The sequence below is a fragment of the Xiphophorus maculatus genome, chromosome 16 (genome assembly GCF_002775205.1).
Source record: "Xiphophorus maculatus strain JP 163 A chromosome 16, X_maculatus-5.0-male, whole genome shotgun sequence".
NCBI classification, from domain to species: Eukaryota; Metazoa; Chordata; class Actinopteri; order Cyprinodontiformes; family Poeciliidae; genus Xiphophorus; species Xiphophorus maculatus.
The window spans coordinates 17,002,316-17,138,438 of NC_036458.1; the positions used below are offsets into that span (position 1 = coordinate 17,002,316).

A 136,123-nucleotide genomic window follows, 5' to 3' on the forward strand; every position below is an offset into this window, starting at 1 on the left:
AGATTTTTGGGCGCAAAGGTGCCTGTTAATGAACCACAGGTCTTCCAAAACATACTTTAGATAGGATAATGTTTTGTACTGTCAAGAGTTGTTTGTTGTACTCTTGTCAGACTGGCTAAAGAACAATGAGTAAAGAACTTTCTGAAATGACTTTTGTGGCCAAGCAGCTGAATCCAACCAGTCTAATTATGAGTCTGGATGTGGCATTTGCCAAGACAACGGCATTTACCTGGCTGTATTCAAAGGGGCTATGGTGTGAAGCTGTGTTTTAAGAATTTGTCTCAGCCTTTTGATTCCAATGAAAGGAACTCACAATGACTCATGCTGTCAACAAGACATTTTTGGGGAATTTAATGCTGCCACAAAGATGGCAGCAGGAACGACTGGTCGTTTCCTGTTCTAACATGACTGACCTCCAGTGAACAAAACAAAATCCATAAAGACATAGTGTAGAAAAACTTTAGTGGCCTTCACAGATCCCTCATGTAAAGCCAGTAAAACACTTTCAGGTTGAATTATTAGAAAACTACAAGCCAGGTCTTTTAGTCCGACATTACTGTCTGACCTCAAATATGATCTTCTAGAAGATTTTTTTTTTTTATCTCTCCCTAACCCCTCAAAAAACCACATCTGAATCTTGTGAAAAGTTTTCCCAGAAAGCTGATGATGGGCTGACATCACAATCAACTCTCTGAGTTAAAAATAGCCTGGCACTCAAGTTCATATTTGTGTTAATGAGCCAATACTTCTGACAATCAAGTGTGGCCTTCTTCTGGCTGCATGTAATGAACAAAATCTCTTCCTCCACTAGAGGGAGACAAAGTCCAACTCCTAAATTATTAATTTGCTGAAACTAAGTATTTGATATCGATATTCAAAGACTAAATGAAGCTCTCTTTATTGTTGCTGTCATAATGCTCTAGTTTGGATGCAAGAGTCTTTTGTATTCTGATCATTTGAGTTCAAGAAACCAAAAGAATCCAGCAGATGGCGCCATAGCCTAACAGTTTTCAGGCTGTAGAGTAGCTAGAAAGGCTTTAATGTAGGAGACTTTAACGATCCCCAGAAGACGCTGAGAAGGATGCAGCAGAGATGTTCCACAGGAAGCCACGGGTCATCTCTGTGTTCTGTGTCTCTGTCAGTGTCTGCATGTGCTGCAGCGTGGACGGCCTGTGTGCCATCAACTTCTGACAAGCATAAACATCAAAAGTCAGTGTGGGTCACCTTTAACAGCATCATCTGGAGTGGAGTGGAGCATCTCCTGGCACTGGACAAATATGATGATGATGATTACTTATACAGCTGCTTAGCACAGCAGAGAATAAGAAGGTTTTAAAAGACTTATAACTCCTGCTGCTTTTATTTTACTCTTAGGTTGTGGGGTGAAGCAGAGAGCAACTTTTTTCAAAGCGTCTCTAAGCCTTAGTTGACAAAAAAAAGCTATTTCTTGAAACAATCTCCCAGATAACCCGAATGCATCCAGCTACACTTTTCCTCTGCATACGAATCTGTGCCAGGAATATCTTTTTAACAGAGCCTTTAAGAGCCTCTGGCAGTAACTGGATAAAAAACATGATTTCCAGTTTGAGTGTGGTGGAATTGTTTCTTTCTTTTATTCAATGTTCTGTCTGTGTGTTTTTGATGACAGGCTGACGACAACCTGGCGTAGCTGAGCCTTTAAGCATCGATTACCTCGAAAAAGGCAACTTCAGGTGCTGAAATTGTTTTGATCCAGCTAGAAGTTCTTCTTTGCCAAATAAAGCCATTCATAAAAATCTCTTCCACAGTCGGTGGTCTTTAATTCCGTTTCCCAACATTTTTTCCGATTTTATTCTTAACCTTTCCTGACAGGACTAATTAAAGGCCTCACCGACAAACTGCTGAATGCCAAAAGAGTAAGTGGACCAGGGGATGGTTCACTGGATATAAAACTGTTTGACATTCCATGACTTTCTTCACGCATTTTTCCATATTGTTATTTTAAAAATGATCTATTTTTCCAGAATCAACGTTCCATGGTTTTTGGTCCTTTCGAACCATTTCAAAATATAACATAAAATACAAACGTTCGCATTCATAGCAGAGATATGTTTACAGCACGAAAGAAGGAAGGAACACAAGCCAGGCCACAATACTTAGAAAAGTAAAAAAGAAAAAAAAATGTTTTCCCCAACTTTTTCAGACTGCATAATAACACTATACATCCTTTTGTTTCCTAAAGTAGGACCCTGCCTTCTGCTCTGCATTATTATTATTTTGAAGTGCAGAATAGCTTAACATCGGAAAGGCATTGTAGTGAGTGTTGAAGGAGGTTCTCAGAACTACGCAAAATAGAGAAAAACCCATTCTGAAGTTTATTGAGCACGCCTTGCTCAATAAATTTAGCACAATGTGGTCTCAACTCATAGATGTCATGCAGAAAAAGCAGAAGTGCAACACAGCAACAGTCGAAAGATCTACCACCTGCAACAGATGTTTTTCAAACAATACTACAAAGGGTGCGTTTGTAAAATACGCTGTCAAATGTGTGTGGATATTTCACTAATTACGGATGTGAAATAAGTATTTGAATATTGTTGCAGGTGTTGGTGTTCACAACCTCTTTAGTCTGCTTTCTGTCGTTGCGGTCAAATAGAAGAGCTGATTATAAATGCACAACACACGTTTTAGCTATTTGCTTACAAACTTGGTTTATCGCAAATAAGATGTCCTTTGAGGCTACTTTAGACTAGAATTAGGGTTAGATGCCACAAAAAGAAGTAAACATAATGGTACTTCACACACATATTTTAGAGCTTCTCCTGTTAGACGATACCCTACACAAACACACGATACCAACTGACAGTTTCGCACAGAGGTTTGTGTCACAGTGCTTCGGAGGAGAAGGCAAACCTGCTTTCTGGTAGGACTGGGCTCTGCTGGAACATGATGCTCCCCGGGAAAACAGCTTCAAGGGACAACATCGCCGCACAACGTAGGAAACTCATAAAGCAGCCGGTTGATGTTTGGTTCACGTTTGCTGTTCAGTCTGGATGTGGAATATGTGTGATTTTCAAAAATACTGGAAGCTAATCTTTACAAAAGATGGTCTAAAATGTCAGAAATCGCATAACCGTTCTCCTGACCTAGATTTTGCTTAAAAGCTGGGAGGTCGACAAAGAAGCATTTAGCCAGAAAGCTGCACAAAATCTTTATAGCTATACTGTTGTCTTTTTTAAGGTTAAGGTATAGAAGGTTATTTTTTTAAAGAAAATGTAATAAATAAATACCCCAAAAATCTCTAGCACTGCACACATCCAAACACTGAACTCTAAAATTGACCATGAACTCACATCATTCCCCACCCAACGTAAAGGAGCAAATCGCTGTTATTATACCTACATAACAACTTTGTTTCAGTTGCTGCTCAACCTGGACTCAAACAAATGTCACTGTTTTTATTGGACTGAGTCTGTGGCGTTGACTCATTGGTCTTTGGGAGTTGCATGGATATTTCGATGGCAATTTAAAGAGAGCAGCCAAAATTGGCACCGCACGTCGCTACAAACAAGCCGCTGTACCTGATCTCCCTGTGAAAAATGCAACACACCCTCCCTGCCTCCCAGCAGACCCATGTACACATAACTCACCCGGGAGAGCTGCAAGTCCCTGACGCTGCTTAAAAACCTGCTCTGTCTTCCACACAGGATGTATTTTTTATGTTTTTACCAGGAATGGGGGTCTGATCAGATGTCAGCCCTGTACTGTACATCCTGACGTAAAAGCTGCGTAACAGACATTTAAATTGTAAGTGTGCGTGTGGCAAGCGGAGCGAATCTGCCGCTGCCTGAAGACGGCAGGCAAACTGCAAATAGTTTGACAGGGTGGGCCCCGCAGCTTTTGTGTGCCGCCACGACGCATTTTGGTGTCCTGCTTTTAATGCCTTTTCAGTTGACTTAATGCAGCATCCGAATCTGCTTAAGACCACAATAAGAAGCTTCTCTGCGTATGTTGAATGTAACGCTGAGGGCCAATCAGAGAGCAAACACAAACTAAACACTTGCATGTCTTTGTTGGTAAGGTCACCGAGAGGTGCAAGCGCACAATGCTTACTGAATACATTTTGTTCCTTGTTGCTTTCTGAAGAGATGTTATTGTGTGTAAAAGAAGCAGGTTGTACATTTCTTCATAGAGTTACTGTTGTCAAGTTTATCTTTTACAATTTTGGTTTAAATCGAGTTAATGTTTATGTACTGATGGAAATTCACACTCCCAGATTGAACAGATGTGATCATATGATTCCATTTTTAATGAGACTAGCTCGTAAAACGTGTCCTAGCGTTGCTCTTCGTCAAGCTTTTGATGTGCTTCTCTTCCCTTTGTTTTCAAGAACAGCTTCATCTTTGTTTCCTGGATTTTTTTGTTTTCCAATTTTTTTTTAAATGTCAGATTTAGTCCAATTAAAATCACAATATCAAAGCACGGTAAAATTGATGCTCTATTTTAATTAAAAGGAAAAAAAATAATTAATAACAGAATGCACACTGCAGTATGCAGAATTGAACATGCATACACAAGTTAACATGAGCATTCAGTATTGATGGTTCTCAAATTCTGCCTTAGGGTTGCAAAGTTGCAAGTTTCCTATGAGCGGTTTCTCAGTTTGATGCCAGAATTATTTGGTATTGTGAATGATATACCATTGTGCAAAAGGCTTGAAATAAATTAAAGTGGCATTGCAGGAGCATGACATCACACAAAAAAGCTTGACTTTTAATACTTATATTGAGAGGAGAAACAAATCCATTATGTTACTATTTTTACAACATCACTAATCATTAACCAATAGCTTATCCACACTTCAAAATGGGAAAGACGAGAGAACAAACCCTTGAAGAAATGTTTCAAAGCGTTTAAACATTAAGGGATGTGACAAACGAGGCCGGGCGACAACCAACCATGCACAGGTAAAAAACAGCTGCATGTTGTTGCCTCTATGGCTCATTACGTCTCCAGTACAATCTGCTGTAAAGTGATTGTGGACACTGCAACCCCAGTGAAAGAGGGCTGGGGGGGGTCATGATGTGGTGCACACAGTTCATGTTTGTCAGGTAAAGAACAGGCTCATCAAGTTCAGAAAATATTTCATTACTGCATGAGCTCATTTGAACAGCTTAACACACAACTCAATGGATCAATATGCACACTCACAATCTGGAGTGACGCATTTTATAAAAACACAAACTCTGTCATCGTTTCGTCACTGTCGGCATCAACATCAGCTTATTTCTTTCTGTGAAACTCGACTTCCCAGAACGAAACTGAACGCAAATGTCATATTTGTGTCTTTTTTTTGTTGTCAGATTTTCACACTGCAGGCAAACAAAAGAAGTAAAATGACTCCGGTGTATTTAATCAAAGTAGAGCAACCAAACACCTCTGCTTAAAAAAAAACCGAACAAAGAATGTAAAACTGCTAATTGAAACAAGTATGAATTGACAACCCCCACGCCCCACCTTCAAACCGGTCACGCATTTGCACAAGTACGTCTTCTTACTCATGTGAACCCGCTCGGCTCCCGAAAGCCCCGAGTCAGTCCAACAAAGCAACGACAAAAGAGTTGTAAGCTGTGCATGTGTCGTTTCATTGTCTCAGCTTTGTTTTTACTGGGACATCTGAGGCCGAGTGTAAATCTGACATTATAAGCCATGATGAGTTTGTAGCTTAAGCCTGAATGGGTGATGTCGTAATGCATAAGTGTGTTTTGTATCCAACGTCTGAACCCACATAAAAGACTTTAAGGAGAGTGGATAAATTGTGATTTGGCTGTGTGGGTGTTGGATTAGTATAAAATAAGTTATTTCTCTTAAAATGAGCCAATTTAGTCATTTACACACAGGACTTTTCTATGTGTGTGGTAAAAAAAAAAACACTGACATTTGCAATGCTTGATCCAGAGAGTAAATAAGAAAAAATATAGCGAGGTTGTCAGGACTGGCTGTGTGCAGTCAATGTCTTACTTGCAGTAGACTACATTCATATCTGTCCCTGTGCTTTACAGCAATTCAAGACAGGGCCCAAAACAAGAGCAAGCAAAGCTAACAAACACACTAAAGCCTGCAGACTCAAGCTGCATGAGACACATGAAAGAGAATAGACTACAACACAGTGGACTGGTCAGATTGTGGTATAGTAAAAATATACAGCTATAATTGTAAATAGAGGAAAAAAAGCATAAAGTGCAATGTATGAGTAGGGAGTAAATCTAGGCAGTTTACAAGTTTGGGCAATATCTGTCATGGTGAGTAGTGGACTGATCGATCCAAATGCAGAGAGGCAGAAACGGCAAGTTGATGATGAACAATTAATAAAAAATGAACAAAAACACAGGGAGCCAGAGCAGAGCAAAAAAATACAGGAAAAAGACCAGCAGGGTAAACCATGGAATTAAGGGATTTAATTGGAGGAACCAACAAGGAGTGACTGATAATAAGTTGCATATATACTGGGGAGTTTGATTACTGAATAAGGAACAGATGGCTGATTATAAACGAGGTGCATGTGTGAAGGAGCAGAAGGCAAGCTGAGGAGAGCGAGAGAGTGGCAGCAAGAAGCGAGGAAGAGTACACAGTCAGGGGAACTAGAAAAATGTATTTAAGAAGAACTTGAGGTAAGCAGAAACTAGGCTGATCTAATCCAAGAAAGAGACTCAGGAATACAGAATAATGAAACTAGAATCAATAAATTAAACCTCAAAACAACCCAGGACCCGACTATATCAAGCTGTAGTAAGATTTTAAAATTATGTAGCTTAAAAACTGCTGGAAGTTTCCATCATATTATTACTACAGCTTAAATGTCTGTTAATCAGTTGCCAGAGAAAATGCCAGTGTTGCTGTGCACTGCTGGTCACTTAACTGACCATTGCTTACAAAAATAGACAAACCTAGCACTTTGCACATCTTTCCAATTGCAAAATATAGAAAATTATTCTGTAGTTTCTGAAAAACTCTGATAGTACAGAAAGTTACAGATCTTAAAAATGTAATTATTTATATTTTATGCCCTGCGACAGACTGGCGACCTGTCCAGGGTGTACCCCGCCTCTCGCCTGCTACGTAGCTGGAGATGGGCACCAGCAACCCTCCCGACCCCATTAGGGACAAAGGGTGAACAGAAAATGGATGGATGGATGGATTTATATTTTAAAAGAAAATGGAAAAAAGTGCAGTCTCTGGATTTCCCTAGCATTTCTTAATCTTAATTGATGTGTTTGCCATTGTTTGGGTTTGGATTCTATTCCTAAAAACGAATTTGGCAAAAATTCACAAAAACTGACCATTTTAAAAAAATATTTAGAATAGCTCGATTCCGATCGTTTTTCTTTTGTTTCCCAAATATTTGACTCAGTAACCTGCAGCGTTTTTCTTCTTCTTTGATTTTCTGCACCTTCTCCCTCCAGCATGCTCACTGAGTCCTCCAAGTATGGTTGCGATTTGCTTTTGAACCACATTAAATGAAACACAGACCAAAATATTTGATGTATATGATTCTGTTGAGACTGGCGACCTGTCCAGGTGACCCCGCATCTCGCCTGGAACGTTAGCAGGAGATAGGAACCAGCACGCCTGCCGACCCCACTGGGGACTAGGTGTTAGAAAATGGATGGATGATTCTGTTGAAGGCACTCATCAAGATGTAATGTTTGTTCAACTGTTGACTTTTTGGTTGTTTTCTTTAAGACTTTGTAATTTTGTGTTTTTATTATGCAGCGCACTGCCTTGCTACTAAAATGTGCTATACAAATGAATCTGATTGATTGATTAGTATTTATTCCACAGAACTTCTTGTAAAATAACTACACAGAAAGGTGCTTAAACACTAACAAACAGGTTTTATATGCAACAAAAGTGGTCGAAGCCAGCCAGGATCTCATGACTACACAAAATATTGGGTATACAAAAATGAAGTCTCAGCAGGTTTTAGTCAAACACAGAGTTCAAAAGAAACAAGCTGTCGGTATGTCCCAAACTTACATCAGAAAAGCTGACAGATTAGAAAAAACCCCTAAAACCTTTAATAACAGAAGGTGCTGCAGGGCAGGGGACCAAACAAAACAAATATCAGAAGAAAGAACAACAGTTAAAAAAAACATAATTATACAGCACTGGTGAAAAAAAAAAAAGCCTGAAGCAAGAACAGAATTAAACTTTCAATAGGTATAAACAGTTGGACAGAAATGAGGTGAAACCAATAGAGACTTGTAACGAGGAACCAATTCTGCAAAATGGAAGAAGGGATAAAGACGAGGAAATTGAGACAAAGAAGAAAAAGAAGAAGAAAAACTTTTCAGTACTAGATTTATAAGTTAAAACTCTGTGAACCTTGATACTCTTTAGATATGTGAACTCCATCCCACCTCAGGACAGCAAGACCTGTTTTTCTATCTTACTTCCTGTTAGTCCCTTGATTGCCAAAATGTTCTAAAGCACTGACTTGTTGTATAGATTTACAAGTTAACAATTTTGTAATGTGATATTTACCAGAATACAGTAACTTAATACAGTAATGCATTTTCATATCAGTCTTCACCTTTTGAAATGTTTGTTGGCTGTTTTTTCATTCATTTTCTTGCCTTCCTTTGTGTCAGACCATAATAGTACATTTAACATTTGTAGGTTGTACATTTAAGTTATAACAGACAACTAGAGGAAAAGAGACATATCACCACAAATAGCATTGTGGTCATAAAATACAGGTTACCTTGAGAACTATTGCACATGAGAATCCTGGTTTCTTTTAAGCAACATGAAATGAAAAGATTTCTTCCTCAACACTTCTGCAAATTACATGAAAGAATGAAATGACTGATGTTTAAAAATGCTAACAAAACCCTGTTTTAGAGTCTGGAGTCAGGTGATAACTCACAGGCAGGTCTGACATAAATTATGACTGATAGCTGCAAAATTGCTACATGCTATCAAACATAATGTGAGTAATAAACCCCAGCTGGACAGTTTTGGTAATTTAATTCCCTTTTTTCAGTTCTGAGGTCTGGGTGATGTATGAATGATCTTAGTTGATAGGGCTCCCTTAGCTTCAAAGTGCAGTCATGAATGATTCATAAAATACTGAATTCATTCTACTTTGTATTGAAGTTAAAATTCATTTCTTGGAAACATATTGTTACACATCCAATCCCTAAAAACAAAACAAAACAAAAATTCATATGTGAAACTCCTTGACTTTTCCAGGGGTGTAAATACTTTAACAAAACAGTACATGGAAATATGTGGCATACAATAAAACAAAGGATGGGTAAAAGTTTTAAAAAGACCATCCATCCATCCATTTTCTTACACCCTTGTCCCTTAGAGGGCTCGGGAGGGTTGCTGGTGCCTATCTCCAGCTAACGTTCAGGGCGAGAGGCGGGGTCACACTGGACAGGTCGCCAGTCTGTCGCAGGGCAACACAGAGACAGACAGGACAAACAACCATGCACACACACACACTCACACCTAGGGACAATTTGGAGAGACCAATTTACCTAACAGTCATGTTTTTGGGCTGTGGGAGGAAGCCGGAGTACCCAGAGAGAACCCATGCATGCACAGGGAGAACATGCAAACTCCGTGCAGAAAGACCCCGGGCCGGGAATCGTACCCAGGACCTTCTTTCTGCAAGTGCTACCAACTGCACCACTGTGCAGCCCTAAAAAAACACCCTTTAATCTAATTACATGACCTGTTCATTTTTCTTTTTGTGCCCTGTCGTCGTAATCTGCAGGACATCTGGGTCCGTCTTTTGCATAACAAGCCTTTCAGGTGTTTACTGTGTTCATCCCCACAGTTCTTGCTCGTGCTTGGCTGTGGGCGAAGGCATTGTGACTTTGTATTTCTGGCCAAAAGCATTTGAATGTAAATGGATTTTGGTGTAAACAAAGAATGAATCAATAGGCTTGATGACACACCGTGAATGAATACAAAGCAGTCACGACAGAATGTACGACATGCCAGGAACAACAATAGAACAACATCCTGTGTTGTGTTTCAACATTTTTATTGCAAAATCTTGTTTAAACAGAAGGTCAGAGCAGGAAAACCACATTAAAACTGTCATAATGTTTTGGATTGAAAAGGCACTGTGTGTCGCGGCTGGTGGAATCAGTTCATTGTTTCCATTATATTCCCAACTCAAAACTGCACTTCAGCAGAATGCTGTTTAAAAACCAATCAAAAATATGTAAATAAACTTGCTAATACAGTAAACTATAAACTGAACAAAAAGGCAAAGGCAAATTCATATGCACCACCAAATAAAGTGAGAACAAAATTAAAGACTCAAGTATTTAATTCTACAAATTTTGGCATCTACTCCATGCAGCCTGACATATAGTATGTCTGAGATTTATTATGTAATAACAGTGTGCAAATTTAACACTTTCAAAAGAAGTACAAGAAAACATCATAAACGTTTCAGAAATAATAGCAAATAATATAAAAAACAGCCACTTAATTGTCATTTTCAGCTTTGACTTCGATAGTTTTTAATCCCTGTTCTCTGGTCTGATGTTTCAATAACATATTGCGATAACAGGACAACAGCTAAACATTATTAACTTGTGTTTTTACGTTCTTTTACCGGTGTGCCAGTTCTACTTCTCCTGCTCTGAGTCGGCAGCTTGGTCCATTTGTCCCTTAATCCCTTAAAGTTGTATAACCTGCTGAGAGATAAGTTAAAAGGAACCCTTGCTTCTTCTGTTTCTTGAGCTGCCTGTTCAGACACTTCTTGAGTAGAGGCAAGAGGGTGGGCCTGAGGCTGCAGGCTGGAAAGTGTGTGGAGAGTGGAGGCCTGTTGCTTTGCAGCCTTGATTTGTGGTGGGTCAAACTTTGACCGAGTCTGCACGGTTGGAGGTTGCCGAGTGAACAGCTGGCTCTGGGAGACCTGCTTTCGCCCGGCTGCAGACCCAGTAGGAGCAGCTTTCATTGGAGAGGGGGACCTGGATTGTGATCTGCGAGGAGGTGGCTTGTAAACAAACTCTTTCACATTACTTTGAAGAGCCCTGCTTTCTGTTTGGCTAAGATCACGGATTCCCGAAGGACGAGGTGCCTGAGCTTGGGAGCCTCTAGTGGAACTCAGTGGTCGTGAAGGTGAAGAACCTCTGCTGCCTGGCTGCTGACGTGGCTGAGATTTGGGTGATGGATTCAAAGGCTGCAGAAACACAGAAGGCATATTTAACTAACAGGTAAAACAGGGCAACAGTTCACTTAATAAAAATGACAAATTACAGAAAAAGTCTACATTGCACTGTAACTTACACTGCTTTTATAACCAATGACAAGTGGAGTGAAGAAAACTGATTATCTGTTTGTAATGGTACCTGGTAGTTTTAAGATATTTCATTCAACAAGTCAGCATTTTGTTTGTCTCAGAGTTGCGTAAGTCTGATGAGGCTGATAAGTTTGAATACAAAGTGAATTGCAGTTTGTTGAGAATAGAACTGCATAGCCTCAACTAGACAGCGTGGTAAAAATAATCCGAGATGGGTACAGCCTTTTACAGGAAGATAAAGCATCCTAACCACAAAGAAAAAAACTGACCAGACTACTGTTAACGTTTTGTTAACATTTCACAGCATACCTTCAAGGATTTATAGAAGTCTATGACCCAGTGGGTCAGGTATATTTAGCAGCAAAAAAGGGGCACTGCACTTGATCAGGCAGATGATAACAATATTATATCTGATGACTGTTTTTTCACAGCTACTGACAATACTTCAACATAGCTGTCATTGCTTTAGAAATACACTTCTCATTTTTCAGCAGTGTTACAGTGACTTTGATCAACGTCTATTGGGGATTTAGATGGTATTAAACGTCTATATTCTCTCTAAAGAAACAAAGGATCTAATAAGAAAATGTAACATTTGTGATTTCCATACCTTCTGTCCTGTTGTCTCCCTTGTAGATTGCCTCTGTCTTATCTCCATATGGCCGGGGGTTAGTGCAGCCTCGTTCGTTGGCTTATCCTTGCTGGAAAGGGATTTCTTTCCCTCAGATAAAACCCTTTCTGGTTTAAGTTCACCAGTGGACAACCGCTTTGTTTCTTTCTGCACTGATTCTCCATCTGTCGTGGCTCCTTCAACCTGTCCCCCAGAGGCCTTACTGAGTTTTAAGGCCATTTCTTTTAAATCACTCTCCCTTTTCAAAGACCTAGGCATTCGATTTAACTCCTTACTGTTTGTACCCTCCATGCTCTGGTGTACTCGCTCCTTCTTTTTCTCTGTGTTGCTACTGCTTACCTCATTTTTAGCACCTTCTTTGCTATTTCTTCTAGTTGTGATATTTGACTCTCTGTTTTGGCCTTTTGTCCCAAGCAGAGAGGTAGGGGGCTCTCTAGAAGTCCAAGATAAAATACTGGATTCACTGGAAGAAGTACTATGACTTGAATTGGTTAATCCAGAAACACTAGAAATATTATCCAAGTCAGCAGAACTAGTGCCAACATTTCTTGAAAAATGACAATCTGAGTTATTTGGGCTGCTATTCTTTCCTGTCCCATAGCTGCAACACCCACTTGTGCCAAGCACTGGTTCATGTGAAGGAGATTCACTACATTCAAAGTACTCTTCAGAGGTAGTGGAGTCCTCTCTTGATGATAAGTAATCATCACTGATATCAGTTGTAGGCGTTTGTAGGTCTGGCGAGGTTGTTTGTGAATCTGTGGTAGGTAGATTTGGAGGAGACACTTTTGGAGCTGAACTTTGTACATCAGCTACAGGTAACTGTGATTCTTGTTTGTTGGTTTGCAAACTCAAATCCATTGCTTGCACATTGGAAAAGGGTAAATTAAGTGTTTTTCTGGAGGTGTATGCACCTCCTTGTGTTATGCAAGCTTGTTCTAGAAAGGTGTTGTGCGTGTGTTGTTTTACTGAGTTTAAAGTGATGATTGTGCCGTCTACTGATGGGACTTGTGCTTGTTTACCAGGCTGACTCAGTGCATTTGCAGCACTGTTTATACTGCCATCATGGTTTTCTTTGAGTATGTAAGTGTTGTGTGATATCCAATTTGTTGGAGCTGTTGAAGTTTCCAAAGGTTGTGCCTTATTTACATCATCTATTGTAAAGTTACTATATGATATTATTTGAGGTTCATGGCATCTTGCAAGGTATGTCTGAGTATTTGTCGCTTTGGCACATTCCAAGTTAGTCAGGGTTTTATCAGAAGTGCTGTTACTTGATGTGGCTATACAGTATCTATGTGTCTTTGAATCAACACTTTTAGGGATTAGTTCATTAATATTCACAATGGCTGTACTTGATGAATCTTTTGCTGAAACATCTGACTTTGTTTCAAGTTGGGTTTCAGTAACAGAGTGCACTTCTGCTCTGTCATTGTGTTTTCTATCAGTTTCTTTACCCTTTCTTTTTTGGGAAGTGACGGTCTGTGTTTCCTGTTTGGTATCTTCAGGAATATTTGTGTTCTCTGTTTGTTTTGGATACTTTGTTTTGCTGACACTGCTTCCTCGCAAATCTGGGCCACTTTCAAGATTCTTTACTGGAGATGTTTGCACCAAACTTGTTAAAGCAGAAACATCATTAATAATTTGTGGCCCTGAACTGGTCTTAGACCTCTTGTCCACAGAGATCCCTGGAGTTGTCTCAGTACTGTCATTGACTCTGTCTTGTTTAAATAGTTGGTCAGAACAAGGCTTAGAGTCTGGAGCAACAGAACTTGTAAAAGAAGATGCAGAGGATGGGAGTAAAGGTAATTCTGGAAAAGAAGAAGTGGAAGGAGGATCGATCAAAAGTGAGTTAGTGGAGGGAGTTGAATTACAAGAACTTGTACCTGTGGTTGAAGCCACTGCTGTAATAGTCACAAGATTATTTTTGGAAAGTGAACTTTCAGATTGTATGGGAGAAGCAGAAGAAGTTGCAATGTACCCTAGACTGCCAGGGTTTGGGGGGTTACAAGTCTTTTCAGAGGAGATTTTAAGTTGTGTATCAGCAGTATTACTGTGTGACTCTTGATTTGACGCATTTTGGGAATTGACGGCCCGTGTTTCCTGTTTGGCATCTCCAGGAATATTTGTGTTCTCTGTTTGTTTTGGACACCCTGTTTTGCTGACACTGTTTCTTTGCAAATCTGGGCCAGTCTCAAGATTCTTTACTGGAGATGTTTGCACCAAACTTGTTAAAGACGAAACATCAGTTATAATTTGTGGCCCTGAACTGGTCTTAGATCTATTGTCCACAGAGATTCCTGGAGTTGTCTCAGTACTGTCATTGACTCTGTCTTGTTTAAGTAGTTGGTCAGAACAAGGCTTAGAGTCTGGAGCAACAGAACTTGTAGATGAAGATGCAGAGGATGGGAGTAAAGGTAATTCTGGAAAAGAGGTGGAGGGAGGATTGGTTGAAAGTGAGTTAGTGGAGGGAGCTGAATTACAAGAACTTGTACCTGTGGTTGAAGCCACTGCTGTAATAGTCACAAGATTATTTTTGGAAAGAGAACTTTGAGATTGTGCTGGAGAAGCAGAAGAGGTCGCAATGTACCCTGGACTGCCAAGGTTTTGGACGCTACGAGTCTCTACAGTGGAGATTTTAAGTTGTGTATCAGCAGCATTACAGTGTGACTCTTGATTTGACACATTTTGGGAAGTGACGGTCTGTGTTTCCTGTTTGGCATCTTGAGGAATATTTGTGTTCTCTGTTTGTTTTGGATACTTTGTTTTACTGACACTGTTTCTTTGCATATCTGGGCCACTTTCAAGATTTTTTACTGGAGTTGTTTGCACCAAACTTGTTAAAACGGAAGCATCAGTTATAAATTGTGACCCTGAACTGGTCTTATACCTCTTGTCCACAGAGCTCCCTGGATTTGTCTCAGTACTGTCATTGACTCTGCCTTGTTTAAGTAGTTGGTCAGAACAAGGCATAGAGTCTGGAGCAACAGAACTTGTAAAAGAAGATGCAGAGGATGGGAGTAAAGGTAATTCTGGAAAAGAGGTGGAGGGAGAATTGGTTGAAAGTGAGCTTGTAGAGTGAGCTGAATTACAAGAACTTGTACCTGTGGTAGAAGGCACTGCTGTAATAGTCACAAAATTTTTGGAAAGAGAACTTTGAGATTGTGCTGGAGAAGCAGAAGAGGTCGCAATGTGACCTGGTCTGCCAACATTCTGGAGGTTACAAGTCTCTTCAGAGGAAATTTTAAGTTGTGTATCAGCAGCATAGCCATGTGACTCTTGATTTGACGCATTTTTGGAAGTCTTTGTTTCCTGTTTGGTATCTTGAGGAATATTTGTGTTCTCTGTTTGTTTTGGATGTCCTGTTTTGCTGACACTGTTTCTGTGCAAATCTGGGCCACTCTCAAGATTTTTTACTGGAGATGTTTGCACCAAACTTGTTAAAGCGGAAACATCAGTAATAATTTGTGGCCCTAAACTGGTTTTAGACTTCTCAACAACAACAATATCTGGAGTTGTCTCAGTATTGCTATTGACGCTATCTTGTTTAAGTAGTTGCTCAGAACAAAGCTTAGAGTCTGGAGTATCAGAACTTGTAAAAGAAGATGCAGAAGATGGGAGTAAAGGTAATTTTGGAAAAGAAGACGTGGAGGGAGGAAGGGTCAAAGGTAAGCTAGTAGAGGGAGTTGAATTACAAGAACTTGTAGCTATGGTTGAAGCCACTGTAGTAATAGTCACAAGAGTATTTTTGGAAAGTAAACTTTCAGATTGCTTGGGACAAGCAGAAGAAGTTTCAATGTGCCTTGGACTGTCAGTGTTCTGGAATTCACAAGTCTCTTCAGAGGAGATTTTAATTTGTGTATTAGCAGCATTAGTGTGTGACTCTTGATGTGACACAATATTATGTCCTTCTGTATTTAACTGAGTTTGATTGTGCAGTTGAGATTTTTGTGCAGTGTTTGACTTCAGGGTTTTTGTTCCATCCACAAAAGTACTTTGTGTTTGTGAAACAGTCGCAATTTCAGGTTCTTTTACACATTTAGATTCTTTGAGGGACTCTGACAAAGAACTGGTTGTGGAGGTAATTTGGACTTTATGTGAAGGTTGTTCATTTTTAGGTGTGAGTGCTTTGATGCTAGATTGTGGCAGTGCTTGTGGAATAAGAGAAACTGGACCTGAATCTGAATCTGAACACAATTTTTTCTGCTTTTGGAGAATTTGAGATTCGCTTTTGTCGAAATTTAACTTTTGTCTGTGCAAAGGTGAGTTTTTTCCAGGCGCCATTTCTTCATTGTTATTGTCAATAAGACCTACACTTTTCTTTTCTGGTTTTGCTTTATCCACCAACAAACCATCAGTCTTGGATTCACTTTGTGCATTTCGATTTCTGGGCTTTGCAACCTCTGGCAAAGTTTCCTGTGGCTTGCTGATTGGACTGCTAAACTTGATTGCTTGGCTGATTTCAAACATCTCAGAACGTTGCAGATGAACTTGGGTTGGTTTTTTAGAGTCTCGGACATTAATGAACCCTATCACATCGCTTGGTGGATCAGGTTCTGGCCAGGTAGGCAGATATGAGAGTAAGCATGCTTTCTCTAGACCTAAAAGTCCAGGATGGATAGAAGGAGCATCCTGTGGCGGATCTTCACGTGTTCTCTTTTGCTTCTTCTTATTTTTTGGTTCCTCTGAAACTTCCGGCTCTTTCGGGCCAACATTGCTATTCGAGTTCACGGGGCTGGGGCTACTTAAAGCAACAAGGGCATATTTGGGGTTGTATAGTTTTCTAGCAACAGCAGCAGAAGGAGGAGCCACGGATAAAACCTGATGTCGAGTGTCTGGTTCAGGCTCAGGATCTGTGGTGACTTGGCGGAGGTCAACAAAACTAGAAGTAACATACAGGTAGCGAAACACTTGGTCAAAAGCATCCACAGCCTGGCCCGTGGTAACAGTGATGAGATTTCTATCCAGTCGTGAAGACATCCATGTGAAACTAAACAGAAAAAAATAATAAAGAAGGATCATTAATATGAGCAGACAGATTACTTAAACAGGTTCTGTTATTTTGAGTCTCTACCTCAGCAAATGTGGAATCCAAAATTTTATGATAATAGACTTAAATACTATATTTGACACATATTTATATAAATTGTACAAAAACATATAACCTTTTTTCCCCACTATAAACCAGACAAAACTTTTCCTATTACCATAAGTGTGTAGTAAAATATTTTATGTAACAAAAGGGCTTATTGTATGGACAGAAGTTATTTCTTGTCTATCATTGAAGTAATTTAGCCTAAAATTAACAAAATACATTATTTATTCCAATCACCCCAACCTGAAACCCTTAAGTCAGGGGTGGGCACTCCTGGTCCTCGAGGGCCGGTGTCCTGCAACTCTTAGATGTCTCCCTGGTCCAACACACCTGAATCCAACAGCTGAATCTCCTCCTAAGTGCAGTCAAGTTCTCCAGAGTCCTGTTAACGACCTCATTATTTGACTCAGGTGTGTTGAAGTAGAGATGCATCTAAAAGTTGCAGGACACCGGCCCTCGAGGACCAGGAGTGCCCACCCCTGCCTTAAGTCCATCCACGATACACATGTAATCATACATATTGTACACTGACCTGTATGACCCAGACACAGCTTTGTCTCCATCAATGAACATGAACCTGTGCCCGAGTTGGCCCTTGATCCTGGTGCAGTACCGAGTGTAAAACTCTGAGCCTTCTGTGCAGCGTACACGAAGATGCTGAAACGCAAACAGATATTTCTATTAGGACCAACTTTATATTTTCTAATTCAATAATAAAAGTATTTATTACCGCTAAACATTTTCTCCTTTTGCACATTAAATCCACAAACTTCAGTATATTTCATTGGGACTTTATGAGGAAAAAAAACAGCACAAGGCAAAAGTGTGTTGTGCACTTGCATTTTGTCCATTCTTTTCAAAATTTTCAATTCTCACCAATGAGTTGCATTAATATATTTTGATCTAAACTATGGCATTCTATCTGTTACTGTATGGTTAGTACACTTTCCCAGTATTTATTTGTTGTAATCTGTGTTATTGTTTAAGTTTAGTGTCAGTGTGTTCAGTGTCTTCCAGAAAGATTGCGTACTAAAATACTGCAGCAAAAACATTGTGCAACCACATGCTTGTAGTAGTGGAAAGATACTTGAATAGCTTGTTTAAAGGGCAGAGACACATGTATTCCTTCACTTGCACCTTTAACTTTCTCTTCCTCTCTCTTTGTTCTCCTAATAAACACATTAGCTGTGTCAACATAACCTAATATGTTATCTTACTTTCTCTTACTGGATATGCACATTATTTTTTGCAAAATCCGTCTTTGGACTTGTTATCTCCATTATTTTACAAACATTGTTGGACAACTAACAATTATGAAGAGACTCGAATTTTCTTTTTGCCTACTGAGGTGTAACATTCTTCTTCTTTCTCTCACTCGTATGTGAACTCATCTGTTCCTCCACCCCTTCCTGTTTATCCGGCCCTCCACCAACTCCAGCTCATCGCCTACAGCTTGCAGCAAAATCTCAATCTGTCACACTTGTCTTCCTCCTTCCTGCCAGCCACCTTCTTCTCATTCAGGCGCCCAATCGCAGCTTTCCTGCAGACTTGTCACTTGTGCAGATTTGGCATTAGCTCCTCTTTAATGTTCTACAGCTGCCCCACATATACACTTCCCGAGCTGTCAACGGAAGCTGCAGGGGTGCCAGTGTGTATATACCACCATTAATATCATTAAAGGTTATACCATTTTCTTTGACGTAACAGATTCTGCTCCAGCTACTGCTCCCCAATAATTCAAGGCACCACTATGCTGTATGACAGGGAAAGCTAAAGGCTCCAGTGCCCTTCAGGCAGAACCCAACAGAAATGAAGGACATGACTCAGCAATAAATATTTGTCTGCTTCCTCACATGCTATTAAAACACAGATTGCATTTCCTTGAAGCACTGTGTGAACCATGTAATAAATTCAATTATCTGATGCTCTTGAGTTGACAATAAATGTTTAATAAATTATTTTTTATGAGCTTAGATAATATTTTGAAGGTTCAATTCCCAAATAACAAAATCATTGTCCATTTAGTCGTAGCACATAGAGTTCAATTTGAAATTTCAATGGATTCTTGATCAGGGTTATTAACAGTTACCACTGATTTTCTCTATAGCCAATTTTCAAAGTGTTAAGGAAAAGGAAACCTCTTCTTCATTCATGTTATTTATGCTGTTCAGTGGATAGGAGAGTGTTTCATCCTTCCGAATGAATTTGAGATCATGAGACTGATAGTCATGAGACCACAGTTTGCTATCTATTGAATGATTTTACAACCATTGAATATTTTAACGCTGCTTTATTGCTCCACACTTAGGAGTGCCGCTTTATGACTGGAAATGACAGAAGTATGGAAGACATTTTGACCAGAGTTGTAAAAACAACGCCTCTCAAACCATGATAAGACGCCGACTGTCTTTTCCCTAGAACAGAGACATCTTGCTGTTTAGTCCTTGACTAATTTTAAAAAGTAGGGCAACTTCAGGCTAAAAGTGCATGGCGCAGATGTATTACTAAGGGCAGGAATAGCACTTGACATCTCACACTAAAGAAGAAAGGCAGAACTGAGACAACCTGGAGAGAAACAGCAGGCAGCAAAATGCTCTTCATTTTCATATGAAGGGAAACGCAACAATGACGAAACGGACAGAAAATCTTGCTCAACCAAAACGTCTTCATTCACTTATCACGTTATAAGCAATGCAAACAGAAGTTCACGTTCATAAACTAGAAACTCTCAAATGACACGGTGGCATTTTCTGCTGTTTTGTTTGCAAGTTGCACCCAGATGGCACTGAGAGTCTGTTAAGCTGTTACACGCTGTATGAATCACCTCAGCTGACAACCATCATCTGGCAAGGAAAGAGTTTACACATTCATGACTTGTTTATGCGTATTTAGAAAACTATTGTGCAGAACAAAAACTCCCACCCGTAAGATGTTTGTGATATTTTCATTAAAATCTATTCTGCTGAGATGGTGATCAGAAAATGTTAGAAAACCACTAAGACAGAAGCCAGATCATTAACAGGTAACGAAGTTTAAACACTTTTTATTATAAAAACTGACTAAGAAGAAATGTGGGGGACACTTTTACATTGTACTTATTTGGATATAGTATCTCCAACTTGTCTTGTCAAAATAATTCAATTTAGTAAAGAATTTTGATCAAATAAGTCATCCTAATCTCGTTTTGGAAATATTAAGTACATATTTTTGGTGGAAAAGCAAATCAAATCCCATTAAGCAATGGGTTTTTTTACTGAACAAATGGTGTCACACTTATTGCAGAGAGGGGTGTTACCATTTCTTTGGTGACATCTCTTGAGATTACCCAGAGTCCTTTCTCCTCTATCATGTTGCCATTTCTTTCACAGAACTGAGATGGCCATTAAAAATCACTCTTCTCTACGTGGTTTTGGGGATAAATTTACTGAAAGACCCAGTGACACAATGTCTATTTTCTGTCCAAGGTCATTAGATTTCTCTAATAAGGTTATGTGTTTTTAGAAAAATACTTAAATTGTATTTTTTTTAATGCAAATCTCAAATAGGAGTGGCACCAGTAATTTTGTTGAAAACAACATAAAACAATTATTTCTTGATGAAGAATTATTTTCCCCAATGAGTAATTGCATTCATATTAAAGCTTGGAATTTTTATAATTTTTAGTGTGAGATCGTCCTACTGCAATAAAAAAACTAATTTATTTTAAGGGTTTTAGAACATCTATACCAGGGGAGTCAGTAAATGTGAAGGGTGGAGTTCACATTTTTTACAATTCATTTTAGTCACAGTTACTTAACTTGACATGTCCTTATGTTACCACAACCATCTCTCTGCTTTATGACAATGAATTACATTTAATGACATCCAACATAGACACACCCTCTTGTTCAGTGCCAACCGAGTGATCCAAAGCATTTTAATTTGAGCGTGTTTATGATTCAGTGTAAAAGAGAAACCAACAGCAACACAGAGATACATTTTTTATTATATGTAACACTTGATAGTCATTTTGTAAAAAGTTATGAGAGTGCCAAACCAAACTGGCACACCTACCCTTGTTATATGAAGTCCTAATTTGCTAATTTATAGCTAATTTGCCTCAACACAGACATTTCTGTGATGTTTTTTTGATACCGGCTTTGAGGTGGGAAACAGCAGCTTACCTTCAGGTGCCCGGGATGCATGTTAGCCCTCCGACACATTGAAAGGAAATGAGGTAGCATTGTGCGTTCCAGCAGGATGTAAACAGACACCTTCCTTTTAAACCCGGCATCTAACAGATCTCTGAAGATGTCGACGTCAGTGAAGACATCCATCACCACGGCTATCACCTGGAAAAGCAAACATAAGTGCGTGCACGACTTTTATATCCCCCTGGGTCATCATAAATAATGTGTACCACCTGTTCAAGCTTTAAAATGTGCATATTAATGCACACATTGTGATGCTCTTAGATTTTAGCAGGTTTGAAGCCTTAGACTTTGCACATTATAATAGATCCCACACAAAATAATTGAAATTGCCATTCATTTGAAGCCATTCAAATGAGGGCAAATCATTCAACTGTCCATTGACAAAGCATTTCAATGAAGTAATCGGAGAATGTTTCATTCAAATAATTTTTTCTGGAGAACAGCTGCTATGGACTAAAACATGTCATAAACTGTGAGGCCTCGGATGAGTCAGTTGCATAAGCTGACTCATGCACATGCACCCTGGCAGTGCATTGCACATGCTCATGCAAATATTCGGCTTAACAAGCGTTAATGTTGCAGGGACGGCTTCAGTGTGAAGTACTTCTTTGATAAAACTCCATAATCACGTTGCACTTTACTCTCTACTGACACTTGCTCTGCAGTGGACTATGGACTCTGGTCCTCACATGATGTATACAGTTTGTCAGTTTTAATTTTGTTAAGTTTTGTTTTTTAAAATTGGTAACCTAGTTACCTGACAGTCTCTTTTAGGGCTGAGAAATCAAACTTATGTGAGAGTTTCCCATAATAAAGCCAAACAGAATGGTTTGGTTTGCTAATATGTACACATTAGGCACACACTGGATATTCTGGTCATGGTGTATAGAGGTTTTAAAACAACTATTTTGAAAAAAGGCAATGCTTTCCTTACAGATTGTAACTAAATTTGACCATTTCAAACATATCAGAGAATGTTTTATAAACTACAATATGTGGATTAGAATATTTGTAACCAAACAAGGGCAATTTTCCTAATAGTTATCTAACATCTTCCTAAGGGTACAAGAAATGTCCATTTTTGTATGTTCACAAATAGAGTTATGGGCCAAGATGTACCTTAAAAATCACACACAATAATCACCATCATTAGTTGTGTTCAGTGATATTTTCTAATAAATGGACAAGCAATTGGGTAAAAAAAACAAACTTATTTGTTTTGTTTTGTAATGCTCCTCTAGCCATGCCGCCCGGGGCAAAGAACCACATACCTCACAAAAAAAAAGAAAAGAAAAAGAATACAGCTATTCAGAGCAGAACAGCAAAAAATATGATATTCTATGAGATAAAAGAAAAACTAAATGTTCATTTTTACATGTGCTCATTTTTATTTTATTTTATTTTTTTGCTCATTTATCAAATAATAGAGACGATACAGAAAATATGACACTGAAGTAAACTGCAAACACCTACCTTCTGCGCCTGTGCAATCATTTTTCTGACCACTTCTTTGATGTGGGGCTGATCCTCCATCGGGGGCTGTGTGTACACTGTCGTGCGTGTCACCCCTCTGTACGACTCGCTGTCAGGCCAGCCCAGGTCCATTTGAGGGATAGAGGTGTCCGAAACGTCCGGCCAGTACTGCAACGACAGCGGCTCCGGCTCGCCCTCTCTCTCCCCGGAGAAAAGCTCCGCGTCCGGGTCAAAGGGCTCCAGAGCGGCGGCCAGTGTCTCCTGCTCCAGGTCGGAGAGGAAACCCCGCAGGCCGCGAGACTCCAGGTACTTGGCGAACGCCTCGCGACCATCCCGGAGGAGCGCTTCAAGCGCGAGACGCTGCTCCTCACAGTAGAAGAACTCCGGTTTGGACTCGTAGATCCGCGGGTTTACGTTGTTATCATCCAGGCACTGGATCTGGGATAGAGCCATTTCTTCGAGCTGAAAATATTTACCAGGTTATGGCACAGCTATGAACACTTTAAAAGTCCGCAGTTCTTCCAGTCTTCTTCAGACTTTTGGCAAAACAAATATCTTCATTCTCAGCATATTTGACATTTAGGGCTTTGACCATGTCAGAACATACAGACAAAGTCGCTCCTATCTTCCAGTGGTGCGTTTTAAAATTCGGCCATTGCTGGTATGGAAAGGAGAAGTCACCCAGCAGATAGTGAGAGTGACATGCCTCTGGCTGCACCGCCTTACGGGACAGGTGCCACACTAACAGGTAAAAAAAAAAAAAAAAAAAGCACCCACCCACGCGTGACGTGTTAAGACTTTCCAAGCAGCAGCTTGTTTCACGAACTTTGAATGGCATAAAAATGATGGATGGAGATATGCCGCCCTTATTCTTAGTCTCATTAAATCATTAGCCGCCAGCACATCTTAGAATGTGTTGTTATACCTGTTCCCTCATGTTTAGTTTTTTTTTTTTTATTAGTATTTTGCAGAAAGAAATCTGCACCAACCAGTTTTTAAAATACTAAAATGAAGAAGATAATTACATTTTTTTGGACAGAGCACAATAATAATTATAGTCATTCCAGAAAGTAACCCTGTGGATTTTTATTTTTTTTTACATAAACACAAGAAATTATTTTATAACCCTACACAGTCTTTAAACCTTATTAGTTTGATGACTTGTTGCAACAGTATTCACTCCCCTCATTTTGCATCAGAACAACCCAGTCTCCACAAATATGGCAATTAAAAGTTAATAGCGGTTTCATTTACGCAACTCCTCTCTCCAAAGTACATGCTTTTGAAAATACAGCTGTCAAAACAAATATATCACATATGGATTTTTGTTTAATAATCCAATAACCAGATTTAATCTCAAATAACTGTTTTTAGGTAACACAGACCAGCGCAATTTTTTACTTCACTGTGTAATAAAAAAGGGGTCAACAGGATGGTTCAGGAGTGTCACTTTGGGAGCTCTAGACCTCACAGAAATGGCCAGTGATAAGTGGTGCACATATTTTTTAGCAGACTTTAGGTGCACATGTGTAATATGGCTGTGATGACTAGAAACTTTATTGCATGCAACAACAACAAAAAACTGTCCTTTCAAATGAAACTGAAAAAGCAGCCATCCTATAGCATTTCCCTGGAGCTTATTAGAACTGGTGTAGAGGAAAAGAAGCAAAGCTTCTTTTTTTTTTTTTTTTTTTTTTTACATATTTTGCACTCTATAAGCACATTTTCCAAAGTTTTAATGTCTTATTTTATTCATATTTGAGTCATGTTCATATTTGAATTCATTCTTTTTGACATTTTGTTTTGCTTCATGCACTGCTGAAATTGGACATCTATGACCTTTTCAACTTTTTCAGGCTGTTTCCCCACTTATGACAGGCTGTTGGAGAGCACTTCAGACAGTCTGCTCATATCTATGGCACAGTGGGCTGACATAGTGTCAGTGCAGGGGACTCCTCTGTAGAAACTTTGTGCCTTTGGGGGGAAAAGTGTTCAAATTGGCTTCCGGCTATGACATCGTGCCATCCTTTCTTAAAGTGCTCTGGGAGCGACATACATTCATGGAATGTGATTTGATATGACAATGTGCTGCACAGACTCTATTTAAGAATTGATGATGCAGAACATCTGTTACCATTTTGCAGATTGTTCGTTGACTTCGTGATGAGGAACATCTGAGAAATCTTCATAGCAAACTCAGCTTCAAGATTTGGAATAATACAGTTACAAAAGCTACAGTTTTGCCTTTTGCCTACATGAAAATAGTTTTTGGTAAAAAAACAAAAAACAAAAAAAAGGAGACATCTAAAAAGTTTTGCATGTTATGCTATTTTCGTCCTCTATTACAGGCATTTCTCGACTTGGCAAGCAAATATTTCTCACCTCCACAAAAGGTCAAGACCGAGGGAGGAAACAAACTGTGATCCATTTAAAGCCGACCAAAAGTAGCAGGTGAGAACACAACCCTTGTTCTGGAAATACCAATCACATGAAGGACTATCACGTCTCTAAGACTGGAGTTGCTTAAAATGGTAGAAGTCCACGTTAGTCTTTGCACCCCTCAGACTAGCTGTTAGCTTCTGTCTTTAGGGGCCAACTAACCTGCAGGTTTCACTTCGGTCTATTAGGGGGGGATGAGGTACTGATTCATCAACTTTCTTAGCAGAAGAAAACACCTCTGCAATGACTCAGTACAGTTGTCATGTGTTGTGTATTTAGTGCCACCATTTCAATGGGAGTTCTATCATTTGAAATGTCAGTGCACACAGACTGTGTGTCACAAGAATGTGGGAGGTAAAGCCCGACATGCAGGGGGCAGACAGGAAGGTATGAATTTCCCCTTTCTGTCCTATTTAAAAAACAAAGTTCTGAATAAAACAAGCTTTTTTGTTGTTAAAAATCTAAATAATTCAAAACAAATATAGAAGATTTCCACAGAATAAAAACACATTGTATTTGGGTGGGCTATTTATTGTGTGACTCCTCTTGCCTTGGCTTTAGTATTTCATAACTTTAGGTGAAATTTTAAAAAAAAAACTGTAATTAAAAAAACGTCTCGATGAAGATTTTCTCATATGCTGAGAAAAAACTAAATCCATCAAAAAACAATCAAGAATAGCATATTTTTGGCCTTAGAAGCCAAAGCTGTACTAGAATCTCAGTGTGTCAAAGTGCTTCTTTACAGAGCTGTTCTCCAAAATTAATATGCCTTTTTTTACTGGGAATTATTCAGCTGGAGGCCAGTGTGTATCATAAACTGGTTCAGTTTTTTTTTTTTTCTAGAATAGCAGTGATGTCACACCTCACACACCTGCCTTCGCTGTTTGCATTCTAAAACTTTTTTTGCTGATGATTTTCTTTGTGTTTCTGACACTCTGCTTCCTCAGTATAGGCCATCGTTCCCCTTTATTCTGGATCGTCTTGTTTTTCTCTTCTTGCCATACCCCAGATTTTTTTTGTTGTCATTTTTCTCGTCATAGTCACAGCCTGTTTGACTCTGCCTCATCAAGTTACTTTTCCCCAATGCATTTTGCTTTGTGACAGTGAAGTTTAGAGCTTTTACACTGTATGAGACACGTATCTATTGCCACACAGAGACTTCAAAGTGGCTCAGCAGCTTCCAAAAGTATCAGAGGAAGATTACAGCCATTCTATTTGTGGTACACCTTTAACTCCTTTGTTCTCCCATGCTCTTCTCCAGAATGGTGTTAGTTTATTGACTACCTGTCACAGGAGAGCCAGAGGTGACTCTTTGAAGAGGGGGAAAAAAGGCTGGTTTGACAAAAACAACACAAGGAGAAAAGAGCGTAAAAGGAGAGCAAATTCAAGCGATTCAGTCTCTGGGAATTACAGACTACAACCCTGCTGCTGCCAGCTTCAATTCAAACAGAGAGAAATTGTTGCTCATGCACCGTCAGAGAGCTCTCTGGATAAAGTTTGACCTGATAATATGTTGATAACACGAGCGGACTGGAGTGAGCTCTCCTCTGACTCATCATCAAATACAGAAGATGAGTTTATTGACAAGTCAGACTTTTTTATTCATATGCTGTTTGCTTTGAAATTGACTGCGGGTCTGTTCACTATATATATATGTGGCATGAATACTTAAATTATAAATTACTTTTGACCAGCGATTACATCTAGAAATCGAAGACAATCAGACATTCTGGGTTGAAGAAACACTGAAAAATCTCTGGAGAGAAAGGAGCCTAGGCCAGTAAATTTGTAATAGTGCTTGTGAATGACTTTAGTGATCAACGCATTATGAATATAACCCGTCTTCAATTTCATTCCTCTCCACTGACCTGTCAGTAATTTCTTCATCATTTCTAATTGTCCAAGCACTAATTGTCTGACAGCACTCTTAGCAGTTAGTTGCCCACCATGAACATGTTTGGCAGAGATTCAATGAGTTGTTTACTTGCTCTGAATACCAAATATCATAAGGTTGAAGATAATGCTCAAAATATAGCACCCTTTGGTATCCACTCTATAATTTGCAATGTGGTCGAAAATACCAGAGTAAATATTTATGAATATCTATTTAGGAATATATTTATGAGAGTAGCTTTGATGAAAGCATGATCCACCTTTGCAACTTCAGTGATTAAGACGGCTGTGTAAAGACAAATGATTTGGTCGGTGCCTATGCTGGTAGTGAATGGATGAGGTTTCTCAGAATCAGATTAGTTTTTGCTCTTATTGGAACGTATGAGTGAAAAGTACTAAAGCCACTTAAATGAAATAACATAATATTGTTTACACCCATGTGCAGGGTGGTGTTTAGAAATCATTTAAAACAGTAATTAAGTAAAGGAAGGGCATGTTCTTCCTATATCCATTAAACAAATAGCTGTTGGCACAAAGGGTTTACTATGGTGATCGTCCTCTAAAGTCACAGTAAAAAGAAAGTACACCTCCATTTAGTTCCAGAGTCTTAAGGTAAGTAAGAGCTCATCTCTACCAGGTCCTTCAATTATTTAAATCCCACCTGAGGTGTACAAGATCCCACACCACAGATGTCAGCGTGTCATTATTTATTCAACAAAGTCAGAGTGGAAAAGTTTGATAAAAAAACAAAACAAACAAAAAACCAAACAGAAAAAATGGAAAAACCCTAGATGTGACCAAAATGTGAAAACAGAATGTTAAGGGGATGTATTTTCTTTTTACAATAACTGTACTGTCACCATTTGAGTCTTGTTTTGCAATCACCCAATTTTTCCCCTGGTTGTAGTTTTATTTATATATATATTTAGCAGACAAAAAAGTTGTAAAAATAAACCTACTTAAAGCCAAAATATATGCTTCTATATCTTTTAAATGTAATTGGTTGCATTTTTTTTTCCCAAAATTGTCTCTTTTTTTAAGTGTAACACTATTAAATTGTGACTTATAATTATTGCAAAAGACAAACTGATGACTGATATTTTCTTTTATTTATCTTATGCTAAGAGAACAGGTTCAAAGATGTGAATGTATCAATTTGTTTAATTGATTTCAGCCCAAGTTCATATTGTAAATTTTGTCAAATGTTTCCTTCCGGTAATGAATAATTCTATTTACAATATATGCTTTTTTATAGAACACATATGAGTAGGAATAAATACATGTACAGAAATGGACGGTGAACAAAATAAGCTCGTTACATTTTAAGCAGTATATTTTCAATACTGTATCATAACCGAGTCCTCACTGCACTACGGAGGACTTCCTTTAGTGGTTCATAATCAACTCTCTACAAAGACATACCATACATGCCCACACACAAGCAACAAGTCCAAACTCAGTCAGATTTGCATCTAAACTCCCTGTAACAGACAATCTTCTCATACAATGGCCTTTGAAGTCGACAGGTTTGTTTGTCGTCATCTCCAGATGTTCCTTACAAACAATCAACCTCAGAGTTTCTGCTCTTCACTGGATGTCCTTCTGAAGGATACTGGAGAAAATCTGCAGAGGGAAAAACTTCCTCGGGGCCTTCGCTTGTCACCTTGGCAAGGGTTCACCATCTCTTGTAAAGATAAAAGGAATAATTACGCCTGGGATCATGTGCGTTTTTGACTGTCACTTTTATCGTTGAGATGAAGAATCAAGCGGAAGAGAGTGAAAGCTGAGATGACCTGGACATAAGAGGAATCAGTTCATTAAAGCCTCAGTCAGTCATTCACTCCAGAGGTCAGTGGGAAGCCGTGGAGAAGGAGAGCAGTGTTTGTTTTTTACGGGGTGGAAGTTTGGGGTCGCGATGCCTGGTGGACAAACCCTCTGGTAATGGCTGTGTCTTTGTCATCATATGGGGTCACTGGTATTGATAAATGGGCTGGACGTACTCGGGGGGGAAGTAGCCCACTCGTCCGTGACAGCGACCCCTCCAACGTACCGAGTCAGAGCAGTCAACGAGTTCGATGACATCTCCACGCACCAAGCGCAGCTGCGACGGGTGGTGGGGGTTGAAGTCGAAGAGAGCATGGGCGTGATGGGGACGCTGGGGGAAGAAGAAAGAAAGAGAAACATTTGTTAAAATTGCTGAGACACTCCCTTTATAAGCAAGAAAAGAATATGAGTGGAATGCCATTTTGAAAAGTTGAATTTCCGTCTCCTGCAGTAGTGAATGGTGGGAATTTGGTGGCCAGCAAAACATTTTTAAGGAAGCAGAGAACAGCCGTTCTTTAGAAAATCCATAAAGCAGCTTTTAAACAATAATTTTATTCATTAGACAAACAGTGAATACAAAGCTTATCTCATGCTATGTGGAGAAACTAATCACCTTTCTTTGTGAAATTATGAATTAACTTTGATAAACCAATGTTGTTGTTTTTTTGTTTAACTTACCTGGCCACACTGAGACCTGATTTCCGCTAGACCAGAACACTCAGCACATTACTTAAATAGAGGCTAAAAGATATTAAAAGATGCTAAACAGCAACACATCTTAATAAATTCAAAAGGAGATGAGAAACAGCTAAAGTACTGCAGGGACCTAAAATGCCGGCCACGGGAGCCACGCAGGGCCAAAACCAGAGCTGATAAAGAATAACAGATGTCTTGTCAAATTCGTCAAATATTTGGTAATCTTCAAGATTTATGGGAAAATTATGCTGTGGACTAATGAGAGAAAAGTCAATTTTCCTATAGGCATGCTCCAATCACTTAGAATAAAACTAACACAGCATCTCAAATGCATATGACAATATACGGTACTGTAACTATCTGTGGCCGCTATGCTGCTTCACAGCTACATATTCTCTAGTAGAAAATCCTGAAGGAGAATATCATCAGCTTGTGACCCTTAGCTGAAGTGCACATGGATTATGCAGCAGTACAATCATCTGAAGCAGCGATAAGTGGGCCAAAATTCATCCCTCTGATGTAAAAGACTCATCGCTACTCATCGTAAAACGCTTGATGACAGCAGTTGGAAACCAATGCTGGCTGAACCAGTTACTAATTCTGGGAGTAGTTACTTTTTTTTTAACACAGGACAAGTTAGGATGGAAGTTTTTTTTATCCCCTTAATATGTTAAACTACAATTTGAAGAACAGCGTTTTTAAACTGCTAATGTTACCTTTGTCTGATATTAAAATATGTAAAAAAAACAAACAATTGAAGTATGACTTTCAATGCCTTTTTTAAGCAAAAAAAACCTTCAATATATTCACTTTTCCCTGATGCAAATACCTCTTTAAAATGTCCTAACAATATTCCTTTTTAATCCAAGCTTTTTGGGTCATTTCAGATATCTATTTGAAAAAAATGGAACAATGTGTAATAGTTATGGACATCAAGGGACTACGCTGCATCTTTATTTCCTTCTTTTGTTCCAAGCTTGCTAACAAAAAAAATTTTGTTTTTTTTTGCTATGAGTCTGTGTTAGTCTCATAATGTAATATAATGTCCACTGTAAAACATTACAAGTAGGAAATAGGAAATGTTTTCAGACAAATATTAATTATTAATCAATTACAAGTTTGATGAAAAAGCAGACATGTGATTTAAGTGTAAGTGTGACTCAGCACTATTCCCACAGACACATTTCAAGAAAGAAACATACAATGAGTGGAGAGTCTGAGTCATTGGAGACCAGCCCCATGCATGTAGGAGGGCTAAGCCACAGCAATCTGGGCTGAGTATCATGTGATTTAATTAAATCCAATTAAATTTCTGCTGCACAACAACTTATAGCATGTCTTCAAAACTTTGTATTTGTCTTGTTTATTTATTTATCATAATGGACATTAAAAACATACGCTTAATTATGTCAACTGGAAATCACAGATTGCTTTTTTTTGCCTCCTTAAGACTCTTTTAAAACAATCTGGTGTCAGAAGTATTGCAACACATTTCATGAAGTGTTCGCAATAACTATGCCTTGCTGGATTTTTATTTCTAATCTTCCGACTACAGTTAAGATCTTTTATTCCCCATCATTATTTTTTAAAATTTTCTCCCAGAAAAACAATATTTCAAAGGGACTGGAAGAGAAAACTCTCGACTGAAGAAATGGTAAAACTCAGAATAGTTTTTGTTTTTCATCTTTGGAGAGGTATTATTTAATTCAACATCCACATCCCGGTCCAGAATAAAGAGAATGTGAAGTACTCTAACTGTATTTGTTTTTTTTTGGATCAGAAATAATAACAAAAAAATACATTTACATTTTAGTAAATCAGCCAAATTATTAGGATTATTAAGAGAAAAGTAAGATGTTCTGTTTCGGATAGGCGAGCGTATGACACAACGCTTTTGATGTGGAAGCTGGTTCTGAGGGAAGAGGAGTCAAAGGTTGCTATTTTCAGCGTGAGTGAGGTGTTTAAAAATAAAGTCGGTAGAAGCACAGAGACGGAAGAAGCTACTGAAATGAATATTTTCAACTTAGGTATGTTGGTTGTACATTCAAGCTCCAACACATAGCTAGACACTTCTGGGGCTGCTTGTCATTACAAACCTTTGCCATTTGCAGTTTTAATCATATTGCTGTTTTAAGTCCTAAAAATTCTGATTAGAGAACCTTTTCTTAAATTGGTGAAGGAAGAAATTGACTCTGAGCCAATAGATATTCAGTTGGTTCAAAATAATAGACCAAACTTACTGTGTTTTGTTCATTTTTAGATTTCAAGCTCTGTCATGGAAGAAACCAGACTTGAAAATATTGGTAGGCTTTTCAAAAGTCTCCAAATTAAGAAAAGTATGCAATCTCTAAAGAATAGTAAGGAACTCTATAAGGGATATTTACAGTTGGACATGTTTAAATAATGTTTAAATAGTCCATAGACATTTCGGGTTTTGTTTAGTTTGTTTTGAAATTTGAATGAGCTGAGCACAAGCTATCTGGATTAACAGAAAACTGTCATTAATCATTGAGCTACGCAATCATTAAAGGGAGAAATGCTAGAATATTATACTCATTGCTAATATAAGACAGTAAAGACAGTTTAAAATATCAACCACAAACTTTTTTTAGTTTTGTTCAAAATTCCATAAACTCTGTTTTACAGCGATCACTATCTCACACATGTGCTGGGATGTTTTGTCTCTCCTAGTAAAATAATTACTAGGAGCTGAAAGGCCAGACAAAATATTTGACATATTATTTTTATATCTTCTCATGTAGCAGCTCTTAAAGATGAATATGAATTGAATAAAATTAGTGCCAAAAGGTCAAAGCTTTATATAACTGGAGAGTGAGATCTCTAATTTTGACTCATTGGAGGTGAAAAACATAGTTGTAAATGTTAATGCTGTGGGTGTCAGAATGCAGGAGATTTCCCATCTTTCTTGCATCTGTTTATATATGGAGCTGTTTGTCTGTTTTACTGTAGTTAAAAATATTTCTCAGGAATGAGGGCATAGCGACAAGCAATCTCCTACATGTCAAACTAATCAAAGAAAGAAAAACAATTGTTTTCTTTTTCCTCCTTGTGTAGACAAAACCTCTTTCAGTCCCTCTACTCAAAAAACCTATAATTTATTAAAGTTCTTGAATCTAGTACGCTGTTACTAAACAACTGCTGGTGTTGCACAGCAAATCTCAATTAGGGAAAATATTTTAGATCGCAGCGCAGCCTGACGAGCATCATGTGCTTTCATAAAAATTTCATCATCTTCTTGAAGCATGAAAGTTACACAAGTCCGACTTTAAAAAGTGTCAGAATATAACTTGAAAAGGTTACAACAGGAAAGGCGCTTTTTAATATAGAACGACGAGCCTGACGGTCAGATATGCACACCTACAGAAAACGGAGATAAGAAACATCAGCAAAACATCTGGGGCTCTGATGGGGGGGAACTGAATTCACTTCAGTCCTCAAATGGCGAGCTTTCTCTGTCTCGCTGTGTTTTCTTTGAGCTTAAACAGAAGTAGTGCTTTTCTTCTCCCCTGATAGCCGGCCTCCTCTGATATGTGTTGACTGGCGAAGTAAAAGCAGTTTAAGAGCAGCAGAATAAAAGCGGCTATTTTCGGAGGGAACATCTTAAACGTAGCTAACCTCTTAGCTGTCAGCTGCGCTCCCGCAGAGGAGAGCGGATGCGGTATGAGCTAGGGGCGAACCGAGAGGCTGAAAGGAATACTAATGCTGCTTGAATACATATATGTCAATGTGCCAAAGTATCATTGCAAAAATTCTAAATATTAGGAGGCTGTAGGTTTGTCTGTTTAGTACTCAGGCGGAAGGTGATGGTTCGCATGCACAGGTAAGGAGAAACAAAACCAAGAATAAATCTGAGTAAGGTACAAAAGCTAGGATCAAAAGACAGAGTTACGGGTGCAGTGGTGGCGCAGGGGTTGGGCACAACCCACAGATGGATGCCTTAGTCCTCCACATGGCCGTCCGCAGGTTCGATTCCCAGCCTGGTGACCTTTGCCGCATGTCTTCCCCCTTCTTTCATTACCCACTTTCCTGTCAATTTATGATCAAATAAAGGCCTCTAGAGCCAATAAAACCTTAAAAAAAGACAGTTTAAAAGCCACCAACTCGCCCCCTTATTCATAACTCATGTCATGATTAAATCTACATTTTAATATTGCTGCACACAAACTCAATCTGTTTGTTTTGCAAAGTGTCACGAGATGGCATTATTGTGAGACGGCACTATATGAATAAAACCAATTTAAATCTAATTTGATTTTTTTATTGAATGAAAGCATGAAATAAACTATTTTAAATATATATAAGTATATTTTTAAAATATGCTTAAATTTTAAAACCCTGTTCAATTCTATTCTAATTGCTAAAAAAATATTAAATACAGTTTTGGGGCGTCACTATTAAGAGCTACCGCAAACTCCTGGTTTGGAAAAGTGCCACCCCAATAAAGTTCTGGCTTTATTGGCTGTTATTTGGCAAGATGTGGAATATTCAATGTATATTAATATTTTTTGCAAGGTACTACATGCTGCTTGGGAGTGATAAGACACAAGCTGGAGCCGCGTGAGTGTCCTTGTGTGGACACGTGAGTGACGATTAAAGAATGGCCCATTCTTTTTTTCTGTGCCGGTTTGTGATTAGTGATAGCTTGGAAGGAGTAACAGGACCCATCAGTTTTTGGCATCCTTTTCACGATCCACTTCAACCCGGAAAGAGCACTCACAGTGGTACAATTTAATTAGTAATGTGAACAGGCTGTGTCTTTGTTCTAATTTTGTCTCCACATTTTTTCACCCATGATATTTAAGGCAGAAAATAAAGACTTTCATCATGTTTGTGTTTCAGCCATGAAAAGAAAAAAAAAACAGACTGATGAGGGATACATGACAGAAAGGTCCAAATTATTTTTTTTGCTTCGACAGGGGTTTTTGTTTGAAAAAGAAAACTTAGTGGAACAGGAAGAGGGGGATATAAAGGATGAGGTGGGGTAAAATATGAAAAAGAAAAGGCTGAAAATTATTTTCTATTCTGCTGTGCACAGGTAAAAAAAAAAAAAAAAAAAAAAGCCATGTAATGAGCTGGGAAGGATTTAGTTTGGAAGGACTGACAGCACAATGGGGATGACAATACAAAAAGAGGGATACGCAATTAAAGCAGTATTCAGTTAATTTGTGTCTGTGAAACTGGCCCATATAGCAGAAACAAAGAAAAAGTAATCCTGTAATTAAGTGATTTGGTGTTCATCAATGTCAGAAGTATTGTTTTTATGAGATTTATAATTCAAATTTTCTTAGTTTTATTTTTTTATTTGATTTTTAATTTTATTAACTTTTTTTTAAAACAGCAACTTTCCTTCAGAAATTATATCTTATGTCACAATAAGCAACAACATGAGGATGCTTTCAATGAATATGTTAATACCACAGTGCTTTTGTTTCAGCTTTCCTTCTTAGGAGCATGAGCAAAAAAATAACTTTTCTTTGCTTAAGAACTCTGTATACTTGTGGTGAACAAGTATATAGAGTTAATGTTCTTAATATTAACCTATTTATTAACCACTTTTGAAACTACTGAGCAGATGTTATTGTGATTACCAATTGTAACCTTACAAATAAAAGCCAGATATATCATAAACAATTGTGAGACTTCTTTTTTCTACATTCCTGCTGAGAGTAGCTGTGCTGCAGTACCAATGCTAGCTTGTCTGTTAGAAACGACATCAAGGGAAGCATATGTTTATGTTAATATATTTACAGATGAAAATATTTTTGTTTTTTTAATTACTTTTAGAGAAGAAAAAAGGAAAGCTCCTCACTTTCCTCCCATAAGGCTACAGAGTTTGAAAAAAAATAGATGGAGGGACTTTTATGGGAAGATTTCACCAGGCTGTAGAGTGATGAGTAAAGTCAAGTCAAGGTCATTAATAAACCACATGAAGATGTTGCAACTCTGAACTAAGCTAACTCAGTCTACTCAGTTTCAACGCACATTAATTGCCATTTATTAAAAACACTGCCTTATCATGAAACAAAGTAGATGTGGTTTATTTTCTTGCATCAGTGGCTCCCGCTGGATCGAATCAGACTGCCACTCTATTTAGGTCGTACATTTTACCTGCCTCCCATGTGACAACTTTCGTTTTTGTGTGTTTAAGCACCATCGCGGCGCCCTACAGCTAAATTCCTCCCGTGCACCTGCTCCAGATGTCCCCGTTACGAGAACTGAACGCATTCCCTTCCCAGTCACTTGAATCACACAGTGTGATCACGAGGCAGATTTTTTAAAACAAGAATTACATTTGCAGTAAATCTGACTGGGAAAACGGAACGCTTTTCCTGGGAGTTTAAAACCAGTCGTGTTCATCTGAACATCATCCGGCTACAAAAGCAACAGTTTGGCTGCTCTCGAAAACTGGGAAAACAAAACAAAACCAAAAGAAAGCCCTGTATTTCACTCTTACTATTGCATATCAATAACTAGATCTGAAATATAAAATGCAGGATTTCAAAAAGTTGATGGAAAGCTTAAGTCCAGCCTTCCTAAATGTCACACAATCGCGTTTCATAACATTGGGGTGAAAAGAGCTGTCTGAGTCTGAGGGACCAGATTTACTGCAGTTAATCTCCCCCATCTCAAAGATTAATATCTGTGGCTCATCTTCAGATGAGCATACAGCCCCTGTATTCAACACATTCTATATTCTTTGCAGTTATTACTGCTTTTTTGTAGTTGTTTTTTTTTCTTCCATTTTATAGACACAGAATACAAATTAAATGGGGAAGAGATTTTATAACAAAGTTTAGTTTAAAAAAAGTCTTCCACCATTGCTTCCTTATCCGATCATCTTTAAAATGCTACAAAGCCGTAGTGACTGGCTATCTGCAGGCTACACTAGCGCCTTCTCCCTTCTGCTCCTTTTCCTGCATGCACTCCAAAGGGAGCTTCTTTTTAAGGCCATGGTTGATATCTAAAGGAGAAAAAAAATTGTTGAGCTGCGGCCCGACGCGTCCGCAGGACTAAAATAGCAGATGGCATCAGAACAGACAAGGCTCCTTGATACACGTGGATCGTGTTTTTGAGCTGCTTTGGACCGACGCTGTCCTGACAAGGTTCAGAAAAATGCGAGTGCGTTAAAAATAAAACAAATTTTAAAAGAAATCTTATATTATTATGAGTTGTGACATGTTTTCTCTGCAGCCATACCTCTGTTTGCTTTATTGGACTGGAGTTCAAGTATATTTAACCTCTTTGCCTGCTTGTTAAAATAATTTATTTTAGCATAACAATTTATGTAAATCATGCACAGCAGATTTACAAAAACAAAACTATGTTTGTCTTGTTTCGAGGAAGTGAAGAGTTTTTCCGGTAGTCTTTTTCTGCTTTCGTTAACACATCAAAGTATGCTTGCCATGTGTAAAATTCTTGGTCAATTCTTGTCAAAGTTCTTTTTGTATATCATCCAATTTGGATAATTCAGAAATTTGATAAATAATCCCAATAATCCAAAATTTGTTGTAGCTTTAAACTTTGATTATTGTTTTAGGCGCTTAAACTTGAAATGTATGTTTATCCAAAGAGAAGATTACATTTTTGAAACGTGAAAACAACTTTCCTTGTGACATAGCGTCATGTCTGGAATGAAAGATGGTCCTAAGAGTTCGTCTCACTTTGCGTAGAAGTATTTTGTGCTGTAATCAACATGGTTTCGCATTCAAGGTTAGGAACCACCAAGACATCCAACAACCTGAGCCAGAACCGGTAGTTCCAGTCCATGAACAACCGTCAGCTAAAATAACAGCTGTTTGCATTGAGATTTCCTCGTAAGCCAAGCCAAGAGACAAGAGTGTGGGAACTGCATGAGCAGTGAGTCATGCGTCAAGTCATGTTGCAAGTTTTGTGGCCTTTCTCGTATGTGGTAACCTTTGCAAATAAAAAAAATAATAATTAGGCCATAATTTTAGAAAGGTGACATTGTGGTAGCGATCTCGCCGGGTTAGCAAAACAAATCCCGCAGTGATGTATCTCAGACTATGCGCCAGATGGATGGACGTTTTCCAACAGATCCATCTCTTCCATGATCTGGACTAAATCATCTTATTCGTCACCAACGCCAGCAGAAAAAGTTGCAACGGAAATGGCGAAAAACCCAAACAGCCGAGGGTAAATAGTTCTTGTGTACTTGCAGTTGTAAACAATCCACCCTAACAATCCACCCTCCATCTCCAGGCACACAACTTTCTGTGCATCCTCTACTGGCTCGTTCACTTGACTGCCTGCTCCGCTGATCATGATGCTACTCCTCTCTAACAAGCCTTATATCTGCCATACATCATTGAAAGTTATTCCAATTTGCAATAAAAACGTCCCGTGCTGTCACACATGAAGTAAAAAAATAGATTTTTTTTTTTTTATAAGAGCATACAGCCATCCTGAAATACAAATGAAGAGCTTCTTATCGTATGAACTGAATTATGGACCAATTCAGAGAAACTAATTCGCCTTCTCTAATAATCCATATTTTCTTCAGATCATACTTTTTTCTCATTAAAATATAAATCAAGTCCAAAGAGAAAATGGATTCGTGTTACTGGAGGGATTCATTTAACAATGCATCCTGCCTTCCTAAGGTTTATGAGACCAAAGTCAATCACTATAAAACCAACTGGTCTTCTATGCTCTGTTAGAGGTGACCACACAGAAAAACAGGGATTTTATATTTGGTTTTTAACACCAGCATGATTAGCTCATCATCATGAGTGTATGAGATCAAGCTCTAACGAGTCATGTGACCTTTATGTTCCCTGTCACTTGCTGTTAGACCCTGACTTAAGGTGAGTGCAGCAACATGGTTATCTTACTATGAGCAAATTATTGTGACATATTTAATTACAGCCAATTAGAAGCAGCAGTTTTTGAACCTATGCTGGTCAAGGCTAAAAATGCATTCTGAAAGACTTTTATCACTGTGTTGTTTCAACTTAACACTGTAGTTCATGTCTGCACAGCTTAATTCTACTCAAGGTCACATTGCTGGCCACACATATCGACACCCATGGTAAAGATGTATAAAACGACAAAAAGTAAATAAATATGTTCTTGCATAATCCCACACTTTTTTGTGGTTTAAATGAATAATTATTTTTATTATGCAGGTTTGCACGCTTGGGTAGCTATTTAAAAAGGCTGATTATGTGATGAAGGCTACATTCCCGTGTTGATTTTTCCATATTCTTTCGAATCATTGTCCTTTTCAAAGACATGAGGGCAATTTAAGGAAAAACATAAAAAGTTTGGGTAAGGGGCTTTTCCGCATTGTCATCTGAAACACTCTCCTCAAGTGCGGCTGCAGTGAAATTTGTGATGGTGGGAAACAAGACATTTTTTTGGGATCATGAAAACCAGCTAACATGTAGATAGAATCTAATAGTTGCTATGGATAGTTGGTAACCCAAACATGAAACTTCTCGCTGGAGTTTTGAGGATTTTTTTTTTCTTCTTCACAACCTTTCCGTCCTGCTCTCTGGGGGAGGTGGCAAGATAAATATGGGTCCTTGTTCAGCCACGTGGCCGCTTGCTAAAAGAACTGAACCTCTCTGTCACACCACGTTAATTTGTAAAAACGTTAGCAAATGTCCTCAAATTGAAAGTTACACGTTTGTTTTTTAATCAAGTCAATGTAAAGTTGAGATTATGCTACCATAGTAAAGGTTAAGGTTATTTTAAGTAATATTTAAACATTAATAAAAGTGATTTTATGAAATTACAAATCGAAGCATGCAGCTGGAAAAGCATTTCCCCAACATAATATTTGTATTAAATATAATGACAAGGAATTTAAAGGCGAGATATTTTCAGGACATGAGGGAGGATGGAGAGGAGGGAGATACGACACAATGAAGAGCATGAACAAATGAGGAAGGAGATGAGGGAAGGAAGGACACAAGGGAAGACGGACATAAGAAAGAAGGGAAGATCACATGGGATGTATAGAGGAAGATGGGCCATATACAAGATACAAAAAAAGGAAGATAGAAGAATAAAAAAGGATGCAAAGAAAAGAAAAATAACACACAAATGAAACATTTTAAGGAAGGAGAGAAGGACACATTAAAGCAAAAAAGGAAGGACACAGAAGGAATGGAGTAATACAAGAAAAAATGTAGGAAACAAGGATGGAAAGAGAGATTATAGGCACAAGGAGACAGAAAGGAAGCAATAAAAGAAGAATAGAAGAGTGTGGGGTGTATAATAAAGTATTTAAGAAAGGAAGGGCAAAAAGAAGCAAGGTAGACATTAAGACCAAGTGGATTATATATTTCAGACTGGCCAGAAAGCCTGCATTACACTCTGAAAGTTTATCCAAAAACTAAGCAGCCATCTAAATAGAGTTTTTCCAAACCACATAAATCATCCTGGGTCTGACATGGCTTCCTTAAATAGAAACTTAAAATAATTAACTGATCTCACTGTACTGCTTGACCGCTATGATCAATAGGAATGTATTTGAGATTGAATTGAAAAGATTTTCTTATAAAGTGACCATATATAAAATATATTCTGAATTGGCGCTGTATAAACGTATAAGTAAACTGATTTGAATTGCATCCCGCGTTCCTATTTTCATCTTCAGAGCTAATCTTTCCCCTGTGGAAAAACACAACTTATACTAAACCATCAGAAATAAGGCCAAAAGGCACGAATTCATCCTAATGCAAACCCATACTTTTCCACAAGGCAGCTAACCCTTTTCATTCAACCCTCATGGAGACAAGCGTACAGCAGCCACTTAATAAATTACCTCCAATAAGCTGGGTCCTGATCTCACATGTCAGCTAAGAGGAATAAATGTAACCTGATGAGTATTTCCACTCTGACATTGCTAGAGTGATACCAACGCGCTCTCAGCACCGCTGTGGATCAAAAAGCATCTGTAGTGACTGCGTAAGCCTACGGGTGCAGCGCGTCTGCCACTGACAGGAATAGCTGCCATTCAGTGCCAGCTTGTCTTCTAACGCCAGTCTAATCATCACCTTACCCCAGGGGAACGCCACCGTATACATATATCTATATATGTCTGTGAAGGAGTGGAAGAAGGTCTGACAGTGGGCGTCCCAGGGGGGAAAATGTGTTGAAGTGTAAATATAGGTAGCTAATTTATTCTTTTGCATGCGAGAAAGCCCGTTTGCTGGTAGCTTAAAAAAAAAAAAATCACTTTTCCTCGCCCGTGCCGCGTTCTGTCATCTCAGCGACGGACTCTGAATGATTTCTGTGATCTTTCATTACAGGCAGCACCTTTGGATCAAACTCTGCCGTTGCAGTCGTCGAGCATGCGGAGCGCTCCTGGATCTGTCAGCTCCATTACTTAAAGCTCGTGCCTCGAAGTTGAAGCGAGATGAAAAATGAACTCTGTAAGTTGTGTGTTTGCTTACACCTTTAGGACATCAGACAGTAATTACTTTACTGCATAGCAAAGTTTCATCTGATTCTTGACGAGTGTGAGCACAAAGAAGAGTGATGAAGATAGCTGATGGGAGCAGATGTTGTTTTTATGGTTTGGTGAGCATAGTGAAAAAAATGAAGTCTGCACACATATGCAGATGGCTATTTTTTAAAGAAGACAATAAATATATTTAAAATTCTAAACTAAAACAAAAATCATGCCCAATTGGAAAAAAAAAACAAAAACTTAATCTAAGCATTTCTTTTCACTTGTTCAATTTGGGTTTGAAATTTATGCTGAAGAAAAGCATAAATTTCCATGGTTGCCATGGTTAAATAAAAGCTGGGCAGAAAGAAAGAAACATTGAGTCATATATGCTCACCCTGGCGAATTGCTCGGGGTCTCTGAGAAACACTGTCCTCTCCTTAGCGATGCTGTTGCTGTGGTAAAACTCCACCAGCTCGTTGAGGGAGGAGAAGGCCTCGTCCCACACGTAGTACTGACTGCAGCGGTCCTGCAGCACCTTGAAGTGCTGAACGTGGTCCCCGTAACTGCGAAAGAGCAGAATAGAGGCCAAATTAAGTGCTTCTCATTAACAAACTGAATGCAAATAAAATGTCAGCGTCCAAAGCAGTGCCAACATTGAAGACAATACACAGTAAAGTCATCTCGAAATGGCAACAACAAGGCAGAAATAAATAATCACAAATTTGACTAATTTCGGTTATGAACGTTCCTAATTAATTACCTCTGCTTTTCTGACTTCCTATAGCCATCAGTTGTGCTGCAGTGCTAATCCTACTTTGTTATTTCATAAGATACATAACCATAAAATGAGTTACTACTCTAAGTCGGAGGGATAATTCGCTAAATCCAAGTCAGCTGAATCTAGAAGAATAGTTCAAGTATCTTGTTCATGAATGGCGGTAGGGTGGCGTTCAAGTATGCACAGACAAATTAGTGGGTGGTGAAGAAAGACCTGCGATGAAAAGCAAATCTTTGACTTTTCCAGTCCATCCATGTTTTAAACCTCAACTACATTCATGGGATGCGGTCACTGACCAGAAGATTCTGGACAGAAGTGGCCAAAATGAGATTCCTCCATAGGGTAGCTGGGCTCAGTCTCAGGATTCTTGGTTTCCCCTCTTTGTGTTTTATAGCCACAATCCAAATATTCAATAAGTGAAAAAGGATGGATAATTACCTTTGAACCTAGTGCACTAATTCCCACTTTTCTGCCTCTTATAGATATTGACAACCCCACCTAATCTAGATTTTGTTTTTAAATACAGGCAAATCTCTAATTTTGCAAGCAGTAGCTAAGAAACAAAATTTTTTCCTTCTCCTTTTTACCAGCGGTGAGCTTGGCTGTTATATAGGCTGGCTATATATATATACTATATAGTTGGGGGGGTATATATATACAGTATATATACTTTATATACAGTATATACTGTATATATACTGTATATATCTGCTATTAGGGGGAGCTGCAACCAAGTTGGTCCCCGGGTTCCAACACCAAAAGTCAAGATTGAAACCCATTTGGACGAAAAAGAGTGTCTTCACATCACAAGTTGTTTTTGGCAGACAATTCTTTCAGGTCCAGCTTTGGAAAGACACCAACACTATTGGCCTTTAGTCTGCAGAGATTTCCCTCTGGCTGCACAGCTGTCAGCTGTTGGAGCTGGCATGCATTCAGTGCAGTCTTATCCGTTTATCCCTTAAGAAAAAAAAGAAAAAAAAAAGGAACGCAGTGACCTTATTTCACATTTAGTTTAGTTGTTAATTGAATTTAGATTATAGGCTGCTTTGAAATAAAAGAACCAACAACACAAGAAAGAAAGACAAAAATCTGAAAGTCTGAATCAATGGTGAGGAGGTGAATGCAATTAATAATTCAACCTTTGCTTTTAGTGTGTGTGTGTGTGTCATTTCATGGTGCTAACAGAGCACAGAATGACATTTACCCGAGCTGCCCAGTGGGTTTGAGGAATTTTGTGCAAAGCAGATCATGCCAACCAAGTGTTTGTAACTCGGTCATAGTTTCAGCACACCCAAAACACACCGACTGTAGAGCTAAACAGAGGTCTGAGGTTTATCTGTGGCAGTTTGCACCAAGCAGCTGTCAACATTTCATGAAATATTTTTGATGAATAAGGGTCTACTGAGAGCCCGGCGTGCTTTCATGCAGCTGAATAATGATAAATCGCACCTAGTGACATGGATAAAAATAGCCGCGGTGTTGAAGTGCGTGCCTTGTTGTGATAATTAAGAGTTTGGCCAGGAGAAATTGGCAATCACCTGCTCCCTTGTCCTGCTTTGTGGAGGTTGCTAAGTAACTTGCAAGCTTATCTTTAGAAATCTGGACATCTCTCTGTGATTATGTGCTTATATAACTGCTTCAAATATGCAGTGGGAATCAGCACAACACCCCCATATTTCTAAACACATCACAGAGGAGGGGTGCTTGCGTGTGTGCGTGTGTTAGGCTTATGTTAATGACTTTTAAAATGTCATCACACATGAGAAAAAAAATAAACAGTGGCAAAATCCTTGTTACCATTTCTTTTATTTTTTTAATCTAATTTCAGTGATAGAATGTTATGGACTTATTCTTTATTTGCGATAAACAGGTCAAGTTAAATGTTTTCGTGCTCATCAATGCGACCGGATCTCCTCCTGCATCACTTTTGGTGACCCAGAAAATTTTTCTCTAACCAGACTCTGAGCTCTGTGAAAAACCTGCCTCGCGATTGGACGTTTCTCAGCTACTCCTCCACCTCGCTCAACAGGGTGGCTTTATGTTAAAAATATTCATTGTTTTCCATCTTTGCAAGAAGCAAGCACCATCTGTCCCTCTTTCCTCATGCTTTAGCCCTGGGTTTCATGCTCTCTTCTATCATCTGACTTATTTCAAACTTCTCTTTCTGGATCTGGGTTTTTCTTGCCTTGATTCGTATAGATCCATCTCTCACTGACTCTAGCACTCATTCAATCCATGTATTTAGATCAGAAGTATCATTTTTAGCACCAACAAGAGTACTCTGCTCCACACTCTCTGTGGGATGTTATGTCGCCATTGGACCAGATTTTATATTTCATTGCCCTGTCTCTGCTTTATGCCATCAAGTTCTTTAAAAAAGCCACAATGTGGATGGAGTTTAGCTCTGGACAGGAGATAGCAAAAGATTAATGATGCATAATCAGCTCCATCCAACTGACCAGAATCAAATCAAACATTTATTCGCCATTAATACTACACTTCACGCTCCTAATTTGCTATGCAGCGTAGAACTTCTGCATGAATACACACATTTAGTGAAATACTTGCAATGAACTTTAAGGGGAAAATAATGAGCAAGCAACTTTTTTCACACTGTAGATCATCCAGCGGTGGAGAAGCAGTTCGCTGTAATAATGCAAAACACATCTGTCTCCGCTGGATTACAAGCACTCCCAGCACATTCTCGGCAAGTGCCGTCTCATCTCTCCGATCCACTGTAATTAGGGCTCTCAGCGATGGAGAGATTGTGTTCTCTCTCCAAGTGAAAGGAAATGAAAGAGAGAGTGTGGATGGATGAATGAGAGAGAGAAAATGAAATGGACGTAGAGATGGAGCGGATAGACGCACTGTGGAAGAAGACAAGTTATTTTCGAAACTTTTGCCTTGCACCGGCGCAATCCGGTTGGCGTGAAGGTCAACGGTCCGCCTTGCCGTTGCTTTCCGCCGTCAGCCTGTTCTCACTCCCCTTTTCTTGCTGTCTCTCTTTGGACTCTGCCAGCCTCTCTCTTACTGATCCGCTGTTCCGCTCCTAAGCTGCTGCGCAGATGTGTGGAATATTTCGCTTGACCACACTGACACCTCCAGCTGTCAATGCCACTCTGTGACTGTGTCGAGTGCAACAGAGAGTCTTATGTGCTGGAAAACAGAGCTTATATTACGCGTTTGTGCCAACCAAAGCGTGCGTGTGTCCATGTGTATGCTAACTCCCTGCTGTATTTCATCTGTTGGAGACGTAGCATTCTGGCCGCGTGCAAGTCAGTCTGTCGTTGTACGCCAGTTATGCGTGTCATGGTGGGAGGGCACAAGTCGCTTGTCGCATTAATAAGGCATCACCTGTTTCAATAGCTGAGTGGGGGAAGAAAGGGAGGATGTGTGTATGAGTTTGTTTTGTCCACTGAGACCTAGAAGTGAGAATAATGAAAGACATTAAGAGAGGGAATAAGAAGTTGGAATTGTGGCTCACTGGCAACCATTGAGAGGATGTACAAAAAAAAAAAAAAAGACATGAAATAAATTCAGGTGATGTTGCACTGATTTTCCTAATCCAGTCTAACATTTTATACATTGAGTTGGGGACGGTGGAAAAAAATCCAACACTACAAGATTTTGACCCTTTTTTCCGCCACACTTCTTCAGGCATTTGCTACAAAAAAAGAAGTAAAATTGAAAGCAAAGGTTTAAAGAAGATTCAGGACTTTCTGCAGACTTGGTCATATTTCAGTTTTAGCAAAATGCAGACTTGCATCGTCCACCAAAGCCATGTATCTTAAACTGTCACCTTTTTGACCTCTTTCATCCACAATGCTTGCACCTCCGCTCTGCATCGAACTCAATACTTTTTCTATGTTGTCTCTTTTTGTCTGTTTCTATCACTACCTTTCAGTTGTGTTTTGATCACTGAACTGTGATATTAAATTTGACCATTGATCTGTCCGGGTCACACTGAGGAATTCAAAGAGTAAACTACACCAACAGTAACAATAAAATAATACAATTGCATTTTATGGCTCATGGTTAGAAATGTTGGCCAAAAAAAACGTATTTTTGTGGGAATATATTTTTAAGCCCAAGAGCAAGCAGCGCACTTTTTTTCAATTTTTTATCTTGGGCTCCCCCTGTCCATGGATTAACCAACTTTTAAGTTTCTGAGATTGTGTGAAACTAAGATTTCTGTAAGCTAAATGTAAGAAAAGTACTTTGCTTAGCTTAGCAACAAAAGAAATAGCATGTGGAAACAGTTCACCAGATGTTTTGTGAGGGTCAAACAAATAAGTTACATTGTTTTCTGATAAACTTTAACCAAATTGTGCTGAATTACAAACCTGGAATAAAGTTTATGTTTATTTTGGTAATCAGAATGTGTTTCTTTGCAAAGTAAGGCCATAGCCGCTTCTTCCTGCCCTTATGCTAAGCCAGTGCTTCTCAATTCCAGTCCTCAGGCCCCCCTGATCTGCATGTTTTAGATGTGCCTCTATACCAGAACAGCTGATTCAAATGATTGCATGATGTCTTCTGCAGCCTCCAAGTACTGCAGAAGCCTGTTAATCACTCAAAGATTCAATCCAGGTGTGTGGCAGAAGGGAAACACCTAAAACATGCAGGGCAGGGGGCCTGAGGACCGGAATTGAGAAACACTGTGCTAAGCTAAGATAGCTTGACTGTATACCTAGCAATACTAATGTCCACCCGTTTAATGAAGCTGAACAAACAAAGAAATTACTAGTGTGTACATTAAGGTACACACTGAAATCCTGCACATACTTTTTGGTTACAAAATTCAGTCCATATGTTCACAGGCTGTCCTGATCTGCAGTTATTTGTGTTTTTGTTTCTTTGTGTTCAACTTTTAAGCATTTCCTTATTCAGTTATGTTTCTAATGTCTTACCATGTTGATTTCTAAGTTGTTGTTTTTTTAGGATGGTATTACCATATAGTTTCTGTGTTTAGTTCTTGAAATTGGATGTAGTTCTCTTAAATCTTTTCCTCTTTGTAGTTTCTTTGAGTCTTAGCTCAGCTCCTTGTGTTAATTAGTCTCTCTCCATCAGTTTCACTTTCATTCTACCACAGCTGTTCCTCATCAACTCTTATTACTTCATGGTTCCTTTGCCATTTTCCACCCACTCCTACCTCAGTAATAAGCTCACTGGTTTTCTTCATTTGTTACTGGTCTCTTCTGTCCATCACCTGCATTCCCACTCTCCTGGCATTTCTCCCTCTAAGTTCTCCTTATTTTATCAAAACACTCTGTTTAACCACAACTTTCTCTCTAATCTCAAATGTGACTCACGTTTATTTATTGTTTTTATATTTTTGATTTGATTTCCATTTGGGATCAATATTTAATTTACCACCTTTGGGATCAATACAGTATTTTTAAGAAACTGAAGATTCTTAGAGCCGACATAATCAAGTAGAAATAAATAAAAAAAACACAGTTAAATAAGAAATAAGGCAAAGTTTTAGGCACAATAAAACAAATCATATTTCATTAAAATTACTTTTTTATGAGACTTGATCTTGGAAAACCTGCTTTTTGTTTCTTGATAAATCATTTTTTAGTTACGGTTGCGTTAGGCAAACTAACTTCAGTCGTGTGTAACAGGAATACCTAAACATTTCTGCTCTTGATGGGATGACTTTGTGCCCAAGTCATCCCATATGTTCCACCCTTAGACTGTCTAAGGGTGGAAATGCTGCAGAACAAACAAAAAGAGCGTATTTTTCAGTTGCCCTTGAGCAGATTTTATTGATCTATTAATTAATTTTTTTTTCATTCTTACTGTTTCTTAAATAACAAAAAGTTTTTGTTTTCTATTTTTGTTTGCAAAATAGTTTTTGCAGTGTGTGTTGGTTGTGCTTAGACAGCAGAAGAGAGTGCTTTCCCATAGCATGACATTTATGCAGAACTACCACTGTGGTTGCGACATAGTCTTTGAAAGAAAGCAAGTTTTAACACATCATTTTTGATAGTTGGTTGCTTAGGGTTGCATTTCTTTAGCGGTGTGATGAATTTCTGCCAAAGCCTTGATGCTGTGCATAAGCTTCAGAGCTTTTTGCCCCCCTGTTTATAATCCGATCATTTCTTTCTACTCCTGCAGATTTCATTTCTCTGAGCTAACAAAGCTGATTGCTTTTGTTTCAGTTTTCCTCCACTGAAGCGGTTCTGCTCTGTTAGTGATACCATAAACAAAACCTACCAATACAAATATAATTTCCCCTTCTTCATAACTATCTAAATTTCACACTCTGATATGCGCAAATGTGTGCTTCGTCTTTGTTGCTGTTTACTCTGCTTTGTATTTGAAATTAATATTTCCATTCCAAAGTGTGTGTCGACCCAGAAATGGCTAAAGATGGGAATGGATCTCCCAGTAGTGAGTAGAATTGTAAAATAGAACAATAAATATTCATGACCTTGCAGAAATATGCAAGTTTTTGTATACAAATAGCATTTTAATTCTAGTAGTGTTTACTACTTTAAGCAATTAATTGCTTACAGCACCAGACAGAATACAGCCTGGTTTGGCGAAACACAAATCAGATTTAAATACACCCATTTGCCAGCAACACAAACATCACTTCTGCTACTGCAACAGGGTTCTTCCATTTAGCTCTGGTCTCATTGGATCTATTTCTGTTCATGCTCTAATGGGCATGCACGCATACTCAGGAATGGTGCTTCAGGGGTCCTGACTTGAGATTTAAAAGTGTTTCTAAAATTGGCTATATATAATTGATTTAAGACCAGTTAGGCAAAATACAACTTAGAGGGAAAATCAGCATTTCTCACACACACCAAGAGAAGGTAACATAACTTGCTTACTTTTTCATTTTATGACACTATTTCTCCACATGCCTTCATTTATTCTCTCTTTTTTTTATGAGGGCCGTCAAGTGTGAAATTACCCCTCAAGTCATGATATTCATAGGATACTGAACTCACGGTGTGTTACTCAAAGCTCAGAGAAGCTTACAGTATGCAACTGTAACATAGGCTTAGCTTGGAGGGTCAGCTTTCGTTAACAGTTCCATTCTGGAATAATGTTCCTAATACGAGCCTAATGATGATGGATGACAAGCCCAGTGAACAATCAGATCCAGTTTGGTCTTTGTAGAGCCTTAGCAAATGGAAGACAAGGACGCTTTATGGTGCTGGTATTCAAAATGGACATATTTTCTTTTTTTTTTATACATTACATTTTTCAAAGTATCAACAAACTTCTATAGTTTGTTGTCTTAACACAAACTGAGTTCTGTTTTCATACATTGCTCCGTTATTGTGGCGATACTTGGAGGCGATCGACCTGTGGCCCTGCAGAACTATTAAAGGAGCCCAGGTTGCTTTAATAGTGAGCTTGAGCCCTTAATCAATGTTGGGTTTGGTGTCTCGACATCTCAATAATATAATTAAACCTTTCAATGAGCTTTGTTTATACTTCCAGTAAGCCTACAATTATGTATACTGCTTGTTTACCTTTGTCTACCACATTTTTCCTTCCACTTAACTTTTTTAATAATATGCTTGGTTGCAGCCCTCTGAACAGATTGCTTGTGTGGTGATAACCTTTAGTCGCTTGCTCTCCTTGTGGGGAATGTCATTGACTCTCTGCTGGACAACTGTCGAGACAGTAATCTTCCTTATGGTTGTGTAGACAATATCATAATACTTATGCATTTTTAAAAATCTTTAATTATACTAATGTAAAATAATTTCTTCAAATTTAATTGGTATATTACTATTAGGTTAAAAAGCTACAACCATCAAAATTAACAATAATAAGTGTTTTAAATATATTACGTGTGTAATGAGAAAGTTTTGTTTTTTAATTAAAACACAAATTAATAGACATTTAGTTAATATTTTAAGTTTTTGTGCATTCTGAAATAAGGCTGCATCATTATTGGGAATGATGTGTTTTTAGGTTTTAACAGTAATAATCTCACAGAGAGCCAGTGACAAGCTTCCCTTCTTAGATAAACATAGTTCATGTGTTGACTTCCAGCAGTGCACAGATTTTTAGAACCACAATGTGTCGGAGACCCTTTTGGTTTATGGAAACAGGAATCCATTTTTAAAGGGGATAAAATTACTGTTGTTTCACATGACCTTCAGCTAGTACAGGAAAAAGGCAACAGGAAACAAGTTTGGATGCACCTGTGTCCCAGAGTTCATGACTTGACCAAGGCATTGTTCAAACCAAAGGGGTAACAGTTAAAGAAAACAGGAAAAATACTGTCGTGTGTGTGTGTGGAACATTTCCTGCTTGAAGTGTAATTGCTTTATCTTGATCCACTCAGTCTTCTCATAGAGACTGTACAAGGTCGATACGCTCAGTCAGCTACATTTACTTGGAAGGACAGATATTGGAAGCACGAGGAAATGGAACGAAGTATGCACAGAGAAGAGCAAAGACCTCATTTCCAGCATTGTGCAAGTGCAAAAAAAAAACACACCAAAGCTATCCTTTGGGTACATCTGCTGCTGAGTCAAAAAAAAAATTGGGAAACTGTCCAAGGGAGGCAAAAAGAGATCTCTGTACCTATGAAAGTTGGGGTTGGCATACCTTCACTAAAGAGCCAACAGGGACAGTTTCACTGGCGTGATCTGCAGAAAGTCCCTCTACATGAATTCTGCCTTTTAAAAGTTCCTGAAGTTTAGACTGTTAAAAAAAAAGACCCCATGTGCTGTCTCTACACAACAAATCTCAACTCTCCCCACTCTAACCACAGCTGTAAAAAGGACACGCAAAGGCTATGTCCTTGTTGTTTACTTTCTGTCAGCACTGGTTTTTCCAGTAAAGACAATTGTCCATTGTTAATGATGTGAATTAAATATCCATTCAGAATGTTTTTATTTCAGTTTTGGGAAGTTTTCAAATGAAGAACCTTGTGTGTATCATTGATTATGAACTTAATACGAAACACCATTCAGTATTGTGCCATTCGTCAATCTATTGTTGTCCACTTGTTAAAGACAATTCCCAAGCAGTCACAAGTCCAGGAGGGAAACATCGATATTCTTCTCTGTACAGTCACTCCCCAACTCCCTGTGGGGGATCTCAAGGTATTCTCAAGACAGATGGGATATGTTTAGTCCTCTTAGCTACTTGTGTGTCTGCCCCAGGGTGTTTAGCCAGTGTGATGTTCGCAGAAAACCCCCAAAGGAAAGACATCCAGGTGTTATTCTGATCAGATACCTGGACCAGCCTGAGTTGATCCCTTTCAACACGGACAAACAGAGACTTCAGATCTACTAAGGGTACTCCTTATTTGTACAATTGAGCCTAGTCAAAGGAGCCTCTTACAGAGGAAACTACTTTGAGGATGAAGATAGGACACCTGAAAAAACAAATGGCCCCTCATACTTTAGCAAAAACCCAAAACAAAAGGCCCAAGGCACATCTCTCTACAGGTCAGTAAAACACATTTGGACCAGACTATTGAAATCCAGTTACCCTCTCAGTAGCTCTGGTCCATAAAGATCTGGTCTGCCATTCCAGAGACAGGAAGAACACCTACATCAATCCTCTTGAGTTTGAGGTTTGTCAATTATTTAGAGCTGCCTTTCCAACCATCTACATTAAAGTTTCCCAAGAATCTGAGATTTGATCCTTTGATAGTTGGAAAGGATGATCACCTTTTTAACTTAAAAATTGTAGCTCAGTTGAATCTGTCATGAATTGGGTTGATTGAGGTGGTGAGGATGGATGTGGTACACCCAGGTTGATGTGCAATAATGATGGTTTTAATGACAAACATGAAGAGAACAGAAATCCGGGCAGCACAGGTGAACAATGAGGCTAGGAACTCAGACACTCTGGTAGTGCTGGGAGGACACACAACTAATGACAAAGACTATGACAGAAATGACAAGGGCCCAACAGGGTCCAGGCAACACAGGTGGGGTTAAATACACACAAGGGAATAATCAGGGAAACAAGAGGCAGCTGGAGACAACTAAGGGGAAGACGAGACTACACAGGAACTACTTTAGCAGAAAAACATACAAAAATCCATATCCTCACAGAATCATCGACAAGTCTAGAACTTTGGCATAGATAAAGTGCAGATCACCATGAAATGAGCTATATGTATTATAACAACGCTTCGATGTTTTTTATCGTTTGCAGTGTGTTGTAAAACATACCTTTAGCAACAGATTTCAGCAAGAAAACAAGCCTAATCCGCTCTGCTCTAGAACGAACATCAAAGTTGAACCAAGCCGAGACTGGGATCTCTACGGTTACTGCCACCAAGACGCCTCCTCTGGCAGCAGCGCTGTCAGTTCACAGAAACCACACAGACAACACCTGACCCATTTTCCAAGCTGCTGCACCAGCCATCAACTGGAGCCTGTCAGACATTTTTGGTCAACAGCTCAAAAAAAGTTGGCATCGAAACCATTCCTGTCCCCTTATGACAGATTCATTGTTTTTTAACAAGGAGCCACACTCTTCTTCCATGTCCTACGACAAATATTGACAGAAAGAGACATGCTGCAAAAGCTCCTTATCCAATTTTTTTTCTTCTTCTTATATCCCAGTGATCAGCCAACCAGAAAGGCTCTCCACATCCAATATTGCATATTGTCCCTCTGGTCCAGCAATAAGGCTCAGCTGCATCCCTCACCATCACCCACCACCACCTCCCCTCTCTGACAACGCCAAACGTACAGCCGCACCGGCAGCTCCAGATGTTGTGCCAGACAAGATTAAGTCACATCAGCCCAGAAGGATGGCAAATCTTCCATTTTACCCTCTGCTTTCTCTTCACACCTCATCGTCTAACCCCCATCCCTTTCTCTCCATATTTCCCTGAACCAACCAAAGGAAAGAAAACGAGGGAAAATCAGGCTAGCAGAATGTGCTCAGATTGACCTACTTAATTCATTACATTTATTTCAATTAAATCACAATCTCTCAGCTGCCTATGAATCAATCAAGTTTATTTATATAGCACATTTCAGCAACAAGCCAGTTCAAAGTGCTTTAGATGACAAAAACACAAAATGACAAAGTCACAAAGAAAACACCATACAGTCGACAATCGAACAAATGTTACATTTTGATGAGTGCATCACTAAAATCATATGCATCAAAATATGTTGGTCAATGTTTCATTTATGGTTCAAAAGCAGCTCTAAACAGGTGGGGTTTTTTAGTAGTGTGGTGATAAGCCGTTCGGTAATATAAATATTAATAAAAGTATTTTAAAAGTCTATTCTTTGAGCTACAGGGAGCCAGCGAAAGTTCATTGTCTAATGAACAATATAAGGAAAAACTGGGTATTCCATGGTTTTCATAGAATTTGAAAGCATTTATCTCCCTACCTGACAGACATTGAAAACTCTCCAGGAGCGCTTTCACTCTCCCTGACGAGGAAGGCTCCACACTCTCTGTGTCTCAGCCGACTCTCTGCCACGCCGCGAGATATTCGCCCTGCGAACCATCTGGAGGATAGAGAGAAACACACGGAGAGACAAAGAAAGATATCACTAATGTAAATGTTAGAACGCACCGACAAAATATTCTTTCCAATGGAACATGTTTTGCACTCCAAAACTTCAGTGAGCGTCAATAGGATTTTACATGACAGACTATATTTTGGAGAGGAAGGAAAATTATTGGTTTGAATTTGATTGTGTTTATAAAAGCCCGAAACATTCATTGACTACTCGTAATCAGCCCCATCTACTCTTCTGCTTCCTCATAAAATTATCTTGAAGGACACTATTCAACTCACCACCAAAAATGGATGATGCGTATGAAAAAACTGCAAACCACCAAGAAGTATGAACGTCCTTCTAAACTACCCTAGCTCTGTGTACAGTAGGCCTGTGATGAAAATGTTTGTCATACATAAAGCCAAGATGCTCACAATATCTCTGGAGGAGCTGCAGAGATCCACAACTCAGCTGGAGGAATTTGTCTTTACTATTGTCATCCACTAGCGTACCCTCTACAAAACTGGCTTTTATGAAAATGTAGCATAAAACATCAGTATTTAAAGAAAGCCATCTGACTGGATAAAAGCCATATTGATATGTTGAAATGGCACCAATCAAAGTCCAGACCTAAGGTTTGCCACTAATTCAAGACTGAAAATTGAGTATTTTTTTGTAAGGGACTGTCGATACCAAGGTATGCTGCACTGAGAAACTCCTGTACCAGAAATTACACACACTTGAAAAACAAGCTGTTAGTGCATAAGTACCAACCCTGAAACTGCAGAGAAATTCAAGGGAAAAAAAGGGCTGACAGGTACTTACAAGAGAAACGAGAGAAAGATAATACGAGTTTGTGAAGTTATTTTTGAAACATGATGCTAAATTTGCACTTAAAACAGATTACAAAAAAGTGGAAATATGGCTGTCAGCTGTGTAGGGTGAGTAATGCTGTCATTTTATATCAAAGTCTTTGCTTATTAGGCTAGAGCAAGTTGCTTGGAAGTAAGGCTTCCAAGAAAAAATCAGCTCTTGTGAACCAGATTAGTAAAACAAAGCTATAAACACCTAACAGAGCAAAATTAATTTCTTGGGCGTTCTTAGTAGTTCTTGTCACATTAGAAACTTTTTTCTACATACTTCACGTTATTGTGAGCAAGAAAGAAGCTACTGATAAAGATATCTACACATTTCTCCTAAGGATGTTCACAAATATTACTCCAATTGGATCAGGCGTCAGTGTTCACTATGTAATAAACCACAGCTGAGCTACTTGTTTTGTAGTCAGTTTGGTGTTTGTCACAGCGAATGTACAACCCAGCTGGTGTCCAAGCATCTGATGGAAACATGGGGTGTACAAGCAGATTAGCACTAAAAGATACACACACACACTACATACAGACACCTGGATTGTGGGCTTATGTAAGGCATAAAGTGAGAGCGTCCCTTTGGGTATTCTGCCTTATGCCAGAGTGCAGATGTCCAAAGCGGAGCACAGAGCGCCTGGAGCTACCCGCTGCACACGTTCACTGACTGATGAGCGGTTAGATAGACCAGCACTGGATGTGTGTAATGCATTCACCCAATTTATAGAAGAGCTGAGGATGTGTGGGGGCATAATATACACGTGTGTGAAGGTGTGGGGGTATGTGGGCGTGGGTGTGTGTGTGTGTGTGTGTGTGTGGGTGTGAGCTTACGCATGTGGCCTCAGGTTGATGTAGTTTTTTGGCACAAAGCCTTTCCTGTTGTGGAGCTCAGCTGTGTACCAGTTAGGATCATCTTCCATGTTGGTGATCTGGGAACAAACATTCACAGACGGGTAAATACATGAAATGCTGCTGGTAAAGAAGTTGGTGCAAATTTGAAATGCAACAATATACTACTCTTCAGTATGTCTGTGTTTCATACCAAAAGCCTTTCAGCTTTTAAAATGCACTGCAATCGAATACATTCAAATTTAGTGGCGATGTTACCAAGATCAATGAAACACCCTTAATTTTATTTAATTTTTTGCAGTTGTGTGACAGGTCAAGTAGGACTTCATCTGATTGATTACCAAACTTTAGTTGGTTGCCACTTGCAGAAAAAAGAACAATAGTTCAAATAATTTTTTATCAATGTTTTTGAAGAGTTCCACACTGCTAGAGTTATGCACAGAGATAGTTTAGGAGGTAGTTCATGCCCACAACAACTAACTCTCATGGCATCTGTTCATAAAAATCCAAATTAGCTGATCCTAGAGTTCAAAAGAAAGGCTAGTTTGAGAGGGTCAATGGACACAGATGAACTATACTGCTTTAAAACAACTTTAACTTCAGAAGACATCACAGAGGCTGATGAGAGCTCTATTTTAAGGACGCATAAACCTTTGTCACATTTTCAGTGGGCAACTATTTACAAAATCGCTCATGATAGCTCACAGAGGAAATTGTGCCGGTGCACCATCAATTATGCACTACAAAAAATGACATGCAAGCCATTTTTTACCCATACAAGGTAAAATTTTAACTTCTTATCACTTTTTGACCGAACCTCACTTCAAAAATCGTCAGCTACACCTTCACAGTCTTGTTCTAAAACTCCTATGCAGATTATTATGATAATAATGAGAATTAAAATTGTATTTTTGTTCACATTTGCTGGTAAAAACCTGATTGTAATTTGCATAACTATTTCAAGTATCTGATACAACAAACATCAGTAACCGAAGTAGTGACAGATCCTAGTATCATTTGACACTTCATAAATAACCTTAGAAACAGAGCATTGAGGCTATTAAAAGCCAAAGCATGATGCTTGTTTTAACTCTTTTCTTTTTCTTTTTTTTTTGCATGATGCTCCATTCCTGTCAGGAAGGTATTTTTACTCAAATATATGTGACATGTTGTGTCATTTGACGTTTTAAGATATTTCACAACTTCTGTAACTAAATAAGAGTATTACCCTCATCTTGCACTTGGTAGTGAAACATGAGTTCAGGAGTTCTTTTAAAATGCTTGATTCAGCAATAAAAAAATAAAAAGTGTTATCCTGTATTTAAAATTTTGTCATCACCTAACACTTTTAAAAATATATCTTTTTGTAATGACATAAAGCTCTAGCTGATAGTGATTTAAACTTTTTCTGACCACTTGTGGTACAAGTGAACTATAAGTCTAAAAAAAAAAAAAAAACGCACACACATTTTCAAAATGGCGGTAGGGCTACCAGCCGGTCCCATCATAAAGTCTTTATGCCCTCATAACTGTACAGTATGTTTTCCATTTACTGGCTTTGAGAACTTAAATATGGCAATGACATAGAGGTTTTTGGGGTGTTTGCCAAAACAATTTCCCCTGTCCCCTGCCTACCTTCAGAAACTTAATTTCATGCATCAGCTGGCTGTAATGGCTACATGGCACGTTTGTGTGAGCATTTGAAAATGTGATCCAGACCACAGATTGATTTACCGCTCGTAGCATCAATCATCATTCACTCACAGAGCTAAATGATTGCCCTATTATTGAGTTGGCCGCTCGACACTCAACCAAACAAAAGTGTTTTTGAAAGCAGAAGTACAGAAAGAAGTCCTCATTAAGCTCTCTGTGGCTATAGTTTTCTTTTTTCAACTCCCCATCCTCGATTATTCCATCATGACTGCATCATGCCGACTGTGGAAGTGACAGATGTTAACTCTGGTAAGTGCTGTTAAAATCAAGTCTCATCTCTCATACCGCTTGTACAAGCAGAGTCTGAAACAGATTACTACCTTGCCTAAACAGAAATAATTCGATATAAATGGGCCTTCAGACTTTGGTAGATTTCACCTACATATATTTTGTGAATAATAATACAACTGCAAGGCCGAAAACCGTATAAAAATATCAGTATTTTGCAAATGCTTTTTCTATAGAAGTCATGAAATAATATTAGCTGGATAGTTTTGAGAGCACAAAAAATTCATTCAGTGTCATAAAAATGTATTCACCATGTTTTTGTTTTTCCTTTTTATTTGAAATGGGGGAAAAATAAAGTAAGTACAAATAAATAAATTTTTTCAGGATATATGCTGGCAAGCGGAATATTTTACATTCATCAGCCGTTTTAAGCAGCAATACAGCCACAGACCATCACACTGCCACCACTAGGTTTTCCATTTCTAGAAATCTCTGTTTACCATGTTTTCTCTATATGGTTATTGACTCCTACTGTGGTTCACTGGAGTTTTATAGTCTTAAAAATTGCTCTGTTTCTCATCTGCTCTTGAATTTCTTTTGACTGGGCAAAATTTGCTGCTTTTTGAGATTTACTCAAAAAGCAACATTGCTGCAGTGACAATAACAAAATACTACTAATAATTTTATTGCAAACTACAAGTATGGAGTATAGGATAACATCATTTCGTACGCAACAATCAGACTGAATTACACTGCTGGTAATTATTTTACATAATACTAATCTTTAAAAATAAATTAATTTCACATGTACGCCCTCTGACATCTGTTAATTAGAGGTGTACAGAAGTCTGTAGTTGACTGTTGTTCTCCAGCACCTGTGTTAATGTTGGAAAAACAAAGGAAGGAGGAGTCGCTGCACTCCTTTTTTGTGGCCATCGAGTCCAAACTTGTCCACATTGTCTTCGAGCTTAAGAACAGAAATTTAGAGTTGCCACTTTTTATTTATCTGCAAAGCTATTTTTACCACTTCTTTGTGAGTCACCTCTCTTCTCGTTGTGATGGATCCGGCTCCGCACGGCTACCGCACAATAACACATGAACAAAGCAATGCACCCCAGCAGAATAAGCTCCAGTTCTTGCCGGCAACAAAGTCTGAAAATGAGCCTCTCTGGGACCAGAGATAGATTATTAACCAGAGAGGCGGCTTCAGTCACCAACATCCAGCGTCAACAGGAAACAGATCAATGTATTTTTAAATCATCTTTTGTTTTAATCCCTCAATGTACTAACACACATATATGAGGAGGTTTTTGGGTACAACTTAAGAAATATAAGCAATATTCAAACTTGAAGCACAAATTAAGGTTGCAGTGTCGAGACAGCCATTTACCACAGCAGTAGGGGGAAAAAAAAGATAATTTCATGTAAACTCAGCACTGCTTCAGGTGACTGTCCTATTTACTGCAACCATGAAGCTTATGTTCCCCAAAAGGCCGACCATAATTACTTATGCTTCAGATGTAAATACCGCCTCATTTTGCCTGAATGCACAGATGACTTTGCAGACCGCAGAGATTAAAAGGATCTTCAGAATATTTAAGTGCATGAAAGGAAAAGATCTAAACTAAAATCAAAAGTATTACTGAAGAAAACACCTGAATTGTATCCCAAAACACTGTTCTGTAAATCTGTAATACACTTTAATACAATTTCCCTATGAATCAAGTGTTACTGAAAATGTAGTTAAAGCCTGACCTAGAGAAGCACTTGGCACTGTTTGGCAGAGACACAATCTTGTGGTTAATTTAATCCCGTGGATTTGTCTGTGTGTGACTGCTGACCAGCTGGAGCTGCAATATAAATTTCGACAGCCTCTTGTACTATTGAGCAGGCGTCTGTAGCAAAAACTTTCCACTACAACAATTTTCAGCAGTTGAAACACAAGCTGTTATTTCGCCTGTTGAGCAAATATAGAAGTTACCTTTAAATAAAATCGGAAAATCTTGTCATGATTGCTCTGAGCAATTACTCTCCTCGCGGAATGTTTTTATGTAGTATTTTAAACTGAAAGCAGAGGTGGCTGTTCTTACTCTGATGCTTGTGTTGCAAGTGTCAGAGACAGAAGGTGTTTGCATGATTTACCTCAACACAACGGAAACAAGAGAAAACCAATGTCTGAGCAGACATCCTTCTACTTGAAGAACTGTCTTTGAATGCTTGAACTGTGTATGAAGGAGTCTAAATCTTAAACCGAACTTGTCAAAATATAAACCTTTCAAATCACTGAAGGTAACAAAGTCTACTGCCGAACAATAAAAAGAATAAATTAAGAACTCGATAATGCAAGTGTTTTGTGACCGCTTAGAAATTTTAGAGAGAGTATGTTGCAATCAGAGTATTTTCTTCTTAGCAGTCTTCGTGGCAATGTATATTCCATTCTATTTTTATTTATAAAGTGCACTTAAAAAAATCAATAGGCTATGTCTACCCAAAGTACTGAACAGTACAGTAGAGACAGATATATCAGAGCCAATAATAATAAAATAAAAATATGAAAGGCAGAGTAAGGCATTCTTTTAAAAAAAAGATACAGACGTATAAAATATCACTTAATGAACCAAAATTACAAATTGTGTGCACAGTACCATGTGTACATATGGTTTACTGAGGTACAAAACATGAAAAGTTATGATAAAAACTGTATTCCTGCGACCTTAATGTTATGTGCAGCAGCCATATTGGATCTTGAACTCATAATGACCTGACAAACTTTGACTTCCGATTCCAACTTTAATGAGTGATCTTTTTAAATTGTAACTTTGAACCTAGAACAACTTCAGAGTATGAATGCAATGTAGCATTGCTGTGAGTGATGAGACTTCCTCTCAGCTCACAAACCAAAGAAATAAATCCCAACGCATGTAGTTAGCAGGCCTAAGGCAGTTTGCCGTCACCCACAGGAAAACGAGGAAAAGAGCAACAAAGAATAATAACTTAACCTTTTTTATATAATATTAAGAACCCTACATGAACAATAGTTTTCATGCTAAACAACAGAATCTGAGTCGCTTTAACTTTTAATTTTCTGCTGCTGTCAGAGAACTATGTTACGGAACTCCAAAAAGTATTATCTATCATGATCAGATCTCTTTTTTTATTTTGGTTTGATGAAGATTACTAATCTGTTACATTTTATGTGAGTCTTCTGCCCTCAAAGGGGAATGAAAACCAACTTAAATGTAGATATGGTTTAACCAAAAGCTTTCAGAAAATGATAAACAATTACAATAAAGGACAAATGTGATTTGTTCTTTATCTCCACGATTTATATTAAATATATATATATACTTCACAAAAAGAAAATAAAAAGTGACATGCAATAGTTGGCGAAGGTGGTGAAATGACCCAGTGTGACCGAAACAGGAAAAAAAAAAAAAACCACAAACCAAGAAGCAGCTATAGGTATAAAACTAGCACTAACTAGTGGAACAATTCAGACGTGAGAAACCTAAAACCTCTACAATGCATATGATGACAAACCTTGTGATGATTTATGTCTAAAAATTAAGCTAAAGCTTAGCATTGCAGTGAGGGTTTTTCAAAATGAGTAACAAACTATAGTATTTCTCAAGCTCTGGATTAAACGGCTCTGAACTTTTATCAATTTTTTTAAAAAAAGTTTAAAAAACTGGTTAGCAACTTCGATAGATAGATAGATAGATAGATAGATAGATAGATAGATAGATAGATAGATAGATAGATAGATAGATAGATAGATAGATAGATAGATAGATAGATAGATAGATAGATAGATAGATAGATAGATAGATAGATAGATAGATAGATAGATAGATAGATAGATAGATAGATAGATAGATAGATAGATAGATAGATAGATAGATAGATAGATAGATAGATAGATAGATAGATAGATAGATAGATAGATAGATAGATAGATAGATAGATAGATAGATAGATAGATAGAGTAGAAAAATGTTTCTCTTACCCTGAGCATGTCTCCCTTGTTAAAACTGAGTTCATCACTCTCAGTGGCACGAAATGTGTACAGTGCCACTGCTTCCATGCTGAAACCCTCAGACACACGCACACACACACCCTCACGCACACACACACACACACACACACACACGCCGGCACCCCACTAATGCCCAAGGAACCGGCAGAGAGACAAAAGGGAGATAGGTGTAAAAGAAAAAGAAGAAATCCTGTCAGACACAAGACTGGAGGTAGAGGAGGAGAAGAAAGGTTTGTTCTGTCCTGTGAGCCTCAGAGTGAATAAGAGTCAGATCAGAGGACGAGAGTGACCGAGCTCGGTGAGGGGAAAAACACAACTGGCTGCTGCTCAGCAACACAGTGCCATGAGTAACACTCTGAGAGACACAGAGAGAGAGAAAAATAGAGAGAGAGAGAGAAAGAGAGCGAGAGAGAGAGAACACTCACAGGGGCAAAAGAGTGGGAGGCACTTCCTGTGTATATATTTGTCTTAAACTCTCAAAGTGGCTTCTGTGGATTGTATGAACTCTCTTGTTCAATCAGGGTTTTTTTTTTGGGGTTTTTTTGCATGCACATCTCCGTCCGTGGTTGGTTTGTCATCCTGTCATCTTGCAAGCTATGTTTAGTTTCCCACCGCCGAGGTAAATGTGATCTCGGACGTTTGTCCCTTTACATCTACCGGTTTCAGCGACCCTGTTTCCATTCAGGTTGGAGCGAGAAACCCAATTCCTCACATGTCTCAATTCAAGTGTGATTTATTTCATTTCAATTCAAAAATACTTCACTGAAGGCATATTTAATGTTGTTATAACTGCTATTATCTAAGTGACTGCGGGGGATGAGCTCATGTAGCAGTCTGTCATAATACAAATCTGAGGAAGCCTCTGACTGAAGATAATCAGAGTCTGATGAAGAGGATGCCAAGGGTTGTCCGTAATGTTCTCCATCTCATAATCAATCCATCTTTGCACATTAATCTTCAGAGCTTCCACTGTATGCAACTTGTTTGCAAACAATCTCATGTTCCCCAATATGATCAATGGAAGACATTATAATAATTTCCTCTCCTTCTCTCTCCTATTTGCTCCTTCTTTGAATCCACAACACCTTCTTTTCAAATCATCTGGGATTTGTGGGTGCAGACGAGGTATTATTTCAGCTATTGTGATGTTAATCACCTCCTCCCAGCAGTAAACTGTTTTGTTACTATGGTTATGAATCATAACAAATGCTCAAAAAGTAATAAAAAAAAAAGTGTTAAAAGCATAAAACCTCCCAGCTGCACAGCAGAATGGTTGTCCAAAATAATTGTGTTTCAGGAAGAAATACAGGGGAAAAAAAGGTTTCAAAATGTAAAAATGAGCAACGCAGTTCCAGAAATTCCAACAACTTGAATTTGTAAATTTGCCCATTTATGAAAGCAGTCTAAAATGTGCAGTTGGTTGAGGTCAGTGTGGAGAAACAGCAAATTGATTCACTTATTTATAGAAGTATTTGATCTTCCATAACATAGTTCAAAATGTTCTTTTCAGATTTTCTTTTTTGTCCGTAAAATCATGCAATAACATGATCTTCAGTTCCTCAATCAACCACGAAGGCTCTTAAATGACACACAACAATGAAAATTCTGATAATTGCTGGTTTGGTCTAAGACTAATTGATGTGAGATGACTGGTTTTCTCTTAAAATCAGCTTTTAGCTTATCGATTTTTGAGACAAGACTGAAGGAGGCCCTTCCTGATAGAATACAGGAAGGGCCTCCTCCTTAGATTTCCTAAAAAAACTTCCTGTTATGGCTTCCCAGAAAACAGGTTCATTTGAAAACTTGCTTCACAGTATCTTAAACGAAAGCAGCAGAAGGTGGCAGATGCAAATATAATTTTGCTTGCGCTGACTTTACAAAGAGCCGATAAATGAGTTTTTGCAGAAGGGCATCTGTCTCAGATACAGTGACTCTCAAGAATACGCTCACCCCTTTTAAAAAGGGGGCTTGAAACATCCCAAATGTCAGATATTTTCAAGTTTAACATTGCATTTACACTGTACAATTCAACATAAGAACAAACAGAGAAAATACTAATTAAAACCTGCAATAAGCTGGTTTGTTTGACACTTAAACTAGCACTGAAGCTTCTTTTAATCCAGTCTCAGTGATCAGTTTTCAACATAAGTGACATAAATTGTAGTAAATCTGAAAAACTGTTCAAGAGTTCTCTTTGGGTTTTTCAGACATTTGCTCATTAATGTCATAGCACTGACTGAGCCGCAGTGCTTTCTTTAAATAGCTGGTTCTGTTCTACGTGTGACAGTAATCTTCTATCTTCCATATGTCAGCTCGAAGGAGTAGGTTTGCAAAACACAGACAAAACTTAACATGCAATATTTAAACGTTGGTTTTGCAGAAAAAGGATAATAGCTCCAAGTTTGTTTTATTTCTTAGTCTAAAACAGGTTATATTCTCATACTTTCTTCAAAAAGTAAAAAATAAAATAAATATTTATGTTGTACATAAGATCCTCTACTCTATTAAGAGTTTCATTTGTTAGAGAATCTCACCCCCAAAATAAAAAGGACCATCTCCACCAGTAGCCTTTGCTGCAAAGCAAAGAAAAAAGTTACTATCAGGTCTCAAGGGCCACAAATGGCTGCATTTTATCGGGAGCTTTATTGCGAACCAAGTCACCAGTCAAAACATGTTCCATCAATGTCTTTTTACCAGCAGATCTCCGATGAAGTCATTTCCTCCTGACCCTTTTCTCTCTTCACACCACAATTGAGTCACGATAAGTAACAGAAATAAATCAGCTCTCTAATGGCTGGACATATTGCACAGGAAGTAGAACCAAATACGTTTACAGAGGGAGCTACTTTCAATTAAGGTTCAAAAGAGCAAATGTTTCCAGTGTTGCAGTGCTATCTGCACAAAAAGTCAATGGTTGTTTAGGGAAAACCTCTACAATGCACAGTGGAACTGACTTTTCATATCTAGAGAGGAGCATAAATCAGGTTTTACAGACTGGGACGGAATAAAACTCTTCGAATTCTTCAGAGTTGTGATAAGAATTCATTTTCTCTGAGACTTAATACCACGTTCAGCTCAGGAGAATGAGAGTGTATACACTTTTCAGCATGCAGCAAGTTTTACGTTCCAAGGTTGAGATCCACATAAAGAGGAATCTGGAATCTTTTTTTTTTCTTTTTTTTTACCACAACACTTGGGAGCAGAAGTAGCCAAAGCGGAAAAGGAGGAAAGCTGTCACTGTGGCTTCTGTAGCCTGGTCTGTCCAGGAAATCCCCTGTCAGGTGGCTGTTTGACTCAGCTATTAGAAGGATTGCAAGAGGAAGCAAAGAGAGCTGGATGTAGAGACTGAAGAAGGAAAGAGGAAGTGGAACTTGCTTTCAGCTAAAAAGGTTTCTGAGTTGCCCCTTCCTCTTTCCCCCTCGCTTCTGTGATCGGTTGTAATTTTAGCGCGAGGTTTGTTTTAGCTTTTGAAATTCAAAGCTAGACACTTTCTTACATTTTGTTATGTTATAGCCAAAAATTCAGTATATTGTGATTTGGATTGTAGGTTATAGTCCAGCACAAAGCATAAAAATTCCACCTGCTATGCAGAGGCTGATATTTCTGCTCTTTCTTGTTTACAAAACCACTGAGTCAGAGTGTGGCACACATTAATAAACAAAGTTGAGCCACATATTTTGATTTGTACTTAGATTTGAGCTTTGACTAGACTATTCTAATATATTAACATGCATTGATCTGAACTGTTCCATTCCATCTCTGTCTGTCCATGGAGTCGTTGTTGCCTAGCCTGGTAAAAACCAAAGCAAATCTCAATAAGAGACAGTGAAGTTTGTGGTTGCAATGTGACAAAGTTCAAGCATTTAGTTTACAAGGCACTCTCAATGTGGGTTATCTGTGGAGCATTTTAGACTCACTTGTCAACAACTGAGTGGGTGACTATTATTATTATATTTTTTTAGGTTTATTGATCCTGGAATGTTAGTCTGTAGGTGATTGCTTCTTTGTCTCGGCCACAACTTGGCTCTTTTTTTTTTTTTTTTTTGCTCTTCCAGCTTAGTGTTTATTACCCACAGCACTCTCTCTGCTAGAGCGAGTAGCATGTCATCCCATCAGGGGCAATGATGCAAAAAGCATAAAAACCACTAAGTCGGTGTGAGTGTGTGTGTGTCACAGGAAGCAAGTGGGCCACAGCAGAAAAAAGGCAGGGGGGTTGAAGTCTCTTAACTTCCCTGCAAAGAAAAAAAGGGCCTAGTTTAGATTAAAGCAAAGTTTTTAATCTGTTAGTTCCAACTGTATAAATTTACTAAAAAAAAAAAAAAAAGCTTTTTCTAAAGTATCTCTTATCCTCTTGTTCTTGCCTTGTATTGTTCCAATGACATTGTTTTCTATTTTTGCCATTTCTGTGGTTTGTCACGAATGCTCAAGCACAGAAAGAAAACCCACAGCAGCGAGGGCAGCTGAAAGGCATGAAAAAAAAGAATTCTGCGAAATTTGGAGGGGATTTCAACTCACTTCTATTCTTAGCTCTTAAATTTGGCTCATTTTGGTGTTTGGTCACTGCAACAAGTTGTGATGTGAAAGGTTATGTAGAAACTATTTACTTCAAAGCATGTTATGTTACTTGGGACAACGGCATATGTTATAAAAGTTACATTTCTGAAATTAAATTGTTGTAATCACCATAATAGCTTTGGGAAGTTGCACAAAACTCATTACTTTCCTGTTTTAAAAAATGTAAAATGTGTGTCATTGACAAAGCAAAAAGTTTTTAAAGGTGTTTTGACATAAAAATAAGAGTTTTCAGTCAAGCAAGATGTTACGGAATATTATTTTTAAGTTAATTCAGAGGTTCTGTTTTTTATGTCATTTGTTGACTTTAAAATAGCTAGTCTAACATTACTAACACACTATTAAAAACTTAGATTTGTTCTGTTGCTTCTGTCCGTATCTTTTTGATTGTTCATTTTGTTTTTTTTTGTTTTTTTGTTTGTTTTCTCGTTTACTTCAACAAGTACTTAAAAAAAAGGAGAAAGGTTTAAGCAAGGAGTGTCTAACCTTTTTGTCATGTGGGCCCATGGAGTCAAAGGGGCCTAAGAAATGCTTTTTACCCACTCAACAATAAACTGCACATACAATACTTAATTAAACAAATAAAGTAGTGAGATTTCTTGCTGGAAAAATATGTAAATTATTCTACATTCAAAACTTAAAATGTTTTCTGTAGATTTGCCTTATTAAGAACAATTTTTCTCATTTTCTAGATATCAATTGGAAACAAAATAGAACACAATTTAATCAATTCCGATGAATAAAATCAGGATTTGGGTCACTTTTTCTTTGAAAATACCTGCTGTATTTAGTCGACTTTATTAAAGTAATGAAAAGCAGACCAGAGTTAAGCAAAGTTTGCTTTTGAGTAAAAGTCTCTGGTACTTCAAGAGAATGCAAAAAGTTCATCCTTTGTGTTATAGCCATCATTTTCTATTGTAAGATTTTACTTGTTTTTGATCATTTTGTCCTACTTAAAGACAGAAAGTATCCGTCTATATCAGACCCCTGTACTGGGGGGCCAAATTTGCATCCTTCTTGAACTGATGCCTGGGGCCACACACGATCAGTCTGGGGGCCTCAATTGGCCCTTGGGCCACACAACTCACACAACACTTTGGAAACCCCTGGTTTAACCCAAAACAATAAACTGAGCGTATTAGGCCAGCAATATGTGTGGAAAATGTGGGAAAAAAATAATTTAATCCAGAAGTTGTTAGTCTTTTATTTCTCTTTTTGCCATTTCTTAGTTGAAATTTAAAGCCCTCATGAGCTTGATCCTATTTGCATATGAAAAAGATAACTCTAATATCCCAGTAGTACGGGTGGGTGTTATACATTATCCTGTTTCACACTCTATCTTCTCCTTTTCTCTCCTGCTCCACCTGGAAAATCACTGCGCACCTCTGCAGACCAAAAACGGAATCCTGTCGGCCTTTGAACTTTCCTTCATCGCAACGATTTGGTCCCTGTGAAAACGTAATGCGGCTTGCAAATACCTTTCTGTGGAGCTCCTATGTTCTGCAGAAAAAAATTAAAAAAATGCTAATTTTTCATGACTCACATACATCGCTGCCTTTGTAACAGATTTAGCTTTTCCGTGCCTCAGTCGCTTGTGTGTGTGACAAGCACTGCTCAGTTATATAATGAGTGAGAGAGGTATGTGGACCATTTGGCAGCAAGTGAACACTGTCAGTTTCTCTTCATTCAAGGGGCTGATCTATTTTCTTGCATTTTGTAAAAAAAATAAATAAATAAATAACAAAACAAAAATGGGGGAAATGAAGACACTCTTGTCACTGGCACCAGAACCATTTTTATTTGACTGTCCAGATGATGGATTGGAGCTCTCAGTTGTGTTTTATTCTGCTCACCCAGTGCCAGTAAATCTATTAGTAATACACTGTACTTCTGGATGACAAAAAAATAAAAAAATAAAAAATTACTCTGGTTGTTACATTTGACCCAAGGGGGGCAAAAATGTCCCTAACTGGGTGATTACATCAAAGCAAGCTTGCTGTGGTGGTTAATGTTAATACGCTTTAATGTCCTTCTAAATCAGAGGCCAGCAGTGCTAATCACATTATGAAGAACATCCACTGCTGTGGGCCTTTTTGTGGGACAGACCTCGTAAAGATCCTTTACAATAAAATAAAACCCCAGGGCAATCGGAAAAGAGAGCTCTCCTGACCTCTACTGGCTGAAAGCAGATCTGCTTCCAAGTTACATAATAAAACTGGCAGGATATTCACTCGTTTTATTTGTTCTTCATTTTTAATGCGTTCACTCAACTATGAGGTGTTGTTGACCTGATAGGCAGGCATGTATTTTAGGTTTTTTGTTTTGGAAAAATATCCACATGACGTCACACTGAAATGTCCTCTACTAACCACATACTACACCTGCACTATTTCATACAGAGAACAACCTCAAGCTATTTCATATTTATTTATTTATGTAACACTCAAGGAAAGACCCACAACTTAGAATCTATTGCGAGCCACTTAGTGGACATGGCACACATGTCGAAGAAGGTGTTTTGAGACCAAACTTTCAGCTTTTTGGCCTACATCCAACATGCTACGTACTATAGGTCAACACTGCGAAGGAATCATAATACACTAAAACATGGTGGTGACATTAGCTGGTCACCACCATGACCTATGGTGGCTAATGTGGAAGATGGATGGAGGTACAAGCAGGACATTCTTGGAAGAAAATAAGTTAGGGGCTGCAAAAAACTCAAGACCAGGTGAATGTTTACCTTCCAACAAGACAATGAATGTCTCTGAATGTCCACAGCTGGCAGAGACATACCACGAAAGACCAGAAGATGAAACTGCAGTAAAAAGGGGCTCTGAAGAGTATTCACTTGCTAAATAAAAAGGCATCTTTTCCATCCAATTAGTGATTATGGGATACTTTGTGTTGGTGTCACATAAAATCTGTTGAATTTTGTGGTTTTGATGTCAACGACATGTGGGGGAGTTCAGAGGGCCTGAATACATGGATAGAGCCATATTGACACATGGCCCTGTCCATGTGTCAATATATAATTCAAGCAGTATGTGGATTTAATTTGTTTCACATGTTCAAAGTCTGGTGATAGGTCACTGCCAAAGATGTCCCCAAGACTCTTTGAAACTTCATGAGGTATGGAAGATAATTCAGTGAACTCCAATGATTACAATAATCTTCCCCTCAAGACAAGCATAACGTTTCTTATTCCATTAGGTTTCAATAAAGAAAAGGCTTCTTGAATAAATATACTGTTTTAAAAAACTTGCTCACATTTGAATCCCAAGTCAATCTCTCTTCACAAACACAGTTAAATCAGATGGGATTAGCCTCCCCTTGGCTAATCCTGTTCTCCGAGCCATGTGAGAGGAGCCTGAATGAGACCTCTATAAAAAGAAAGAGAGTGATATACCAAAATAAAATGTATTTGCTAGCCAAGTCAGACCGACACTGTAGGAGAACCCTAGAGGAGATATCTTATTGGTCATACTCTGCGTTGGCTCTTGTCGGCTTTGCCAATTTGTGCTGGCAGACATCCAGATCTGTGACGTTTTTATCCCCACCCCTACCTTTTAGCTCCTTTCGCTATTCTCAGCGCACTGTACGCTTTTCAGGGAAACTTTCATGCCTATTCATAGAACCTAATTTGACAAAACAAAAGCATGCTACTCACATGTGTCCAAAACACGTGAATGCTTTCTCCAGCTCTCCATTTGAAGCCCACTAATGAGATGGTTAGTGGGGAGACAGTGGAAAAGTCTGCTAGTTGGAATGCTGCTCTGCATAGTTTGCCCTGACACACCTGCAGCAACACACCAGGCAATCCCTTGCTTCAAAAATTCATGACAGGCACCTGCTTAAGTAATGAGCCATTTGTCATTGGATAAGTTTCCCCCATAAATGAAGAATAATATGTTTTTGTTTTTTTAAGGAAAAGTTGTCAGTCTTTTGGACTTGTTTAATTATTATTATTATTATTTGCCTTTCTGTGAATCTGCATGCTCCTGTTTACCTTAACTTGCTATATTTTTAATGTAGGATGATGCCTATGCAATATTGACAAAGCATGTTCCTTCTGGCTGCTGTCTAATATCATACACATGCTGCTGGGAGCAAGTGGGTGACATACTTAAATCACTGCAGCCATTGGTTTTTCTTTGTAGTTAAGTATTTTTCACTAATTATGGAGATAGTCATAAAAAATATGAATTAGAATGATATATTATTGTTGTAGGACTTGATATTAAATTTGTTTTAGGTAAAACCTGATTAATTCTAAAGGAACTTCTGCTGGCAAATGTTGAATATTAGTAATAAAAGCATATTTTGTTGCTGTAGTGTAGACTATAAGGAGAAGAAAGAAAATCACTTTAAATTGTCAAAGCAGGCACACAAGTCCACCCTCGTGAATATAAAACAAAAAAAAACATTGTATCCAAAACTGCCAAAACCACAAAGATAAGAAGTGGTGAAGGGTTAAAATGACTTTATATACATAAACAGCCATTTTTATTTTTATGTTTATATACATAAAGTGATTCCATTATGATCTCTGCTATTGGTGAAGCAGTGAAAATAAGAAAATTTACCAAATAAGACATTTAAAAAATTCTAAGGAGACTATATATATATATATATATATATATATATATATATATATATATATATATATATATATATATATATATATATATATATACTCACAAATGGCACTGTAAAAAATAAAACGAAAAATAAATTTAGAAATGGATTCAAAAAGAAATAAGAAAGGGCACAGAAACTTAGAACAAAGTGGTGAAATTATGTTAAAAGCCATGTGAATAAAGCAGGGGGGACTTTCGAATATTTTGCCCGTCGGTCCCTTTTTTGCATTACGTCTATGTCATTCCCTCCTGACACATCAAGCCGTCGCGGTCACACCCTTCCCGGCTACTACCCCCAACCTTTCTTACCCTGCCCGCCATGTTCTGGAGTAGGAGGAGAAGAGGAGGAGATACGTGTAGTCCTGGCTGTAGCCAGATTAGCATTAGCAGCACGCAGCTAGGCGGAGGCGCAACAAGCTCCTTGAACGCCGAAATAAGTTCTCAGACGAGATTTTTCTCCCCACTTGGAATTAGCCTGATTGTTTTTTTAATGTTTACTATTCTGGAGTAACACCATAACCGGACATAGCGTGAAAAACTATGGTGAGTGACCCCTTTGGTTTCATTTGGACTCAAGTTGTTTTGTTTTTTCCAGGGTGTCCTGTAATCCAGTCTGCTCTGGTGATGTCTCCACCGAGCACCCGTCTTGGCTGCTAGCTCGAAGTACTGCTAACTAGCCTAGCATGCTAATGAAAATACGTTGGGAGAGCTCCCTGTGGTAGATGTGCATTTTGGTACAGTAGAGGCAGCAAATTCCGAAAATAACACTGTTGATTTTACACACCCACCATAGGTGAACAATAGTCGTTTAATAACAAAGTGTTTGAGAAAGAGCAAGAGCTAGCTGACATATCAGCTTGGTTAGCTTTTATCCAACTTTTCCAAAGCAATGTTTTAACTTCCAAAATTAACGTACAACTGTCACTGAATGTTTCTTCAAGCGCAAACAGTTCATTTGCATTGCTGAGCAGTATAAAGTATGTGATATTGATAAAAAACGACTTTCGGGGACATGCTAGGGGTGTCTACTGCTGAGGGAAACTAGTTAGCGAAAAAAAAAACAATCCCAATTAAAGCCACAAGTTAACGTCGTTCGCTAGCTTGTGCCGATGGCTAACGAAAAGTGTTTATCGCAGGTTTTCACTTGAGTTAACATTACTAGGCAGCGAGCGGGGGGTATTTATTCGGGTAGATGGTTAAAGTTAACGTTGCTTAAAGTTAGATATGTGCTACACCCATCATTGAACCGTGAGTCAGAAGTCGATCAAATGTTATTGACCAATCTTAGCACAAAAGCTAAAGTGGCGTCAGCTATTAATCGCATCACCTAAAGGCGGCACAGTGATTCACTTTTGCTTTTGCTAAAAGTATATCTTTGTTCCATTTGATTTGTTTCCTTATCTCGAATTAAAAGAATGTAATCCAAAAGCGATCTTTGGAATAAGTGCAAAAATGGATGTTCTTCTCAGATTGGGCGCTGTCTGCCTACAGCCGTCTTACTTGGTCTGCCTTATTGAAGATAGTGAATGGGGACTGATTTAACAGGTTTTTTTTTCTAATAGTGCGATCATATATATACGTTGGGATTTAAGCTCTTTAACATTGTTTCGCTGAAATCATTACTAACATTAGTCTGAGAAAGGGGCACGGCTTTGTCTATTGTCAGAACTAATCAGTCACACTGGTTGACAAATGCATCATCACCGTCCTCCTTCCGTCCCTGTCTCTATGGGACAGCTAGAGAGGACAAAGGACCATCACAAAGTGGTTTCTCCTTATGTTTCTTCCCTGGTGTTTTAAGGTTGATCTTTATTATACCTTGAGGAAATCATTCCATTTGAAGCTACAGTTTTCAGTCAGTCTTTACAGGGTCACAGAGCTGCATATAGGGTATGAATTATTAGTTTGTGGTAGGTGTGAAGTCACTAAGAGGAAGTGACCGTGTGGTTTAGAAACAGGCTAGATGACTTGATGTAGCACGCTCTGCATTGTCACACTGAAACACAGGTGCCTGGTTGCGCAAGGTTTTCTTTCACCAGATCAGCTTTAGTCCCTGTGTGACAAGGTGGACCTGTTCTGAGTGCTGCCTTCTCAATCCTTAATGCTAATCAAAGGTTACCTGGGTTTTGCCAAGTGGCACACACACACACAACACACACAAACTCACTCCCTTACTTGTTATTGCAGTTTATCTCCCGAAAATGTAAAAACGAGGGGTGTTTGGCCAGCTTTCTCACATTCGGCCAAACCTGCTTTAGCTTCCCAGAGTTTGTGATTCTGGAGTCACAAAATTAAATAGATTCTGTGCTTTCTAGTTCACTTACAGGATTGCTGAGGTTGTGTTTCAATCTGTAAAAAAAAAAAAAAAAAACTTTATTCAGCTGCTGGATTTGAAGTAAACATTGTAGAGCTGGGAAAATACCTTTTTTTTTTTTAATGTGATGCAATGCACCAGGAATCTGACAGATTCAGCTGTGACCTCGTAAGGTGAAGATGCCTTTGTTGTGAATTATAAGTCGGAATTTAACTTGCTAATAAGGTCAACTGTACCGGAGAGCATGTTCGTTTCTTTGAACAAAGATGTAAACTTCTTTCTGCAAGGTTTTTGGATCATTTTATTTAAAAATAAACGTGTCAGTCACTATCACTGTTATTTGGAAATTTCCTTTCAGTAACACAACACATCTATTGAAGAGAATTTTGTTATTGCATCAAAACCATTCAGCCTGAAACACATGTCATGATACCATGTCAGGCTGTTGGCCAGTTCCCTAATTTGGATGAACAAGACACAGACAATAGGGCAACATTTGCATAAAGCGGTCAAAACTGTCAGTATGAAAATTAGAGTTTTACTTTAGTGTGAAGTTACTAGGAATGTGACAATACACGCATCATACAAACGTAAACCAGATTTTAACAATGTTTTGTAAGAATCATTCTTTTTAAGAATCTTTGGGCACTTAGCAAATCAACTCATTATGATTTCGAAAACTTAGTAGGAAAATTCTAAATTAATTGATGACATTGAATTGACTTGCCATGCATTTGTAACTACCAATCTGACTTTTCTAATCTAAATCCTTCTTACCCATCTGCTGTTTTTCTGTTAGAAAAGTACGTCAAATACGTTGGAATATGCAACATGCTAGCTACTTTGCATCATATGTGCTCAGCCTGGGTGTTATGATATTCCTTGAAACCTGCTTTCCATGCATCATGTTGGGGATATTTTAGCTGCTTGTGATCCAGTTACTTTGTTTTGGCCTTGGGATTGGTGATTTAGTGAAGTATCTTCGAGGTGGGATGTTGTATGAAAATTAGGGATCATGTACCAATATTAATATTGCTATTATGGCCAATATTAGATATTTATCGATATTATATTTATTTTACTACCCTTTCAACACCTTGGAGAAAAAACAACCGCACCGCTGACTTTATTGCTGCTTCTCTGCTTCAGTTAAACCCCCACAGTCTGGCACTGTATCACACTATCACTGTCACAAACCAAAAACATACCACATGATGGGGATTAGCATTTATTGAATCATTTATCATTTATCGTGACACGTTTTAGTATAACCATTCTGATTTATTTTTGCTGTCATAAATTCCAATTAATGAGGTTTAAAACACCCCCAAAATATCTGTATTGCCGAGATTGTTATTTTTAGTGTTTTCTCCACAGTTTGTAGTATTAAATCAATATTATTTTAAAAAGATGACTAAAAGTAGTTACTGTGTGGTGTTTAGTGATAAAAAATAACACTACTTTTTGTGACTGATCTTCTAAAGAAGCATATTGCAAATTGATCTGTTTTTCAAGAGCTGTATTTGTGGGGCTATGATTGATTGCTATTGATGGGAATTCTGACTTTAAACTCAGAATTCTTTTTTTTCTTCTTTTTTTTTTCGGTGGCACTAATCCTCTTCCGTAGATTTTCTTCCGCAAAGATTTTGACTCTTGGCAATTATATATTTACCATAAATTCTCTTGGTGTAGTGCTTGTGTGCTTCAAAGTTTTGTTTGTCCACCTTTTTGGTGAGGTTCCTACTCCAGCTTTAATATAGTTTGGCTCAAGCGGTTTTCATGATAAACTTTGTAAAACTATGGTATTGAAATTTAAGCTTGCATTTTTATTTGAAGCTGTAATACTAACATTCAATCATCCATAATAGCACAAGTGTTTAGTATAGCTACAGTTTGGACGAGTATCAGATTATATCACTCTGAATCCAAATTCTCCAATATAAACATGCTTTTAGAATCACTGTGCTCCAGCATTTAGTCCAACCCAGCGTTTCTGCATCCCACAGGCAGACCCATTGGTTAACAATAAATGGGTCAGTTGTTCTCATACCTATTGTTGTTGACTGTTGTTCTCTTTTTGAGAAATATGACTTGATCAAGCCTTTTCTAACATTCTGCACTACAAAATAAATAATACAAGTATGACCGATTTGTGCTGATTATGTATCAGGTTAATATTGGGATTGGCCAGTACTCAAAGTTGCAATATTGGTATTTTATTGGAAGTGAAAATGTTGTATCGAGACAACCCTATCATAAAGGTGTCCAATAGAAAGATGTTTTGATGAAAATGTTTACAATATTTCTGCTAGAAATGGGTATGAATAATATTTATGCTGCAATCTCATTAACTGATAGTCTCATTAAATCCGCATACATTACAATTTTACATTTTACAGTTGCATCTTTTTCTCAGTCACGTTGTCATAACTTGCCTGTGTAGTTATACATTTTCTGAATTGAGCAAAACTGTTTAAAATGGAGTGTAATTCAGGTCTAAAACATGTATTAAATGCTAAATCTGTACAAAGTGATTGTTTCAGAAATGATCTTTGGTCTGAATGCGCGGACACACGGTTTAATATTTTGACTTTATGTGTCAGTATGCCAGTCATTTCTGGGGTAATTATTTGGGTTTTCATTCTGTAGCCAGAATAGTACCATATTTAACTTGCTCATCATGACTCATTAATGGGAGTTTTCTGAATTTTGGGCCGAAAAGGCTAGATTTAGGTAGGGAAAAAAATCAGGAACAATGGTGACTAGATTTTATAAGTAACCATATTTTAGGCATATTACTCATAAGAAATTCTCCTAACATGTCTATCAGTCTTTAGAAATATCTATGAATCGCAGGATGTGGGAGATCCATTTATCACCACACGCATTTCTAATACATTATCAGGTGGAAAAGAGGCAGCGTCTGACGTGGACAGTGATGTAGAATGAAAATCGCTGTTTGATCTGTAGATGATGATGGTGACGAGGCAACGCAGTTGGAGTGATTGTGTCATTTGCCTTGGTTTGGTTGTCGGATGAATCCAGAATGAGCGAACAGGAAGTGGGGATGTTTGGCCGCACACAATCTCAGATTTCTATGTTAAATTACCCTTTGACTTTCGATAGCGTACTAAAATGACAAAAATTGATGACAGAATCAGTCGTGTAACGATGTAGCTGACCTGCCCTCACTCATGAATATGCATTTCGACACGCACATCTTGTAGACCTTCTCTGACTCCAAAGCCGAGTCTGCTCGTATTGGGGGGGGGGTGGTGGGAGGCGGTGTTGTTCCGGGACGAGACGGGGGTGGGATGGACAAGACAGACTTTCCTCTCTTCCTCCTGTCAGCTTCGGGTGAATAGGTGATTATAGCAGCAGATGTGTCATTAGGTCTGAGCTGCATTCATGCGGATGCAGAGGGGGGGAGTGGCGGGTGATGAGGGATTTGGATTTTGGAGGGAGGGAGTGCTCCATAGGGATCACGTTTCGCCTGGCGTTAAGTACATTTATGGGATGTGCCAACTTGTTTTATTATCCCATAAAAAAAACATACACTCTTTGTTTCCTTTCCTGTGTCGGCTTCAGCTGTTTATCTGTGGCATGATTTGGCAGGAAGTCTGCGAAATGAGCACGGAGGCCAGCGCAAGTAGCCACTTGATGGTTTTTCAGAAAGAGCAATTTACATTATTAAGTCTAAGCACTCAATTTGCACAGAAATCAAAATCATTGTGAAAGCATAGGTGGGTGTGGCTTGTTTGCTCAATGCAGAGATCAGATTACAGAGTTGCATAAGTCATCACTGGTCTACCTACATGGCCGATGGAGAGGACACAGAAAACTTTTACATCGACTTAAACGAGATCAGCTGAGTCAGTAAGCATTATGCAGTTTCCAAATGAACCTCGTATTTCAGAGAATTGTTTTTCTATTCTTTCCACCTGACTGCAACACTTGTTAAAATGTAGACTCATTGCCCTACAGCACTGGGGTTCTCATGGTCTAGAGTTTTTATGTGAAACATGGAGGTGTAGCATACACAGTTTACTCTCACTTTCTATATTTGTCACAAAGTGCTATTTATAAGATCTCTTCTCTAATTTTTTTTTTGTCTGCCACCCACCGTGTGGTGGAAACACATGTTGTCATACAGTGGGGCTTTGCAGGATTAAAGAACATCTGTACTTTTGTTTACATTTGTATATCTGAGAATCAAAAGGGAAAGAAAAAATCTGCAAATTCTTCTGGAATTTGCAAGAGAATTTGCAGAATTTAGATCAGTAAAATTTAAATGTGTTAAAATGTTTAGTACATTCTATTAGATTGATAAATTAAGAGTTATTACTACTTAAATCTTTCTGTAATTGATCTACCAGACAATAATCAAAACCAATCAGTGGAAAATAAGCTAATTCCAGCCTTTGGCTACTTCTTTGCTCTCTTTGTTCTGGCAGCTAAATGGATTTTCTTCTGTGCTTTGTCTTTTTTTATTACCAGGTATTGAAAAATAGGTTTCACTTTGTCAAAGCAAGCTAAAGCTGCCATGTCTACTTTGCTTAGATTTCTTGTAGTAAACTTGAATAACAGTAACTTATGTAATTGTTATTAGTTTGGGAAAACTTTATATTTCCTTTCAGTTTTTTTTAAAAATAATTTCTTTTTTGTAAATATTTCCTTATAGTCACTGCTGTTAATGCGTGTCTTCCGAAGAGGTCAACGTTTACTGTTATTCAAGTCTCACAAATATTACAAAGTACTGAGTTCCTGCAGAACATTGCATAATTTTAAATTAATAAAACAAAATACCACTTCCCCACATTATGTTCAAATGAAGTCATAGTCACTTATTGTAGTTCTCTCAGCAATGCTATATTATGGATTCCGTCTCAAGACTTCAGTTTGGGTATTTTAATTGCTAATGGCATGTTTAAAATGAAACCAGAAGATACATTGGTGCAAAAAAAAGTATGCAAAAGCCTATCAATAATCTAAATCTACATATATCTGCACTATTTTTTGTTGTTTTGTTTTGGCATGTGTTCTGTTTTTTTATTTTTTTATTTTATTTACCTTGTTAGCTCTTCACGCACTATTATAAAACCTCCTTGGGTGGGTGAGCAAGTTCAAAATCCATAATTAGCTTAAATTGCTAGTAGTAGTTAGCCTGGGCACTGTGCACATCAATTAGCAAAGCTCACTGCTTGTTGCAGTTGCAACAGGAGTACAGGTAGGTTGCGCTTGGATGTTATTCCCAGGAGTTTTAACTCTGAGGTGAAATGAGCACAACATATTCAGGTTGTGTTCATGGGTCTCTGTTGTTCACTTTCTTTTCGTGTCTTTTATGGAGAGTCGACCGAAAATGGTCATTTTCGGTCGACTCTCATTTGCTTTACATACAGTTAATTTGTTCATAATTTCCTTGAAAAAATTTCAGTTAAACTGTGCTAAAGGCAGCCAAGGTATCTCCAGTGGTTCTCGTTCCAGAGTTTGTAACCCATGGGTTGTAAATATACTTTGTATACGGAGTTCAGGTGAACTTGGACAGGAGTTTTTTCCATATTTTAGTCAGTCAACTTCCTTCTCAGCCCACCCAGAGTGCAACTTCACCACCTCGTTTTCTCCAAGAGGTTTGAACACACAGAGCTAGCGCTCTAGACATTACTCATGTTCAGCTGCCTACCTTCTAATTTGCCATTGTGTCGAGTTACTGTAAACGCAAATGATAATGTGGAAGCTGAAACGCCATTCTTCTCACAACACTTGGGGCTCCGTGTCATCTGAAGTGGGCAGGCATGGAAAGTGCTTATCTGAAAGTATGAAACATGTTTGTCTAGTTTCAAAACGGAAGCCACTACAGCTGCCTGTATAAATGCAATTCAACACCATGTTATTGTTGAGGTGTGTAAATTAGGATCGCAGCAAGAACTTCTGGAGAGATGAGCACATAGTAATCGTTACGGTTTATACTTTTTTTTGTTGCTTTTTTTCCTCCCTCTTTACATTCATCTGCTGTGTGTGTTGTTTAGGTGATGGCGTGGTCTTGTGTACTGTCTGCACTGCGTGTGTGGAGATGGTTTTAACAGATGCTCTTCTGGAGGACTCAGGAACTCTCCACCGGCCTGAAGAAACCTCTTAAGCAAACGTGACACTTTACACAAAAGGATATACATCTATCGAGGACACACAGACACGTGGACTTTACAAACTTCTCCTTCATTCCCAACACTACTAGAGGACAAGCTCCTCTCCGTTGTTGTTTTTTTATATATATATATTATTTCTTCCTCTTTGTCGCAACCTCACCGCCACCATGCCAAGCACCATCCGCCGGCAGATGAAAAACATGGTCAACAATTACTCTGACGCTGAGAAGAAAGTCAGAGAGGCCACGTCCAACGACCCGTGGGGCCCGTCGTCTTCGCTCATGTCCGAGGTGGCCGACCTCACCTACAACGTGGTGGCCTTCAGCGAGATCATGAACATGATCTGGAAGCGGCTCAACGACCACGGGAAGAACTGGCGCCACGTCTACAAAGCCCTCACGCTGCTCGACTACCTGATAAAGACTGGCTCGGAGAGGGTGGCGCTGCAATGCAAGGAGAACATCTTCGCCATCCAGACCCTCAAGGACTTCCAGTACATTGACAAAGACGGCAAAGACCAGGGCATCAACGTTAGAGAGAAGAGCAAGCAGCTGGTGGTACTGCTGAAGGACGAAGAGCGCCTTAAAGGAGAGAGGTGAGAGTAATCACAAATTTATATAAAATTGACTTTTTTGAGCTGTGTAAACAGCTTAATGAAGAAACGTTCTGAATGTAGAGTGTGGGAAAGAGCAGGAGCTTCTTAAAGAGACAAAGGCCCAATTTCAAGAAGTTAAATTGCAAAGTCAGACTTCTTTGAAGCCATGTTTGATATTTTCAGCATTTTCTTTTAACAACTGAAAGTAACATAGTTACTTAATTGTGGTATAAGATGATATGATGTGGTTGAAAAACACGTAATACTGCTCCTTAAAGAAATGGTTTGTATTAATCGAGTCTGTATCTGCATTAATGCATTTATGTTTTGGTTGACATTAAATACTGAAACAGTTGTTAAGTCATTTACTCAATAGTGGAGATACATCAATCAGTCGGCCAGATATTGATCATTAATCACATCGAATCTAAGAATCTGACAGTTTTCGGTCTGTAAATTTGTCTTTGGTTGATTCATAAGGAGAATATTTTTTATTTTATCAGATAACATACTGCACACTGTTTTTTTTCTTTCTTTTATTTGTAATGTAGTTTCTGGGGAAAAAAGTAAATACATCAGAATGTTCCTCTCCAATCTGAAGCTGTCTGCTGCATAAACAAAACTCAGTGAAATCAACTGAAATGTTGACAAGTTTTTTACTTTCCAGTATTTATGCAGCGAGCATTCTTTTGAGTTATTTTTTTCTGTAGTGTTTAAACTGAGAAGATGAAATGGCAGGATGTCTTGAAGAAAACATTGCTTACATAATCCAGCAAATTACCAAACACCAAAGCCATGGGTTTAATGAAACTAAATTGTTGGACTTTGTGTTGGTGGGAAATATTTTAAGAATTAAGATTTTATAGCTGTGGAATGGCGAAAAAAAAAAGACACAAATTGCTGTTGCGTTTGAGAAAACTGCTTTGGCGAGATGTCATGCTGTTTTGAGATGATCTTCTGGTTTTCTGTGATTCTGGGTTTGTTTGCAGATTTCCTCTTAGTACAGTTTGATCCTGATCTCCAAAGACACAGTGTTCCTACACAGTCTGGAAATGTCAAATTTGATTTAAGTTTTTTCCGAGTTTGTGTAACTATTAAAAAGAAAGAAAAAGCAAAAATATTGCTTTCTCTTTCCATCATTTTATTTCCATTTGTCAATTTCTCTTTTTTTCATCCATCAGTACACTTATTGATTTAAAAAAATTTATATATTTTGTAAAAATTAATTTTTACATTTTTAGTCATCCTTCCACTTTTGTCCATACTTTTAAAATCCTTTGCATCTAATGAATCCCCGTGACTTCCTATTTTTTTTGCAAACTTTTCCATTAATCCACCAGTCTGTCCATTTTTTTATGTGTTTGTCCTTTTTTCTCCTTCTTCTGTGCAGTAAAACTACCTGTACTAATTCTGAATTTCTGAATTTACACTTTTGGAGATGGGCCAAAAAATCTTCTGAGAACTTTGCTTATTCTGAATCCATAACCCCGAAGACTAGCAGTCATGTTATTTCCTATTTCTCTACTTCCTCCTGCTCAGATTTGAACCTGCAGGGGTCAAAACGATATGAACGCTTCCTGTTTTTTGTCATGCTAGGTCTCAGGCTTTGAAGACTAAGGAGCGCATGGCCCAGGTGTCCACAGGGAGCACTCAGATGGGCTTCGGCCGAGGCTCGTCCCAGCCCAACCTCTCCACATCCTACAGCGAAGAGTACGGCAGGTCGGAGGGCTCCCCCGCCTCCTACCACGGCTGTAAGTATGTCAGACGTTACGGAGGCCCACGGGGTTCAGTCCCCCATGTTTAAACGCCAAATAAAGAAGGACTAAATCAGCTGTTGTCACAGTATATCAGGGAGCGCAACTTCTGCCTAAAACTCCGAGGTCATCCCTTCCCCTCCCCCCGCTCCATCTCTGCCCGGCCGTTCTGCACCAGGGCTGCATGCCTCAGCTCTTTTCCACTCCCCCACATACAAACAGAAGAGGAAGAAGATCACCACCCACCAAACTCCCTACCCCCCCAATCGCCTCCCTAAAATTATCTTTTATACACGACAGAGGAATCTGCTCGCGTTTTCAGCGATGCGCTCATTTCTCCCGAAACGGTGACAGCGCAGCAGGCATCACTGACGACTTATCATGTTAGAGAAACAGGCTAGTCTGTTCTAGTTTTAAAATAACAACAAAAAAGTCATGCACATTACTCTATAATGAGTCGAATGTCGTCCGGGGGGAAATATAATTAGTTCGAAAATGATCGCAAGGAAGAGGTCACAAATAATAAAAGAAAGAAAACATGAGTCACATTTGTGAAGTAGGTTACCACAGTGGAGATGAACTGAGAATGAAATGAAAGAGTGAACCCTGGCCTCTTTTCCTTTCACACTCTGACCTCCATTCCTTTGCACCCAGCAGGATGACTGTGTCTGCAGGGATGCCTGTTGGCTCTCTTCCGTCTGTGGCCTCGCACGGCGTTTTAACCTGCATGGTTTGGTTGTGATGCAGCCGTATGGAGGATTAGAAGTGTCGCCATTCAGTGCATCAGTAACTAACGTAGTAAATGTCTATGTATAATTTGTATAAAAGTGGAAATGTGTACATTAAATAACTGCATTTGCAAACAAGTATATGTTTAGTTTGGTAAATAGATATTGAAATAATTATTCATTATACATCAGAGCATAGATAATCAATTTCATCTACTTTGCTAATAAAAGTCACTGGGCAGGGTGAGCACTGCTACAAAGTGATTGGTCTGCAGTTTGTCTGCTCTGCATGTTAACCAATCACAGGGTCTGTTTGATCTCTTTTAATTTTTTGTGCAGAAAATTATTAAATAACTTACTTTACATGATTTTAACACAATAAGACTTCATAATTGTATTCATTTAGATCTTTAAATATTAACTTAATAACTGTACCACTTGATAATATTGAATACAATTTACTTTAAGTATCATGTATAGAGATAGTTTGTTGGATAGTGGTGTGTTCGGCGCTGTACGTATATGCTCGAAGCCCTGCTTTTTGGTCTAAATTCTTCTGCCCGTTATGATTAAAACTTCTGCAGCTGAGTCGTCAGCGGAGAACCAGTCGGAGTTCAGTCTGGCCGTGGTCGTGGGAGGTGACGTGGGATTTTTGGGATTCCAGTCAAACCTTCCGAGTATTGTTGTCCAGACGTGGCGTGAGTGAATGAGCAAACGAACGAATGAATGGCCATGCAGCTGTGACAGCAGATATTCAAGGTTTAGAAGTAAAGCTTCATGTAAACGCATGAATGTTACATTTCTGTGTTTGGTGGGTTTTAGTTTGTGTTCACTTTGGACACTGCCTCCCACCACAGCTACTAAATTCCTTATCTCCCGACGCAAGAGACGATGTGTCTGCGAATGTGATGGGATTTCCTTACTCTTCCCTTTGATTTTAAAATGCTGTCTACCATTACCAGTCCATAAATCCACCATGGGTGACACCAGGGTATTCTACTTTCTGAAAATGCAGCCTTCTATTCCAAGTTAGAGTTGCGTAGTCTTCAGGGAGTCTGAAGTTGGCAGGAAATGGCAGAAGAGTAGATGAGAATCAAAGTTTCAGACATTCTTGCCCCCCCCCCCCTCCGCATGTAGGCACAGCTGCATTTAAACAGTATGCCGTATATGGTCTATTCCCACAGCAGTGTGTTTTAGTTGGCATAGTGTTTTATAAGCCTTAGAAGTGTTGCATGTTGAAGTAGCGCCACCATGTTCCTTCTTTTTTGCTCACTTTAATAAACCCATGAGCTCAAATGTTTCTTTTGATAGAACTGAATCTTTCCGTCTTTATTCTCATGTATCTGACAGTTTGTGTCCCAATTGTGTTATTGTTGGGAGTTTTTAGCTATTTAAGGAAGACATGCAGCTGCTTTTGACTCTGACTCGGCTTTAATATGCTAAGGAAACATATCTCTGTTAAATACAAATGAAAATCCATTCCGGTCACTTTCCCTTATGACATGTAGTTTGTCAACAGACGGCCAGAATGAGGCAGAATGTGTGAATCTAAAGATGTGAACTGAATGTGACTTATTGAGTGAGTAGAGAAATGTTCACAATGTCAACTTCACGTTTATTAAGATTTCTTGCTAGTTAATCTGGTGTTGCGGTTTGAACTGGCTGATTTAAAGATAAAACACGAGATTTGAAAAAAAAATTTTATAAGCAAAAGTGCAGAAGAAGCTCTAACTCGGTGTTTCCCATCTCTTGGTACAGTTTAAGATCTAGTTCTTAAATTTCATTCATAAGCATCTTAAAAAATGTCTTCAGTTTTAAATTTGAGTTGCTGAAAACCTGCCAAAACCTTGAAAAACTGTGTGGAGGAAAACTAACTCTTCTCAAACCACTGAAAACATCATCACCATAGTGAAAAACAATAATGTCACAGTCGAAATAATGAGACATGGTGGTGGTAACCTAATGCTTTGAGGGTCACTAAATACTACTACATTTTTTTCTATCCATTATTGCCTGAAGGATAAAATGTGATGTAAATATATATATATATAAAAAAAAACTTGAATGCAGTTATGTTATTTAATAATTTTAAATATGTCCAATTTTGATAGATCCAGAGATCAAAGATCAGATCAGAGTTGAGTCAGTATGAGTCAGCAGACTCGTACAGAACCACTCAATGATGTCAGTACGTCATAATTGTTTCGATTCATGATTATAAGTATTATTTTGAGTTGTTCCCTAGGCGGTTTGTATGATTTGTTGTCAGCTGCGCTCTTCGACTGCCAGATCAATTTAATTATTGAGGTCAGCATCTCCATTTCCCTAAACAACGGAAAGATTTGACGTCAGGCGTTTTGTGCGTGTGCAGAGATCAGACTGACGTGTCTGAAGTGTCGTCACAGGCAGGTGGATGTCAGTCATATTGGGAGTGCTGGGTGTGAAGTTTGCCTCGTCGCACAGGGAAACTGTCACAACATATTTATGTCGGTGTTCCTTTGTTCGACTCGGTGTTTATGGGCGCAGCCTACGCACCAAACACAGTTCTGGTCATGATGGAAAGAGAACTGGGGAAGAAAACATTTTAAACGCCAACAAACCAACATCTTTCACACGAATCATAGAGGCCCTTATTTTTAAATTCGTGGCTTCCAACTGCAGCAAGTCAAAACTGGGCTTGGAGTAAATAGTGTAAGCTACCTTAATGGATGTGTGCCAGTTGTAGCACATTTTTCTGGCCAGACGGAGAGTGTGCCACGTGCAGCATTTGGCTGCCACATGGCCTGTCCTAATAAAAGTATGAGTGACCCTATCGCCTTTTAAAGGTTTTATAGACGTGCGATCACATGCTGTCGCACATCATCCAGTCACATCTCTTTTTGTTTTTTAACACTTTAAATCAAATGCTGCAATTAAGTTTATTTTGTCCCTAATGTTGTCACTGTCTGGGCACAAATTAGGCCTAAAGCCAGTTTGTTTTTCTGTTGTTTTTATTCTGTATGTTGGGCTGAAACGATTTGACAGTTGAAATCATCAACTAATTTAGTAAACGCTTGTTAGCTTTAGTATACAGACTAAAAAAAAAAGCCATTTGCTGAAAGGACATCACAGAGGAATATTTAAGTCAGAACTGTAAAAAAAAAAAAGTTTCTATGTAAACATGTTGTACCCACAGTATTACAGATACATGCTTTGCTGTAATAATCAAACATACACTACAGGAATTCCTTGTTATGTTTTAGGCAATAATAAAAAAAACAACAGTTTATTTGCGTCTTTTAATGTATTTGCAATATAGAACAAAAATCCTGAAATTATTAAATGAACATGCCTTTTTATTTTAAATCTGACTGATCATCAGAGTAATCGATAGAATAAATAATTAATTACAAAAAAAGCATTACTTGCAGTCCTATCTGCATTACTTGGTTTGTTACGTTCAGGTTAACAGAACAATGGAACTACCGTTTGGCACATTAAGGTGTTTAATAGTTATCTTCGATGCTGAATGTGTAGCAGACGGCGACCGTGACATTAATGCACACTCTGAATTTGTGTTTTAGCCACATCTCCCAATGCGGGCTCAGAGCTGGAGCAGGCCAGACCTCAGACCAGTGGAGAAGAGGAACTCCAGCTACAGCTTGCCTTGGCCATGAGCAGAGAAGCAGCCGAGCAGGTATGCACACATTGTCTCAAATACATGCTCTGACACGCCTCCATTCCTCCCTTATTGTGTGCCAAATCCCGACTTTAATCACTAACAGATATTAGTTAAAACAAGTAAATATGTACATGCTGTGGCTTGTGCATGGTATAAGATAGAAGTGTCTCAACTTTTTGTAACACGGGCCAAACTCCTCAGCAAGAGTACCTTCAAGCCAAAAAACTAAAAATGTTTTTTTTTTTAAAACTAAAATCATTAAGTTTTATTTAGTTTAACGTGCTTAACAGTAAAGGTAGTATGAGATGTTTTAATTAAGCAAATAAATAGGTCCTTTCGAAGGAAAAAGATGAGTCAGTCTTCATAAATACAAAACTGCAGAAGGTTTTGCTTGTTTTCCATATTACTTTACTGCTTTGAGCTTTATTGAAGAAATCTGGGAAAAAAAAAGTTTTCTCAGCAATATAAACATAATTTATGTCACTATCTTTTTTTTAACACTTACTGTACTCAGCAAAGTTCTACATAATGTAATTAAAAGCAGGTTTAGGTGTGCCAAGATCTATTTCAGAGATTAACTCAATGGAAAGATGTGTTCCTGTTTCCCATGGAGTTAAAGAGAAAACAGAAAACTCTGTTATTAATAGATGAATACTTTGTGTTAAATCTGACATTGTTATGAGAAGATTTTAATTCGTGGGGTATGCAGTTTGTCCGGCCTAATTAGGGCGAAAAAGTCTTCATCTGCATCAGCCACCTGCAATGATGGGACAAATTTATATCATTCAGAGTCCACAAATGGCCCCCCGGCCCCAGTTTGGACGCCTCTGGTTCAAGACGTACGCTGGCTGGTTAATTCAGACTCGGTGTGTGTTTAGGAGGAGCGCCTACGCAGAGGTGACGACCTGAGACTACAGATGGCCTTGGAGGAGAGTAAGAAAGAAGGTCCAGGCTCAGCAAAGCTCCCCAAGAAGAAGAAAGAGGTAAGACTCCCATGGAATCTCACTGCCTTGGTAACTCAGTTGTTACATTTACTCAAATATGCTCTTGAAACAGCTTTATCTGTCTCTGTGTTCTTTACTTTGCTGATGTCCGGCTGGTGATTTGTGCTGTACATGCCGAACAGAACCCAATTATTATTTCAGTGAATTTTTGTTTTTTCATCGTTTTTCCCAGCTTCCTAAACTCTTCTTTCTTCCTTCTTCTTTATTTGTAGCCACAGTCATCTTTGATGGATCTAATGGATGTCCCTGAGCCGGGTCCCAAGTCTGACCCCTGGGGAATGGGGGGCGGGGCTGGAGCCGGAGCTGCAGCTGCATCAGGAGACCCGTGGCAGCCTTATGGTAAACACACACACACACATTCTTACTGGGAAAGGTCCACATCCTTACTGTCATTCTGGAGAGGAACAGAGTAAAGTGGCTGTGTGTGTGTCTATGTGTGTGTGTGTGAAAGGCATCGCTGCTCTCCACCTGCAGCTCTCTGGACTGTGAGTCTTTGTTTAATCGGAATGCGGCTCGGCTGGCTCGGCAGCATTGCTGCTCTGGGAGCAGGGAGCGAGTTAGAGGAAGAGATTGTGAAGAAAGGGAGTGCAGGGCGTTTGTGATGCAGGAAGGGATTCTTGGGGAGATAAAAGTGTAACACTAGCTTCAGTCAAGCAACAGGGAGCAGGATATGTCCATTAAGCTCACACTAATAGGCCATGTTGGCTCCCCCTGTCTTGTTATGCTGCACACCCTGTTACAGTCAAATGTGCTTTTTTTTGTTTATTTTGCACATAACATCGTTGGGTTCTGGTACTTTTCTGCTGACAGCAGGTATATTGCTGCTTTTGAGGAGCCGGAGAATGTTTCCTTTTTAAAAATGGTCCTCATCGTTGGCTGCATTTACCGGATGGTAGCCATTTACCACTGTAACAAGACAGTATGGCTGAGCGACAAATCGGTTTTCATCAATTAATCCAATTTTTGGTTTTTGAAAATTTCATTTTTGGAAAATGTGGGTTTTTATATATTTATTATTATTAGTAGTAGTAGTACACTCCTTGGGTTTCTACAGTTCAGGGTGATGTCAGCATGCCTAAGGCAGAACTTCTTCTTTGACAAGAGTGTTTTAAAGTTCCTATTTATTTTAACTTTAAATAAAGTGCAACTCCATGATGGAATATTAGTCAGACTAAGATTTTCTTTAATTACCAGAATAAGGTTGTAATATTAGAACTCCAACATGGAAAAAATAATAATTAAAAAAATAATTAAAACATCTTGTGAAGTTATTATTTCATATAGGTTTTACAAATAATACTTAATAGAAATATCTTTTAACACATCAGCATTGCATTATCAGTAATATTACTTTGAAACAATTGTGCAAACAACCAAGTCAATGTTGATGAAAGAACCACACGAACTGAGCTGATCACACCAGATCCTAATAAATCATTTATTTTTGCTCACTGAAGGTTTGTTCTGATAAAGTTGCGTCTTTTGTTCTGGTAACATTATGACTTTTTTATAAATGTATATATGCATTTAGATTTTGGTCAACTTAAAAATATCCCACCTCCCTACCAGAGCTTGTTTATGCAGAGAGAAAAACATTTTTATTTTTACTCGCCCCTCTTCCCAGGCTCTGCCCCTCGGCCGTCGGTGCCACCCGACCCCTGGGCTGCTCCTGCATCTCTGCCTGCCATGAAGGCCAGCGACCCCTGGGCAAACTCCGCTCCGGCGTCCGACCCCTGGGGGTCTGGAGCTGGCCGCCCTAAAACCTCCAACACAGGTATGGTCTTTGTTTTTGTTTTTATTATTATTATTATTATTATTATTTCCACTTGTAAGCACACACATTTCATTCACCTAATAATCAAAAAGAAGCTTTTAATTTTAGTATTTAGTTAATCATCAACCATCTGTGAATATTAGAGAATCTCCCAGTAGACAGGTGACCTCTGAACTCATGAGCTGCACAGAAATAAACAGGATTACATCCACCTGCATGCTTTATGGGTTAATATATTATTCACTTACCTCCACACACATTTGTACTCGTAACGTCTCCATTCGTCTGTGTTCCGTTTCTGCTGTACACGTAATTTTTGTTCACTTGGTGAGTTGTTGTCGTCTTTTGTGTGTGTTACACGTGTTTGTGTGAATGGGTTTGTCTCCCTCCAGGTAACTTTGACCTGTTCAGTACATCCAATGGTACATCCAAGGAAGACTTCTCAGAGTTTGACAACCTGCGCTCTTCCTCCTCTGTCCCCACTGGTACTCACCCTGTCTTCGTCCATCTAATGACACGGAGTGTGTGTTTTTCTTTCCCTCGGTGTCTCAGAAAATGCCCCTCAGCAGACGTAGCCTCTCTGCGGGGGGGCACAGACACACTGTCTCGTCTTTCTATAAATGTACCAACGGACTTGAGCGAAGGCAGCGTTTGAAATTGACTTTACATGGCAAAAGACATTCTTTCTCTGGCTGCCTGGCTCAAGTCTGTTTGTTTTTTTTTTTTTTCATATCACTGTGACGCTTTTATTTATTTGTGTCCGTTGTTGGCCCCTCTGTCAGGCTAAATTATGGAAACCTGCTCAGATCTGTGATATTTCATGTAAATTGGAATCAAAATGAACAAATTTAAACTCAAACCAGGCTCTGAATGGATTTCCATCTAAGTGTTTTTTCTTAGTCTTTGAAGGGTGTGAAGGGATTTTGGTGGCTGGGTCTGAGCTTTAGCTCAACACTATAATAAACACCGAGGAAAAACGAAAAGAACCTGAAGAGAAGAAAACACCTTTCTTCGATAGATATTTTTCAGTACCGACTGAAATAAACATCAAAGTGCATTAGCAGTTCGCACACAAGCACTCTAAATCAGTTTGATCTCCTCATTTGAATTTGTGGAGACGGTGTCGAACTTCCTGCTGCGTGGCGGCGGTTTTTGTCTCTCACATTTCCTTGTGTTTGCAGGCATGTTGAGGTTGGATTAATGCACTAACGAACGTCTCCACTGCCGTCTGACTGTTGCCACCAATAACAGCCAGTCTGTCTGCCTCTGATATCCCTCATAATAGCATCATCTTTTATATATGCCATTGTGAATAGAAGTTCTTAAGTGCAGATGGAGACACTTGTTTGTGTGTAGTGGAGCAGAGGATTAATATGCAAGAAATATTTACACTAGAGAGATGCAAGTCCAGTGTTTTGCTCGCTCAATACAAAACCCTCTCATCAGTGAATTTAACTTCCTCCTTCCTCTCTCCGTTTCAGCCGACGCGGGCATTACATCCTCTCTCCCCTCCCAAGTCAGTCTGGCCAGTAGCGGCAGCCTGGACCTCTTCGACCCGCTGCCCACTTCCACTTTGATCTCCACAAACCCGACCAGAAAGACTCCGGAGTCCTTCCTGGGACCCAATGCAGCGCTGGTCAATCTGGACTCTCTGGTGACCAAACCGGCTCAGCCCGCGCCCATTGTTAACCCGTTCTTGGCTGCTACAGGTAGGAGTTCAGAGGATTTTTTTTTTTTTTCTGGAAACATACTGTGCCATGCTAAAACATTCATACATTCAGATTGAATATTTTCTAATTTTGTCTCGTTACGCCAACAAACGTGAAGTAAAAGCGACATAAATAATTGTCAATCAGAAATAGAAACACATGAAAGTAGTTGAATAATTGAAGTTTTTCTATTGTTCTACTATTATCTTGACTTTAATTGTACACCTAAAAACAAAAAGCAGGTATAAACAAGCCTCCCGTTCTGATATTTCTGCTGAACTGACCAACGGTTTGCTTCATCCAGGTGGCTCGGCTCCTGCACCCCTCGCCAACCCGTTCCAAATGACCCAGCCGGTTCCCCCCACTCTCAACCAGATGCGCGTCAGCCCGATGCCCTCCGGCTTCGGCAGCATGGCCGAGCCCATGCCGCTGGCCTCCGTGCCCGCTCAGCCCGTCGCCATGGTCCCCTTGGCAGGGATGGCCCCCATGGGCCACGGGATGCCCGGCACGGGCGGCGGCGTGGGCGCAGGGATCCCACCCGCCATGTCGATGCCTCAACCGTTGATGAGCATGCCCCCCCAGGCCGGGTCACAACCCGCCGGAACCACCAACCCCTTCCTCTTGTGAAAGGAGGACACACTTTCTCCTTCACTTGCTCCTCGACACGAACAAGAAGATATTTTATCCCGTTTATCCATTTAAAAGCCACTCCCAGCCAGGTGCCCGACTAAAATACTTCCTGACTCTTTTCTGCTCCTGTCCTGCTCAGCTACAAGCTGCCTAGTCTTGTGAGTTCCAGGCTGATCCTAATATGATGCTGGCGACCACACAGGTCTTTGCACCTGTCTACGGACTTCAGAGTTTCTGCCAGGGTGGGACTGGACCCAGTTTCTCCTTCCATTCTTCCTCTTGTTCACCCTTTGGACTGCTCTTTTCCTCTTTTTGTGATGGGGTGACCGGAGAGTCAGCCTGTACTAATTCCAGCATCTTATCTCTTCTCTAGAACTAATCTTTTATAAGCTCTATCCGCTCTAGTGTGTCTGTGTGTATCTGTGTGTGAGCGAGTGCACATCTCAGTGGTTTTACACTGTGTATATCCCAGTGAGTTTTCCTCAAACACACTGGATTAAGGATGAGAGATGTGTTTATACTCCCTGCGTGTATGTTGTGTGTATTACAAAGCAGGAATTTTGCACAATTTTTGCTTTTTTTTGTTGTTGTTTTTTTTTTTTTTTTTTTTTTCAGTGACTGTTGGACTCACCGTTACACCTTAGCTCACAGAGTAAGTCTGATTAAAACAAACGACAAGGCACACCCGTACACTGCCTCGGCTGTTGGTACTAACTCAGTCCGAACCCTTCGTCTTCACTTTGGATCTTCTTTTTTTCCTGACCTGAACCTTGACCACGAGGGGGTCACGAAATTAAAAATGAACACTCCACTTAGAGGAAATGGAACTGCTCTTTTCAGTCCTAAAGAGAGGCCAGGAAAGATGTTTTCCACGTGCGTATGTGCTCGTACGCAGTCCTGCTGTTACCGCTCAGATACTAACAGCCACACATCAGAGCGTTTTTCTACTGCGTCTCCTACCCGGTCAGCGATTTTAGAAGAGAAAGACAAACTGTGTCAGTATTTTCCGAGTCGAACAAGCGGATGCAGGTGAGTATCGTGGAACAATTTTTTTTCATTATTTTCATTCTTTTGAATTTTCTAGGGTTAAAAGGGATGAGGGACAGTGTGTGTTTAGCTTCCAAGTGTACTTTACTCAAGTTTTTTTCTATTTTCACCTTCTGTTAGAATTTGCAACCTAAAACAAAGGGCAGTTTAGTTAACTTATTAACTAACTAACTTGGTTTGTGGTGAAGAGGTCTCAGCCTTGAGAAGAACCTTCACCTCCAACAGGACTTTTCGGTTTTATAGGTAATCTCTTAGATCATCACCCAGTCCTGTCTCACACACAGACACACACGCATGCGCGCGCACAGGACTATTGATAGCACAGGGGAATCCCATAGCAAACAACAATGTAAACAGTTGGTTGTTACTATTTTTTTTGTTACTAAAAAAAGCTGTGTTTTAGTAGTTTCTTCATTTTCATTCTGGTTTTGTTGCCGTGCCGCCCTATGGGTTGGTCATGTTACTCCTAGAAGCACAACTGTTACCGAAGTCATAGCGACTGATTTTTTTTTTTTTTTTTGTGACAGTAAGGTCACACTTAGTTAGCATTACGTTTTTATTTTATTTTTTTTGCTATTGTTTATTAAAGGTTATGATTTAAGAGGCTCTTTGATGAGACAGGTTCATAACTCTGTGCTAATTTACGCCTTTGTCAAGTGTTTATGTAATTAAATAGTGTTACTTTTGGCTGATTATATATAGATTTCCAGAAAGCAAGTTTGAGCTTCCCTGTCTCTTCTGCTGGTAAAGAAAAGTGGGTTGATGAATTGTGGCTTAAAATTAAATGCACAGGTTTTGTAGACTTTCCCCATTCCTTTTTTAAAGGGACAGTTCCTTTTGCTGTGAAGTTCTGTTTAGTAATTTATAGCAATAGCTTCCTATCCTGTAATAGACAGATGCTGTTTCACAGGGAGCTTGCACAAAAAGGAAGAAAGCCTGGCAGCTAGTCAAAGAAAACCTACTCTGATTTTAGTCATTTCAAACAAATATTCATATCCAGAATATGTTAACTGAGCATGTATCCATGCTAGAGTTGCAGCTGCTGTATCAGTCCACCTGATCACGGGTCTGCACCTCTGAAAAATGTAACAAAATCCAAAAGTGTATGCCCTTCTTGCCTGACGAGTACAAGTGGAGGGATACACCCGGCAGCCATTTTAACTTCAACATAGACATGTTGCATTGAATATGGTATGACTGGAGTACTACCTGGAGGGGTGGCATATTTAATTTTAAGCATTTGGCAAGTATTGGTAACAGGGTGGAACAAAGATAAGTTTGGAAAAATATTTGAGTTTCCCAACTTCGTTCCTTATTCTAATTACATGAAATAGTTCTTAATCACAAAGATTCCCCATTGGGTTGTTTCATGATTTGCACAATTTGTGGTAAATGTTTTGCATTCAGCTGTCCGGGCAAATCCAAAGATTTGACCCTGGAAATTTTCAAGCGAAATATTAATAGGACCCCATGAGCTTAAACCCTTTGAATTTAACTTAACTTCAAGTTACTAAAATTAGTTGCTGTCCAGTTTCCAGTTTGAAGATTTCGTCTCTGTTCTATAAACCCACTGTGACATTTTCATCCATCTGCTACAGGTTATGGATCTATTACTGATGACTTCACAGTCCTAAACTTCAGAATGTTCAAATATTCCCTTTAAGTCTGTGGGGTGTTCAAACTTTTTTTTTTTTTGCTTACTTCCATTTGGATTGGGTTGTCGCCTCCTTGTGGTATGACGTGGCTTCACTGCAGATCTTTGGATACTTCCACCGAACGCAGACCTCCCCATTTCTCTCAGGCAAAACAAAAAAAAGAAAAAAAAAAAGAGGAGCTGCTCCAAGTGTATATGATATGGGACATTCTTGACATGGCTATGATGGTGTTTGTGCTCGGACTCTTGAACGAACGGGTGTGAAACATACTTGTAAACCAGCAAATGTTTTAATCTCTAGAAAACATTATGCAAGCTTAGTGAGGGTAGGGAGAGAAGAGGGACTGGGGTTGCTAATAAAGTCTTTACTGAAATATTGAAATATTAATAACCAAATTTCATCACTGTGGTTCAGTGAAAGCGTGACCCATGCAGTGAGCGCCTCCGAGTCATGTACTAAATATGTTTTGTTTTTTATGTTTTGTTCCTCTCCAGAGAACTAACTGACTTCATGAACTGTCTTGTCTTCATATGCATAAACTGACTCCTTTTATTCCCTTCTCCTGTCTGACTAGTTACCCTTTTCTTAGTAATGGGAGCAGACTTCTGTCTTTTTTTTTTGTTTTTGGATTTGTGCTCTACCTGTTGGCATTATAACTGTATAATATAATTTATCATTTGTACTATTGTAACATACTGTTCTTCTGTATACCTTATTATTCTGTGTAATGGGTTTTTGTAGGAAAAAAAAAACAAGTGGTATTTTAACGGCCTCTAAACAAGCAAGCGCAGCTGACCGAACCCTGTTTGGATGAGGACGACTGTAGCTGCATTGGTTCAAAAATAAAATGTATTTCACTTCAGCTCCGCAGCCTTCATTGTCTTTTCTTGATTTTGATGATCGAAAAGTAAATCAAAATTAATCGGGTCTTTGGATGGACTAAACGACACCAATGGTTGGATTAGAATTTATTTTGAAAATGCTTAAAAAAAAGTGCAACCGTACAATACAGAATATATCTAGAACTACCAAACATCAAGTTGTTTATATTTCTGGACTGCATTGCTTGGTTTTACACCAATGTTTCTTAAAGGTTTTTGTTAAATATAAAATGTTTTAACTTCAGTTTAGGACATTTTATATGTTAAATGTAAGACCTAAGTCAATTAAGGAAAGTTAGACATTCATTTAACTTACTTGATACCAGAAGATGCTTTTACACCCTGGCTATTTAAAACCATTCCGTAGATGCACATTCTAGGAAATGTGTCCAATGTTAAGCCAAATCTAATTAAACACACTCTGCTCTGTGACAAAGGAGCTATTAGTAAATAACAGATCTCATAACTCAAACTCATTAGCCAGGGTTTTAAATCTGACAACTGAAAGTAGGCAGAGAACTCCCACTAAAAGATGGATTCAATGAACAAATTTTACAGCTTTAAATTAAGGAGCTAGTATCAAAAATCTGGAAGTATTTAACACTTTTTTTTTTAAAAAAAAAGATAAAATCTGAAACTTTCCTAATCGTGATGATCTGACATTTAGAATATCCAGTGAATAAATGGACTTAACATTTTCAGCTTTCAAATTTATCTGAAGTCTTTCCACACAATGACGCCATGGGTTGCAAGCGAACTTGTCCACGTCTCGAGAATTAAAACTACATGTTAAGCTGAAAATACAAACGTTCAGCATGGGGCTTTGACATTTTATAACCAATATTCACATTTTGTGTAGATCCAACAAGGCAACGGACCTCTCCCTTAACATCACAGCCTCCTGCGGCGAGGAATGCAACACCAACATTGTCTGAGGCTTTTACCAAGCCCCTCCACTCCACAGATATCACTCTGTAGGCAACTTTGAGAAGCAATCAGAATGCACAGCTCTGGTTTTGAGCTGGGGTCTCAAAACCAGACTCCCCGAGTTTCCAGTGTTTGGACTCCAATCCGGGCTGGAGTTCAGTCACAATGACAACTGATATGTAGTGACTCCAGTTAGCTTTCATGTTACTTCACGTACTATTGTGCATCTCCTGACTGACTGGAAGTGGCGGACTGGACAGTTGACGAGTTCATCGGTCCCATGTCGTAGCCCATCCTCTTCATGTCTTTGGTCATTATGTGGAAGGAGACGGTGACGAAGCCCTGAGATCGAACCCTCGTCACTAAAACGGAAAAGAAGATTCAAACATTGGATGGATACTAATGCTTCCTCTCGTTTTTACTACTCAGCTGAAGCTGTGGAAACTACAGCTGCTCGGCTCATTAAAGAACGGTAAGCATGACGAACCTTCTCGGCCTTCCCCATGTGCCACCACTTTGGGGTCGGTGTACTCGGGTCGTCGTCCTAGCAACCAGCTGAGTGAGGGTGGAAAAGTACTTAAGTTTCAGAAAAAAAAACTTGGCTTGTAGTACCACAAACATAACAGCTGCAATGCTTTCATATAGTTCATCAAAGTATTCTCCAAAAGTATTTATACCCTTTGAACTTTTTCACATTTTGTTAACGTAACTCGTAACAACTCACCCTGTGAACTTCTGAAGTCTCCATGTGGGCTCGGGAACAAACATCGGGATGGTTCTTATGTGTCTGAAGAAACGGAACTGATTATTCTCTTTTATTTCAAAGAAGCAACTACAAAGTTAATATCTCAGATTCCTTAAATAACATAGACAATGTTCACCATGCTTTAAGCAGCACTAGGGTAGATGATAGTTATACTTACTGTCCAGGTGTGAAAGGAATGTGCGTTGCTCCATAACCCCTGACCACATCGTTGCCAAAAACGTCCGGTCCGTACACGCTCACCACGAGCTGAGGCCCTGGAACATTTACAGGAAGTTGCACATCTGTAGTAGCAGGTATGTTCCTGTCAGCGACCTTTTCAGTCAATATGCTACTGGCTACCCACTTCCCCCATTTACACCCTTTGGGCGTAGATGAAGGCCCTAAGCATGCTCTCAAATTAGTGGCTTAAAATGTATTTTTACTCTGTGTATGTAATTATGTGGTTTTAACTACACCTTTATAGTTTATTTGGGTTTTTGTTTCAGTAAGATAACTGTATATTCTATGTAAAAAAAAATTATAACTTGTAATCCAACTGGCCAAATAATTGTTTCTATAGTGCAGAAATGTTGAGGATGATTTCTAGAAATCAGAAAGTGTCAGTGTGAAAGACTTACATCCAGAAGGATTTGTACTCTTGAATGTTGTCTCCAAAGGGAAGTTCCATATTAACTTGTGAGACTGGGAGCTTTTAGAGGTGATCTGAGTGATGCCTTCCTCCAAACCCTTAAAGAACACACACACACACACCACCTATTTGTTAACACCAGACTTTTACAAACTACTCTGTCCTATTCGATGTGCAATGTTTTACTACTGCTTTTTCTAATGAGCAACAATGAAGATATTAGGCAAGAAAATGCTTAAAATGTTACAAATCACTTACTGTGGTGGGAGCCCAGTCATGGCCGTAGACGTAACAATATTTACAGTATAAATGGTCATAATCTGGAAACTGGAATAAAAGGGAGGGAAAGCAACTTAATTTTAAGAACAGGAAAAACGCTCAGGAGAACGACGGAAAGAGAAATAAAGCAAAGAATTACCGCTTAAATACAGTACACTGCTGCTGCTAATGCTAATTCTAGCTGCTAAGCTAAAGCAATAAAACAACCACTCACGTTCGCTCCCTCAATTTGTCCGTTCACCGTAAGAAGAAACACGGAAGAATTGCTTGCTGTTTCCATCGTGTGTTTTAGTTAAGTTTTCTATAATTAATGTTGAAATTAAACCTGTTGATAACCATAACGCTTGACGCGCCCTAGCTCGTTGCTAAGGCAACGTTTGTGTTTCCCTACGGCTATTAGGTTGGATCAAACTGAACGAGAGCACAACGATTAAAATGTAAAATGACAAAACTATCCACAAGAGAGCGGTGTTGTCCCAAAACTAAATCCAACAAAACTACAGTAGTCGTCACGGGGACAGTTTTAGCTTAAAGACGACATTTCCAACATAAATCAGTAACAGAAAAAATTTTTGCAATGCGGCAATTAAAACGTGAGAATATTAGTACTATAGAGGAAAAGGTCTATATATATATATATGTCTACTTTTCCTTTTTCGTTTTTGTTAGAATAAAAGCATGATTGTTGTAAAGCTTGCTAATATTTTCAGTTGCTCATTAGAATGGTTACATTTGTGTGAAACCTATATTTTTAAGCAGTCTTTTGAGGGCAGCACAGCTTACGTGAAAACCCTTGCTCTTTAGGCTCTGAAAGTTCAGCTCTGAATAATTTATAAATATTTTAGCGCAGTACAAGTAGGAGTGTGCAAATCCTCCTTTTTAAACCATGCAGCAATTTTTTTTTCATTTGTTTGCCAAACAGCTTGGACATGTGTCATGTCATCCCATATTTAAAGTGGCATATTTTTTTTTTATTATTGTCTCTTGCTCTAATTCGCTTGTGTCCCAACTTGCTCTTGAGGACGCAGTGCCGGCCAAAAATGCAGGAATGGATATGCATTGATGAATCAAGTCAAAATCACAAGACACAGCATGAAATATATAGAACTCATTCAAAGCACTAAAAGAACAATTACATTAGCAGGAGCAGAATCAGAGAAAAAAAATCCCCAAAGACTCAATATTGCACATCTTAGGCTCCAAGACTTTTATGTATACAGCTAATAAAGCCAGTTAGAGTGGTAAAGCTCATGTTTCATCTCGTGTGCACTTCTTTCTGAGCTTCATACTCCACTCTGGTAAGTGGTGGTTCACATTTAGGTTGCATCCGACCACAGAGACACAAACAACCAGAAGCCTGTATGCTCCACCCAAAAACCACTCGTGCAGACTTTGTATAGTTAATGAATGCAAGGTCTGCAAAGCAAATGATGCTGATGTTCTGAGCTTAAAAGATGCAGTTAATGTCAAAAATGAAAAATAAATCAATAAAAAATGGGGCTAATTTTGTGTGTAATATGTTTGGCACAAAACTAAATTGGGCAAAAGAGGAAGATGGTTGTCCACATAAAAGTGAAAAACAACAAAAAAACAGAAGTACAATTCATTTTAAACGTTTAAAACTGCAGAACACACAGGACAAAGAATACATACAGTACATGCACATACTCATAGCTAAGATTAGGAAGATTAATAGTGAGACTAATAGTGACTCTGGTAACCCCCCGCTCTACCTCTGTTTTCTGTGACACACAGAAAACACAGGTGTTTAAATGTGTTATAAGTGACATGAAAAGCTTCTCTCTATATAAACTCCCACAGAGTATTGCACTTGTCTACACTGCGGGTATCACCGCAACTTTCTGCGCCGCACTGACAGGTGTGCAGTGGGTGCCCTGGTCTAGTTTAATGACCTAATACACAACCTACTTTTATTTTTATTTTTCTAAGGCTACAAGGTAAATTACCTTCAGTTGAATTAAATCAAGAGGAATGTTGAAGATTGGTACGCTCAGCTATGTAATCAAAAATTTCAGCAACGCACCGTCTCTCTAAAAGGTCTCTCTTGTAAGTGAGATCTTGGATCTCAATATTTAGACAACGTATAAATATAGGTAAAATGAAATATATTTAAAAAAAACAATACGCTGCTCACACACGTCGTGTCAAACACCCAAATGCTGCGGAAGCTCCTCCACACGTCTTTCTTGTATCAAGTTGAACAATTTGATAGATGCTTTTCCTCAGTAGGGAAAAGGAGGATAACCAAAACTAAAATGCAGCACAATCCTTAGAGAAAATGTGTAGAGGTGACAAACAAAACGTAACCTTCCAGCAGGCCAATGATGACTAAAGATACAACCAGATTTCAGATAAATTAGTCTAAGTCAAGCGTATTCAAACATCAGAGTATTTTTCATATCATTTGTTGTTTTTCTTGGGTGTGGCCAGATCAGCTGTTTCACACAGAGCAGTAACCCCCCTCCCCCGCCCATCCAGTGTGTCTGTGCCGTTGTCCTTTTTTCTCCTGCTTGTCTGGCAGGTGTCTGTGTGTCCAGCCGACTCAGAGGCCCACCCTGAGCCTCTGACCTTTGCTGCTCCCCAAACAGCAGCTCTCTTTTCACCCACCTTCGGCTCACTCCCTTTTCACCCACGCCGTATCAGTTTTGCGCCTCCAGCTCTATGTACCTGCATCGGTTTGTGATGCGTCTTCCCCGCTCGTCACTTTGTAAAAGATTTACACTGAGAGCACTCGTTTGTCCCCCTTTCCCTCCCCCTCAATAACATATTTGGCATGCTATTCTCTTACTCCCTGACCTGCAATGCTATCTCCATCAATTTTTGTGACTTTCCCGGCATCTCTCTATTGTTTCTTTACTGAATGTTATTTGAATCTTCTCTTTCATCCTGAGCGCTTTGATGCCTCATGCACCCATCTCTTTCTCACCCATTTAGCCTGTTTGTGTGTCCTCTCATCTTTTCTCTGCTAATCATTCTTCATTCCCTTCATCTCTCTGACCCTCTTTCCTTCTCCATCTCTGCAGCAGAAGTTGTTTCAGCCAAACGCCTGATTTAGATTCTTACAGCTTAATGGATAGAGGCCCAATAACAGTCGCTCTGGTGTGGCCACTCCAAAGGGGTCACTTTTGGATAAAGTGGGATTTGACTTCTTTGGACTCTTTCACTAAGTCAGTGATTCTGCACTGTCTTTATAGACGTTTTGAAGCCAAAAGCATGCATTAGAGCAGTGAACATGAAAGCCTACAGCGTTAGCTGGTGTGTCTCACTGGCTGATAGTGATTGCAAGTGACATTTTGTTCTCTGCTTCCAGTGATTTCATGGAGGAAATATTCTGTGAAGAAGCTTTTAAAAGTAGCATCAAACTATCACAAAATCTTCAAATCTTGAATTCTTTTACAATTTGGTCATTTTATTCTACAGTAGCTCTTTAAATGAACTGAAACAGCTTTACTTTCCAACTTAGGGAGGAATGGAGTGGGCTTGAGTGAGATGAGCGTTTAAAGTTAATTTTGTTAAATCTTCATAAGCGATGCATAATCAGTCTTCACTAAGACTTGACTAACCCAAGGACGTGGAGCCCATAAATTTGTGTTGCAGATGTATTTTTTGCGTTCCATGTACACAAATAATTATCTTTTAAATATTTACATAAAAATGATAGGTTTTTATTTGGATTTAAAAAAAATCCAAACCATTCATTTTAGTCCTCACTACACTACAAAAATTCACAATTTTTCCACATTTTAAGCCACTCATCACTGATTGTTCTCATTAAAATTTCCTTAATATTTAATTTCTTTTTTCTTTTCTTTTCCCATCTGATAATTGACATTGCTTTTGAAGTTTGCTCACTTAAAAACAAAAGAGCAGTCTAAGCTGCATGGCAGTTTACGTTTAATAAAGAGAGAAAGATAGTAACAAAATTCAGAAAAAGAAAATGTATTTCATTGAGTGAAATAAGTATTTAAGTAAGCTTAGAGTTGACTTTGATTCATAATAACTGGAACATTGATCAATATATATGATGTGTATTATGATTATGGCATTGGACAAAATTAGGCTGGCTGATGGTCATTTTATATTTTGTCCATTTCCCAGCTGATATTCTTGGAGCCATTTAATCCCTGTGCAGATCTACTGTTTTCTCCCTGACATCTATTGACAGCTCCACCAAGTAGAAAGCGTCATCTTGTTCACTAAAACCATTTCAGAACCAGTTTTGAAGTGTGTTTGGAATTATTTTTCAGTTGTCCCACCCAATTATGTCCACGTTTTTGACCATCTGACCAAATTTGTCATGCTTAGGCTACATTAAATGGCTCAAGAATGACCTGGAACAACATAATCTTAAGTCTAACCTGGAAGTTGCCAGAGCATGACTGATTACCATCAAGTTTACCATTAAAATGGACTGATAAAAGCCACGACTGCTCATAAATTGACATCTTTAAGCTCAACAGAAATCTGACTTGCCCCGATGAAAAAGCCAAATGCCACACACTCATACTTCTATGATAGGATATTAGATGCACCTCTTAGTAAAGCTCCTCCCTATGTGTCAGAGTTAGTTCACCTAACTCTGACAGGTTGAAGCAAGTGCTATTACAAACCCAGAAAACATGATCACTTAACTGGGCTCTTGCATTACTTACAAATGTGATCTTTGCCTTTGTGGCATTTTAAGTTGTTCGTTTGCTTAAAAGGCCCACCACATTTCAAATCGGTCCTCAGCGATATCATGCAGTTTCCAGCGTGGCACTTCGATCTGACATTCACACAAGCCAATTTGCTCATCTTTACCATCTCCTCCTCCTTTGTTGTGGAGGAAGACTGCATAATTGAGGGCTGCAGGACAACTTTTGTATTTTTGACCGTTGGGTAAAATTTTAAACGGCATGAGGAGATGGTAAAAGTAACCACCAGATTTGCTGCACGAGAGGAAGAAAGTTAAGGGTAGGTAGGGTGTGTCTGTGCAGAGCAGATCTGTGGGATTCTGCATCGCCGCCTGGTGACTTGTAAAGTCAACCACTGAAGTCAAGACAACTGCAGCTGTCGAAGCCCTCTGTCTTTTGAGAAAACAGAAATCCTAGCTGTTTGTTGCCGTCCTTCAAACCCAAATTAATGAGTTTGCTCCTGTTGCTGCTCCCATCTTTGTTTCTGGTTAAACTGTCAGCGCAACTTTGTTGTCTGAGTCTTTTTTTTTTCCATCGCCTTACCTGGAATGCACGGCATCCAGCATTTGTGACTTTTACAGTTTTCCTGTGCCCAGTGTCTGTCAGTGCATGGGGTTGATTGGGGTAAGGGTGTATGTGTGTGTGGTCCATCTTTGGCCCAGTTTGAGTCCTGTTGTCCCTCTGGGACAGGCACCAAAACTCCACATCGTATTTTTAAACTACTCCCCCACTCTCCTGCAGCCCTCACTGTCTTTGCCTCGCTCCAAATGTCTCCGGTTCAGACTTGGAGTCTCTCAAGGGCTTATCTGTCCATAATCTGAACTTTTTTCCAGATCCTGGGCAATGTCATAAAAACTTCGATAGCTGTGACCGGGTTTACTAATCAGCACTCTTTATCTTAGAAATGCATTTATTTGACACTGCACATTCTTCTGGGTGTGATGTTGAGCACTGGGATTAAAGACAAATATTACATCATTATCTGTTCGATAAAAATGAGCAGATTCACTCAAGACACTTTTGTTTATACGTGTATTCAGCACAGCTAAAATGTCAGTTTACATTTAACAGCTATGATGTGGAAACTCTTGAAGGTTTCATTTGAAACAACAGCAAATGCAAGAGGGATTTTCATTTGGAACTGCTGAAAATTTCATCCACTAGTTTTATCTGAAAGGCATTATTTGTGATCAGTGATGCTGACATGCAACCACCATGTCTCCGTCAGTAGGATGTGCCTGGTAAACGTCAAAATGTAGGGCTGGTTGATCTTTGAACAAAGTGTTAAAAATGAACAATACAGCCAAATTTCAAGAGCCTTTGTTTTCATTTCTGCACTCAGGCAGCCCTTATCACATCTTTGCTTTACTTTGCCAGTTTACTGAACATTACTGGATCATAGAACTCTTTTGTCCTGACACCTTGTATGGTTAAAGAGTGAGAGCAATTTTTCCCTCTTTTGTTGAGAAAGTCTTCCTTAGCCTGTTTGTGCAAGGGTCTACATCTGAGGCTCACATAGACCGAAAATTGGATGAGAGTTGGGACCCAGATGGGAACGTCTGTAGCTTATGTGATGGTCTGAAATGAGTTTCCTGTACAGGTTAAATGCAATGTCAGTCAATATAAAACATGGGAGCCATACTTGTCTTGTCTTTCAATGCAAATTTGAGACATAAGTAAGGCCCAAAGAAGGTGACCAACTGGTTTTGCTGAAAATTTGGGTTCCGTGCATGAAGCCTGTCAAGAACACTGGCCCACTTTTTTACCTGTTCCTCAGTTAAATCCACATGGGACCCACATAAACATTTTTTTGTGTTGGGTACTCTGTGCATTTCAATCACAGTCTCTCTGGCACTGCCCTCCTGTCCCGCATCAACCAAAACTCAGTCAATTATTGAAGGTGCAGGCCTGGTGAGAGAGGTCCCTATAAAGAAGCATTAGCCTTGTCCTCAATTTTTCAGAGCCAGTTTTGCCTGCAGGCTGACACCCAATGTTGTAACCTCTACTGTCCTTCACAGAGTAAAAAGACAACCAGAGATGAAAGCAGGGAGGGAGAGAGCAAGGTGACACGAGAGTAAAATACGGGGACAACTTTGAAAAAGCTACTGGCTGAAAGAGACAGATACATGCTAGCTTTATGACGAAGCATACAGAGAGGATGGAATAAAAACAATAAAAGTTGTTAAGTAGGAAAATTGGAAGAGGGGATATTCAGCAGTGGAGTCATTCGTTAAGGTCAACCTGGTGTACGGATCTCCCAGTGGAGGAAATAAAAATCCGTGATGCTTTCCACTCTTAACAGGCAGAGCGTCCAAAGGTTTGTACAAAAACCGTTTTCAATACAGCACTCGTTACTCTTATCTGAGATTTGTTGACCAGCTTGGCTTCTCGTTCATTTTAGTGTTATTCCGTACATCTGTCATGCTTTCAGTGCTCCGAGATGCGCTATTGATTTCTTGTAATGTGGATTACTGGAATTAGGCTCATCCCTTTATTTGTTGTTCTCAGAGCTGTCTGCATGAAAGTGTTGGCTGAATGCCCACAAGATGAAATAAAGTGGAGGCGGGGGATTTCAGAGCAGTCACAAAATCATGTTGGTTAGCTTGCATCATTCTTACTCTTTCACATTGGGTCCCGTCTACAAGAAATCTGAACCTTGGAATTTGTTGCAATCTTAATGAAAAAATCTAAGTTGCTTGATCCAGGGTACACCCTGGATCTGTTTGTCCTGTGTTGCCAGTCTGTCGCAGGGCAACACAGAGAAAGACAGGACAAACGACCATGCACAAACACCTGGGGAGAATTTGGAGAGACCAATTAACCTGTGGGAGGAAGCCGAAGTACCCAGAGAAAACCCACGCATGCACAAGGAGAACATGCTTCGTGCACAAAGACCCCAGGCTGGGAATCGAACCCAGGACCTTCTTGCTGCAAGGCAACAGTGCTACCAACTGTGCCACTGTGCAGCCCTCATTGCTGGATCCTCTGTTCTGAAAAAAAAAAAAAAACTTTCATGACACATGGTAAATTTGCGCCCAGACTTTTTCACCCATGCATTTTAACCATTACATTTTGATTTTATTGTTAAATACTTTTATTATTTACACGAATAATCAAAACAATGTTCAGGTTTTGCATGTTTTTTTTTTGTTTTTTCTTTAATTAATGTAGTCGATGTCACACAAACTTCTTAGGGGCAACATCTAATTCTAAAGATGCGCAGATTGGCCCGGCGAAGAAATCAAGCTCAATGGGAGAAATCTCAGACGCCCCACTGAAAGAAGATGAGAATCAAGCAGAACCGCCTATTAAGGCAAGGCTAGGCTTGATCTATTGTGATTCTACCACAACCCTATTTAAGCTTTGGGTTTCAAATCATTGAAATCATTAGGTTTGTGTTCATAATCATTGCTAATGCGGTAGAATAAGATAAATTCTGATTTACTTACATTTGCACAAATCCATTATAGTTTAAGCACATTGGAATTCCTGTGCATTTCTCCAACTCAAGAATAGAAAAAGGTTTTAAAAACGTAAAGAATCAACATAAGACAAGATGTTGCATAATCAATGATGCTGCACTTTAAAATGATCTGATTTCAGTCTAAATACTGCACACTGATTACATTTTGTGTTGCAGCAATGGTTACTTCTTGCCCTCTTCTAGGGGCAGGACTAACAGTGGCTGGGAAAAAAACGCTCCTGTGTAGGTGAGCCATGTGTGTGCTCACGCTCACAGGCCTCCAATGTCTTGAGTTGTGGCCAGAATCCACCCACTGGAACAAGGGGTGAGCAGTTTGGCGTCTGTCCCTGACAACCCGCTTCTCTTTCGCTCTGTGTGGATCTCTTTGACAAAGGGGAGGCTGGACCTAATGATCATTTCTGCTCCTTCAGTCATACTGTGATGCCTGTCTGTGATGAAGCTCTTAACAAGACTTTCTGTAAAGCTGATGCTCAAGTCCAAATTTCTTCAGAGCTCTAATGAAGTGGAGTCTCTGCTGTGGTGTTCTCTTTCCAGCTGAGATCGTCTGAGATCCACAGACCAAGAAGCTTACTGCCACCTGTTCTCTCCAGAATGGCCCCTTTAATAGTGAGTGGCTGTACGGAGTGGAGCCCATCTTCTAAAGTCCAGTATAATCTCTTTTGTTTGTTCTTTTGTCTTGCCATATTTAGTTTTATTAGTATTGCTGAAAGTGTCTTGCCGTATGTGTACACTGCTTTTGGATTTTGTTTTCTTTCCTTAGAATTTTCCCTTTCTCCTTTATTTGTAGTTTTCTTGCGTCCCGGTTCTCATCCAGTGTCTAGTCACATTCCCTCAGCTGCTTTGTTTCCTTCCACAGCTGCTCTCCGTCTCCTGATTTTTCTCCGCCTGCCCTCGGCCTCAGCTGTTTCCTTTTTTGCCTCTGATTAGTTTGTCTGGTTCCGTTGTCTGTATTTGAGCTCCAGGATCTTCTGTTACAGCATCTCTTCACTTCTTTGTTCCAACTCCTGCATCACTCCAGTACAGTTTTACATTTTCGCTGTAGTTTTGCTCTTTGCACTTGGCTCCTTTATACTACAAACGTGACGGGTTTAAAGTCGTGATAAGCTCAACTTTCCATCCAATTCGTACATTCCTGAAACCAGTCATTTAACTTAAATACATGAATGATATTTATGAAGCCAATACATACAGTTGAATATATTCTAAATCTCTCATAGGTATGCAATAACTGGATCAAGAGGTAAACTGGAACATCAAAAGCTATTTTTTTCTGGGCTGTGACATATCAGTCATTTTCCTTCTAAATACCTTCCTGAATAGGACCAGATGCTTGGAAGTTTAAAAAATTATGTTGGTATGAATAGCAATGATACTAATCAGTAAAAGAGATTTGAGGCGTTGCAATAGTAGTGTATATTTTAATATAACTGTACACGATTCTCTGTGTGTTTATGTGTTTGAATCAGAAGTGGGAAAAAAAAAAAAAAAACGTCCTGAATGGAGGTTTAAAAATGTGACATAAATCTTGAGAAATTTCTTAGCTGAATTAAAATGCACACACATACGTGGCACTCTTTACTTATCAGCTAAATCCATTTCTCCGTCAGCCATTTATCATGCTCCTTTCTGACTCAGTGATATTTCCTCTGACTGATGTGTTTGATCTCTGACGTCACTTATTGCACAGATCAATCTGGCAGGGCTTGGTAAGATCTGATATGGAGAGGCAGAAATACTCAAACATAACTCCTTCGTTAAAGTTAAAAGGCTTTTTGGACATGGACACATACTGTACTAATCCTTCTAACTACTCACTATCCTGCTTTTCCTTCACCACATGCCACATGAGTTAACACTCACCCGACAAATTCACCTTTCTTTATTTGACTGATTTATTTCTGCGTTGTGTAGAGTGAGTGCACAAGACACATAATAGCAGATCTTGCCCATCAAACTGGCAGATGTCTGCAGTTTCTCTTTGCTTACAGATATTAACTACTGTATGTGTCCTCCATAAAACTTTAATCAATAGGGCAGAGGGTTCTCCTGGATTTCCCATCAGTGCAGTTGTGTCTATGCATGCATCGACAAATGAGTAAAAGAACGGAGGTCAAGAGCAAATGTCATTAGTTTATAGCTGGAGTCAGAGGAATGAAGGTTGATCATTGATCATAAATGCTATGCATGCATATCTGGATGTGTGTAGATGGAAAAAAAAAACAAAGAGGGAAGAAGGGGCACACCACCATCATCATCAAGATGGCTTCTCCATTAGCTTGAGTGCTTCTTTGACAACATAATGGCCGTCACCCAGACAACAGGGTCACCGTCGTTGAGAACGCACAGCACAACTGCTGTTGTCAATCAAGAAAATTTACTGCCCAAGTCCTGCGCGACGCAAACGCGGTGAGCCTGAGCGGGACAACGCCGTGTCATGTGAGAGGTCTTTGAACCAAATCAATAATGGACAAAGTGAGGACAGGAAATGAAAGCAAGCGCTCGAACGTGCGGTCGGACGAGATTCAGTGGAGGGAAATGGCAACAATAAAACCGAGAGAGATGGTGGAGTGGAGGAGGCGTCCTGTGGGAATTATTTACAAGAAAGCGCAGTTACAGTGAAACCATACAGGCCTACTCTCCCAAAATGCATCTCGGAGGAAAACTTATCTGCCCTCTTATAAACCGATGGATAACCATCGGTTTATAAGAGGGCAGTTATCCAAGTACTTTGGGTAACCGACGTGCAACTTTCATTTACTCTGCTGTTAACATGTACACTACTAATGGAAATAGGAGGAAAAGGGAGTGAAAGTATTTCAACAAAACAAACTTTTATGTGTATTGACCCTAAGAAGGGGTGTGTGTGGAGGTGTGGGGGCATGGGGGTGTGCGTGCGTGTTTTTGCAGAATCCATTCTTAAGTGGGATAATAGCAGAATAAGAATAAAATTAAATGTAAACATCTGGAAAACCATTCCAAGATTGCATGATTCTAGATCAGCTATCTGAGCTGATTTAGATCTTAAAGCTATGTAAAGCTATCTGATCTAGGACTAGATCAGATAGCAGTGTTGCATGAATTTGAGTGATTTTGAGTGGGTCTTCTTACATTTTTAGCCAGTGATCATCCACGTTTCCTACAACAAAAAGATTTACCAACAAAAGAAACCTCTAGATACCATTTTTAGTCAGTTGTGTTGTGGTATGCTCTTTTTAGTAAAATGTTTTAATAGTGATCTTAAAGGCTGCAGTTCAGTTCATACTGATGAACTGATACCATCAAACTAAAAAAAAAAAAAAAAATCACTGGATAACATTTTTCTTTATTTGTTTTGTTGTTGACAAATTAGCCTTGTTTTCCTAACCCAACGAGCCAAGAGACGTAAAGCTGAGTGTGTTTTCGTCTCAAAGTGTATCAGTGCAGCAGGCAGCGTCCCACCGGTGCTAAAATCTATATTTCAAGAGCTGCAGAGCTTCTGTAGAGTTCTGCCTGCTGCTTTGAAAACCAAGAGATGGGGGGAGGAGGGGACTAAAAAGGGCGAGCGTGGTGGTGTTGGAGAGTGAAAGAGCTGATGTTAGAAATAGAGGCCAACGACTGCAGGAAGAGAGATGGACTGCTGAAACGCTGTAACAAACAAAGCAGGAAGGAAAAGACAGTAGGAAACTGAACTAATCATCATGCAGGCAGTTATGGCGAAACAATAATCCCAGATCCAATGTTAAAAAACAAAACAAAATCACACTCCAAATGATGGCTGGTCTCAGACAGTCCTGTTCATTAATTAGCAGACATTGTCAAATGTCTCCTTGACAAATTTGACTAAAAGCCCTCCTCCGCTCACTTGGCACTGCATTACCTCAACAATGTTGCTCAACATTTGTACCTTCTATCTGCTCTGTCTTAGCGTCTCATTCATTGGGCAAGTTGCCCTAATAATAATAATATGAGCCAACCAGTAAAACAGTTTCCACTCCTGGCGTCAGGATCAGATGTAAGGAATGTAAAATCCCAGTCTCTTGGCCAAAGTATTGGTATCAGTGATGGACAGTCTGGAAACCAGCGTTGACTCTACCTGATCCTTATTGGCAGTCATGGAATCATAATATTGTTAAACCTATATCAGCATTCAAGTCACTTGAGGGACTTTCTTCTCTCGTCTTTTCAGCCTGAACTTAAGAAACAAAGAAGGAACAATGCCGTCTTTGTACTTTGCAACATGTCATTTCTCGAACTGTCAAACTCCCATCTGATCAAAAACTTGTTTTGATCCCAGGTACGTGTACTTTAGACCAAATACTACAAATGATACACTTGAAATGCAGACACACAAGGTAAGCTATTGATCCTTTGCGTCTATGTCACTTAATTGTGAGTCGATTTGACGGACGTTGGAAGTGGTAGACAGAAGTATTAAACAGAGAGATGATTGTTTTCCCAAGTTATTTTTGCTAGTATGGCTTCTACCTGTTCATGTTAAGCACACCTAGTTGGGGCTCAAAGACAGGGGTGTTTACAGAAGTTGGAAATAGCTAAGAAACTGATCCATCCTGACATGTTTAATTTGAACAAATCACCAACTTTGTCTTAATTCATGCCACATGATTTATACCAACATGTCAAATACAGAATTCTGTCTAACACTGGAGAAGACTTAGAAGCATACAAAGTCTAGGTGTTTGCCAGTTGTTTATTTTGTAGGAGGCAACATGATTGGGCATCTTCTCTCTGGTTACTGATGATTAGACGCATACCTTCTCCATAATGTAATATTTGATTGTATCTTACTAATCATATATATGAAGTATATGGATGTTAATTTTATTACTTTGTATAAAGGGCTGAAAATCTGCAATCGTACCAAGGGCTGCTGGCCCTTACAATCGACTGGTTTACAATAAAATGACAAGTTTGGTTTGCATCCCTGTCTGTTTGTCCAACACCCTACGAGCATTTTTACTATGAAATTTAATTGAATAAGAGCGATATTAGGCCAGCACCTGTTTGTTTTCTGGAAACCTTTGTAGGAATGAGCACTAGTTGTTTTGATGTTCGTCATGGCGGAGAGAGCTGCTTTCTGAAGAGTGTGACAACACATGCAAAGGATCAATAGATTTACCCACAGACTAGTTGATGCGTTGGGAGGGCTTGTCTGGTTAGTCACATGGGGGCAGAATATAACTTCCTGGAAAGAGTTGAGGATATTTTTTTCTGATTGTCGGGAGGGTGGGCACATTTGTGTCATAGAAATAACAAAGATAACTGATTTTTTTCCCCTCAAAACAACTGAAAAAAAAAAAACAGCCAATAAAGAGACTAACATCTCAATAGTAAAGAGGGAGAGAGGGATTTTTTAAAAACCAATCAACGATACTTCTGAACCCGTTTGTGTCCGTCTTTAAAGCACTTTCCGCATGTGCGTGGGTGCATTCATGTTTGCGCGTGCATGAGTGTGTGTGCACACATGCAGTAAGTCATATCTGAGTGGATTCTTATGCTCTGAAACAGCGCAGCCTGGTTGCATAGCAACAAAAGTACCCCTTCCCTCCAGTCTGCCCCTCCTCCCCCCTCCTTTTCCTTTTCTTTCTCCTCTCCTCCGTGTGAGCGTCGGAACTGCAGCGTAACCTGAAAACATCCGTGCATCTTTCCGCGCACTCACCTCAGAGCGTGAGGAGCGTGCCACCTTCCTTGCTTGCGAAACAACAAAGCGCATGCGCACGGTTGTCTTTGTGCGGTTTCGGTCTCAAGAAATCCGTACGCAGGAAGGAAGGAAGGAAGGAGGAGGAAGAAGTTGTGTGTTTCTGCTGTGTTATGGGCAGTTTGGCAAAAAAAAAAAAAAAAAGTTAAGCTTCATCCCATGTTTGAAAATTAATACTTTCCCGCTAATAATCAGCCAAGGCTTTAAAATATTCTTATAATTTGGGTTTCTTTTTCATCTTCTAGTATCATTTTTTCCTTTCATCCGTCTTTCCCCTCTCGTCTCTCCAATACACACAGCCGAAGCTAAAGTGGGAATTCTGCGCGTCTTGACAATCACATTACCTCCTTCAACCGCATCGTGCTCCCTCCCTTCTTCCCCTGTGGCCTAGTTAGGGAAATATGCATAACTCCCTCATTTACCGCTGCAGATGCACAAGTACGCCAGATAATTCACTCTACCAACAGACGCGGCGGAGCCGAGTTTCATTACCCACTCGACTGCTGCGATAACCTCCCGATGTTCGACTCTCGCCTTTGCCGCCGCGTTTAGACGGCGTGCTGCTTTATTGGCGCATGTTACGCGAGTAGCCTGCAGGCGTCATCTCCATATTGAACAGTAATCATGACACAGTTCAAAACAGCTACATCACCCCCGTTCTCCACCCTCATTTTAGCTCCAGATTAGGCTCACGTCTGCGCCGTAATTCTGTGTTCGCAGATGTGTCACTGCGTGCGTCTGCTCGCCCTGTTCAATGTAAGCAGAGGGCGGCGAAGTGAAGGCAGCGCCCCGTGTCGGCGGCTGCCGGGGAGGGCCGCGTTTTGTGTGCTTGACAACGGGAGACGATTGGGTTTGGATAAACACGACTGTAATGTGGTATCTCGCCGCGCAGCCATGCGGAGAGAGGTTGTTATGACCCAGTAATCCAAACATTAATAAAAAAAAAAGTTTTTAAAAAACACAAACTTAAATCCTGCCAGAGGAAAGCAAAACAAAGCGGGACTAGGGGGACGTGGGGGTGCTAATGCTGCCAGGGATATTCCCCATGTATAAAGACAAGTTCTCCAAGCGACGCGCTTTGATAAGAGCTGAGAAATGCTGCTGTTCAAATGAGGTAACGAAATAATCATTTGTTATGATTATGATACCCGGCCATTCTCTCCTGTAAACCGAACAAAAGTGTGTTTTATTAGGTCCTGAATAGAACGTACATTGTTCCACAATGTGTTACTTGGGAAAATAATCATCCCACATAGAGTGAAAGCCATGCACAAATTTAATATTTTTGCAATGTTCCAAACCAACGATTTCAATGTGTTTTATGGGGACACAAAACATGGCCAGAATTCTGGACGGGCCAATAAAAATGTGCCATTCTTTTTTTTTTTTTTTCACCACTCTTAGAAGACTTTATAGAATCAGATTTGGTAAAAATACAGCTGAAAATTGTTTATTGTATGCCTCCTCCATCTTTACACATCTAGAATTGGAAATTGTGGTCAGATTGGAGTAAGAGTGTCTGTAAAAACACCTTTTCTGGCCTTTTCATGAATCATCACTCCTTAAGAGTGAAATCCCATGAAAAACAATTAATAGATTAAAATGTACTATTTTAACAAACTATCATTGGGGCCTGCCATAGCAATGCATAGGAGAGCACTGAAATGCAGATAAGCAATATTTCAAAAGAGCTTATAAACAATGTTACTTGTTATTAATTTGGTGTTAAGAGATGGGTGTTTTTTTTTCTGGTAAATAACTGTCACGAAGTATAAATCAGATTTTTACTTTTGTGTTGAATGTCTGTTTTATAATATATTTACCACCAATGCCAAAAAAAAAAAAAAACATTTTCACTTTTCTGCACAATTCAAAAACTGCACAATTCTTAAGTAGTATTTCAAAAGAGAAGAAATAATCTTGTGTTTTTGAACAATAACAATAGTTGTTGTTAATTTGTTGCTAAGAAATGTGTGCATTTTATGGTAACCAACTGCCACAAAGTAAACATCTGATTTTTACTTTTGCAAAAGTAAAAATCAGAAGGCAGTGCATTAACATTCGCACAAACAGTAGCAGTAAGTGCCTTTTTCCTGGCCTTTTCCCTAAAATAAGCTTTTTAGCTATTTTTTTTATTAACCATGTTTAGCACACTAAATGGAGGAAGTCAATATAAGACAACATGCTAGTTATACCCCACATTGCCATTGACAGCATTTAGGCTACCATTAGCATTTTGGCTAACTTTAGCTAATACACTAATTTTAACATTCTAAATGGAGTAAGTCCATGTTACTCAACTCAATGTGACTCTTCACATGCTATTGGGTGCATTGTAGGTTTACGTTAGCATTGATGCTAATTCTTAGCATCGGGACGCTGGGTTCCAACTGACGGGTACACTTTGGCTGGCCCCGTTTAAATTTCTTCAGAAATTTTCTACTTTTTATTATTATACTGCTAGCACTTTCTAAACACATTCACCAATAACAAAAGGGTTTAAACGCTGAAGCTGTCTTTCTAAGAGACAGGAGAACAAAGCAAACGAAGCAAAAATCAATAGTTATGAAGTGCTCCACTGTTCTTTGATTGTAGTTTCATGTCCTAACAACATAATTACAAATCAAACAAACACCCTAAGATGACATACAACCACATTAAGGTGAGTCTGTTTAAAACTGATGAAGTAAGCTGTCAAAGAGTTTTAAGTATCTGTGGTTTAAAAAAAAACTAAATAGCACTATTGGGAATCAGACAGGGCAGGGTGAGTTGTACAGTCCTGCTGTTTTGTCTCCATCTCTGTTTTTCCTTTCCTCTCATAGTGGTTTTCCGTCTTCTACACTTTGTCTTTCCTTGTGGGTTTTACCTTGTGGTTTGTAGGATTGCTGGTCTGCACACCTGTGGCACTGTTCAGGGATTCACCATATGCAACACTTCTGTGTAATTTATCAGGTAATCCTGTGTAAAGAAACACTTAATTGAACACCCCATCACAACTAAAGTGAATGGTTTTGGTCTCAGTGTTAACCTATGTGCACTGTCTGCCTCAGCAACCATCCACTTCATGCAGGAACTCATTTGCTTTGCATCTGCTTCACTTAGAATGACTTGTTTCTTTGAAAACCACTGGTTTGTTGGAGAGGAAGAGATGGCGAAGACCAAGATTCCTGGCCTCACTTATGGCCTGGACTTGCTCACAGTGAGACGGCTCAGTTGCAGTCCAAATTACAACAGAATTTTAGTTTACAGAGACGAGTTGGCTGTCACACCAAGTGTCTTGAGTCCTTTGTTTCCTCAAAATGCAGATCTGTGTGTGTGTGTGTGAAATTGTTTGGGGTGTGTTCTTTGTATTAAAATGTATTTCTTTTTTCCATTTTTGTACAGTTATTTTATTTATATATATTTTTTTGTTGATTGTTGGTGTGTTTTTAGTTGGTTAACTGAAGATCATTTCAATTTTCAAAATGCACATAGCACCAAGTGAACACTAGTAAACCTCTGCCAGACCCCAGGCTGAAAACGGGAACCAAATAAAATGGCAAATTTCAAACGTAAGCACTCAATCAAGCCCCCATACACTGAGACTATGCATTAGCCTATGAGAATGTGTTCTGACTGTGAGATGAGTGGTAAAGTGGCTCTATAAATACACCTGAGGTAATTGATAAGTGGAAGCAGATGGGCTGTTCAGTAAGCAGAAGAGGGAACAGGTGCAGAAAGAGGCAAACAAAAGACAGGAGCTGCACCTGGAAAAGCACAAGATTACAAAGTAAAAAAAACAACTAAACTAAAATCTTAATCCCCAGGGTATATAAATATGAATAATGTTGCTGTTGTTTTTTCATTAAGTTGATCATAAGTATAAATACAGTTATATTAATATTATTAATAAATTATTGCATTCTACAGTATATCATTGGTCCCCAACTCTGGTCCTAAGGGCCCACTGTCCTGCATGTTTTAGATGAGTCCCTGCTTCAGTACACTTGATTCAAACGATTGCTTTACTTCATGACATGCCTCCAATTACTACAGAAGTCTGTTAATCACTCAATCATTTAAGCTAAATGTGTAACACCAGGGAAAAGCCTAAAACAGGACAGTAAGACCTGAAGAACAGAGTTATGGACCTCTGCTGTATATTACTGTGTAAGTAGGCCTTGATCAATCAATCAACTTTAAAGATTTGGTAAAGGTCAAACTCCAAAGGAGGATCATATTTCAACAATGCAACTCCTTAATTTGCAGTTTAGCACACATTTAAAGGTTATTAATGAAATATCTGCTTGCTGTGAATCATAATAACACTGTAACACTGTCCTGGTAAATGAAAAATATCCTCATACTTGAGCTCTGGAAACCATCACTTTAAAACAAGATGGTGCCTTCAATGAAGAATATTGGGGGGGAGGGGGTTGGCATCATTTCACTTTAAATCAGATCTTAATGTTCTAAATTTGCCAGGAGTATAAATGATTTGGGGCTTAGGTGTACATACGTACAAAGTTCCAATGCCCATTACTCCACATCACTGTATCTTACATCTGAAGCAACTAGCAAAGATGGCAACAAGGGCAGCTTGCTGATTTGGTCTGCAGATGTTGACATGAAGCAATATGTACCACAACTGGTTATTGTCTTTTAAGAAACCCACAGAAGAAATAAATCTCATGGAAGACTGATATGTGCCATGAGGACTCGCAAGCCTGAACAAAATGAGTGTTGTCCTAAGATTTCTAAGTCTTCGACTGCAGATATTTGCCATTTCTTCCTTTGAGAAACTGAAAACAGCGGTTTCAGCAGTGGTAGAAAGGATTTATTGCAGAGTTAAGGTTTGTTGCTTTCACCTTGAACTGGGTACACATCAACTGAAGTTGATAAAAGAAAGCACATTTATTTCCTTTAACTGCCTCCGCAATCCTTCTCATTGAAAAAAAAAAAAAATCATATGCAAAGGAAATTATGGAGAGAGATTCTCATGCATTTTGTCCGAGGTGCATACCCGCCAGGCATGGAGTCGTGTTTCTGTCCGTTTGCAACTGATACTGGCTAACAGAGTTCATTCTCTGGAGAAAAATTAAATAATTTCACATGCAAATGCAAAAATCCTTGGCAACACATTTTTTGGATGTAATGTTCTTCGCACCAGCTGGTCGTTTCGCAGCCTTGGCATGGTTGCCTAGTAGTGGCGACTGACTCACAATGACACACACAATTTCATTTAGTCTAAGAGCTTTGCTAGGGTTGTAAATTATAGTTTTATATCAATCAGAAGCAGAAAAAAAAAACATTTATTTTTTGCTAATAAGGTACAATTTATTGAAGCTTTGAAAGGTTGTTAGGCAGAAGCAAAAGCCAAAACAAAATGTAACTGTTGCTGTTACTCATCCAACCATTTTTACACACATATTCCAAGAATGAAATGTTTCACACTGTTGGGTATTTTGATGACAAATAATTACATTTACTTTATAATGCTTCTTAATGCTGCCCTGCTTTTCAAAGACGCTCATCAGGATTACCGGTGGAGACAAAGGTTTTTATGTTGCATAATAAATCTTGTTCAAACAAATATTTCTCTAATTCATTTTAACAGGTTGAAATTTACTGCTGACTAACGACGCTTATGTAAGTAAGGGCAGGCTTATGTAATCACTGTCACAGAGAGCAGGAAGAACAAAAAGCAGATTTCCTGGGCTCCTTTGTTTGATCCTAATCTGGCTCATGAAGGTTAAATGTAGAGGATTAATGCGATAATGACAGATCAGCCACTAGCATACAGAGATATCAGAAGAATCTGAAAGCCATGTAGAATTACGTTACTCCGCAGATCCAAGTATGCTGCTTTGAAACACTCACTCTACGTAAACCTTGTTTATATTAACAGAGGAGTAAATTTTTTTTGCTCCTGCTGGCTATGATCTTGCCAATCCTTGCCTGAATTAAAAGTCTAGACATAAATTTTAAATGTGCTGGCTAATTAAAAATTGTCTTTAGTTTCAGCTAAAGGCGCCAATGTGGTGCTGGAAAATGGAAAAGGTAGATGCACCTGTTTCTACCGGTGCATCTCAATACATTTGAATGGTAAAGTTCCTTTGTTTCAGCTGCTAAAAATGCTTCAAAAGTCAGTTTTTCCTGTTAATTTTGACGATTATGGCCTACACCTAGTAAAAACTCCAAAATACAGTTTAAAAGCAAATTACATAAAATGTCAGTGTTTATTTTTTGAGGCTTAAATAATCAATCATGGAGAAGACTGCTCATTTAACAGCTGTCCAGCAGTCAGTCAATGTGACCATACACAAGTAAACCACAATTGTAAAAGACAAAATGCAAATTGATCAATGTACAGTGTGAAGTTTTCCCCATTATGGATTATTTGTTGAGCATATGCTATTTCCCATAGTTAGGCCACTGTGTTTCATCAAGTGGGTATTTGGTTATGTCAGTCCTTGAGTCATTCTCCATTTCTTAGTAAATGTTCAGATTTGAGATTTAAAGGGTTGCCATTGTACAGACCCCAATTCATCTAGGTTTCGGACTAATCAAATAATAATTTGAGACTGTCTAACTCTCTGACTCTGGTAAGAAAGTTATCTGCTCTAAAATGGAGCTTGTCTGCTCAGAAGTTGCACTGTTTTCCTGTGCTGCTCACAGAGGCGCGAGCAGCAACTGCAGGTGCATTGTTGCTCAATGTATGTCAGGTGAAACCTTAAATGTCAAATGAAAGTATTTTACATTTTAAGATAAAATGATCAAATGTAGATTTGGTTTTTTCAACCAGAATAGCTGGATAAGTCTGAATAAATACAAGTTTTTAATTAAGACTGAAAACAGTTAAATTGTGAATAGTTTTATAGCTTGAGATTTGTTTTTCTGTTCCCAAAAAGAGAGAGAGAGTTTCAAATAGAGACATCTGTATGGTTATGAGCTTTTCTACACAAAAGTCATATACCGCTAGCATTAATTAGGTCAAGGCTGCACTGCTCACAAACATTTCACATTCAATACACGACACATTTCCTTTCCTGTTGTGTGCTTAAGAAAATATAAAGTCTCTGCACACCATTGATTACAGTTTAGTAGTTATTGACAGCTGAATAATCACATCTTTTTTTTTCCTTCTTCCATAAATAGGAGCCCACAGGTTCAATAACACCCATCTCTTCTGATTCGATTTGCTCTCTGTGAGTGCGGGGGTGTGCGTGTGTGTGTGTGTTCAACTTCATGGAAGAGTATTACTTTGCATTTATGGGTGCATATGTGTGAACGAGGAGAGAGCAAATAAGCGGGTGATTGATTCTATTTGACACAGAGTATAAGAACATAAATAAAGCGACTGGAGGCAGGGAGAGCTGTCAGACTATGTCTCCCTAACTCTGGTGACTTCACTGTCAAGCTTTTAAATCTCTGAAGCACAGAGACTCAAGCCAGGTTTTCAAACTTGCCTTTATGAAGACGTGTACCCTCTCGCTTCATTTCTCTAGCCTTAAAATTGCAAGCTTAGACACATGAAAGATCCCTATAAATGTAAACAATAGTGAAAATTTCACATGATTTAAATAAACAATAAAAACAAAACAAAATACTTTTTATACACTTCTGTCATGAAAATAAAAAAATTGTTTCTTGTCAGAAATAAATTTGGACAATTTAGACAAATGGTTAAAAATCAAGCAGGTGCATCGCATCGAGTCCATGTGACAACAACTAAGAAGTCACCTCGCCCTCGAAACTTGAGATTAGTTTGTTCCTGACTGTCCAAGTGAGAATGCAAACCATAGAGAGAATAAAGTGAGAGCTGTCTGAGCATCTCAGTAAGACGGTTTCAGAAGCATCTGTCTGGTGAGGAATTTTGCAGTAAGAAATCAACCATTCCACTGAGCGCAGTGCAGTCGACAAGTGCAGAACTTTCAAAACAACTGTCAAAAAGCCCGAGTCTGGCCGTCCACGCGAGTTCACCCTGAAAGCAGAACACAGCATGTTAAAAGAAGTCTAAAGACAAGTCATTATAGGGTCTGTAGATTGCTACTTTTGATATGAAAGCAAAAAATAAAAAAACATTTCCTTGCAAAAATATAAATTTTCATGGGAGGTGTGTTAGGGGAAAAAAACATCTAATGAAAACTTCAAGACTAAGCTAAAGTTTTCCAGACAGAAAGGGGACAAAGACCATAACTTCTACAGTAATGTATTTTCGGTGTTCACTTCTGAAAGCACTTTTTGCATGCATCAGTCACTGAAAGCCCCTGGCATTATGACATGAGTCATTCTTCATCAGTACAGATAGAACATCTGCACAGTGTTTCAAATGATTACTTGAAGAGGTTTACATGATATTTGTGTCACACTTACACAGATCCTACTGCAGCGACACGCAGTATGTGCAGCAAACAGCATCACTATACTGCTATACTCAAGAATTTTTAAATATATATTAGAAAATGTGGCACCATGGCTTAGATGGAGTTCAGATCAAGTATGAAATAGCATCAAATGTGCAAATAGACTATGCTTAAAGTTTTAAGTTTTATAGTTTCATATTCCAGGAACATGTGGCAGATATTGCAGAATTCTCCTAATTTTACTGTATGAAGATTATTTTATTTTTTACCACAGAAAAATTGTGCAACCACACCCCTGCAAAGAAACTTTTTGAAGAGTATCTTAAGCTCTATCTTCCGGGATTACTGCTCTGTGAGTGATGGGGCTGTGAGTCAGAGACAAACCCGCAAGAGTGGAGAGAGCTTTAGAAATTCACAGAAAATCCTACAATCGGGCCACTTTTGTAATCTGCAAGATTGTTACAAGATCACAAACTTAATTGATTTGTTCTCGCTGGGCTCTGAAAGGCTGACAAATGGTATTGGATGTTTCTGGCTATATAGGCAGGCTTATAAGGCTGCTTGTGACAGTTTTATTTCTTAAAAACAGGCACAGCATAAAAAAGTATAAAATAATTTTAAAAAAAGACCACCATTGTGATAGAAGTGCAACTGGTTTTGAAACGCCATTGTAACAATAACATCAGCAAAACTTGGGCAACTTGCTTTTACGACGGAAGTCTGTTTGATTTAAAGCAGTGCAGTAAGCATAGACGGTTTTGCTACTTCCCAGTGGTTCTCTGGAGCGCGCTGGACATTCAGCCGCTGAGCTACATGTTTCTCCTTGTCAGTTCTGCTCAGTGAGGCTTATCATGTCAAAAGGCAAGTGATGGAACACTAGTGGGCTGCATGAATGACAGAGATTTGTTTCCAGTTGCAGCCCTGTGCAGTGATGTGTTGCTTATACTCAGTCGCTTACACAGTGATAAGGCGGGCACTCACACTGAATACAGTTTGACTGCATAATGACCTACATGCACAAATGCTCCATTAGGTGACGGGAAGAATTCTCGGATAGAGGATGTGTTTGCATGAGTTGGTTACACGTGATCGTTTTATCATGTGTGCAGGTGTTCCTTATATGCATTTCCGGTGGTATTGTGCTGCAGCAGAGCAAGGACTTCTCCAGGGGATAGATAAATCCTGCTTATACTAAAGCTGCTGTTAATGCTCTCACTCTTTGCGCGACACAGCTTGAAGGCTGACTCGGTTTCTTAAGCACATTTTTAATGTTTGTTTTGAGGCTTTTGTCAGACTCGGTTGTACTGTATCTTCTTTTTCACCAGCCATTTGAGCACTGGCCAAATATCAGAACTGACTGTAATGCTAAAGGCTCACCATCCACTTTAGTGAGTGTGGATTTAGTGCCTCAAACCTAGGTGTCTGTTTTCGTGTACTCAACTGGGAGTGTAGATGTACAGGATTATTGTCTTGTGTGACTGTCTCAGGGAACAGAAAAGTTACAAAGAGGAAAGGCAGAATTTGGCAAAGCAGAACGTTACTGCAAAATTGGTCTTTGTAACGGACAGCAGCACCGGCAAATTGTTAGCAAATAACTGAGAAACAAGTTAAGGTTTTGTAGTGGCCATAGCACTTTGATCTTGGCTACAAAGTAAATGTGTGGGCAACGCTGAAATGAGTACATGAAAATCCCAGCAAACTATTGTGAGGAGCTTGTAGAAGGCTACCCTTAAAATGTTTTTTCAATTAAATCCCATTCTCTAAAATAACGTTCTGCAAATTATTTCACATAATAATTTTTTCACTCAATTATTTCACATAATTTGCATCAAAATTGCAAATATTTCACATCGAAATCTCTTAAATGCACATTCTTTCTAATTCTGGTGCTCACTTTGAACAACAGCAACCGATCTTCACCACATCAAGACACCTAAATACTTTGGTTTGCTGCCGTGTGATTAGCAGATTCAGAGTCAGTTGACTGGGTGTATCCATTCACGTTGTTTGTGAGTGCATGTGGATATTTTGAAATCACAGCTGTATTTTTATAGCGTTGAGATTAGAAAAGTTCCTGGTAAGGGCCAGAACATTGCAGTATAAGACCCCAGAATTGACAAAGTGTACTGCATTTCTTTCCCACGACTGTTTGCAAAAACCATATGTAATTCTCTACTAAAAATATGTTCATCAGAAGTTCTTGTGGTAGGAAACAATTTTGTGCTTTGGCACAACACAGTTATTACATCCTTTCATACATGAAAGGGCAACAATCTTCTCCAAAATAAAGCATCAACAGGCTGGCAATTAACCAGAGAATACTGGCAATAGAACAAACAATGTTTTCCCTTGGCAAGCTGCTTTCTGTTAAAGCATATAAAACCTCAGGCAACACTTTAAACATCCATTACTGCATTATAAATTGATCTGAACCCGGGTAGTTCACGTGAGAAAAAGAACAAATGGATGTAACTCAGCAGAAGCTGCGTTCCTTTTCTTCCACTTGGAGTCAAACATTTACGTGCTGTGCTCTGAATCACGATCCCCTCATTTAACAGAGTACATTGAATATGTCGGAGGAAATTATGCTAACCGTTTCGTGTCAGATTGAAGAAACAAAGGCAATGTGTTATAACTGAAAGTAATAAACATGATGAAAGCACGTTTTCTGCTGCCACTAACCACCACATGCACAAGTTAACTCTCTGCCTAGCACAACAGCAGCACACACACACAGAGACACGCACACACGCGCACACCCCCACCTGTCAGAGGCCTGTGTTTGCACACCGTGTCATGTGCCGAAGGGGACATTTTTCTTGGTAATTGGACCTGACCATCAGTTGTCTTCCTTCTATTTTTCTTTCTGCCAATACTCTGCTTCCCTATTTTGTTTCCTGTCTCCTATTGGCCTCTAGTTTCATTAATTCAATCCTAATTGAATTAATGTTGCAATAGCAGTAAGTTTATCTTAATTAATTTAATGAGTATTTTGTCCTCATTATCTCCCGGGCTTGTCAGTAAACCCCGTTTTTGTGCGCCCACTGAACCTACGTGAACCCATTCACCTGACTCATCTTCTTTTCACTGACTGCAAGTTATTCCACACTCCCATATCTGTCTTGACAGTTGTCCTGACACTTGCCCCCTGCCCATGTTTTCTTTCTTTGTACCTTATTTCATTCATTTCTCCCTGTTTGCTATAACTCTGGATTATTGTCAGCTAAGCTGTGCTTGTGTGCTATTATAACCCAGTTAAACTTTTTTTTTATGGCACTGGCATATCTTTCAAATGATGAAAAAAAAAATCATTCAAAAATTTTTGTTTTAAATTGTGTTAATATAAACTAGGTTCTTATACATTTCTACAGAGAAGACAAAGATCTACTTCCTCCACAATAATGAACCATCATGCTCTCACCACTGCAAGTCAAGTTTTAGTTGACTTTAAGTTGCTTAAAAAAATGGCACCGATTGAGATTTATTAGGAACACTAAAAACTGTAATATCCTCTGTAGTATAGGGTGAAGTAGATCTGGATGAAAACAGCTTTTCACATAAAGGTTCACCCACAGAAAAGTTTTTTTGTAGGTTTTGAGTTCATAACATTCGGCATTGCTGTGCCTAATTTTAACTGAGGTTTAATACGGCTCCTTAAAAACAACACCTGTGTGAATGCCAGTAACCAGTCGGGGTCGACATGGACTAGACTTCATAAAGTTTTAAACGCTTTAGCTACACTTTATGGTGAATACGACTGAAAATAAAAAAGTCATTCGAGCATGCTGAATTTGTTGCATGCTTAGTAAAGTTCTACCAGTGAATTTCAACCGGTAGCATAAAATGGAAATGACTGTTGCAGTATCTCGAGAAAACAAATTGATTGAGATTTCATGGAGGTAATGACATACTATTTGAAGAAAACAAACTTTTCTTTCCTCATGCTCACAAGAGGAATATAGTGCGAAAATAAGGACACTTCTGACCCACCAACATTTCATCATGCTTGATTTTTTTATGTTTCATTTTTAGCTTTTAAGAACTCAGTTTTAAGATAATTTCTTTAAAAAAAATTAAATATATAAACTTTCATTACTTGCTGGCTTTAGGAGAGAAACCGTTTTATCGGAACATTCTGAAATAAAAGAAATTTATATTACAAAGCAAGTGCTATTTACGCAAGCTAATGAAAGAAAACCAAAAGCAGTTAGATTTTTGGAATGAACTTGAGCAAAATTAGCCACAGTTAAGCTTTGAGGATTAGATGCTGGCAGTGTTACCTCTTAATTGTCTGTGGTGTGTATTAAATAAGCAATACGCTGTACACATGCATACAATTTGAAATCATTTACAATCTCAACAACAACAAAATACAATATACAAACTTGGGAAAAAAGTAAGTTCTTTAGGTTTGCCACAAATATACATAAGGTAGATCAATTAGGACTGGAGAGTGACAACAACTCAAACTTATAAAGCTGCACTAATGCCTCTGGAGAAAAAAAGATTTGCAAAATCGATTTATTTCTTGCCCCTCAATGCTTTTTGTGTTGGATTCATTTTGAGCTGTAGGAAGTAATGGTTACAAATGTGTCTGATCTAAAATCTAACTTCATCCTTCTCAAAGCAATTTTACATAATCCAATGTATTTATTTATTTAATATTAACACAGTATAACATAACCCTCCTCAATGCATCAGTCTCTTCTCCTCTTCCAACTCACTATGCCATTCCTCTTGTCTCTATTTAGTCTGTCTAAGACTCTTTCTTGATCTGAGGTGAGACAGCTGCAATATGTAGTTTTCCACACCATCCTAAATAAACCATAGAGTTTATGATACGAACACACACACATAAGGTATGTGTGTGCGTGTTCATACCATACACACACACACCTACATACCTTGGACAAAGTAGTTGAAAGGAATGTGTTGGGCTTTAGCAGAAGCAGCCAGTTGGTCAATCACAAGTTAAATGAGTACAACTCAAAATGAAGAACGCTAGAAAAAGTTATAAAAAAGACGTTGAGTGAACTCAGTTTTTTTGTAATACTATGTCACGTAATTTAACAGTTGTTTGTGTTGTAGTTTTAGTCCCTTAGCACTGTGGTTTTTTTTCTTTCTTTCTTGACCAATAAAACGCTTGAAATCTGTTCATTGGTTTGGTGATTTTCTTGGTTTTGTCTTTTCAAAAACAAAAACATCGTCTTTAAAATGAAGCCATCTTCTGCAAAGTATTTGGTCCATCTTCTCAACCACATGCCAACCTCAGCTACTTCAACTGACTTGCTATTTAAATCAATTCAGAATGGGATGCAATGCTTGGGTATTCACAGTCTACAATTTCATAACAGATCATCATTTGAAACTGATTTGTTCAGAGGAAGCTACTATCTGTGTTTCTACGACTGTACCTTTGTTGAGCCTGCCAGCTAAATCAGTTGTAAGTCATAAATGCACACTAGCCATGCCAAGAATGAAGTAAACTCGACAGATTTCACGTCAGACAGTCATCTGATGGTGTCTTCCTTTACTGTCATGGTTGTGTAGTTCATTAAAAACTACATGACTGGAAGAAATGGGGAAAAAAGTCCCATACTTTACTCGACTTTCCCTCAATGCTGCTATTGCTGTCAACTAAACAGTCTAAAATTACATAATCAAATTAAAAAATGTCTATATTCTCAAATCTCAATTTAGTTTTACTTGCAAATCTTACTGACTTGCTGAGATAATGATGCAAGCCTCCTTGTTAGCTACCATTTTTATTCAGCAGACTCTATCGTTGACCACTGCAGACTTTAACTGTTGCATTTTAAGTTTTACAAACCACAGAACTTTACTGTGCAATTTGCTTAAGAAAACACGTAAAACTGTTGAGATACCAGGAGCAGCCAGAGAAAATCGGCTTTAATAAACATTTACATGAGAAAAAGGCGTTGCTATTGTCATTACAGCTGATTTGATTGCATGCACAATCAGCTGTAGGTCACATCAGGAGCTAATAGTTTGTAACAAATCCTCCTGAAGAACGACAGAATGACAATGCCCGAGGTAAAAACGTACCACCAGCTTATGAGTCCATCTGTCATCAGTTCCTGTAAGCAGCTTTCTGATTGGTTGCCAAGATGAAACTGTGATTATCGGCAACTGATGCAAATGTTTATGGTTCTGCGTCATCCAACCGCAGAACATCTGTAGATCAGGAATGTGTGTGTGTAAGATTTAAATCAACAGGGCTGTGTTGAGATTGGATCACAGTATGCATGGGTGACTGCAATACATCTCGGACAAACATATGTTTTAATCTCTCCCCGAAGTACAGTACAGGCCAAAGGTTTGGACACACCTTCTAATTCAATGGGTTTTCTTTATTTTCATGACTATTTATAAGGCAAGAAATCCCACTTATTAACTTGACAGGTCACACCTATGAAGTGAAAACCATTTCAGGTGACGACCTCTTCAAGCTCATCAAGAAAATGCAGAGTGTGTGCAAAGCAGTAATCACAGCAAAAGGTTGCTACTTTGAAGAAACTAGAATATAAGGGGTATTTTCAGTTGTTTTACACTTTTTTGTTTAGTGCATATTTCCACATGTGTTATTCATAGTTTTGATGCCTTCAGTGTGAATCTACAATGCCAATAGTCATGAAAATAAAGGAAACTCATTGAATTAAAAGGTGTGTCCTAACTTTTGGTCTGTACTGTATATATTCACATAAACTATTTACAAAGGATGGAAATTGTCCAATGGAAAACAACATGTTGGATTAACATTTATAGGTTACTTTCCTGAAATCTATAATAAAAGTGATTTTAAGAGGGTAATGAGGTAACTGGGAGGATTTGCTGAGGAAAAAACTGCGGGTTCATGGTCCTTTTGGCCTCACACATTCACTTTTCCCCACATACTTGATCTCAGGAAATTACTTAATGAGCAAGGTTGTTCCGAGGCAGCTTGGAGGAAACTGTGATACACCATGCCCATTTTGAGACTTTTAAAGATCAGCTCCTGTGCATGTTTGTGTGTGTGGCCTCATTAGTCAGGGCCGTCAAGCCAACTCCATGGAAGCAAGGTTGCAACAGACCTAGTTAAGGTTTCACCAGCCTTGCAACCCTCAAAATACACAAACTTCCTCACAAACACACAAAATGCACATTTCAGAGCACTGACAAATACTGCATTTTGACATGGAGGACAATAGTTCACATTTAGTTGTAATAAGCCTCATTTATTTTGTGTACAGGTATTTGTGTGCATGGGTAGTTTCCCTTTGTGAATAAGAGTGAGAGTGATGCAACTCAATTCGGTGTTGAGTCAAGATACAGCAATGTAGGTAGAAAGTGCAGCAAATAAAAGTACTGGTTATGTTAAACGTTCAAGCAAATGTACCTAGACACTTTTCTCCCCACCTACACTTTCCAGGTAGCTCTCGGAAAACCCAAGTTGTTAACAAGCCAGAGGGTATGTATAGTCTCTCTTGTGACTTTTAGGGTCTTCCCTGCAGTCTTTTTTCAATTGGGGGGCAGGAGGAGTTTCCAGACAATGGCTGAAAGGAGGCATTAGACCAGGGGTCTTCAAAGTCAGGACTAGAGGTCCAGTGTCCTACAACTTTTAGATGTGACTCTGCTTCAACCCATCTGAGCCAAATAAGAAGATCATTAGCAGTACTCTGGAGAACTTGACTGCACTAAGGAGGTGATTCCGGTGTTTTTGGAGCGAGGAGACGTCTTGGAAAAAAACACAAGGCCTGGATTTGAAGACCCCTACATTACCACCGCAACTGACTTCTTTGTGAGGGAAGGAACGGTGGCTCTTCTCCAATCCAACCCCAGATGATCATCTTCTTGCTCCTGCCATCAAACTGACCTTATTGCAATACAAAAATTCCATTGACCCTAAATGAACTTTGGAGTAATGTTAGACCAGTAAATTTAGATCTTTGCATGGATATAACCTCTAAATTCCCCACAGAAAAGCGCTCGGTCAAATTTCAAACTGAGAAACTTGCCACTGCAAGATATGTGCACATAGCCTGTATATTCTTTCAAGCGACAACTATAAAAGTGACCAAACATTTAATTTTGTATGAGACTCATCAAAAACACACAAGACAAAAGTTGAGGTTCTACAGCTACACATTTTCTTGTGCACCACTTCTGAAAGTAAGTCTCAGTCTTGTTCCTCAAGCAACCTCCCTGACATGTATTACATTTCCTCTAACAGAAGAGATGATTAAAATAAATGGCTGAGCATGTCAATCCTTCGTTTAATTCACTACAAACCTGATAATGATCCACTTAATTGAATGAAGCCTGTTGGAGCAGTAGAACACTGAAAATATGGCAGGCAGGGGGATTAAGTACCTCGTTTAGGAAATGCTGGGGTAGATTGAGAATTTAAACGGGGATCATTTGTGTGTAAAGCACAGAGGAGTTTGCAGTGTTGTGCCAGTAGCCTCAGTTTCTCCAATTCTGAGGCCATGCCTCCCAACTTTCTTAAAGGTGAGGAAACTTTCTATTGCTTTGACGAGGTGAGTCCGTCTAAAGTAGAGAAGTTTGAGTATTTTTTATCTAAGGACTGAGTATACTGATGGATGAATCAGGGCACTGGGTGCAATACTGCAGGTGTCATTCTGTTGATAAGTGGAAGATGATGGAGAGATGTTTCATTATTTATTTCACCTTTTTAAATCTTTTTGTGTTCTCACTCCTAAGAAGTTGACTCTTGATAATATTTTGGAGCCAAATTAAATGGCTTTTTTGGTCTTCAAATGGCTTTATTTAAATTTGGTAATAAATTCTAAAAAAGAAAAAAATCTAAAACTATACACATACTGTACATGTGCATACTCAGCCCATTTCACTGTCAATTTGTGTGTTGACTTCCCTTTATAATATTAAGCGAACGGTGGATTTATCTCATAAAATATTTAAGTTTGTAACAGGAGGGGTCTTGACAGTGTAAATGCCTTGCTCATCTAGTTGTTTCAATTTCTATTTATTTCTACGACGTGGTTTAGTACATCTCTTTTGGAATGCCAATTTAGGAAACAAATAATCTTTAGGAAGTGTTTGGTATGTCTGAATCCAAAACCTAATCCATCTGAGTAAGACTCCGACATAAAATTATATTGTAAAGAAGAAGAAGAAAAAAATTGGTGTTCACTTTACTTATTGGTTTTAATGTGGTGACTAATTGCCATAAATGAAAAAAAACATTGATAATACTGACTGTTTCTTGCATAAACAACATAAACAAACTCAGTGACTCTATTATATTGAGAATTATGTGTCTCAGAAAGAGGCTTATAGCCATCAGCATTGTTGAGGGGGTTCAATTATTCTCTATAAAGTTTGCCATAAGCATATAAGGAGCTTTGGTCAGATGAAACCAATTTTAACCTTTTGCCCTGGTTAAATTTGAAAGAAAACTAACTTCCAGCAGTTACTGAGCGAGAGTCTGAAAAAGAGCTGAGGCCAAAGAAGAGGTTCACCTTCCAAAGTAAAACACCCATAATCATACACTCAGTCAATGCTAATTGACTGAATGCATAAGCACATTTTTGTGCATGAATGGCCTAGTCAAAGGGCCAATTGGGAATATTTGGCAGGGCAAAACAAACTAGTACTCTCTATAAAGTCTTTTAGCCTGAGCTATTTTGCAAAGGAGAATTGGAGAGGAAAAAAAAAGAAGATATTTGCAATCCATAAATTTCTGATAAATACAACTTACTGCAGATTCACAAGACAAACCGACTTATTTATACCGAGGAATAAAGCGGGAGACAGACACACTCATCATTTGAACTCTATCAGAGACTCCTCCAGATGGTAGGAAAGCAAAGGATATTAAAGAATTTGGTAGGGGATATGGGGGGGGAGGTAACTTTCTAAGAGGCGGCAAGAGGGTTAAATCTCTGATTGGAATGCACAGCTGCACAAGGACACACATTGACACACACATGCACACACACAAAAATGCACATGCATATTGTTACACAGCTGAGAATGCAGGGACTGCAAAGACGTTTCTAGTTATGAGACTTAACAGAGCTTTATGAGTCAGCAGAGGAGCTCTATGTCTTTCTGTCTGTCTGCTCGCTTTTGTTGTTCATCCCTGTGTCATCTTCACCTTAATCACTCTTTCTAATGTGTCATCCTTAGGATGTCTTTGGAGCTTTTAAAGTGGCATGCAGCGCTGCACATATGGCAGCTGGCTTAGCCACAATTAGTAGTGGAAAACCACGTTGTAGAAGCAAAATATTCTCCCATTTAGTCAAAGAAAAGTTATTCAGACAGGCTACCACACTTAAGACAAATCACTATGCATCATGACTCCAAAAATTTGATAACTCCACAGTGAAAAAAAAAAAAAGAATTATTATTTCTGGTGACATTTCTGTATTAAGCAAGCTAGGTTTACAGAAAAAAAAATATGTTGTCTAATTTGGAATTAAAAAAATGGTTTGAGACATTTTCATTGCTTCAGTCTGAAAGGAGAAATATCTGCTGGTGAAATAAAGCGTGAAAGATCTTTACAATCAAGAACCACTTGCTAATTCTCTCACATCAGGAACATTTGGATAGGAGAGTGCAGAGGGGGCACTAAATAATCTACCTTTAAATCAAGCACTTGAGTTTTGTAAGATTTAATAACAGCTGAGTTCCAACAACATTAAATTCTTGTGTTTTGGAAGCTAATTCTACCTAAAATGTCAAGAGAATATAGATAAATATGTGGGATAAGCAAACCCTTATTTGTATTCTCTGGGTGAAGCCAGTTGGCTGACATGTTTACACTAGTTGCACAATGAATGAATATATTGACTAATAAAAAGCTAAACATAACCATAAGGCTTGTGATTGAGGATGTTGCTGTGCTACAGCTAGAATTAAAATGTTTGCATGTGCAAGCAAGCATGAAATTCTAAGGCCTTCTCATGAAGGGTCCCATATGTTGATAAAGATTTCTCTCAGACAGGTTTCCCACTAAACAGCAGAGGTGTTAAAAATTATCTTGGTTTAACCCAGTAGTTCTCATCAAAATGTTTTGGTCAGTTTAAATTTTTGGTGAATCAAAAAACCACAAAACAAAACAAACCAACTAAAAAAGCTCTCAAATTTACCACAGTCCTTAGAATATTTTTTCCACCTTTTCTTGTTAATATTTATGTTGTGTCAAAAAAATATCTAGTGAATTAGTTATATTTTGCAATCAAGAAACCATGAAGATTTTTTTTGATCAAAAACAAAAATAAAGCAAATTTCTCCATTAGCATTTAATTTTAACAGGGGGAAAAAAAGATAAAACAGCATGTTGTCCTGTTTTAACCAATTTAGTTTATTTTGTGCACAAAAAGCTTTTGTTTAGTTATACCATCCCGTGCAGTAACAGGAAGGTTTGCATCCTTGCATCTCTGCTTCTGTTGTCACCCCTATCTGTACCCGTCTCTTGATAGTCGATAATCTTTATCGGTGTGAGATAAAGCCGTCAAAGGGTCAAAAAAAGGTGATAAGGAAGCAGAATCAGCAGCCAGTTCCAAGTTTTTCTGGTGGATTTCATTCATTAATATTTTTGTTTTCTGATATCTTTCTCATGTAGCCAAAAATCTTACTGGTTCTATACTGAACTGGCAACACGCCTGCACTTCAGAGTATTCCATGAGAAAACAGGTGAAACGAAGCAACAAAACCTAAACAAAGAAACAGATGTAAGATTATTAATCTAATTTACAAACACGTCTACTTAACTTAACAGAAGGTTACTTTAAAGAAAGAAAACAATACATGACAAACAAGAACACCCTCCATTTGGTAGTGCCCGGTGATGCAATCAGTGACATCATACACCAATTTAAACAGGCCATCCCATGCACCTGTTTGGGCTGAATCATCTAAACTGGGACAAAATATGGTGAGCATAGAAAAAACAGTTTACCAGAATTCTACCTTTTAACAAATAAAACATTCATATTTATCTCATGGTTTAGTAGTGTCAGCTTAAAAAATAAAAAAATAAACAGACGTATGCAAAATGCAACACAATTCTACCACAAACAAACCCAAGATAGTGAGCAAAGCAAAGTCACGATAGCAATGTTTAAATTAAAGCATTATGACCAACAATATAAAGATATAATGAATCAGAAATGTATTTAAGGGACAAGTGGTACATAAATGCAAACTTAAACACTTTGTTGCAGTCAGTCTCAGCTCTGTCAAAGAGCAAATGTTGACCTTAATATTAGACATTTTAAAGTCTCTATTATTACATCTACCACTGAGGAAATTCTCCAACTTAATTTTGATTAGTGCTGCATTATCCACACAATCAAATATGATTTTTTTTTTCTAAAAAGGTTGAAGTTAACTTTTATGGAGCTACGCAGAGACACAACTTTCAAATGTTTTAGAAAAAATTAAAACATAGCAATGGCTGTGATTTCAGAATGCATTCAGCAGCTCTAGAAAAGAAACTGCATTATATTTTTCCCTTTTTTTTTTCTTGTTCGTCAGTAGTCCCCGGGTTTGACTCTGTTGGTCACTTTCAGTGATCATTTGGTGCTTGTGCTGCTTCAGTTCCTAATGAAGCTTACAAATATTTTTTTATTGTCGCCCAACTGGAAATATTTCCATAGTTGGTTTTTGGAAACTTTGAAAAATTGTTATTATGTGGTTTGCTACAGAGTAAGCAGATGCTACACCAGCCATGTTTAAAATAATGCTAACACAGCTAGCAGAAGAGTGGAGCCAAACCTTGCTGACTTAAAAGCAAACTCAGACAGACACTGCACTGCAGGGACGGGACTGACTGCATAAATGACAAGGAAAATAAAAAGATCAATTATCAACATTTTGACTAAACTATACAACTTCTAAGGGCAGTGTACTAATATAGCTACTATATCAGCAAGTTGGCACAGCCCTGTTCACTCTCAAGTATGGATTTTTATACACAAAACCACTTCCTTAGAGTTTGAAAGTACTCGATGTCAACTTCTTGACCGTCTGGTAAGATAACCTTGCAGCTGATTTAAACATTTATGCCTTCAATTTATACATTTATGCCAAATACCCATGAGAACTGGTGACTTTCTCCATGTCACCAGTTCATCACATGGCCTGAAGAAGCATTTTGTATATTAAGAGCTTCTAAGGTGAAAATCTGTGGAGGAGTTCATATTTAAGAGGCTTAGGAGTTTCATTACATTAAGATGGAGCAGAGATCTGCTCCACACACTGGATGAGAGTATATTAAAAAGCTAAAGATTAGATCACCCAGAGATTACGTTATTAGATATGTGCTTGATCCAAGTCGGCACACAACGTAGTAATGTAGCCACGTCTGAGAAAAGGTGAAATGGTTACCAAAAAAAAGCCAGCTTTTGTTTTTTCCTTTAACCACAGTTTTAAATTTAAATGTATTAATCAGGCATTGTTAACAGACAAAAATAGGATTTTTTTTAATGAGGATAGGGGAAAAGGATGTTTTGATATATCATCAAAATTAGTGTTTCAGATGGTTAAGCTGCACTACACAAATGGCAATATGCAGCAGGTAGCAAAGTAAGATGTTAAGCAATTAATTGGTATCAAATTGATTATTAAATGCATGAACCATAAAGAACCACTGTAAAACAATCAAGAAAAATGAATTTCTGCATTTCTTTGTGCTCCAGCCTGCTAATATGCAGTCTGCGTTTCCATTCTGACGACAAACATGTCAAAATCATCTTACACTTTATTAACATTTGAGGGGTTTCAGAGTCAATGTTTTTTCCTCATTTCCTATGTGCAGCTCAGAATTTCCAAAGGGGCAAACGTATTTACAGAAAAAAAAACCCCAACTAAAACATATATGTGCTTGAAGTAAATCACATTTACTCGCAAAGATAAGCCGGTCTACTGCTCTTTTATTCGTCTTACATAGGTAGGTATCTGTGACTGAGCTGTTGTTGGGTGCAGTATTTAGTATGACAGACTCCCTTCTAAAGCTGCAGAGCCCCTGCTGACTCTGTGTATGTGTGTGTGTGTGTGTGTGTGATAGAGAGCGAGAGAGTGTGTGTGTTTGTGCATGATTATATAACCGTTTCCTCTGTTCTTGTTGTGTGTTTACGAATACATTGGTATTTTTTCCCTCTCCCTTACCCTAATTAGAATGATTAGCTTGACATCCGACTTAAAGAGGAATTAAAAAAAAAAAAGCACCAGAAAACTATCTATTTTGCCATCTCTCATCTACCTATAACGAGTTGGATTCTTTTCAGGTGGATTTTGATGAAATCTCACGAATGCCCGTAATTCAACACGTTTTATGCAGAGCAAACTTGACGCAACCTCCTTTCTTGGGCCTGTTTCCCAGGAAAGCTCCTTGAAAGAGGTCGATCGTGCAGGGTCTCCCCCTCCTCATATACGTCAGCTGAGCAAAAGTGAAGACACCAGCCAGCAGAGACATGAGTGGGAGGAGTGAATGAGGCAAGCATGGATACAGACTGAACTGAGACCCGAGGTAAGCTTTAAAAAAGAAAAAAAAAAAAACTAAGAAAATTGCAGTATCCTTACAAGCTGTTGTGTTTGTTGTTTTTCTTATTCGTGACTTTGGAGATGACTTTGATGTCTTTGTTGTGTGGTTGGCTCATGCCTCTGCAGACATCACTTGTCAGTCACAGAGTCTCTTTGACAGGATGGCGCTTGCAGTTTCTGTCAGCATTGTTTTTTGTTCTGTTCTTAAAGTGGTATGAGTTTGCATGTGGCATAAGCAGTTTTCCCACAATATTTGGAGCGAATTGGAACAGTATTTATACCCGTTGAACTTTTTCCGCATTTTGTCGCGGTCAAAACCACAAACGGTCCATTTTAATGGGATTTTTTTCGCCAAAAACAAAATGCATAATTGAAAAGTGAAAAATAGAGACTACATAATTTCAAAAATCACTTTGAATACAAATGAGATTTATGGAGAGCAATTGCATCCAGTCCCTCTGAATTAATATTGCGTATGTCACCTTTTGGTACAACTGCAGGTTGTACCAAAGGCAGAAATCCCTAAAAGTTACAGAAACATCCTAAAGTGAATAATGTAAGTAACTTCTAACCATGTTTTTTATTCATATTACTAACATGGGTTTGACCTTTGGTTACCCCATTATGTTTTTAATGCACACTTTCCACATTTTTAAAATGCTTGGTACAGTTATCGTAACGGGAGTCAGTTTTGACCGAACCATCATGTAAGTTTCACAAAATGTGCTGACAACAAACATTTCTAAAATGCTTACATTTTATTTACACATGTGCGTTTTCACATTTTTTGTTTTATTTGTAGAGACATGAATTTTTCTACCAACTTTGTTAGCATCAAGTCTCCGTGGTGAATGAAGAACAGAAATATTCTGCCAACAGCACTGTTTCATCATGAGAATGTTGCACTCAAAACACTTTAAATCAAGGCTACAAACCCACCTTTAAAGAGTTTTATTTGATTAATGATAAGTAGAACATTGATTAACAAATTTGAAAAAGATTATTCTTGATCATTTTCATGACGGCATTTGACAAAATGTAAGATTTATTACTTCTTTCACAATTGATTACTGCATTATGCTTTTATTGTGTAAATTACTTTGAACTGTCTTGTTGCTGAAATGTGCTATACGATTAAAATTGACTTGACGACACAATCATGCACTGTTTTGTTCGGGTCTTCTCCAGTGTGTTACTGAATGTCTGACCTTTTTTATATTTGTATTAACAGAAGTCTCACCACTTTGTAGGTGATGGTATTCTTTTTCTACCCTACTTCAGCAGAAAAAGAAAGAAAAAAAAGGATCAACTGATGAGAGATGAGTAACGGAATAGGAAGCGGCTGAATGATGGGAGTGTGGGAGTTGGAGTGGACACGAGGATGGACTATGACGGGATGAGGGCGGGAGAGGAGGGAGAGTGATTGGAAGTACTAAGCAAAGGTAGACTGGTAGTTCCAGCTGAGGGAGGAACATACCATTTGATTTAAAATGTGCTTTGTGTAAATGAAAGTACACAACAAAAGTGGACCCGTCGTTACTCCAACAGACTGCATTTATATCCCGCAGAGAAACCTGTTAACACACGTTCCTCGTAAGAGCGAACTTGAACTCTGAGATTTTGAATTTACCTTATTTAAGTCACTGCTTAAGGCTGGTAAGTGGAGGGGAAAAAAAACACACAACTTGAGAGTCAAACCAAAGAATGCATTAAGTCCACTTTTCAAATAGTGCAAGTAGATTGGTGTTATGTGAGGGTAGAAAGGGGCAGTGTGGGGCAGCTGCGTAGGGTGTGACAGCGAAGGCAACATTATCTAAGGCCTCATAGGAGACATTTTGGGACCAAGCCTACAGTAATGAGCATAGGAATCCAACTGTGCATGCACTAGAAGCAGACAGGAAAGACAGGCCAGTGGGGGAGAAAGACAGGTGTCAGGGGGTGGGTGGTGCAGAGCTTGATCTTTCAGCACACTCTAAGCTTTTGTTCACAGCTGAAAATAAATGAAAGCATGCATGCCACATTTAACACCAGAAAGCACTTCTCCAGGTACTGCTGGAGCATTTGGATGTTAAGACATAATTTCCTGTTACATACTGCACCTCATACAAATGTAAACACATTTTAAAAAACTTTTTTCACATCTTATCACAATGCAACCTCGAACTTTAGTGTATTTTCTCGTGTAAACGCTTAATGCAAAACAGCACAAATTGTGACTTGGAATGAAAAGGTCTGACTTGCATTTTACTCCATCCCTTTACTCTGATACCACTAACAAAAAAAAGAAAAAGTGCAGCATTTGTGTAATTTAATCACAATATAATATGGCTGTTTGGTGCGGATCCCAGAGGCTTTTATCCTTGGTGCTAACTGAGCAAGCAGCAGTCAGTCAGAGATCAGACGGAAAGTTGGGGAAGAAATTGAAAGCAGTTAAAGCATTAAAACAATATTCCAACAATATGAAAGAACTTGTTGCTTACAATAACAATATACAGCCTCTATCTTGCCTTCTTAATTTCCAGATGGCACAAAAAGCTCAGGAGAGAGAAAATGACATCAGAACAACAAAGCTTGTGTACAAGCAAGAGGTCTCACTTTAACATAAACTGTATTATTACATCCGTTTCTGGTGCATTTTTGTTTAAAATATGTTTGTTTTTCATTAAGTGAAATTACTCGCAGTTAGCAGAGTAGCCATACTTTCTTTTTTTCAGTAAGAGTAGCAACAACATTCCA

At 38.7% G+C, this 136,123-nt stretch overlaps 4 protein-coding genes across 5 annotated transcripts; 1 reads left to right on the forward strand and 3 right to left on the reverse strand.

Moving 5' to 3' along the window:
* Positions 1–10,022: 10,022 nt before the first annotated feature.
* Positions 10,023–23,424, reverse strand: LOC102227704 (mucin-5AC-like). Its single transcript, XM_023349347.1, has 5 exons — positions 22,704–23,424; positions 21,201–21,368; positions 17,570–17,694; positions 11,922–16,932; positions 10,023–11,191 (listed from the first exon to the last, which is right to left on the reverse strand). Exons 1-5 carry the CDS (start codon positions 23,154–23,156, stop codon positions 10,595–10,597), a joined length of 6,354 nt encoding a protein of 2,117 aa, XP_023205115.1. The 5' UTR covers positions 23,157–23,424; the 3' UTR covers positions 10,023–10,594.
* A 4,701-nt stretch (positions 23,425–28,125) lies between these two features.
* On the reverse strand, positions 28,126–61,266 carry LOC102227965 (GRB2-related adapter protein-like). Its single transcript, XM_023349527.1, has 5 exons — positions 60,904–61,266; positions 54,939–55,036; positions 53,128–53,247; positions 41,393–41,561; positions 28,126–29,190 (listed from the first exon to the last, which is right to left on the reverse strand). Exons 1-5 carry the CDS (start codon positions 60,979–60,981, stop codon positions 29,005–29,007), a joined length of 651 nt encoding a protein of 216 aa, XP_023205295.1. The 5' UTR covers positions 60,982–61,266; the 3' UTR covers positions 28,126–29,004.
* Positions 61,267–70,465: 9,199 nt separating this feature from the next.
* epn2 (epsin 2) lies at positions 70,466–94,021 on the forward strand. Of its 2 annotated transcripts, XM_023348893.1 has the most exons (10): positions 70,466–70,688; positions 78,486–79,197; positions 80,794–80,948; positions 85,243–85,355; positions 86,219–86,323; positions 86,557–86,683; positions 87,969–88,118; positions 88,511–88,603; positions 89,600–89,827; positions 90,132–94,021. In XM_023348893.1, exons 2-10 carry the CDS (start codon positions 78,770–78,772, stop codon positions 90,452–90,454), a joined length of 1,722 nt encoding a protein of 573 aa, XP_023204661.1. In that variant the 5' UTR covers positions 70,466–70,688; positions 78,486–78,769; the 3' UTR covers positions 90,455–94,021. The 2 variants fall into 2 exon arrangements, with proteins under 2 accessions (XP_023204661.1, XP_023204662.1); XM_023348894.1 differs by lacking the exon at positions 88,511–88,603 and having other exon boundaries at positions 70,467–70,688.
* Positions 94,022–94,120: 99 nt separating this feature from the next.
* On the reverse strand, positions 94,121–97,028 carry b9d1 (B9 domain containing 1). The gene is made up of 7 exons (XM_005809161.3): positions 96,855–97,028; positions 96,620–96,688; positions 96,351–96,459; positions 95,891–95,987; positions 95,692–95,754; positions 95,455–95,522; positions 94,121–95,329 (listed from the first exon to the last, which is right to left on the reverse strand). Exons 1-7 carry the CDS (start codon positions 96,918–96,920, stop codon positions 95,184–95,186), a joined length of 618 nt encoding a protein of 205 aa, XP_005809218.1. The 5' UTR covers positions 96,921–97,028; the 3' UTR covers positions 94,121–95,183.
* Between the last annotated feature and the right edge of the window lie 39,095 nt (positions 97,029–136,123).

Coding starts and splice junctions, on each gene's coding strand:
- epn2 (XM_023348893.1), top strand. CDS start 78,770: ATGCCAAGCACCATCCGCCGGCAGATGAAAAACATGGTCAACAATTAC. Junction 79,198..80,793: donor GAGCGCCTTAAAGGAGAGAG/GTGAGAGTAATC, acceptor TTGTCATGCTAG/GTCTCAGGCTTTGAAGACTA. Junction 89,828..90,131: donor CCCGTTCTTGGCTGCTACAG/GTAGGAGTTCAG, acceptor TGCTTCATCCAG/GTGGCTCGGCTCCTGCACCC.
- LOC102227704 (XM_023349347.1), bottom strand. CDS start 23,156: ATGGCTCTATCCCAGATCCAGTGCCTGGATGATAACAACGTAAACCCG. Junction 17,695..21,200: donor TGCATCCCGGGCACCTGAAG/GTAAGCTGCTGT, acceptor TTTGCGTTTCAG/CATCTTCGTGTACGCTGCAC. Junction 11,192..11,921: donor GGGAGACAACAGGACAGAAG/GTATGGAAATCA, acceptor GTGTTTCTGCAG/CCTTTGAATCCATCACCCAA.
- LOC102227965 (XM_023349527.1), bottom strand. CDS start 60,981: ATGGAAGCAGTGGCACTGTACACATTTCGTGCCACTGAGAGTGATGAA. Junction 55,037..60,903: donor ACAAGGGAGACATGCTCAGG/GTAAGAGAAACA, acceptor GTTTGTTCCCAG/ATCACCAACATGGAAGATGA. Junction 41,562..53,127: donor GAGTTTTCAATGTCTGTCAG/GTAGGGAGATAA, acceptor GCTCTTTCGCAG/TTACGGGGACCACGTTCAGC.
- b9d1 (XM_005809161.3), bottom strand. CDS start 96,920: ATGGAAACAGCAAGCAATTCTTCCGTGTTTCTTCTTACGGTGAACGGA. Junction 96,460..96,619: donor ATGACTGGGCTCCCACCACA/GTAAGTGATTTG, acceptor GTGTTCTTTAAG/GGTTTGGAGGAAGGCATCAC. Junction 95,755..95,890: donor ATTCCTTTCACACCTGGACA/GTAAGTATAACT, acceptor CCGTTTCTTCAG/ACACATAAGAACCATCCCGA.